The sequence below is a fragment of the Lithobates pipiens genome, unplaced genomic scaffold, assembly GCF_037356315.1.
Source record: "Lithobates pipiens isolate NorthernLeopardFrog02 unplaced genomic scaffold, aLitPip1_a1.2 Scaffold_30, whole genome shotgun sequence".
Classification (NCBI taxonomy): domain Eukaryota; kingdom Metazoa; phylum Chordata; class Amphibia; order Anura; family Ranidae; genus Lithobates; species Lithobates pipiens.
In genome coordinates this window covers 541,700-682,110 of record NW_027507791.1, presented here as the reverse complement: position 1 = coordinate 682,110, position 140,411 = coordinate 541,700, and the positions used below count along the sequence as shown (strand labels likewise).

The following is a 140,411-nucleotide window of genomic DNA, read 5'->3' as shown; positions in this document are numbered from 1 at the left end:
TCGGAGCAAGGGAAAATAATTAATTAATTTGAGACAAAAAAGACAATATATAAATTATGTAAAAAATAAAATGAAAATTATTTTAAGAGACAAAAATATATATCTAAAAAATATAAAAAATTTTATAAAAAAAGGGAAAAAAAGGTTTAATTCCCTTACATTATTATTTCTACCTATAGGATTACCAGCCACTATTCTACACGTTTCTGAGGGGAACCTATAAAAAATATAGAAAATATATAAGGACCCCATTTAATTCAAATGGATCATATATGGTATGTCAGAAACCTTTCTTTTAAGATTGTTTATTGGTGGGCTATTTATGTAAATTGCCACCCCACAAATAATAATAACAAACGTTAATCTGCCATCATAATAGTGGGGCTCTCTAAAGACACCTCAAGAGAAAATTAATTTTATTAGAAAAAATAGTAAAAATAGTAAAAATAAATGGAGAGCAAAATTCACGTTACTTGGTCATAGAGAAACTCACAGTGGGTTCACAGCTTATCTTATCACCTGCCATCTAACTATTATCAATAAAAGCGTTAACATCCACTTCCACATTAAGGCCATAAGGAGTATAACAACGTACCCTATGTATCCAAGTCATTTCTAACTTGGATAATTCTCTTACCAGAGAGCTTCCCCTCCAATGAGCACTGTATTTATCTATTCCCAAGAACAACGTGTTAGCTGGGTTGCGATTATGATGAATAGCATAATGTTTTGACACTGAGTGAAATCTGAACCCGTTTCTTATATTTGTTAGATGTATACAGAATTGCATAAGCTTCAGGTGACAAAAATATTAATTCGACACACTTGGGTTTGCACATGTTCCTGAAAATTCTTATGAGGTCGGCAAATTATAATGGTGTGGTGACCAGGGGTGCTCAAGGAGGAGATTGGAAGGGCAGGTGGACAGGCAGTGCACCTGACCACTGACCTGTGGAGTGCGTGTAGTGCCCAGCATGCCTTCCTGTCCTTGACGGCACATTGGTGGCAGGCCAAGGTGTCCCATGATGTAGTTCAAACATCTGGATCCTTGTCAGCAGTTGACAAACATGGGCACCGTTCCTTCCTCCTGCACGCTGAGGTGCTTGATGAAAAGAACACAGCGCAAAACAGCCTGCAAGCCCGGCAGAAAATGTTGTTGCGGTGGTTTGGACAGGCAGACAGCAACTACCGGATTGGCTATGTTGTCACTGATGGAGGCAGCAACATGGTCAAGGCTGTAAGGGATGGCAGCTTTCTGGGTGTGCGCTGCTCAGCCCACCTTCTCCACCAGGTGGTAACTACGTTTTCAGTTGGTGGAGACCATTTCTGGCGGCGATGGAAGGCTGTCCAAAGTGGTGGACTCTTGTTGGAAGATGGCTGGCCACTTCCATCGGAGTGTGAGGGGCAGCCACCTCCTCAGGCTGTAACAGAGGAAGGCAGGCCTTCCAGAACACTGCCTAAAACAGGATGTGGGAACTAGGTGGAATTCAACCCTAGCAATGCTGGAACGCATCCTTGAGCAGCAGAAGGCTCTCCATGCCATGGCCTGTGATCATAACATTTGCATAGAGAGACCTTTAGGCAGGGAGGACTGGGCCATAATTGGGCAGATTGTGGCAGTCCTCAAACCTTTCCTCCCTGTCACAGAACACCTAAGCCGCAAAGATGTCAGCATTGGTCATGTGCTCCCACTCTTCAACCACCTTCAGAGCAAATTGGAGCAGTTCAAGTCGGCTGAGGAACCTTTGCCTGGTGGTGGCCCTCAACCTGATGTGTTGGCTCTGCTAAACACATTTCTGATGGATTTGGGCAGGCGCACGCAGGAGTTGACCGCCTCTTGCTCAGAACTGATGCTGGCTGCCATGTGTGACCCTCGCATCAAGGGCAAAATGGCTGTGCAGGGTAGTGCTCTGACAACATGGCGGAACAGACTAATCGACAGGGTGCGTCAGAGGGAAAGACAGATGGTAAGGCTGGGAGAAGAGGAAGAGGAGGAAGAAGATATTGAAGACCCCCCTCTCCCATGCATCATCTAGTGAAGTGAGCAGAGCTCCTGCCAGCGGAGCATCTTCTGCCTTGGCTGAGGCACTTGACACCCTAATGGGAACCTCCAGCATAGTGCGCCCCAAGAAACCCATATCAGAAAAGGAGGTTGTCATGTCCTATTTGTCAGCCCCACCAGTGCACCCCACCACAGATCCAATGTTTTTTTTGGCAGGAGAAGAGCGAATAGTGGCCTGCCCTTGCAGATATTGCCAAGGAGCTACTGTCCTGCCCTCCGACAAGTGTCCAGAGTGAGCGGGTGTTTTCTGTGACTGGAAACATCCTGTCACCCCAAAGATCCCTGTTGTCCCCCCAGCTAATGGAGCAGTTAGCATTTTTGAAAATCTATTTGCCAAAGCTGGGGTACCCCTCCCTCACTCTGAACATTCCTTGAACTGACTGTCTGCAGCAGAGATGGCCATTTGGTCTTAGTAGTTGGTTCCTGTCCCTCCACACAATCCCTCCCCTCGCTTCTCATCTACCCCTATTTGCTTGTGACATCATCTGGGATGGACGAGAAGAGAGGAAGGGCCGCCAGGGAGCAGCGGAGAGAACTTATTACACATGCTTCCTGCGCTACTCTGCATGCTGGCTGGTAAACGCTGTGCCCTGATGTTCCCCAATGTGTCCCAACATGCTCCAATATGCCCTGATGTGCCCCAATGTGCCCTGATGTGCCCCAATGTGCTCCAATATGCCCTAATGTGCTCCAATGTGCCCTGATGTGCCCCCACCATTCTTCTCATTTACACATATGACTGCTAGAACAGATAAAAAGACATTTAGGGAAATTGATCAAAATTGGAATCTGTAGCAGTTGCCCATGGAAACCAATCGGCTTCTCTTCAGTTCGTTCCGTTAAGATTTGAAAATGAAAGAGAGAAGTGGATTGTCTGCCATGCACCGCTGGTCCAGTTTTCACCTGCTCCAGTTTCGCAGAGGTACAGCCCCAGGAGGAAGTCAGCATAGCACAGGGATGGTGGGAACCCCTCATAATAAGCATAATGACTGAGTCGTTGATGCGACGACAACTGATCCGAAATTCGTAAACAAAAGTTCGTATTGCGTACAAAATTCGGACGCATGGCAGTTCGTATTTCGGATCCTCTCGAACGTACGAATTTCCCTAAATTCATACGAATTTGAGATTCGTACAAAACTAATCACACATGTTTACCCGCCACTCATCGGGCAGAGAGACAGAACTGCGTTCTGCCTATGTAAACCGCCATTCTGACAAGGAGTGAAGGAATGAAGTTCCTGCTTTGCAATAAATTCCATCTCTTTGCCTAGTAAAATCACCTAACACAGTGTAGTAATACACAGGCTAGGCACACAGATAACCCTTTCATCGCCCCTGATGTTAACCCCTTCCTAACCAGTGCCGTTAGTACAGTGACAATGCATATTTTCTGCACTGATCACTGTATTAGTGTCACTGGTTCCCAAAAAGTGTCAGTGTAAGAATGTCTGCTGCAATAACAGTCTCACTATAAGTTGCTGATCACCACCATTACCAGTAAAAAATTAATAAAAATTAATATTAATTAATTAATATAAATATATATATCATGAACACTATTGGGATTTACTGAGTTTTTCACCTATTTACTTGAACTTCAACACAATTTTTTGCACCTATCTGCACACACACATTTTTGTAGCACTGACCCCCGAAGGAGCTGATACATTTGTTTGGGACTGTACTCTGCTAGTGAACCCCCACTGACTTGGCTCAGTCCCCTTGACACAGCTGTGATGCAATGGTGGTGTGGAGCTAAGGGTGAAGGATAACCCCACAATATACAATATAATAACAATATACCTTTGTTATTACCTGGGTATCCAATGGCTCCACCTGCTGCTGAAAAAGGAACTACACTCCACACCAAAGTACTTAACCAAAAGTGTATTTTACTATGCTTATGATAAGGTGGTAACTACAGTAGTTGTGCTGTCACGTCAACGTAACGTGACAGTACAATAAATCTAAACAACAGTTAAATATAGCATAACTACAAGGATGCTCCCCTACATTAATTTTAGGTGCAAGGCCTTGCAATAACACACAGTCTTAGATCTTATTTCTTCTGCTAGCTATAAAAGTCTGTAATAATTTGTAATCCAAAAGGTAAGAGGGTGAGGGTTAACTTAAAAGGGATCCTGGAACTGTTCCTGTAGATACTCCAATGGTTGTTGCCTTTGGTATAGCACAGTACTAAGATGCAATGAGGAGTAGGCTTTAGGCCTGCCCAATGTCAGCCTTTGTTAGATCCTCCTCCGTGGGACTACAGGTCCCAGCACCTCTGTGTAGAAGTCTAACTGTATGCAAGTGTGTAATAAACTGTGGGCCACAGCCCGCTCACCAACTGGATCTGAAGAAATGCAGCAGTTCCGCTCCGGTGCACTGTCTTGCTTCTAGCCGACTGGCTCTGTCACACCGCTCCGCTCTGCAACATGGACCGGACCCTCTGATGACTCCGACAGGTGTCTCCGGATCCTTCCTGATCTGGTTACTCAGTTGCTCCAGTACAGATGGGTAGCAGAGTCTGCAATGGCTGCGCTCCGCAGTGGCTGTAAGCTGCGCTCTCTGCAACCCTCCTCCTCGTTCCTTACAGGAAGGCCATGCATCCAGAAGAGAAGGAAAATGGCCACACAGGCTCTTTTATAGCCTACCCAGCATGCAGTTCAGTACATGGTTATCATGGGTAGGTCACCTGACATTCTGGGTAGATAGGTCAAAATAAAAAGTAAACAACAGTCAATTCCTGTCCCTTGTTCATTGTTATGGAGAAGGAAAATAATCCAAGTCCATTTCCTGTTTTTAGCCAGTAGATGGTGCCAAATACTAAGCTATAACACTGTCCATAGGTTTTCATTGCAAAGCATTAATAGGCAAAAATATTAGCGCTACATACTCCCCCTGTTTTAAGTCTTTGGTCCCCAAAGATATCCAAAATCTTACCTCTATTCTGTATTTTTATCTCTATGCAATTGTATAACACAGACAGAGGAGCTTCCCACCAATTCACATGTAATGGGGAGCTGTTCTGTGCACTCACAGCTACTACAGTGTCTGGTACAGATGTGTCAAGGGTTGAGCTGGGGTCATCCCTTCCTGAATTAACAGTGGAAGGACCAGGTGCTCTTACTGGTTATTTGAGTTACTTCAGAACATTTGCCCAATGTATCATGCGTTAGTCTCTTTGATGGACGAATGTCTCTTGACTCTCTGTTCTTTTGGTGTCTCAGGTAGGCTGGCATCTTCTTTGATTTCCTCATTCTTCTGTTCACTCAATTCTGTGTCCTGTATTCCAATTTCAGCACCAGCAGGGGAATCCTCAGGATTTGTTTTCCACAGGTTTCAGACCCCTCTGAACTTTCTGCTGACCTGTCTTGAGGTACGAACTCGGGGGCTTCAGGCCTAAGAGTCCCATTGCCTCCTCCTCTTATCTGAGGTGAAACACTGGCTTCAGCTTCTGGTGTATCAGATGGCCACAGCCAACTCATCTCCATTTCCTCTCCCTCTTCATCCTCAGTTGCTGAGGGTCCAGGCTGAGACCTAGTTGCTGGTCGATGTACGGCAGTGGAAGGTAGTTCCTCCTCTGAGTTTATCCTGACTGCTTCTGTGAGAGGTAGAAGGTGGTTTCAATGCCAGGTCTTTACTGGCCCAGTGTTCCCTTCCAGTCTGATCTCATACACTGGGAGTCCTGGAAGTTTCCTGCACACAACATATGGCTGTGACCTCCAGCGGTCAGCTAACTTATGTTTGCCTGGGATGCCCAGATTTCTCAGTAGAACTCGGTCACCAGGCTGTAGGTCCTGAATTTGTAGTCTCAAGTCAACATTTCTCTTGTTCCTACTTCCTCTGGTGTTTGATGTGGCTTGGGCCTGTTCATAGGCAATCTTCAAATTCCTCCACAACCTATCCACATGCCCTCGATGAGTGGTCTCAGATGTATGGTCCAGAGAGATTCTGAAAGCTAAATCTATCGGCAGTCTGGCTTCACGCCCAAACATTAGCCTGTAGGGTGAATATCCGATCAGGGGCGGATCCAGAGTCTAGTCTCGGGAGGGGCACTGCTATAAAATATGTTTTTTTGGGGGCAATTTATATGGGAAATGGCTGGTATTTGCGCTTCAATCATTACGGCACCATGGTTGTTATGGTGTCAGGATGATTGAAGCGCATTATTTCTATTAATACATTGTAATATAAAATTAAATGGTTCATCTCACCATAATGCAGAATCAGTGGGAGCCCTGAGGATGTCACTTGCCATGTCACCTGCCACCAAATGTGGATTGTCACTTGCCACGTCACCTGCCACACATTGCGGATTGCCACTTGCCACGTAGCCTGCCACACATTGCGGATTGTCACTTGCCACGTCACCTGCCACACATTGCGGATTGTCACTTGCCACGTCACCTGCCACACATTGCGGATTGTCACTTGCCACGTTGCCTGCCACACATTGCGGATTGCCACTTGCCACGTAGCCTGCCACACATTGCGGATTGTCACTTGCCACGTCACCTGCCACACATTGCGGATTGCCACTTGCCACATCACCTGCCACACATTGCGGATTGTCACTTGCCACGTCACCTGCCACACATTGCGGATTGTCACTTGCCAGGTCACCTGCCACACATTGCGGATTGTCACTTGCCACGTCACCTGCCACACATTGCGAATTGCCACTTGCCGCGTAGTCTGCCACACATTGTGGATTGCCACTTGCCACGTAGTCTGCCACACATTGCGGATTGCCACTTGCCACGTAGTCTGCCACACATTGTGGATTGCCACTTGCCACGTAGTCTGCCACACATTGCGGATTGTCACTTGCCACGTAGTCTGCCACACATTGCGGATTGCCACTTGCCACGTAGTCTGCCACACATTGTGGATTGCCACTTGCCACGTAGTCTGCCACACATTGCGGATTGCCACTTGCCACGTAGTCTGCCACACATTGCGGATTGCCACTTGCCACGAAGCCTGCCACACATTGCGGATTGTCACCTACTGTGTCACTTTTCTGCTAAGGTGGTCTTTTGTTGGGTCCCAGAGTGAAGATAGGCAGCAGAGAGATGATGCAATCTCTCTGCTGCACACAGCTTCCTACACAGTGAGGGCAGGACTGGAGGGATGCAGGGCAGTGAGAGATGATGTCATCTCCCTGCTCCCCTGCCTGCTGGCTTCCTGATTGGCCAGCAGCCCTCCTAAGCTGCCCAGCTGCCCCCCCCCCCTCACCCATCCACTCAGCGCGGGTACCCGCGGAACCGGCCGCGCGGGTACCCGCGGAACCGGCCGCGATTGGACCCGCGGAACCGGCCCACTGGTACCCGCGGAACCGGCCGCGATTGGACCCGCGGAACCGGCCCGCGGGTACCCGCGGAACCGGCCGCGATTGGACCCGCGGAACCGGCCCGCGGGTACCCGCGGAACCGGCTGCGATTGGACCCGCGGAACCGGCTTTGCTGTCATCAGCTGCCGGTATTCTCGGAGGGGGCAATTGACCCGTTGCCCCCCCCCTGGATCCGCCCCTGTATCCGATAGCATCACTCTTGGTGCTGTTGTAGGCATGTACAGTGCCTTGCGAAAGTATTCGGCCCCCTTGAACTTTTCGACCTTTTGCCACATTTCAGGCTTCAAACATAAAGATATAAAATTTTTATTTTTTGTGAAGAATCACCAACAAGTGGGACACAATTGTGAAGTGGAACAAAATCTATTGGATTTTTGAAACTTTTTTAACTAATAAAAAAATGAAAAGTGGGGTGTGCAAAATTATTTGGCCCCCTTGCGTTAATACTTTGTAGAGCCACCTTTTGCTGCGATTACAGCTGCAAGTCGCTTGGGGTATGTCTCTATCAGTTTTACACATCGAGAGACTGAAATTCTTGCCCATTCTTCCTTGCAAAACAGCTCAAGCTCAGTGAGGTTGGATGGAGAGCGTTTGTGAACAGCAGTTTTCAGCTCTTTCCACAGATTCTCGATTGGATTCAGGTCTGGACTTTGACTTGGCCATTCTAACACCTGGATACGTTTATTTGTGAACCATTCCTTTGTAGATTTTGCTGTATGTTTGGGATCATTGTCTTGTTGGAAGATAAATCTCCATCCCAGTTTCAGGTCTTTTGCAGACTCCAACAGGTTTTCATCCAGAATGGTCCTGTATTTGGCTGCATCCATCTTCCCCTCAATTTTAACCATCTTCCCTGTCCCTGCTGAAGAAAAGCAGGCCCAATCCATGATGCTGCCACCACCATGTTTGACAGTGGGGATAGTGTGTTGAGGGTGATGAGCTGTGTTGCTTTTACGCCAAACATATCGTTTTGCATTGTGGGCAAAAAGTTCGATTTTGGTTTCATCTGACCAGAGCACCTTCTTCCACATGTTTGGTGTGTCTCCCAGGTGGCTTGTGGCAAACTTTAGACGAGACTTTTTATGGATATCTTTGAGAAATGGCTTTCTTCTTGCCACTCTTCCATAAAGGCCAGATTTGTGCAGCGTACGACTGATTGTTGTCCTATGGACAGACTCTCCCACCTCAGCTGTAGTTCTCTGCAGTTCATCCAGAGTGATCATGGGCCTCTTGGCTGCATCTCTGATCAGTCTTCTCCTTGTCTGAGCTGAAAGTTTAGAGGGACGGCCAGGTCTTAGTAGATTTGCAGTGGTCTGATACTCCTTCCATTTCAAAATGATCGCTTGCACAGTGCTCCTTGGGATGTTTAAAGCTTGGGAAATCTTTTTGTATCCAAATCCGGCTTTAAACTTCTCCACAACAGTATTATGGACCTGCCTGGTGTGTTCCTTGGTCTTCATGATGCTCTCTGCGCTTTCAACAGAACCCTGAGACTATCACAGAGCAGGTGCATTTATACAGAGACTTGATTACACACAGGTGGATTCTATTTATCACCATCAGTCATTTAGAACAACATTGGATCATTCAGAGATCCTCGCTGAACTTCTGGAGTGAGTTTGCTGCACTGAAAGTAAAGGGGCCGAATAATTTTGCACGCACCACTTTTCAGTTTTTTATTTGCTAAAAAAGTTTCAATTATCCAATAGATTTCGTTCCACTTCACAATTGTGTCCCACTTGTTGGTGATTCTTCACAAAAAATAAAAATTTTATATCTTTATGTTTGAAGCCTGAAATGTGGCAAAAGGTTGAAAAGTTCAAGGTGGCCGAATACTTTCGCAAGGCACTGTACCAAACCAGTGATGTGCTTGCTCCAATGTGGTTTTTGTTCGGAAGTCAAAGTCTGCAGCATGTTGAGGAAGGTTCTGTTAAACTTCTCCGGTTGAGGGTCACCTTGTGGGTGATAGGGAGTAGTCCTAGACTTCTGGAGGCCTAGTAGATCTAACAGCCTTTTTATCAGAGGGCTCTCAAAGTCTCTTCCTTGGTCTGAGTGTATCCGTTGAGGTAGACCATAATGGGCAAAGAACTTTTCCACAAGAGTCTTTGCTACTGTGGCTGCTTGCTAATCTTTAGTAGGGAAGGCCTGAGCATAGCGGGTGAAATGTTCGGTGACCACTAAGATGTTTCCTTGTCCACTCAGGTTGGATTCCAAACATAGGAATTCTATGCATTTAAGAGAAGTGACCTGCTGCAGTACCAAGTAGCAATGGCATGCTTCCATCCCGGGTAAATTGTATAAAAAGAGAAGGGGGTCAAGTGGGACTTTAAACGAAGCATGTCAATTGAAAATAACAATGTATGAATACATGTGAATAAAATAATTTAGATTTAATTTATAATCAATGACCCCTAGGGGTTGTCCATGATATGAATGCATACAATAGTAGTACAGTAATATAAATATAGATATACACTCAATATATTTTCATAATAATAATCAGAGAATCTGGAGTATAGACAAATCAATGGACATACATGGATGCAGTTCATAACAGAAATACATAAATTACTAGTCAAAAGTCATAAAATCACATGAATGAGTACAAACTCTATAGGACAAAAGTTGATATTATCAAGGATTAAAATAAGCTTAAGTTGGCATCCTTAGTTTGAGAACCCGACGCGTTTCTTGGCTTCTTGCCAGTCATCAGGGGTGGGATGCATGTTTTTACTAGAAAAATAAATAAATATGACAAATATTAATATAGGTGGAACCTCAGTTAAATAGAGAGAGTATCAAATTGGTCCACTTAATTGATAAAGTGACTTACAAAATAGCCCAAGAATTGGGCAGAACTTCCAGCAATGGGAACTGTTAGAGCTGAGATATAACCGTCTCATCCGGGGTTATGCAGACCAGATTCATCGGCCCTTGGCTCTCTAAGTAGCCCATTGGGGCGGCTCGCTGGGCAAGGTCTTCTGCTGTATGCACCTGAGATGGGAATGACAGTAGCTCTCCACTCCAGTCCTCATGTATAGCCATTAGAACCTGTCCCTTACAAGTTGAAGAGTCTTTTCTGATCCCACATGACCATGGTGATCATGCAAGGTGATCAGTACTCTCCCTATGTTTCTCTGGCAGAAACAGTTGCCACTTCTCTTCAGGATCTTCAGAGGGTCCCCTTCGGTAGGCCACCCCTTGTTGTAACTGCAACTGATCCCACTCTTTGTGGAGCAGGCGAGCTTCTCTCTGGGTGCTCTGGAGCAGCAGATCAGACTGTTGACTCTCCAAAGCCTTCAGTACTAGTCCACAAACTGAGTCTTCCTGCTGATCTCTCCTTAGATCTTTTTTAGTTTGGGTAGACCCTCCTGTACAATCTGAGTATATCCTGTTTGGCAACTCGCACATCGCAGTGTTCCCTGACTTCTCCACAGAGGTACAGAAGAAAAGGGCGCAATTTTCGGAAGTGAAGCGCCAACTCCGCAACCAACATCTTGCATACGCCATGCTTTTTCCAGCATGCCTCTGTGTCATCAGAGATGGTAAAGCTAATTTCTTTGAGGATCCCTCCGCAGCCCTAACATAGTTGGATGGACGAGACATGGCTTCCCCACTGCGCCATCTTGAATGTACAGTTCTACCCCCTCTTGGATGTCCCTCACTTTGCTTTGCTCCGGTGATCTATGGCGCTGATGTCCCCTTCTTGAACAGTGAGTACACCATGGTCTGCATTTTCTTTTTCCCTTCTCCCCGTTAGCTGCATTGTGGCTGTCCTGGTGATACACGCTGGCGGCCTCTGCACCCCCCGCTTTGGCTGCAACCTTCCTGCTTTAGCACAGACTGTGTCACTCTCACTTTCACTCTCACTCTCACTGTCCCCACAGTAGAGAGCCCTTTTTCAGCCACTCTTGAACTACTTACCTGCACCCCCTTGACCATCCACATGATAGAACTGCTGCCGAGACCACGCACTTCTGTAAAAGTTTTTTTGACCTACACACCACCTTATGTTCCTCACTTTTCAACCCGGGAACTCACTCAGCCACCCACTCAAGTTTTGTTTCCCTGGCCAGCACTAGCCTCCGCTTCTGTGGAGGGCTGCTTCAAGTTTGTTTTGCCGCGCTGGTCCAGACCTGGCATTTTTTTTTTGCTTTTTTTTTTTTGGTTCTCATTACTTGGTTATCAATATGCCTGAAATGTGTCACAATGCATTGTGTAATGTTTATGCGCAATCACTGTGACCCTTAACCCCTTTCTCCTGATGCATGCTGGGGGAGGGGCTGTACCAGGAAGTCATTCACAGTGTGTGTGGGACTGGAAGAAGTAGCATGATACTTAGAGGGAGATCTGTTATATATGACTCCTCCATGTAAGAATGTACATTACTTTCTGAGTGAGTAATAAACCCTTCCCTGGTTAAGAAGTGCATCCAGCCTGTGTGTAACTTGCTAAGCAGATACTGGCAGCATTGCTAGCAACACCCTGAGAGACCCTGTGTCAAAGGGACATAACAGTGGCAACGAGGATTGTGGATTTTAGCACACATGGCTTTCATAGGGTTTATTCAACCATTTGATCCTGCTGCTGAATCATGGAGCTCCTGGGTGGAGAGGCTGGAGCAGTATATGGAAGCAAATAGTGTGGCTGTAAAAAAGAAAATTGCAGTTTCCCTCACAGCATTGGGTCAGGTTGCATATGGCACTCTCAGAGACTTAATTTCTCCAGACAAGCCAGCCTCTAAGCCCTTAACTGAATTAATTCAGAGTCTATATGAGCACCACAACCCAAAGCCATTAGAAATCGTAGAGCGGTTTAAATTCTACAGTAGGAGGCAGCATGCTGGGGAGGATATAAAGACTTATATCATTGCTTTACGTAAACTAGCTGCCACTTGTCAGTTTGGAGACTTCCTGCAGACGGCTCTCCGCGACATGTTTGTCATGGAACTCTGCGACCCAGCCATACAGAAACCTTTACTCACAGAACCCGACCTGACTCTGATGAAAGCCACGGACCTTGCTACGGACATGGAGTTGGCTACACAGGACGCCACCCTACTGAAGGCACCACCTGAACCTCCTGCAAGCCAGGGAGAGGAAATATTCCACACTGCTATAACCCGATGGCCGTCGCCAAATCAACCTAAACCTCACCACCCTAATTCTTCTGTCTCTAGGATACCAACTTGCCACCGTTGTGGTAACACTTCTCACAGTGCACCTGCTTGCAAGTTCAAGGATGCCCCCTCTTGCCATTGCCCAATGTATATTGCTTTCTGAGGTAGACCATTGGGTGGAATCCCTGAAATCACGGAGGTTTTTGAGGACTCTTTGGGCTTGGTAAAAGGAAAAATGGCCCACCTTATCTTAAAGCCTGGTGCTACACCTCGTTTTTGTAAGGCAAGATCAGTGCCCTTTGCCTTGCGGAAGAAAGCAGAAGCAGAGCTGGACCATCTAGTGGCTGAAAAGATCATAACTAAAGTTGATAGAAGTGAATGGGCATTGAATGAATGAATGAATGAAATACTTGTATAGCACACAATGCGAACTGAATCGCCTCTAGGCGCTGTGGCGAGCTTTGATCATCTGCTAAAAGAGGAAGGTCTTGAGTTTTTTCCTAAAAGCCAAGTGATTTTCTTCCAGGCGGATGTTGATTGGTAGAGCATTCCATAGCCGAGCCCTTGGACAGCGAATCTCCGATCCCCCTTGGATTTATACCGGGCTTTGGGCACGAGGAGGAGGTTTTTGTTGGCTGATCGAAGACTGCGGTTTGGTGTGTAATGATTTATTTTCTCCATTAGGTATTGCGGAGCTTCTCTATGCACGCATTTGTGGGTGAGGCAAAGGGTCTTGAACGTGATCCGATTTTTTACGGATAGCCTTCGAAGGAGAAGATGGATAAAAGGGATGAGTCTGCAAAGCAGGCGCAGCAGATGGTGAGATCCACTGACTACAGATCCTATTTGCGCATCCATTGACATTTGTGCATCTTAAATAACCCAGAGACTCTTCGCTTTGGTTTTTGGGGAGATAGTTTGCCCAAAGACGGTTGGTGGAGACCAGGAGGTTTTGGTTGCGGGCTTATGATTTGAGTGTAAGATAAGAAGCTCTGTCTTTGATTCGTTCAGCTGGAGGGAGTTAGTGGTCATCCAGTCCTCTATTGATTTGAGGCAGTTTTAAAGTTGTTGTTAGTGATCTTTTTTTCCATTGATCCGGAAATAAAGTTGCGTGTCGTCAGCGTAAGAGTGGAAGCAGAGATCTGAGCATCTGATGATTTGAAGGAGTGGGCGAATGTAAATGTTGAAGAGAACGGGTGACAAAGGAGAGCCTTGAGGGGCTCCGCAGGTGACTGCCCGAATTTCGGATAGGAATTTTCCTAGTTTCACTGTCTGTGACCGATTTCCTAGGAAGGACGCGAACCATTGGAGATCTATGTCTTGGACTCTGGCTACTTCTGTGAGGCGGACGAGTAGAGTATTGTAATCTACTGTATCAAACGCTGCACTTAGGTCTAGCAGTACGAGGAGACACGGCTCTCCGTCATCTGCTGCTTCGAGGGCATCATCCCAAATCTTGAGGAGAGCTGTTTCTGTTCCATGACCCGGATTGCAGCGGGTCCAGGAGTTTGTGAGTATCCTGGTGAAGTTGTAGCTGATGTACTACAGCTTTCTCTATGATCTTTGAAATGGTGTTGAGGCTCGTAATTGGCCTATGGTTGTTTGGATCCTGAGGGTCCAGGTTTGGTTTCTTGAGTAGAGGTTTGACAAAGCCTTGTTTCAGGATGCTGGGAACAATCCCTTCGTGGAATGATCTGTTTATGAGGTGGGTTATGGTTGGAGCCACGATGTCGGAGCATTCTTTCAGTAGTTTTGTGGGGATGATGTCAATAGGTGGGGTACTGTCACGCAGTTTATTAATGATGTTTTTTGCGGTGTCTACCGTTATTGGGGATAGTGAAAATTTCGGCGGTTGCGGTATGTTGGTGCAGACATCCTCTTTATGTATTTGCTGGTTGAGGTTGGATGTTTTCTTCTGACAAATTGTTTCCCTGATGGTTTTGACTTTATCGATGAAAAAATCCGACAGTTTGTCACAGTAATCCTGGGATTCACTTTCTGGGGGTTCTAGGCACACCGGATTCATTGATTGATTAACCAGTTTAAACAGTTCCCGTGGTTGGTTTGCGGCCGTTGAGATTGTATATGAGAAGTGGTCCTTTTTGGCTTTGAAGATTGCTTTCCGATAATTCTCTGTGAGACCTTTGTAGTTAAAGTGCACATGGTTTGTGGATGCTGTTGATGGTACTATGGGCCTAAGATGATGATCCTGATCAGGGCATTGATCCTGAGGAGGGGCTAGGTATCAGACTTGCCGCCGTGCTTGAGGCTATAAGTGCGCAAGTTGATCAGGGGATGCCTATATGGATGCGGAAGGAGTTGTTGTATTCGGTTGCTGGCTGTTCCGGCTACCTTTACTTGAGGTGAAGGTTTCCGCTCAGAAAAGAAGTCTGGTTGTGATCTGGAGTAGTCGTCCTAGGATAGCGTGAACAATGGAATGGAGGCCGGAAGTAGGGGTATGCTAACCTACGGTTCTTCCTGATTGTTCCAGAGGAAGGCGAAAAAAACCCCTGGCAGTAGCAGCCAAACGCACCAGTGGGGCAAAAATTCCTTCCTGACCCCCGTAGGCAGTCGGACGGAGTCCCTGGAATAATCACTAGGTGGGGGGGGAGTGGAGGTGCGAGCTTACCTGGCTGCAGTGGTCCCCGTTAAACACTCTGGTTCCGGTGAATCTGGCTTCCTGTCAGCCTGATGTTTCTGGAGAGCTGTCTGGTTGCCCCTTGCAGTGGGATCTTTAAAATGGAGGGGAGGATGGAGGTAGGATAGAGGTTAGAGACTCCTGTTTTCAACTCTTGGTTATTAACTCTCCACTTTAGTTCAAAAATCCACTTGTGTTCACAAAATCCACCTGCAAGCCACCATCATGGAGCAAGCTCCTAGAGGAGTTTGTATAACTACCTTATCCAATTGCCAATTGTGCCTGTCAAGAAAAAGAATGGAGACATTAGAATTTGTGGCGATTTCAGGGTTGCCCTGAACAACCAACTTCTTGTGGATCAATACCCGTTGCTTCGACTTGAAGCTCTATTTGGCTCACTGGCTGGGGGGCAAAAGTTTACAAAAATAGACTTAAAGCAAGCTTACCGGCAACTGAGAGATACGCTTGAGACATATGTTGCACATAGCAGCGGTGCGATCTTATGCACTCGTCTCAAAAAAGGCCCACACCAAAGAACTTTTGGAATAATGCGCAGAGGCAGTGCCCTGCACAGGCGGAGCTCTGCGGTGTGATTCAGTCAGTGTGCTGCCCCTAAGCTGGCCCCTGGAGGGCATCCTGCCTCGTTGGAGATGTGCCTTCTCCTCTTCCTCTCTCCTATCAGGCACCCATGTGGAGTCAGTGACCTCATCATCCCCTCTTCATCACTGGAGCAAACCTGGCAGTATGCTGCAGCTGGTGGAACATGACTGCCAGATTGCTGTCCTTTTGAGCGTTCCCTCTCTCTGCGCTCACGCTACTGCCTTCCTCTAGCTGGGTATCATCATCAGAGCCTTCAAAACGCTGCCCATCCTCCTGGAGCATGTACCCAACACTGTGCTCAAACAGTTTGGGGGACTCCTCAGGAGGACATGGTGAGTCTAGGGAAGGAGTGACTGATGACATTGAGACGAGGGAAGAGGACACGTTGGCAGCTGCTTTGCTAGTACTCTGAGCCTGGGTGAGAGAGGATGAGGAGGGCTTGGTCATCCACTCTACCAAGTCTTCGGCATGATGCGGCTCAACACGTCCAGCTGCCGAAATTAAGGACAAGCGTGTCCCATGGCCACATGCTGATGGCGATGCACCATGTCCACGACCAGCACTGTTGCCTCTAGACACAGAGCCTGTTTGCCCTCTTTTATTGGCTTGTGACTGTCTACCTCTCCTTGTTGGCCTTCCAGACATAGTAATGGCCTGCAGAAAGATGGGAAAAACAGCAATTGGGTAGCTTTAGGTGCAAACTGAGCAGATGACACAGCACACACCAACTGTAATTACTGCAGCTGCTTGCCTGTGTTACAGAAACAGAACACCAGCAATAAGGTGTTGCTTCAGGTGTATATTGTGCAGGAGGCACACAACACCCACTGTAAATGCTGCAGATGCCTGTATTACATAACACCATAATAAAGGGTATCTTCGGGTTTATATTGTGCTGGAGGCACACAACACCCACGTTAACTGCTGCAGATGCCTGTATTACAGAACACCAGCAATAAGGGGTATCTTCAGGTGTTTACTGCGCTGGAGGCACACAATACCCAATTTAACTGCTGCAGATGCCTGTATTACAGAACACCAGTAATAAAGGGTATCTTCAGGTGTATACTGTGCTGGAGGCACACAACACCCACTTTAACTGCTGCAGATGCCTGTATTACCGAACACCAGTAATATAGGGTAGCTTCAGGTGTATATTGTGCTGGAGGCACAGAACACCCACTTTAACTGCCACAGATGCCTGTATTACAGAACACCAGCAATAAGGGGTATCTTCAGGTGTATACTGTGCTGGAGGCACACAACACCCAATTTAACTGCTGCAGATGGCTGTATTACAGAACACCAGTAATAAAGGGTAGCTTCAGGTGTATATTGTGCTGGAGGCACACAACACCCAATTTAACTGCTGCAGATGCCTGTATTACAGAACACCAGTAATAAAGGGTAGCTTCAGGTGTATATTGTGCTGTAAGCACACAACACCCAATTGAACTGCTGCAGATGCCTGTATTACAGAACACCAGTAATAAAGGATAGCTTTAGGTGTATACTGTGCTGGAGGCACACAACACCCACTGTAACTCCTGCAGATGCCTGTATTACAGAATACCAGCAATAAAGGGTAGCTTAAGGTGTATACTGTGCTGGAGGTACACAACACCCACTTTAACAGCGCCAGGTTCACAAGAAAAGAACACACTGCCCCTGCTTATCCTGCTCTCTCCCTGAACACTGCAACATATTACACAAGGGCGCCACGATGGCAGCCTTATATAGTGTGGGGAGTGCACTAAACCCCCTGAGCTATAATTATGCCTCTACTTGCTGCCGGCGCTGTGATTGGCCAAGCATGCGGGGTCACAGTGCATGCTTGGCCAATCATAAGTCAGCAATGCACTGCGATGGTGCACTGCATTGTGGGCCATGAGCGCCACACGAATATGGCGCAAACGGCCCACAGAGTTCTGGCGAACAGCCGGCTCATCCCTACTTCTTGCAATAAGGAAAGTGGGAATAACCTCTTCGGGGCAGCCTAACGCCTCCAACCTTCCCCTTTCAAAAACCAAGCCCTTAGGGGCAGGTGATCCGGGCAAGGATGTGTTTTGGATTCAAATGTCTGACCGAGTTATCTGCACCTGGCCTGATTCAGATGTAAAACGTGCACATTTAGAAGGAGTACGCTGACACACACTGTTCAGTGAAAAGCTTCCTTTATTGCTCTTGTCGTATAACCCCTTTATAGTATATAGAAGATGACTCATTGTTTGCAAAAGCGTCATCTCAGGTGTATTCCGTGCTGTCAAGCAGAGATTGGAGGACCCTTATCTAAGGGGTCTTCTGGCCAGTTTCATCCAGGTTTTCTGCCGATGGGAGGGGGGTCTCTAGGTGAGGCATTTTGAGTAAGGAGATTCAGCATATATCTTGACATTATAGAAAATAGTCATTTAATCAAAGTATCAAATAATCCATATCAGATGTAATCTCAACCCTTGAGACAGAAGATCTGGTCTGGATGGTAAAGGAATCGGATTCCGACACTGAGGAACGTCAGAAGCGGAAACCAAGGCCCGTTGGGCCAATAGGGAATTATTGCTATCACTTCTGCTGTCTCTGACCTGAATCTCCTCAGGAATTGAAAAATGATAGGAGTTGGCGAGAAGGCATAGGCCTTGTGGAACCACCATTTCTCTGTCCTCTGGCCTACACCCCGTAGGCTTGAGGATCCCTGAACCCCAACGTTAGGATCCAATTGAATACTTCCTCGTGGAAAGGCCACTCGTTGTCTAGAAGTATTCGGGAAAGGAAGTCTGCCTGGACATTCTGAACCCCCAGAACATATGTTGCTGTCAGATCTTTCAGGTTCCTCTGAGCCCAGGTCATGACCGGTTCCACCTCCTGGAGAAGGGAAAGACTTTGAGTACCCCCTTGCCTTCTTATATATGCCACTGCTGTGGTATTATCTAGTCTGAGAAGGACTGAAGCTCCTGAAACCAGATGATGAAAAGATAGTAGAGCCTGGAAGGCTGCTCTTAACTCCAAGATGTTTGACACCGTTCTTCTGGAGGGAAGATCCCAGGTGCCCTGAGCCACTTCTGCCAGGCAGTGAGCGCCCCAGCCTCTGTTGCTGGCATCCGTCCTTATAGTTACCCACGATATGGGAAGAATGGAATGGCAGTTGCAAAGATTTTCCCGTTTGAGCCACCACGGAAGGGAATTCCTCATGGATGAGGTGATCCGAATCAGCTGGGCTTTGCTGCCTGACCACTGACGAAGGAAACCCTTGTGAAAGGGCCTCATCCTCCACTGCTCCCACCTCACCATTGGAATTGTCGCCACCATGGTGCCTCTAAGTTTCAAGCACTGGAGAGCCTAGAGATGAGAGGCAGAGAGGGCCGGACGGATTCTGTCTCTGACTATTGACATCTTCTCTTCTGGTAACAAAATGGTGCCTCTGACTGTGTTGAATAGGGCCCCTAAAAACACCAGGGACTGAGACAGGTCTAGCTGACTCTTCTCCAAGTTCAAGATTCACCCAAATACCTGTAGGGTGGAGATGACCTGCCCTCTGTTTATTAGGAGTTGTTCTGTGTCTTGAGCCAACAGCAGAAGGTCGTCTAAGTAGTGATGTAGACGAATCCCTTTGGTCCTCAGAAGAGCCACCACTGCCAACAGTACTTTTGAAAATACACGCAGAGAAGTTGATAGCCTGAAGGGAAGGCATGTGAATTGAAAATGGAGCTCGCCCACGGAGACGCTGTCAGGGCTGGCTTAGCCCTTCCTCCTCTGGGCTGGCCGCTCAGCTGTTGGCTAATTGCCAGCTCTCTTCTCTCTCCACAGTTACCAGCTGTTTCCGATGATGCTCGTCTGGCCTGCCTATTTAAAGTCTTCCAGCCCATTTCTCCATTGCCTTCACGTTTGGTCACATCACTAGGAACCATCTCCTGCTGTTGTTTCAAGACTGGCTTGCTAACATCCCTCCTGGCTTCTATCCTGCTTGCAGTTGCTCTCCCTGGATCCTTGACGTCTGGACTGGCTGATTACCCGATCTGGTTTATGAACTTTTGACTGGCTGACTACCCGATCTGGCTACTGGACTCTGGCTTGCTTGACTGTGCTTTTCCCTATTTACCTTTTTATTTTTATTATTAAACAAGTGTGATTTGATTGTACTTCTGTCTCTGTCTGTTTCATGGTTCCTGACAGACGCAGAGAAATTGCTGGAAATTTTCTGCAATGGGAACATGAAAATAGGCATCTTTGAGGTCTATGGAGACCATCCAGTCCCCTGCTTGAACAGACTGTTGAATTGTGGATAGCATTTCCATCTTGAACTTTTCTTTTTTGATAAAACGATTCAAGTGAGTTAGATCTATAACCGGCCTCCAGGCCCCACTCTTCTTCTGGACCATAAAGAGAGGGGAGTAGATTCCCATGCCTCACTGGCTGACTGGAACATGGATAACCGCGCCTTGAGTCAACAAAGATTCCACTTAGGCTAGTAGAATATGCCTTTTTTCTTCTGTAGCCAGAAGAGAAGTGGGAACCCACCTCAAGCATGGCCGGAAGAGACCGTCTTGACGGTCCAGAAGTCTTGAATCGAGGCTACCCAGACACGATGAAAGTGGAAAAGGCGAGCCCCCACTTGGCATGTCTGAGCGGGCCCAATCTCAAAACGATTTGGTCAGCACCCTCTCTCCTTTTGAATCGCTTTTTGCGGATTTCTTAATAGCTGTTAGCGTGGTCATGTGGCAAGGGGCCGCGATCGCAGTGGTGGTTCAGTTATCCTGACTGGGTGTCATATGACGTCCTGCAGGATAACAGCTGCTGCACGCCTGTGTGGGGGGGAGCGCACACCGATCTCTGTAAAGAGCCACCGGAAGAGGCTCTTTACCACGTGATCAGCCGTGTCCAATCACAGCTGATCACGAAGTAAACAGGAAGAGCCGTTGTTTGGCTTTTCCTCACATGCGTCTGACAGGCGCGAGTAGAGGAGAGCCGATCGGCGGCTCTCCTGACAGGGGGGTCTGCGCTGATTGTTTATCAGTGCAGCCCCCCCTCAGATGGCCACACTGGACCACCAGGGAAGCCCCCAGCATGTGGATAGCCAGGTACATCCCCCATGGCCATCCACATGTGAAAATTGGTGCCCAACATATGTCAATCAGCACCCACAAATGGGCACTGACTGGCACCTCTGTGGCACAATAAAAAACAGTGATGCCCAGCAATGCCACCCATTAGTGTCACCTATCAGTGTTCATCAATGACGTTTATCAGTGCCCATCAGTGCCACCTCATTGGTGCCACCTTATCAGTGCCCGTCAGTGCAGTCATATCAGTGCCCATCATTGAAGAAGAAATGTACTTATTTACACAAAAAATTTAACAGAAACAAAGAAAAGCTTTTTTTTTTTTTTTTTTTTTTTTAATTTTCGGTCTTTTTTTATTTGTTGTTCAAACAAAAAAAATCGCAGAGGTGATCAAATACCACCTGGGTAGGCTGGGCTATGCCCCAAAGGCCCTGTTTTGTATTTCAAAAGAAAACTTTCAATAAAGATAAATAAAAAAATCAAAGTGCGACAGTGTTGAAAATTGGCCTGGGCAAGGTGTCTAAGCTCCTAGTCTTGAAGTGGCTAAAAACACATTTTTTGTAAAAATTTCAAGAAAAAAATGTTTTTGCTTTTTTTTGGGCTAAGAGGCGCCTCAACTTAAAAAACAGAAAAAATATGACCATCCTAAGTAATGAACAGGTAATCTTTAGACGTGCGCACACACATAGCAGGCACGGTGACAACATCCACAAGTCTATATTAGCGGCTGATTGTTACAACAATGAAGCCAGCCGTCTCACCACAACTCCCGGCATGCTATGCTCGCTATGGGCGGGGCGTGGCTTCTTCCCAACCGCAACACGCACGTACGCACGAGTTACGCGCTGACGTCGTTGTCCCATGACGCGCGGTAGGACGTAGCCCCCCCGGAACGTTGCTGTGGTAGCGGCGCGCGCCATGTTGGGACAGACGGGAAGCGGCTAGGCGGCGGGGTTCCGGCCGCTCTTTGTTGTTGTCACAGCCGGCTCCGCCTCTACGGTGTGTGCCGGCTTCCTCATGCCCAGGGGGTCGCGGCTGGCGGGAGGACTGGGGTCACCATGCCTTTGTGAGTATTTTCTCTTTATACTGTGGTGGGGGAGAGGAGACGTCGTGACCCTGCTGGTTGTCGGTGGGGCGGGCAGTGGCGCGTCGTACAGGGGCCACGGTACCGGGCCCCCAGCTTGTATATGGGTAGGCGGCAGGCGGGTGGGGGGCCCGGGGCTCCTATATAGTAAACAGTGCCAAGAGCAAAGTGCGGGGAGCCGGGGCAGCCAATCGGGGGTTGCTCTGGTTTAACCAGTTCGGTGCTGGGTGGGCTGTGGTTGCCATGGGTACTGCCCTTTCCGCTTACAGCTCTCCTCCATGCTCTGGGTGGTGAGTTCAGCTATCAGCCATTGTTTTGGATCGGCTAGATGGCTGCTGAGGGATGGGAGGGCCCCTAGGGGCCCCCTTTTCTTCCTTGGCTCATTATGTCTATAACTGCCAGTGCTACCCAATGCAGAGCAATCAGGCTCAGATTTCTGGTTGGCATCTGCTTGGTGCTGTATTATACATGGATCCATATTGCCTGCAATAGCCCAGTAGTGGGAGGATGTGGTAGTATTACCCTGTTTCCCTGAAAATAAGACCTAGCGTGATTGTTGGCGTTGGCTGCAATATCAGCCCAACCCCCCAAATAAGCCCTAGTTAAAGCGGATCCCCACCCTAAAGTAGAAGGTCCGCTCAATGCAACCCACCCCCCGGTGCCACGATTGGCACCTTTCAGGGGGGAGGGGGGGTGCAGATACCTGTATAATCCAGGTATCTGCACCCACTTCCAGGACAAGCTAGCCGCAGGTGCCCCCCCCCCCCCCCTTGTGTTCTGGAAAACACACAGTTCCCAGGACACAGGGGGACCAGTGGAGACGCACAACTCTCGCATCCTCTGCCAGGGAACCGGGCAGTGAAGCCGCGCGACGCTTCACTTCCCGGTTCCCTGGCAGAGGATGGCGGCAGGGGCAGCCGAGAGATGAGCGATTGCTCATCATCTGCTGCCGCCATCGCTGGACCCTGGGACAGGTAAGTGTCCATTTATTAAGTCAGCAGCTGCAGTATTTGTAGCTGCTGACTTAAAAAATTTTTTTTTTTTAAAGGTGCAGCTCCTCTTTAAAGTCCTTGTAGGTATTATTTTCAGAATGGAGCTTATTTTGGAGTTAGGGCTTATATTGCAGCTATCACCGACAATCGCACTAGGTCTTATTTTTTTTCGGGAAACGGGGAATTAATTTTTATTATTGTTATTATCACGGGCCGGGTAGTAAAGGAACTACAGTGCCTGGGCTTTTTTTTTTTACTGTAATTTGGAGCCCATTAACCCTACATGTGTTGGGCTGCATTGCTCAAGGTGGAGCGTGTTCAGGAACCTGCTGAAACATGCGCCATGCTTGTGGTGACATTTAGGTCCCGTTCACACGAGGCGGACTCCGCTGGCTCATCGGGTGATCTCTCCATTGACCCGGCCGGGGACAGGTCCCTCTCTGCTCACTGGGCGGGGGGCGGGGGGCTTGTCCAGCGCTGCTGGTCTCTATGGAGAGATTGGATGAAAACGGACAGCATGTCCGTTTTTTTTTTTCCATCAGATCTCACCCGAAGCGATAGCGACGGATCCGGACGTAGGGTCTCCGCTGACATCCATCACTCCATAGACCAGCATGGAGCGCCCGTTCAGGTCTGCCGTCAAAACTGACGGGCGGACCTGAACAGTCTGTCAGCGTGAAAGGGGCCTATTTCTCAGGGCCAGTTCACACCACATGTAGTCCAGTGTTTGTTTTTTCTGCATCACAAACGCATGGATAGTAGGTTATATAGTTTTCAATGGCATAGTTCACACCAGTGCATTCCAGTTCCAGGGAAAAAAAAAGTAGACAGAGATTACTGCTCCAACCTCCCAGATCCACAATAAAGTGCTCACCCTAATGGAACTCACAGGTGCCACATAATGTCCCCCATCGGATAGTGTCCACTGTGTACTGCGCATGCGCAGTACACAGCACACACAGATTCCGAAAATAGTCGAGGATGAACGGCGCCTGCGCCGTGAGTCCAGGTTCTAGCTCCACCATCCAAGTGGACATAGAGTAGGAATAGAAAAGAGCCGAGCGCAGCGAGCCCTATAATTTTCCGAACTATGTCCGCTTGGATGGTAGGGCTACCACCTCCACTCACGGTGCAGGCGCCATTCATCTTCAGAGATTTTCCGAAGGCTTCTTCTGCCCCGTACTGCGCATGCGAACACTATATGATGGCAGGAAACTATCTGCCAGAACACCGGCTCTGCTCAAGTTTGAGGAGAAAAAGAATTCCTGGGTGGCCGCACATCAAAAAAGGCATCTTTATTGGCAAACGATTAAAATTCAAGTACAGTCACCTCATAAATATAGGGAATAATAGCAAAAATAGCTAACGTGTTTCACGCCCCATCATGTCGTTTATTCATAGCTCGATGGGGCGTGAGACACGTTGGCTATTTGTCCTGTTTTCCCTATTTTTATGAGGTGACTGTACTTGAATTTTAATCGTTTGCCAATAAAGATGCCTTTTTTTGATGTGCGGCCATCCAGGAATTCTTTTTCTCCTCAATCTTGAGCAGAGCCGGTGTTCTGGCAGTTAGTGTCCTGCCATCATATAGTGTACTTGGGTTTTTTTTTTTTTTATTTCTTCCTGTGCTGGAATGTAATGCACAGAGCAGCCCTGATCCTGCACTTCTCAGGTCCCTTTTCCGTGTGTACCTACAGCAAGCAGCTTGCTATGGAGGCAGCCGAGCTGCAGCTGCATGTGTCCATTCAGACACAAAGCTGCCGTTCGCCCCCCACCCCCTCTCTCTCCTGATTGGCTAACCGTGTTTGACAGAAGTGGGAGCCAATGGAGCTACTGCTGTGTCTCAGCCAACCAGAAGAGTGTCCCAGGATGGCTGAAGCACTCTTGGACATCGCTAGACAGCTGGGGCTCAGGTAAGTATTGGGGGGGGGGGGGGGTACTGCACACAGAAGGCTTTTTATCTTAATGCATAGAATGCGTTAAAATTTACTTTCTAACTTTGCAATCGCTTTAAAGCAGTAGTAAACCTAAATGAGAGAAAAAAAATCCCTGCAAGGCAATGTCAAAATGTGCTAGTATGTTATGAGAAACACATTAAAAGAGAACCTCCTCCCAGAAGGGGGAGCTCTGCTTGTTTTCTTCCAACCCCCCCCACACCAAATTTGGCACCTTTTTGAAGGGGGAGCGGGTACCTGTTTTTGACAGGTACCCAGTCCTACTTCTGGGTGACCTCACAGTTATGCGGTCCCTCAAATTCACATAGCGCAGGGCGCTAGGAAACCGGCTGTGAAGCTGCAAAGGCTTTACTGCCGGTTTCCCTTACAAGGAATGGCGGCGGCAGCATCTGAGGGTTGATTGAAAAATAGGCTGGGGTACCGACATCGTGGGATTCATGTACAGATAAATGTTTTAATATTAAGTCAGCAGCTCCTATATTTGTAGCTGCTGACTATAATTTCTGGAGGGGGAGGGGGGGGCTAGAGCTCCACTTTAAAAGGAAGCCCCCCCCCCCCCCCCCAGCGACGCGCTGTCATCGATGGCACCTCAAACACATTTAGGAGATATGCGTTTTGTCACACGTGACTCACTGTCCACAAAAGGTGCAGGAGCTACAAACTCCAGTTACCAAAAAAAATTGAGCCGCTGTGTAAAGTCTACATAAGAAATCTCATTGCAAATCTCATAAACCCATATTTTATTCGTAATTGAAAACCTAAAATGTTTACAATGAGAAAATTGTACCATTTTAAGAAAAAAAATCAGGTCATTTTGAAATCGACAGCAGCAACACATTTAAAAAAAAAAAAAAAAAAAGTTAGGACAGGGCAAAAAAAAAGCTAGCAACGCAAGTGGTACTACTAACATGGAAGATCTGAAAGAACACTTTGCAACTAATTGGCAAAAGATCAATAAGAGTCAGGGTGTCACAGAGGTTCACCAATCTGTGAGAAGCCACAAATAATGTTCCTCAATGCAAAATTGCAAAGACTTTAAAGATGCCAACATATACAGTACATATCAAAAGATTCCAACAATCTGGAGAGATCTGTGCTCAAGGGACAGGCTGAAATACAATTTTTGATGGCTGTGATCTTCAGCCCCTCAGCTGGAACTGCATTACAAACGGGTATGATTCTGTGATGGACATCACTGCATGGGCTCAGAAATACTTTGAGATCACTGTCTGTGAACACAGTTCCCCATGCCATCCAAAAATGTAAGGTAAAGCTTCTGCAAAGACATCTTATCTGACCATGATGCAGAAACACAGCTGTCTTCTCTGAGCCAAAGCTCATTTAAAATGGTCTGTTAGGACTAGTTTACACGAGCTTCAAAACAAGGCTTCGGGACAGGCTTTGTTTAAAGTTTTCAGAATGCCAGTCAAAGCCCCTAACACTAAAATGGTTAGCTTACAGTCCTGTTTAAACCTTGCATTTGCTTAAAAAATTATACCCCATGTTGCTTTAGTGGTACTTCAAAGCCTCCATAGAATGCTGAAGTTTGCTTGATGCACCTGCAGCGTTTGAGAGGCTTTAAGTGAGCTTTAGCTTTGCTTTAGAGAAATTGCAGGTATGACACATACATACATACATACATACACCCGGCATCTGTCCAGCTTCAAAAGAGCATCACGGAAGCACCAACAAATCATCAAAAACGCATCATAAAAGCTGTTGAAGCGGTAGGCGCTTTAATATCTGAAGCCAAAGCAAGTGGAAAACTGTTCTGTGGTCAGGTGAATCAAAATTTGACATTATTTTTGGCAACCATGAGCGCTGCGTCCTCTGGACTAAGGAGAAGAAGCTTTGTATTATCAGGGCTCAGTTCAAAAGGTTTCAGAGCAGCATATGCTCCCATCCAGATGATATCTTTTTCAGGAAAGGCCTTGCGTATTTCATCAGGACAATGCTAAACCGCATACTGCACATAACTTCGTAGTAGAAAAGTTGAGGTGCTTAACTGGCCTCCCTGCAGTACATACCTTTCACCAATTGAAAATATTGGGCACATATTGAAAGGAAAAATACAACAAAAGACCCTGGACTTTTGAACAGTTATAATCCTATATCGGGCCAGAATGGAATAAAAAAACATCTCCCAAAACTCCAGCAACTGGTCTCAGTTCCCAGACATTTACAGAGTGTTGATAACAGAAGAGGATTCTACACTGTGTTACACTGGCCCTGTCACAACTTTTGAGATGTGCTGCTGCCATCGGTTTCAGAATTACCTTTTTTCCCACTAAATATGGTACATTTTTCAGGTTAAACATTTGATGTTTTCTACTGTGAATAAAATATGGGTTTGAGATCACTGCATTCTGTTTTTAATGTAGATTTTACACAGCGTCCCAACTTTTTTGGAATTGGGGTTGTACTTTGACGCATGTGTCACGTGTAGGGCAGCCTATTCAAGTGAATATGTTGCCCTATACTGTCATGTGACAAACGCACAGAAAAGCCTGATGAAATGTGACATGTTGCATAGATGTGAATGACACTAAGGGCTCATTCACATTGGTGTACAATGTTGTATACCCATACTAGCACAGTTTGCCCGCATGGGGATGTGCGGGTGTTGTGTACATCCCCATACAGGCAGCCCCTTTCATGTCAGTTGGAACCTAGCAGCTGGACAGACATAGCAACTGTTCCCAGAGTGACATCCATGCAGCTACTGCATCCTAATTGACATCAATGGGAATGTCTTTGTTTGGGTACATGGAATACTTGTGTATCCCCATGCAGATAAAGACGGTCCATGTGTGGGTGTGCGCTCATATGGAGGCCTAACCAGCTGAAATCTATTGTCTCTATTAGGCTTGTTTCATATCAATGTTGTGTTGGTGTGCTTTAGGTAAAAACTGAACGTGCCGCACTTAGTGTACTGCAATGTACATTGAAGCTGAACTCCGGGAGGTTCTATTTTTCATGCCTGCATTCCAGCTTGGCTCGATTGTATGCAATATCTGGAGTACAGATGGGGATTCTGTAAATCACTGTAGTAGCCCAAGTTCCATACAGTGAACGCTGCAATCTTCCGGTTGCTGTGCGAGAATCTTCCTCGACACACTGAACATGGGGTAGCCTGCTTGGCACTGAGGATAGGCTCAGGCCTGTTGGCAGCTCCATGTGCCCGAGCCTGCCAGGAAGCTTACACTGCACAGCACTAATCGCAGGCAGTGAGACATTTCCCCGATCCACGGCTGTATAGATCGGGGAAATGTCTTGCTGCCTGTGATTAGTGCTGCACAGTGTATGCTTCTTGGTGGGCATGTGGAGTTGTGAACATGCCTGAGTCCATCCTTACTTGGCACCACCATTCTCAGGATTACTTGTATTTATTTCATTTTTTTTGGTGGGTATAAGGTGATCTCTGCTTGCACCTGATGTAAAGGGTGATGTAATTATCTCCACCTCTTCCAGTCGCATTACAATTGCCTTGTTTTCATAAAAAAACAAATACAAGGCGTTGTAGACGGTGCCAAAGGAGTGACCCTCTGTGGTTAGTGTGCAGGAAGCTGCTCTCACATCACCTGGAAAAGTGAGTGGGGCTACTACAGTGATTTACAGCAGCCTTCCATATATATGTATACTTCGTGCCAAACCTGACCAATGCAAACATACAAAAATATTCCTGGAGTTCCACTTTAAAGAAAGAAAACTCATGTATTTTGGCTCCTGCTCTGACTAATAAACCCTGCACACCAACACAACGCACGTCAAGTGCATATAGTGCCCATGAATGCCTGATAAATGCAGTGAAAGTTGTTATAAGCCTTTACCAAAAGGTGGTGCTGGGTTCTAATACCCAATGTGAATTGGACTTCAGGTCTCCAATTCAGGTTTGTGTCTGTCGTAGACCGTTCCACATTGCCTAAAGCAGCCTTGTCCAGCCAAAACTTTATTTTGGATAGAGGGGGAAGGATTAGAACCCCTGTTAGTTTTTTTTTTTTTTTAACTGCTGTTTGGTGCTCTGTTGGAGAGATTTCACCTTACTTGATGACTACAACGTTTTCTCTGAGCAGAAAGTGAAGGACAATCTACAACAGAGACACAGAAATAAATACAAATGTAATGAAGTAAAGATAAGGAAAATGGTGGTTTGTCTATCCCATCTATTTCTGTCTCTGTTGCTGTTGGAGAGCTCAGCTCACTTCCTGCCTGGTAAACCATTGCAGGACAGGAAGCCCTCTAAAGTCGGCCATAAGGTAGAATCTTGTCTGGTTCAGCAGGGACCATCTGAGTCGATTTCCTGCTGATTGTACCCGGGTCAATCCATCAATTGACTTTGATACAACCAGCATGCAATCACTGCCAGTGGCTGTAGCCGCTAGGAGTAATAACTGTTATCTTGGCAGGGACGGCTCCCCTCCAGAAGAATACAATAGCTCCGCTGAGCATATTTTATTTTTGTCAAGAACTAGGTGATGCTATCTTGTGTGTAAACTGGAAATCTCTTTAGTGGAAATGCACACAAGATCAGGTAAGAGCCTGATCACATTACCCTAACAATGCAAACTGTAAACAGTCTCATTAGCACATCTAAGGAACAGCTAACAGGGATCTAATTAACTGGCCACCTGGACAAGCCTAGCTGACTCGGGATACCAGACAATGCTTTGATTAATCAGAGATCCCATCCCATCTCAGACTGTCCGGCTCCAGTCTGAGACACGGCTCATACAATGTTGTAACAGTCTGAAAAGAAGTGAAATGTATCTTCATAGTTTTCTTGAGGGATACTTATAGGTATTCCTGTCCTAAATGGAGGGGCCTTTTCAACTTTGTCTGCAAGAGGTCCACCAAATTTTCTCTGATCATTCCTGTACATACCTGTAATATTACACTTGTCCATCCACACCAGAAAGAAAGCTATATTGTCCTTGTGCAGAGAATTGAAGTGATTGTAAAGCCTTGTGGTGTACAGCTCCATGTGTCCATTCAGACACTGAGCCTTGGTTCTGCCATGCCCCAATTTTATGTTTGTTTTTTTTTTCACTGATAATGGTGGCGATCTGCTTTTTTTTTTTTTATCGTGACTGCAACATTATGGCGGACAGATCGGACAATTGACACCTTTTTGGGGACCATTTTACAGCAATCGGTGCTATAAAATTGCACTGCTTACTGTAAAAATGACACTGGTAGTGAAGGGGTTAACCACTAGCTGGCTAGGAAGGGGATAAGTGTGTCCTAGGGAGTGATTCTAACTGGTAAGGGGCGTGACTACGAGTGACATGTCACTGATCACCGCTCCCAATTACAGGGAGCTGTGATCAGTGACACTGTCACTAGGCAGAACGGGAAGATGCTTATTTACATTAACATCTCCCCGTTATTCCTCTTCGTGAGACGGTTGTGGGTATCCCCACAGACATCAAGTCTGAGGGACCCACGATCCTACTCGCGGAGCTCGCGGCAGGGTCACATGCGCACGCCACAAATTCAAAGGGGCGTTTAGGTACGCCCATTTGCCCAGCCGTGCTATTCTAGCGACGTATACATGCGACGGTCGGCAGGTGGTTAAGATAAAAACCTTCTACCTTTTTACAATCGCTTTAGACCAGGGATATGCAATTAGCGAACCTCCAGCTGTTGCAGAACTAAAAGTCCCATGAGGCAAGACTGACAGCCACAAACATGACCCAAAGGTAGAGGCATGATGGGACTTGTAGTTTTGCAACAGCTGGCGGTCCGCTAATTGCATATCCCTGCTTTAGTCTAGGCCTCGCTCTATGGTCATCATGTTGTTGTCCATCATTAGCGTATTATCTGCTCTCTCCGTGGGATTTGAGGCTGAGCTGAGCTCTTCACCATGCTCTGACTGGAAGAATCATACAAAATCCCCGATCTCCTTCATGGGCCATAATCAGGTAGGAGGCTTGCCCCTAGTCCCCTCCAAAAGCTCCTGTCCTGGTTGGGTTTGTCACACCGTGGTGGCCTGCCTAAGCGATCCTTGGAAAGCTGGAAAAACCTGAGGAGGGGTTCTTATCCTTCCCAACTCTATCCAAAATGAACTTCCTGAGCTAGGATTTAAGTAAAATCCTAACTCCAAGGAATACTATGACAACTCTGTAAGGTGAACTTACACGGATGCCCCTCCTCGCTCCCCCGGTCCTGCTGACCTGTACCCTCGCAATCTCTATTTCTAAGCATATCAGTGTCGGGTGTCTTGGCTTTAGAAATCTTCCTAAGCTGAATGTCCAAAACGTCAGTTTTTAAATCATTTTAATTGGTCAGCGCCATCACATGGGTGGCGCCGACCAACCAGCAGATGCACAGCTTGTCTGCTATGCAGAAGATGCGAGGATTCAGGATATACTGAGGCTTAGAACTGGAGATTGCGGTGGTACAGGTCAGCAGGACTGGGGGGGGAGGGGTGGTAACTAGGGATGCACCGAATGGGTTTTTTGGTGCCGAAACCGATACCAAAAATGAAAAATACACTAGGCCGAAAACCGAAACCGATACCGAAACAGCACCGATACCGAAAATGACTGTTTTAAAAAAATATTTTTATACAGGAGGTGGTCAGAGACTGGGGACATGGTTCAGGAGGTGGTCAGAGACTGGGGACATGGTTCAGGAGGTGGCCAGAGACTGGAGACATGGTTCAGGAGGTGGTCAGAGACTGGGGACATGGTTCAGGAGGTGGTCAGAGACTGGGGACATGGTTCAGGAGGTGGCCAGAGACTGGAGACATGGTTCAGGAGGTGGCCAGAGACTGGAGACATGGTTCAGGAGGTGGTCAGAGACTGGGGACATGGTTCAGGAGGTGGCCAGAGACTGGCGACATGGTTCAGGAGGTGGCCAGAGACTGGCGACATGGTTCAGGAGGTGGCCAGAGACTGGCGACATGGTTCAGGAGGTGGCCAGAGACTGGCGACATGGTTCAGGAGGTGGCCAGAGACTGGCGACATGGTTCAGGAGGTGGCCAGAGACTGGCGACATGGTTCAGGAGGTGGCCAGAGACTGGCGACATGGTTCAGGAGGTGGCCAGAGACTGGCGACATGGTTCAGGAGGTGGCCAGAGACTGGCGACATGGTTCAGGAGGTGGCCAGAGACTGGCGACATGGTTCAGGAGGTGGCCAGAGACTGGCGACATGGTTCAGGAGGTGGCCAGAGACTGGCGACATGGTTCAGGAGGTGGCCAGAGACTGGCGACATGGTTCAGGAGGTGGCCAGAGACTGGCGACATGGTTCAGGAGGTGGCCAGAGACTGGCGACATGGTTCAGGAGGTGGCCAGAGACTGGCGACATGGTTCAGGAGGTGGCCAGAGACTGGCGACATGGTTCAGGAGGTGGCCAGAGACTGGCGACATGGTTCAGGAGGTGGCCAGAGACTGGCGACATGGTTCAGGAGGTGGCCAGAGACTGGCGACATGGTTCAGGAGGTGGCCAGAGACTGGCGACATGGTTCAGGAGGTGGCCAGAGACTGGCGACATGGTTCAGGAGGTGGCCAGAGACTGGCGACATGGTTCAGGAGGTGGCCAGAGACTGGCGACATGGTTCAGGAGGTGGCCAGAGACTGGCGACATGGTTCAGGAGGTGGCCAGAGACTGGCGACATGATAAAAGTGATAAGTGTGGTGTCCCCCTCGTGCAGCCAGTAGTGTTTGTGTCCCCCTCGTGCAGCCAGTAGTGTTTGTGTCCCCCTCGTGCAGCCAGTAGTGTTTGTGTCCCCCTCGTGCAGCCAGTAGTGTTTGTGTCCCCCTCGTGCAGCCAGTAGTGTTTGTGTCCCCTGTGTAGTCAGTGATGCAGAAAGAGAGGAAAGCCGCCTCTGCCGTCTGGATCAATAGAGCGCCAGGAACATCACAGCTTTAATTTCAATAGCTGTGTGTTCCCCCGTCGCGCGCCGCTGCATATAGCCCCTCCCCCTTGTCCGGGGAACTGTGATAGACAGATCCCCGTCCAATCTGGACGGGTGATCTGTCTATCAGTTCCCCGAACGAGGGGGAGGGGCTGTAGGCGACGGCGCACGACGGGGGAACACACAGCTATTAAAATTAAAGCTGTGATGTTCCCGGCGCTCTATTGATCCAGACGGCGGAGGCGGCTTTCCTGCGATATACACCTCCCGTGATGGGCGGCACCAGGGGCGGGGGCGGAGCTCCGCCCCGCCCAGGCCACGCCCCATTTTCGGCTCAATTATCTGCCGTTTTTTCCTTTCGGCAAATTGCCGAAAGGGCCATTTTCGGCCGATATGTTTCGGCGGCCGAAATTTCGGTGCATCCCTAGTGGTAACCTGTGTAAGTTCACCTTACAGAGTTTTCTATAAAGGTGAACTTCTTTAACCTCAAAATCTCTCAGGTTTCCACTCTGGTGGAATCAGAGGAATAGAAAACTTGGAGTAGAAATAGAAAACTTAGAGTTTTCTATAAAGGTGAACTTACACTTCAAATAGTTTGGACCAAGCCGGCCCAGAGCATTAAGACTGGACGTTAACGCCAGTAGCTTTAGCATGCAGTGTTTTGCTGCGTTTGCATTTTTAATCAAAAGCTTGAGGCTCAAAACCGCTCATGCCAGATGCGTTTTGTGTTTTCCAGCATTTACGCGTTTTTTACAGCTGAAAAAACTCCTTTTCAAATGCAGTAGTTCTGGGTTTCTTTCCAACCTGAAAGCGCCCCTGACAGAAAACGCTGATAAATGCCTATGTGTGCATGGATAACATGCTGGGGCTTTAACTGGCTGTAGGAAAAAAAATGCCTAAAGCCCAAAACAGCAGCTGTAAAAATACGCAGTGTGCATGAGGAATAATAGAAAAGCGGAGTATGGGTAAGGCTTCATGTACACGGGACATTTTAAAACCTCTCCAACCAACGTTTAAAATGTCCATTGTGCCGTGTTTGCGTTTAGAAGCATATTTACATTGAAAATAGTCAAAAATGTTTCTCCATTAAAAATGCCTGTAAACTAAACGCGAGTTGTCACGTTTACACCCTGTTACAGGCATTTAGCTTTTCAAACACCTGTCCTGAATGCATTTTTTTTGCTTTTCAAGAAATGTTTCTAAACTCAGCTGCCTAGAAATGACCCTGTGTACATGTACTGATAAGATAACCTAGAGAGTTCAGGGGCAGCTGAAAAAAATGCCAAACGTCCGTTTACCAGCAGCAGTGTACGGGTACACTTCTTATTTCTGCCTAACTTTGAGGCGTGTGTGTGTGTGTGTGTGTGTGTGTGTGTGTGTGTGCAGCTAATATGTATCAAGCATCTTTTCTATATGCCAGTCTGTTCCAGTGCATGCTAAAAGTGGGGTTAGGCCACATATTGCTTTTTGATGTTGTCTGACCTACTGTTAGAAATCATGGGGCTCCAAAAAACCTACCTGTCTGTGCTCATTCAGAAAAGAAAGTGCCAGTAAATTACATTAAGACCCCTTTCACGCTGGGGCTCTTTGCAGGTGCTACAGCACTAAAAATAGCACCTGCAGGGCGCCCTGAAACAGCTGCTGCTGTGTCTCCAGTGTGAAAGGCCCGAGGGCTTTCACACTGGAGCGGTGCGCTGGCAGGATGCTAAAAAAAGTCCTGCTAGCAGCATCTTTGGAGCGGTGTATACACAGCTCCTGCCCATTGCAATCAATGGGGCAATGCGGCTATACAGCCAGCAAAGCACTGCTACAGCAGCGCTTTTTGGTGGTTTTAACCCTTTCTTGGCCGCTAGCGCACGCAGGGGTGGTAAAAGTGCCCCACCAGCAGCCAAATAGCGCCGCGAAATTGGAGCTAAAGCACCGCTAAAAGTAGTGTTTTAACGCTGGCGCGCCCACTGCCCCAGTATGAAAGGGGACTTGCCAGCACCTCTTACCAATTCTCCCTACCTCCCTTTATCGGGCGCTCCTGATGCGGTGATGCCCACAAGCATCTGACTGTAGGCAATAGCTGGGACTGTAGTCCCATCGTAGAGGGAGGGTATACTGCTGCTTATGTATTTTATTTTACTTTTTTTTCCTGTCCTAAAAGGAAGTGAAGGAAAATCTTCAACTGGGGAAAGAAAACCCTGACATCTCTAGCCTTTTCCCAAAGCAAAATTACTTTTTGTTGGCATGCGCCTTAGGCAAGCTGTATGTGATGTGAATTTCTTTCCTACAACCACAGGTTTCCCCCATCTGCACAGGCAATGCTGACAGGGGAATCGGCAATTGTCTTCTCCCATCGGGGGAAAGACATCCGTGACAGGAGAAGATGGTGATTGTCGCTATGGCAGCCGCTTGCAGTAATCACAAGTGAATCCGGCAGGCTGGTTGTATCTAAGTTGATCAACTTTGTACATTCAGCCTGCCCATTAACTGTTTGAATCTTGGCTGGTTCCTGCTGAGTTGGCCGAGATTCAAACCCTCTATGGCTGGCCTTAAATATATATGTACACACAGTTCTGATGAGAATGCTAATTTGCACACAAATGGACTATGTAGGAACTGTAAACATGCTTTGTGTCATGCTAATATCACACAGTGGATCTCCTATGGGAAAAGCAGGCAGTTGCCATTAAAAGGATAAAACATGCAGTATAAGATGTTTCTCTGCATTGTGTAAAAAGGCTGTTTGATCCTGGCTTCTGTGATCCTTCCCTTTTTCTACTGTCCCCAATCCATCTCCTGATAGAACAAAGCGTTAGCAGTCAGGCTGCACATGCTCAGTTTGATGTGTATTGCTAGAGAGTGTTTTGTTATTATTTTTGTCTTTCGTGGGAGAGTGCATGTGATGGACATAGGGCCAATCACCACTGTCCAGACAGAGGGTCAGGGAAGAATGAAATCCTCCTACAAGCTTAAGCAGACACTGATACAGGTCACAAGACTGCTATATACTGTTCATAAAAGGTATTTTGCAGTTTATACAGGTGCATCTCAGAAAATTTGAATATTACATAAGACCAATAAAAAAAAAAATGATTTTTAATACAGAAATATTGACTTACTGAAAAGTCTGTCCATGTACAGTATTATATACACTCAATACCTGGTCGAAGCGCCCTTTTCTTGAATTGCTGCATCAATGAGGCGTGGCATGGAGGTGATCAGCCTGTGGCACTGCTGAGGTGTTATGGAAGCCCAGGTTGCTTTGATAGTGGCTTTGAGCTTGTCTGCATTGAGTCTGGTGTCTCATCTTCCTCTTGACAATACCCCACAGATTCTCTATGTGGTTTAGGTCAGGTGAGTTTGCTGGCCAATCAAGCACAGTTATACCATGAGCGTTAAACCAGGTGTTGGTACTTTTGGCAGTGTGGGCAGGTGCCAAGTCCTGCTGGAAAATGAAATTGGCATCTCCATAAAGCTGGTCAGCAGAGGGAAGCATGACGTGCTCTACAATTTCCTGGTGGAGGGCTGCGCTGACTTTGGACTTGATAAAACACAGAAGACCAACACCAGCAGATGACACGGCTCCCCAAATCATCACTGACTGGAAACGTCACACTGGACCTCATGCCACTTGGATTCTGTGCCTCTCCACTCTTCCTCCAGACTCTGGGACCTTGATTTCCAAAGGAAATGCAAAATTGTCCACAGTCTGATTTGGGGAGCCGTGTCATCTGCTGGTCTTGGTCCTCTGTGTTTTATCAAGTCCAAAGTCAGCGCACATTAACGCAGGGCTCGACAAACCCCGGGCGCCAGGTCGCATTTGCGACTAGAATTAGTGACTTGGTGCCTGGGGCAGCACAGCTGGGGGTATCCCGTCTCCGTGCACCCCCGCCGGCGTGATCGCGTCAGGCCGCACCACCGCCGGCCGGTAATTGAGGCCGCGGCTTTGAGGCCTTCTGCGGTCCTATTTTTCCTTCTGGAATCTGGCGCCCTCTAGTGGTGGCTGTTGGTATGACAGCCAGCAATGCTAATAGAGCTTTCACTGCCCACCCATCTCCTCCCCTTTACTTATATATATATATATATATATATATATATATATATATATATATATATATATATATATATATATATATATATATATATATACACATTTTATATATATAAATTCTAACAACCTAGAGAATAAAATGGTGGTCGTTGCAATACTGTCTGTCACACCGTATTTGTGCAGCTGACTTACAAGCGCACTTTTTTGGGGAACATTTTTTTTATTTAATTAAAAAAATAAGACAAACAGTAAAGTTAGCCCAATTTTTTTAATATTTAGAAAAATGTTACGCCGAGTAAATTGATACCCAACATGTCACGCTTCAAAATTGCGTCCGCTCATGGAATGGCGACAAACTTTTACCCTTTAAAATCTCCATAGGCGACGTTTAAAAATATTCTACAGGTTGCACGTTTTGAGTTAGAGGAGGTCTAGAGCTAGAATTATTGCTCTCGCTCTACCGATCGTGGCGATACCTCACGTGTGGTTTGAGCACCGCTTTCCTATGCGGGCGCTACTCACGTATGCGTTCGCTTCTGCATGCAAGCTTGGCGGGACAGGGCGCATTTAAAACATTTTTTTTTCTCATTTTAACGTTTTATTTTTTCACGGTTCTTTAAAAAAAAAAAAAATGTCACTTTTATTCCTATTACAAGGAATGTAAAAATCCCTTGTAATAGAAAAAAGCATGACAGGTCCTCTTAAATATGAGATCTGGGAGGTCAGAGAGACCTCACATCTCATATTTACACTAAAATGCAAAAAAAAAAAAAAATTGTCATTTGAAAAAAATAAAATGTCCCTCTAAGAGCTATGGGCAATGACTTGGAGATAGGTGGGGGCGCTATCTTCCTCTCACTCGTCTCCATGTCAGGCCAGGGACAGGTCCGGATCGCCGTTACGGACCTGGCTCCTAACTTTTAGCTGGCTCCTGGATTCCAAGCAAATTTGTCAAGCCCTGCATTAACGGCTAGTTTACACGCGCTTCAAAACAAGACTTCAGACAGGCTTTGTTAAAGCTCTCTGAACACTAGTCAAAGCTCCTGTCACTAAATAAAAAGGCTTACAGACCTGTTTACACCTTGCTTTTGCTTTGCTTCGCTTTAAAGAGGGATTTCACTGTGAAAAAAATTATTAAAAGCCAGCAGCTACAAATACTGCAGCTACTGACTTTTAATAAATGGACACTCACCTGTCCCAGGATCCAGCGATGTTGGCAGCCGAGGCCGATCGATCGCTCGGCTGCTGCCGCCGCCATTCTAGGTGAGGGAATCAGGAAGTGAAGCGTTGCGGCTTCACTTCCCTGTTCTCTACTGCGCGAGTCGCGCAGCGCAATAGGAATTGTCCGCGCCGTCTCTGGGACCTGTGTGTGTCCCAGCAGACAGCGCGCAGGGACAGGAAGAGACTTGGCGCCTCACCGAAGCCCCAAGCAAAAGCAAGGGGTAAACAGGTCTGTAAGCTAACCGCTTTATTTAGTGACAGGTGCTTTGATTGGAATTCAGAGAGCTTTAACAAAGCACGTGTAAACTAGCCCTTGCTGAAATTTAACTTTTTGATATTCTAATTTTGAGATGCACCTGTATTTACTAGAATTGCATTTCCATGTTCTGTGCACTGTGGGAGACCAGCTATAGTTAGAGGAAGTAAACCCTGATGAGTTTACTTCCTCTTTCATTCCCTGCAAAGGCAAAGCATAATGGGCTACTATGCATCGCATAGTAGCCCATTATGTGTCACTTACCTGACACAGGAGCCAGCGAAGTCACCACTGTCCCCTGTAGTCCGGCGCATCCATCTTTTCGGTGGGGTCTCACAGCTCCACCGCTGTCATTCGGTGGAGCCGCGATGATGTCACTCCCGCACATGCGCATGGGAGCCGACACGCGCGGCAGCTCCGTTGTTGGAAATGCCGCGCTCAGTGCGCCTGCGCGCCGCTGTCTACAGTGCATGCGCCGTAGACAGCGGTGCCTGTATTCGGGTAAATATCTCCTAAACCGTATAGGTTTAGGAGATATTTCTTGGACCTACAGGTAAGCCTTAATCTAGGCTTACCTGTAGGTCAAAGTGGTTTGTAAGGGTTTAGAACCACTTTAATGCAAGCTCTTGGGTTTAATAACACTTCAAGTTGCTAAAGGTAACATGAAGGTAACATGAACTTTTATAATATTTATAAAACCTGTCTAATATTTATCCTCTATATACCTGTCTGTAAGCTGTATCAGTTAGGGGCCCATTTCTGACTGTTGCATTAAAGCGGAGGTCCACCCTAAAGTGGACCTTCCGCTAATCGGAACCCTCCCCCCCCTCCGGTGCCACAATCTGCACCTTTCAGGGGGGAGGGGGGTGCAGTTAACTGCACCCACTTCCGGGATAGCTCTCTGCGGAAAGGGGCGTAACTTACGCCCCTTCCCTCAAGTGCCCCGCTGCCTGCTGGGAAACACACAGATCCCAGAGGCAGCGGGGACCATCCTCATTGCGCAGCGCGGCTCGCGCATGCGCAGTAGGGAACCGGGAAATGAAGCCGAAAGGCTCCATTTCCTGATTCCCATACCCAAGATGGCGGCGGCAGCACTCGAGTGTCGATCTAGAGATCGGCTTCGGGTGCCGACATCGCGGGCGCGCTGGACAGGTAAGTGTCACTATTTTAAAAGTCAGCAGCTGCAGTATTTGTAGCTGCTGACTTAAAAAAAAAAAAAAAAATGCGGAGTCCCGGTGGACTCCCGCTTTAATGTATTACAGTTCTACCAAACCCACAACAATCAACAGTCTGTATATGCAGTAAAGCATGCTTGTTATACTCGAGGGGTGGGGTAGTCCTCTGCATTGTGTAAAAAGGCTGTTTGATTCTGTCTGCTCTGATCCTCCCCTTCCACTCTCCCCAATCCATCTCCTGATAGTACAGAGGCTAATAAAATACTCTGAATCTGCCACTTTCTGTATGCCCACTCTATTCTGACCACGAAATTCGGGGCTGCTCAGCCCCAATCACCGTGGTCTAAGTATGTCCCTCCATTATACCCTGCCTGCTCTTCTCTCTCTCCCCTCACTCCCTTCCTTCCTGCCTGTCAGCTGTGTCTGTCTGTACATAGTGTGCTATGCCAGCCTCTAATAGAAGGGCTGGCATAGTCTTATAGAAATGCTTCAACAAACCCTTTAACAATCATAAAATCAAACCCGCCCATTAAATATTGCATGCCTGGACCACTAAATTACTGCATATGTTTATTTCCTTTTGTGAATTGGCTTTAACACAGTTTATGCTGCAAATATAGCATAAAGAAATGGTGAATTGACATTTTCAGGATCACATGCAGTTTTTGGGAAAAAAAATGCCTAAAATACCGCATGCATGCAATCTGCTTTTGTGATTGGAGTCCATTGTGACATGTTTTACCAAATAATTGGCCCACAGGTATGTTTCTTGCTGATTAGTGAAGTGTGTACACAAACCGGCCCAATGCTGTGTAGCTGCCAAGTGTAGCCTTGGTACGGCATGGTGCTGAAAATTTCTGAAGTGTCACTTAGCATTTTAGGGTATCCTGTCCAGTCCCATGCTGCATGTAGCTGCTCTCTCACCGCTAAACTGAGTTCAGCATCAGTGATTTTATTTTATTTTTTTTTTAATTTCTGTATATTCAAGGTATTCACATTTATGTACAATTTGTATGCACAGAAATGTTTTCCTGTATGTCCGCAGCAGTGTAGATAAGCATTAGTACAAAGCTGCCAGTGTTTGCGAGGCAGATAATGATATCATACAGTGAAGGCAAGGCCTCATTGGACGGCTGCCAGGCAGATGACCTCATACACCTTTGTCTGTAATAGAGAAATGGCATTTGGGGTCAGATGGTAGAATTTTAATTGCCTTTTGTGATTAATACTGCTTTTACATTACTGGTTTACTGCACTACCAGTTTAGTCGTGGTGAAATGTGAACTGAATAAAAGTGCTGCTAATTTCTTCAAATGGTGCTTTACTGCGATCATAGAGCAGAGAGGGGTTAGAACTTCTGTTATGTTTTTGTTGCTGTATTTGTGTCAGATGGAACGCCTCGTCTCACTTCCTATTCCTGTGGCCACTGTCTCATGGAAAGGAAAATAGGCCTCCTGGGAGTGCAGAAATATAAAACGTATCAGTGGTTCCAGTCTTTCCACACCATAATAATGGGTAGAATTGCTGTATGTATGCCTATTGCGAAGATCTCCTGCCTGCAAGAGCCCTGCTATTGGTACAGAAAGTGAGGGATATCCTTTATAATTGGGACATTGTAATGTGCTAATAAATCAAAATCCCCATGTTTATATTTTTTTATATCGGTGCTTATCGTACAGCTTTTTATTTTTTCCTTTTTTTAACTTCTCATGTCACCAATTGCTGGAAAGGTTGTACTGCAGGAATTATGTTGGAGAGCATGTGATCACAGCTGGTAACTGAGGAACAGGATTTCTCAGGACAAGAAATATGTACTTTTTTTTCTTAAAGCAATAATGTGATTCTGTAATACTAATGTGATCAACCTAGTCATATGATGTATGAATAATAATATTTTTTTTTGCGGTTATTTAAAGGGGTTGTAAACCCTCAAGGTTTTTCACCTTAATGCAATCTATGCATTAAAGGGCAAGTTAACCTCCTTGTACGCTTTTTTTAAAATAATTCCAGCTTCTCTATGCATCAGTATAGCATTCGTATACTTGTTTTTTGCAAAAATATCAAAACTTTCTGTTAAATCTACATTCACTTACTTTTCTTGTCCTAATCCATGTTTCCATTAGTAATGTATTTCTTCTGGATCAGACTTTAGAACATGATGCGGGACAGAGTTGATCAGCTGACCTCATTAGCATCCATCCATCCATTCATTTCCAGATGCACTTTTTTTTTTTTTTTTTTTTTTTTTTTTTAAGCAGAAGTAAACCCATCCATAAAAGTTTAATTTCTGGCACGTGCCAGAAATGTAACACTCCCATTGGTTGTGTTCTCAACCAAACTGTCAAACCATCCAATGGCTGGTGTCATAACTGATCACATGTGCAGCATCATGGTAGTTGTAGATTAAACAGAGGCCAAGATGGCGGCTTCCTTGGCTGAAACAGATAGGAGGGTTTACTTTCACTTTAAATGAAATGCAATCAGTCATTCATTGATCACCTTTCTCACTAAATACACAATCAGATTGCATAGTGTATGGCCATGTTTATACACCTAAAATGACCAGTTGCGCTTTGTGCACACTAAATACAAACGCACACTTTTCCATCTGAAAAAAACGAGGGGCAAATGCTGCAGTAAAAAAGACACAACCCATAAAGCACCAAAATGTCCTATTAACCACACGTAATGCAGCCAGTTGAAATCAACAGGCTGCCCTGTGCGTGTCACAGAAAAAAAACAAGGTACAAAATGTGACACACACACACACACACACACACACACACACACACACACACACACACACACACACACACACACACACACACACACACACACACACACACACACACACACACACACACACACACTATGCTGGATGTGAATGGGGCCTGAAAGTAAAATTGGTGCGCTAACATAGAACAATGAGGCTTAATTCACGTCTGTGCATTTCAGAAATGTGCTGCACCAAAAAACACAGTAAAAAGCGCACCAAGTTCCACGTTAAAAAAATAAATAAAAAATTGTGACGCTTCGTTAGGGCGATTGCTGTGTGTAGGGCGGCCCATTCAGCTGGATGGGCTGCCCTATGTGTGATTAGTAAAAAATGCTCCAAAACATCTCCGCCCCTGCTTAAAAAAACAGAACCCACGCATGTGGGAATGAGTTCCCGCTATGCAGCGATGTGAACGGGCTTGTCAGCTGACTGTTTCTGTCCACTCCCTCCTATGTACTTGTATAAAGATGGCCATACACTATGCAGTCTGATTGTGTATTTAGTGAGAAGGGTGATCGCTGATTTGCATTTCATTAAAAAAATGTTCACCTGGGAATGGGAGGGTGGAGGATGCAGGGTGTGTGCTAATGAGATCAACGGGTCAACTCCTTCCTGTGTCATGACCTAAAGTCTGATCAGGAAGAAAGACATTACTAATGGAAATGGGGATTAGGACAAGAAAAGTAAGTGTAGATTTAATGGAAGCTTTGATATTTTTGCAAAAAAAGTACATGAATGCTATATTGATGAATTGGGGAGCTGGAATTTAGAAAAAAAAAGCCGACAAATGTGAACTTACCCTTTAAGGTGAGAACTTCTGTAGTGCAGCAGCTTTTACTTACCTGAACCCGATCTCTCCAGTGACAAGAATAAGCCCGAGTCCTCTTTGGATAAGTAGCAGCGCAGCCATTGGCTCCTGCAGCTATCGATCAATCCAGTGACATGGGGGATGGGGACGAGTCCTGCTATCTGTGTCAATGGTCGCAGCAGGAGGACTCGGGAGCATGCCTGCATGGGTGCCCCCTTGGAATGCGGCTCTCCGAGGGGGCACTCATTTGTTTTGAGACAAATCATTTTACTGTTCAGAGGTGTGCTTGCTATGATCAGATTTTATTTAGTCATATAAAACCTTTATGCCAAAATAAAGAACAGTTGCTGTAACTGCTTATGTAAATAAAGCAGAACTCCTCCAGCTTTTCCTCCCCAAAACAGGTGCATTGTGCATGTAAATGAATCGCAATCCCAGTGTCATTCTATCTGTATCTTGCCTTTAGTTGTAAAAAGCAAGTTTGTGTTTCTGTGATGTCACTCCTTCTTCTCCTGGAAGAATTTCAAAGTTCTCTGTTTTCCTGTTTCCTTCCTCTACCAGGCCTGATACTACATGTCCCATGATCCTTTTGAGCCTCTGTAGTTTCAGGGCAGGCTATAGGAGTCATTTGTAGCAATTCTGGGAGTTGATGTGGGTGGGTCCAAATGCTTGTAAACCGCATCTCCCCGTTCTGCCTAGCAACAAGTGATGCTGATCTCTGCTTCATGTAATTGGAGCAGAGGAGATCAGTGTTCACTAACACAAAGCCCAGCCACCCACAGTTAGTAACAGGCCCCTAGGAACACTTAACCCCATACACCGCCACCCACTGGTTAACCCCTTCACTGCCAGTGTCATTTACACAGGAATCGCTGCATTTGTATAGCACTGCTGTATAAATGACCCAAAAATGTCCGTGTCCACCATAATTTCGCAGTCACAATAAAAATCACTGATCACCACCATTACTAGTAAAAAAAAAATAATAAAAATGCCATAAAACTATCCCCTATTTTGTAAACGCTATAACTTTTGCGCAAACCAATCAACAAACAAACAAACAAAATTTTATTTTTTTCCTTACAAAAATATGTAGAATACGTATCGGCCTAAACTGAGGGAAATTTTTTTATATATTTTTGGGGGGTATTTATTATAACAAAAAGTAAAAATGTGATATTTGTTTTGTTTTTTTGTTTTTCAAAATTGTCGCTCCTATTTTTGTTTTATAGCGCAAAAAATAAACACAGCAGGGGTGCTCAAATACCACCAAAAGAAAGCTCTATTTGTGGGGGGGAAAAAAAGACGTCAATCTTGTTTGGGAGCCACGTCACACGACCGCAATTGTCAGTTAAAGTGACGCAGTGCCGGATCGCAAAAAGTGGTCTGGTCTTAAGCCAGCAAAATGGTCCGGGGCTGAAAGTGGTTAACCATGATCACTGAAAGTGAAAGAAAATCTTAAAGCGGAGTTCCACACAAAAATGGAACTTCCGTTTTAAGTGAAGGTGAGTGGCTGACCACCCGTGTTCAGAATGCAGTAGGCCAGATGCTCAGCACGGGACCCAAGAGCAAGTGGATTTGTTTCTGTCTGAAATATCCATACCTGGTATTCATTTTCAAGTTCTACTTGGAGCAAACTTTTAGTAAGAAAATGAATCCTTGATGGATTACTTCATGCTGGCCCCCTTTGCAGGCATATCCTGTGTAACAATAAGTCCCTATACAATTTAAAATCCACCAAGGTACTGTCTCGCCCAGCTCTGTACAGCCTCAGTTCTCTATGCTCAGCTCTGTGTCAAATGTCACTAGAGGCCGATCTTCTGACAGCCTAAAGATTTACTGCTGCTCTGGGCTTCAGCAAAATGGCAGCCTAGGGTAAAAAGAAAACAAGCAATGTGGACCACTGATACCAAATGTGGGGTACCATTCCTCCCACTGATATCAAGATGGGGGCAGGAGATATCCTCCGACTGATTACAGGCCATATGCAATTGAACACCACACCTGAGGCATTGTTTACTCACATTGATGCCCACCTAAAGTCTGAGGGACCGTAAACTGGCATATTGTATGGAAAGTTTGAAGACCCCTGCTGTAGTGGATGAACCTGCTGGGTCCCACACACAGCTCTCTGCAAAAGCTAGCATCTCTCTTTGAGAGGTCACCACTATTCTACATGGTATTATCTATTTTTTTTTTTTTTTTTTTAATCCTTTGGGGGGGGGGAAAAAAAATGTGTGTGTGTGTGTATATGTGTGTGTATATATATATATATATATATATATATATATATATATATATATATATATATATATATATAATTTATTATTAATTTTTTTTTTTTTTTTTTTTTATTAAATTACACCTTGAATGCATCAAATACCACTAGTGGTGTGACTTGAGCAACTGCTTTAGCATTTGTATTGGAATGTATGTGGGATTTTACTGTTTTATATTGGTTATGAGTCTTTTTTGCTTTGCGGCTAGGTTCTGTTTATTCTGACACATGCCTCTTTTCTCGCTTTAGTCCAATTGTAAACCAGGGAACTCCACAACAACAGAGCATCAAGAATTTTGGCATCACCTCCCCTATCAGCTTAGCGGTACCCAAGGAGACCGATTGCAGTCTCACTCAGAAACTCATAGAGACTTTAAAGCCTTATGGTGTCTTTGAGGAAGAGGAGGAATTACAGCGCAGGTGAGTCTGGCGATTATTGAATTCAGAGGGCATGCTAAAGAGAAACCAGTTCACAGAAAAATGCATGTCTTCCCTATTGCAACCAATAAAATTCTAGCTGGCATTGCCTAGTGCTTGTTTGCTGTGGATATCCCATTTTTTTTTTTTTTTTTTTTTTTTTTTAGTTTTATTTAAGGATGATACTTTAGAATAATTCCGTGTAAAGGTATAATATCCTAGATTTTTTTTTTTTTTTTTTTTTTTTTTTTTTAACAGAATCTTAATTTTGGGGAAGTTGAATAATTTGGTGAAAGAATGGATTCGTGATATCAGTGAACAAAAGGTAAGCTGAAGTAGATCTATAGGTTGTGAAAGGTTTTATATAGGCTTTTTTCAGAAAAAATGGCTGTACCAGTAGGTAAGATTTAATTTTTTTTGGAAAAAAAAAAAAAGCAGCTGAAGAAAGTCAATTTGCTGTATTTGAGGATCTGTCTGAATGGTATAGAACACATGTTCGAGCACTTCCACCCCAATCCCTGGTGCATTCTGCTTAGGACTGTATGGAGAACTTGTAGTAGGAAGCACTGAATACTGGCTGAAAAACCAAGACAAGGGGGAGGCGAACGTTTCTGAGACCCAGTGGCCATTCATTATCCTCTCCTCTAAACGAAGAGTATCACTTTTGAAAGAGGCAATTGGGAAAGACTTGTGTATTCTACCTAAATCTTGGCACCCTATGTAATTTTTTTTCTCATGCCTGTTCAGTAGACAAACATGAAATGACTTCTGCTCTTTAGTACAATTTCCTTCTCTTTCCACTTCCTCTTTCTGTTCTGCGGGCAGCCTGTAGTGGGAGCACTGAGGAATATATTCAATAAAAAAAAACACACACACATACAAATTCTTTGGCTGGTTGCTTTAAACTGACTTCATCTGCAGATTGAAGTTCGCCCCCCTTTTTTTTTTTTTTTTTTTTTTTTTTTTTTTTTACATTTCAGGTGTCAGTGAGGGAATCTCGCTGAAAGAACCGAGCCTGAAAGTATTGGTTTCAGGTATAGGTGTGTTTGCAGGAATACCAATAGTCATGCAAATTCCTAGTTTCTGTATCGGCGCAACCCTACTTTATGACTTAGAGCCGAGCCGTGGATGGAATGTGCTCGCGTTGATGTCTGGTGATTCCTGCCAAAAAGGTGGAAGAGACCAGGAACCAGCGTGGAACGCAGGCTCGTTGGTTGCCATGACTGCGTTTCATCCTCTGCTGTTGGCTCAGGCTGCCCAGGTCAGCTGATCCCTCCCTCACATGACCAGTGTTGGAGACATTGGAACAACACGCTTCTCCAGGCTGTTAGCGGACATATAACGTCCCGCTTCATCTTTTGATTCTCTGGGAGCAAAAAAAGGCACTGCTTCACTTTTGCAGATCAGGGGGGAAAAAAAAAGACAATTGAATTTATCTATGGAACAATGTGCATAGCTGCGTGAAGATCAATAATACAGCAGTGAGTACCGAGGCAAAAGTAAAATTTAAACATTTACGTTTTGAGTACAATAACTTTTGCACGTATATTGCAAAACTGTCAGCTAGAAGAGGGCGAAGAATGTTACTTGTATAGGTGTACGCACTGTCTCGGGATCTTGCAGTCAACATGAAGCCGAGTATGAACATTAGTAAATCATTAGGTCGGTGTGTAGGAGGACTAACAAATGCACATTTGTTTCCAATAAACATTCATTTTATTTTATTTTTACAAAAATTGGACTTGGCCTTAACATTGAAGCACCGTGTATGTGGGAGATTGTTATGCAATGTGTTTTAATGAGTGTCATGTAAAGCCTGGCATGCCTTATGCACTCCTAAGAAATAATATTAATTTGTTTTGCTTTAAAGGAAACCTGTTAGAAAAATGTTTCTTCTTTTGGTCTTAGTTGGGTCTGGACAATGAGAAACCATTATTGAATTTCTGTGATTAGGGAAATGTAATCTTTTGGTGAAAATGAAATCCAGTAACAGTCTTTGTTATGTAATCGAGCTACAGCATATTATAAAACAAAGAGTAAACCACATGCTTCTAACATAATCTCTTTATTCCACCAGCATCTGCCTCAGTCTGTAATTGAGAATGTTGGAGGAAAAATATTTACTTTTGGATCATACCGATTGGGGGTCCATACTAAAGGTAATGTAGATGTGAAGCCATTTCCTGTTGTGTAATTGAGTACATTTTGACTTGGGCCTCATGCACACGAGACGCAGGTGAAAACGCTGCTCAAAAAAGCTGAAGCGCGCGTTTAGAAACTCGCGTTTTGCCGCGTTAGCATGCCGCGTTAGCATGCCGCGTTAGCATGCCGCGTTAGCATGCCGCGTTAGCATGCCGCGTTTAGCCGCGTTAGCATGCCGCGTTAGCATGCCGCGTTTAGCCGCGTTAGCATGCCGCGTTAAGCATGCCGCGTTTAGCCGCGTTAGCATGCCGCGTTTAGCCGCGTTAGCATGCCGCGTTAGCATGCCGCGTTTAGCCGCGTTTGCGTTTAAAAGCGTTTATAAAGATAACATCATGTAGACCCTCCCCAAGCTCTCAAAGCATGTTTTTTTAAAACTATTTCTGCTATTTTGATCAGAGTGAGCAGCAGCAGCATAGAGAGCAGTTGTACACTTGCATTTGCCTCTTTCTGTGGTATACATTTTGAAATGGATCCCATATTGAATATATGTCAGGAAATGCTGCTGTATATGGTAGTATAATTTTTAATGCCTTATTAAAATATCCAGAATCCTAACCCTAAACAATAACACTAACCGCTAACCCTATCCCTTACACTAACCCTAATCCTAAACAATAACCCTAACGGATAACCAAGCTTACCATAACACCCAACCCTAATGACCAAATTACATTGCTGCAGATGGTCACAGTTGACTTTGAGGCCATGTATCGCTGATGCAGAAAAGTGCATGACATTTTGCAACCCGAATTTGGGGCCCCCTATCTCGGGGTCACTTGGTGACAGGAACCTCAAATTTGGATATGTTGTAGTGCTAGTTCCACAGTGTCTGCATACCAAATTTGGGGTTCTTGGCAATAAGTGGCCCCAAGATATGGGTCCCCAAAGTCGGGTCGCAAAATGTCATTTTCAGGTCTAAAAAATTAGGTTCCTTTAAAAACGCTTATAAACGCAAACGCGGGTGCACGTCTGAAACGTGGAAATTTTTGCGTCTGAACCCATTTTTTTGCTTCTGGAAAAACTAGGTTAAACGCAACTGCATAAAAACGGCCTAAAAACATTGAATGAGTTCAGGGGCAGTTGAAAAAAGTGTCCAACTGCATCTGAACACGCGTTTAACAGCGTCTCGTGTGCATGAGGCCTTATTATCAACATTGCTATTTTTGTATAAATCCTGTTTTGTAACCACAACCAAGATTTTTATTATTTTTTTTGAAAATTTCTAGTTCCCCAATTCTATGGCCTGAATTCTCCCCTCTATAATAGGTTTTGTAGGAAAATCCACCCTTTTTACTATAGTAGTGCTCCATTTTTCTAGCCAAAGGCTTCTGCCTGGACCAAAGCCACCTGAAGATGGTTTGATTTTTAAATTGGTTTACAATCATTCTGAACTAGTATTGTGATTGGACTGGAAATGCCCTGCACATTGAGTCCGTGATTTGTGACATTTGCACAGGCGTTGTGAATGAAGGGAGCCGAATCCTATGATAACCCTACCACTCAACACAAGCGGGACATCGGAAGCTGAAAAGAGCTCATAGGAATAGAGTGCACGGGCTCCTGGTACAGTACCCTTTTAATATATAGTTTAAAAATAAACACACTCACAATTGTAAACTTGTTAAAAGCATAGTATCCCCAGGTTCTCAGTCCTGCGATAGGAGATCCTGTAGCACTGGCTTGCAGTACAAAGGTTCACCAACCGTTCCAGCTGCACTGTCACTCTATCCCTAACCCAACCAGCTCCAAACACGGCACTGCTGGGCGGAAGATAGGCAGTTGATGGGGGGGGTAATGTGGTTGCTATGACCCGGTGCTTCGAAGGGGCTGAGTCTCCTTTTCCAAGTCCATCTTGCTTACAGCCATGCCATGGTCAGAGCCTGCTGGGTGACTGGGATCGCACACCAGCGGCCGACAAACACCCTTTGAACTGCAAGCCAGCGCCAGAGGCTCTAACATTGTCAGGACCGAGAAAGTGGAGATACTAAACTTTTATCAAGTTTACAATTGCAAGTGTGATTATTTTTGTTTTTAACCATATATTAAAAGGTACTGCACCAGGAACGTGTGCACTCTTTTCCTTTTGATCTCCTTTAAATTGGTTTAGGATGCATTCACACCTGAGCAGTGCAACTTTCAGCCATTTTTATTTGGGAGTTTTTTTTTTTTTTTGCATATTAGAAGCGTTTTACAGCTTCCGACGTTTGTTCAGCCAATAGAAAGCACTAGGGGAGGAGAGTAGGGGTGGAGAGCTGCTGTTTGAGCAGAAAACGTGTGACAAAACGCTCATGTTGCACATTTTGAGTTCCCATTGAAGTGTGCGGGGCCCAATCTGCCTCCAATTGGCAAAAAAAGCTCATGTACTTTTGAGTCCCAGGCGTTTAGCTTCACACGACAGAATGCTTGGATGTGAACATAAGCCATTGAAATGAATGGGGTTTGGCTTATTGAGCATTTTTAGAGCTACAGGCTTCAAGCAGAAAATCGCTCCAGTGTGATCAGGGTCTCAGTAACTTTACAATTGCTGTTTTTTGTCAACGTCCAAGTAATCTGCAGTTTAGAAAGAAGTATGGAACCCAGTACTGGTCAGTTATCAAATCTGCACTGAGCTAATATTAACCCTTTCATTGACGCCAACATAAGGCTTTTGTTGGCCACAGCTGATTGGGGGGGGGGGGGGGCTGTGTGATGCCTCTAAACCTTTCAAGATAATGTTACAAAAAAGATAGGGTTTCAATCAGGTGGCTATAGGTAGCCACCTGACCCCCAAGACATGGGCGGCTCATGCTGTTTCCCAAACGTGTCATCAGGTAAAAGGGAGGGAGATTGGTGAACACCCTTTTTCTGATCTCCCCTAGTTTGAAAGCAAACTGAAAAAGCAATGTGTTTTTACATTGTTTCTAGTTTCACTTGTCATGCAATCTGTGCTCCAGAGGACAGGAAAGAATAGATCATTTGTCCCTGAAACCTGAATACATTTGTATTCGCTCCTCCCTCTCCTCTGTGTGACATGGGTATGGTGTCTGTTAAATAACAGGAGCTGACAGTGGTTTTGACTCCCTACTCTATTACTGTAATGTAAAATATGTGCTTTTTAACTTTTTTTTTTTTTTTTATTTTTTTTATTTTTTCTATTTTCTAAAATGCAGTGGGAATCTGATTTAATGTTTATCAATAATAGTTTTCCTTAATTATTCTGAGGTATTGTCAAGTTATGTAACCCTGGTTTGATCTGCAGGTGCTGATATTGATGCCTTGTGTGTGGCGCCCAGGCATGTTGAAAGGACTGACTTCTTTACGTCATTTTATGAGAAGCTGAAGCTTCAAGATGAAGTGAAGGACCTACGTGTAAGTTTTTGCCTCTTTTTGGAACCTAAATATCCAGTAGGCTTGATTTTTGATTTGGAATGGTGACCCCTTTTGAATAAAGTTTACTAGTTGAAGTGTTTCTAACCCTAAAAAAGAAAAAAAAAAAGTAAAGCATGTTATACAGCACAGTTCTTTTGTTGTGTAATTTGGCCCCCTATATCACCTAAAATACCTGGCTAATCCTGCCTGGTTCTGCCCTCCCCCTGTTAACTGACCACAGTTTATCATGGCTGCTGAGCCCTGACACTGGTCAGTTTATGTGCCTCAGTCATCCGCTGTCTTTGTCCTCTCTGCCTGTCAGCTTGTGTATGTAAGCTGTCTCCTCCCGTCCCTGCTGCTATATTATGTACAGTAACGATCTGTCCTTAGAATCCCCTTGGTTATACCGTTAAATCGTTCAGTAGGAGTTTTCATTCTCCCCTGATTATCCTATGAGGCTGCAAAGCCCCTGATTCCCTGTCTGCACAGTGCTGATTGGCCCTGTGCTGATCACATGTACTCGCCCAAGAAAAGAAAGAAAAAAAACTTTCTAGCAATACATTACAAACTGAGCTTTTGCCCCCAATGCTCTGTACTATCAGGAGATGCTTTAGGGACTGTGGAAGAAGGGGAGGATCAAACAGCCTTTTTTCACAATGCAAAGAATTAACCCCTTAGGATCCACAGTTAATATAACAAGCATGCTTTACTGCATATACAGGCTGATTTTACTGTTGTGGGTTTAGTAACACTTTAACACCCAAGGCGATGACCCTTAAGGATTAAAATAAGGAATTCTGGTGCTCATTTACTTTATAACATGCTTGTTGTCTGTAATTGAGAAGTATTTAAAACTAGACACAGCCAGGCATCTAGCATTATCAGGAAGAGGCCAGAAATAGTAACTCTCATGCTTAAGACAGATGTATCTTTTCAATTACTTTTTCCAACCTGTGCTTGGTCAGTGAAGGAGCAGCAGTACATTATGACTTCATAGTCTCCTGCAGAGAAAAGATGTATTCTAGAACTAGTCTGGAATCCTCGCCACATTTTCTTATGTATTTCTTTCCGTTACTGTAAGATATTTACTACTATTCTTATCCTTTACAGGCTGTAGAAGAAGCATATGTGCCCGTGATTAAACTTTGCTTTGATGGGATAGAGGTAATAATGGAAATTGCCATTCTCTATTTATTGTGGTTGCGTTGTATATGATTGTGGGATTTGAAGGCTTGAACTACAAGTAAAGTATACAAGGGTTTTCCATTTTACCCCTGCAAAACAAAATCCTATTTAAGTAATTTTAGTGTTCTGATCATTTTGAATTGTACACTTCCTTTTTTTTTTTTTTTTTATATTAATCCAATATTGGGGAAAATGCTATTATTCCATAGTTCATGTCAGTGATCCAGTTTCTAAAGCTGGCTTGTAAACAATTTTTTAGGTCTAATAGAGTATCCTTTTACCACAAAGCTTCTAAATGTACAGATCTATATAGTGGAAAGTTATTAAATGTGTTTGAATAACTCAGGCTTGTCAGCCCCTAAAGATAATGAACTGTGCTCTATAACCTTTTTTGATTCTAAATTATTTTTAGATTGATATTTTATTTGCAAGACTTGCACTTCAGACAATTCCTGAGGACTTGGACCTGCGAGATGATAGCCTTCTTAAGAACTTGGATATTAGATGTATACGGAGTCTTAACGGTATGCTAAATATTAAATGGTTCCTTGAAATGTTTTTGTTTTTTATTCTGGTTTTATTTTTTTATTTTTTTTAAGATGGCATTGGTTTTTATGTAGTACAAGAAAATAAATGACTTACAAATATAATCTGTCATTCTTGGCTATAACTACTAGCAACATAAGTGCCACAGAAATAAGTAGCATGCGGTAATGTAAATTGAAGATCAACATTGCTTTATACGACACCAGATTCCCTTTTGGCAAGCTTATGGGTGGAGTTGATCCTGGGCCCCAATCGACTAAACTTTTTTGTGGCTTACCTCCCAGCTCAAACGGTGCATTTATAAAAGTATTCCGACTCCTTTCACTTTTTCAATTTTGGTATGTTTCAGCCTTATACTAGAGTTGTTTAAATTCATTTTTCCCCTAATCCTCTTTCAAGACAGCCACGTGAGACCTTGGCTTCTTCAATCTATTGGAGACACCACACCAACCCCTTTACATTTTTCTTGGTGTTTTTCTCCAGAGGGGAGGCACTGTGCTGGGTCGGCTGAGACCTGTAGGTGTCCAGCTCTGTGGGTTCTTGGGCACGGAGCAGCTTTTCGCTGGGCATTGGCCACAATGGAGTGGTCATGTGATAACCCTTCTGATGGAGGGGCAGGCAATTTCTTTCGACCTGTGGCTTCCAGTTCTGGCTACAGGACACTGATAGAGGGCTGGACGTCGGCTGGAGTGGGACCAGGAATGCTGTTGAGATGGCATAAGGCTCCAGTGGGTGGCACCAGTGATGTCGGAAGCAGAGGCGAATCGGACTACGCTGGGAGATGTTATGCAAGGAGTGTATTGATAAATTAGTAAAGGAACAGTCCACTGAGCAAGATAGTGATTTAGCAGCCTCGGTTAGGGTGCTTTCCAACACCTTTGAATCCTTAAAGGGCTTTTTGCGGGGTTTCAGGTTCCGCAGCCTTAGGCTGCTACTCTGCCAGTTCAGCAGCTCTCTGTACCAGCGACACCAGTGGTTCCATCCAGGGAGGAGGAGCTAGTGCAGCTTCAGGCTCTCTCAGACAGAATCAGAGGGGGAAGGACTGGAAGAGGGGGTTCCAGAAAACATTCTCGGTACGAACTTTCACTTGAGGTGGAAGATCTCCTGGGGTCTTTCTATACCACTTTGGATATTCAAGCTGATAAAAAGACCCTTTCACTCCATGAACAAATGTACCAGAGCCTAGGGGAACAAGAAAGAAGAAGCTTTCCTTACCATAATAGATTGGTGGAAAGTGATCTCCAGCCAATTCATTTTGAGAATTGTAATGAGGGGATATCACTTAGAGGTCTCAAAACCTCACCCAAACACACTTTTCATCGCAAAACTTTTGAGAGGCACAGAATGGGCCAGAGGTCTTCTTGAGGTGTTAGGGGAGTTGATAGAAGTACAAGTTTTAAGCCCATGTAACGCTGGAGGATGTAGGCAGGGGCTTCTACTCGCGTCCTTTGTGGTGCAGAAGATCTCAGGAAAATTCATGCTATTAAATCCTAAAGCCTTTAAACCTGGCAGTAATCTACAAAAGATTTTGTGTGGACTCTGTGAAAGCACTACTACCTCCAAACTGTTATAGGGCATCCACAGATCTAAAGGATGCGTACTTGCACATTCCTATCACTCAGAATTATCAAAGATTTCCAAGATTGGCCATACAAATGGAGAGGAAGGGACGATCTGCCTACAGTTCCAGGCATTTCCATTTGGCCTATCCTCCTCCTGAATCTTTACAAAGGTCATGGCGGAAGCCTTGGCAACATTTCCCATCAGAGGCACTTCTGTAATCCTCTATCTAGACGGTCTTCTCCTTTTTGCGCCCTCACCAGAGAGATTAACAAATGACCTGAAGTACACCAAAGACTTTCTGGAGAATCTAGGTTGGCTGTTAAACCTCAAAGTCCAATCTGATCCCGTCCCAGCAGATCACATATTTTGGGGTATGTCTTGGACTAAACACAAGTTTTTTGCCCCAGCAAAAGGTGCAAAAAATAGAAGACTCTATGAAAATGCTATAGAACAATCAGCCAATCACAGTAAGATGGGTAATGTCAGCATTGGGACTGTTGACCTCTGCTATTCTGGCGGTGTGGGGCCACAATCAAAGTACTTTAGATGCACTGTTGCGCATAGGGGCAGTTGTGGGATCCTACCGGTCACCAAAATAGTGACAACTGATGCAAGCGGCACAGGGTGGGGAGCACATTTAGGCCCCCGATTGATACAGAACTCTTGGCAGAGGAAGGATGTGAAAAGATCATCCAATTGGAAAGAATTAAGAGCAGTACTTCTAGCGCTCTTTACTTTTCAGGAAGAACTGCAGGGACATCACATACAAGCCAGGTCCGACAACTCAGTATTCGCCTATATCGGGGATATGCAATTAACGGACCTCCAGCTGTTGCAGAACTACAACTCCCATGAAGTATAGCAAGAATCTGACAGCCACAAGCATGACACCCAGAGGCAGAAGCATGAAGGGGACTTGTAGTTTTGCAACAGCTGGAGGTCCGCTAATTGTATATCCCTGGCCTATATCAACAAATGGGACAACAAGAAGTGGAACTTTGTGGTTCCTTGCAGCAGAAATACTGAACTGGTCGTGGAGACCATGGTTTTATATTAAAAAAAAAAAAATAAAAAATAGATGTGGAGCCTCCATGGATATTACCAATCCAAGAGGATCTACACTTTTTCAGGGCCCAGTGTATTGCCCTCGGGTAGAAAGGTGGAAGCTCCGCTGCTTGGTTACTGAGGAGCAGTTATTAAAAGGTATGGGTTTCATAAACCGTTGCGCTGATGAGCAGCAGGAAAATACACACGCCATCTCCCAAAACGTGTGGAAACATTTCAGTGACTGGTGTGCAGGATGCTAATTTGAGGTAAATAGTCCAGTAGCGGTCCTGGAATTCCTGCAGTGCGGAGCAGACAATGGGTTGAGCCTCAGCACTTTAAAAAGCCAAGTTTAAGCGCACTCTGTATCTAGAAAAAGCTTTTGCATTCAGCCCGTAAATAGTCAGGTTTTTCAAGGCAATTAAGCAGGCAAAGACTGGTGCAGGGGCCACCTTTCCCTAAATGGGACATGTCTGGTTCTACAGGCCCTAGTAGGAGGCCCATTCAAACCACAGGACGATTGTAAAATTAGTGACCCTTGATCACTTGATGCCTGCCCACCGTCAAATGACGGAGGAACCGTGTGGCTCTCGTTCTGGGCGAGCGTCATATGACCGTGCACCCAAATGGCCGTGCAACACGGCAAAGCAGCGTGACCCTGATCTCTGTAAAGCGTTGTTGACGCAGCTCTTTAATTGCGTGATTGGCTGTGTCCAATCCCAGCTAGTCATGTGTAAAAAAGGCAGTGCCAGTAATCGGCGCTCCTTGCCTCACACTGTATGGCGAGGAGAGCCGATCAGCGGCATCTCCTCGCAGGGGACAGTAAGGTGATCAGTGCCCTGATTACATTAGAGTGCCAGCAATTGGTGCCCATTAGTGATGCCAGTCAGTGCTGGCTTTTAGTACCGCCTTATCAGTGTACATCAGGGAAGGAGTAAAATTACTTATTTGCAAAAATTTACTGCAAACTTTATTTTTTTTTTTTTTTTTTTTTTTTTTTTAAATAAAAAATCCCAGTAGTGGTTACCACCAAAAGAGAGTTCTATTTGTGTAAAGAAAATGCTAAAACATTTCACATGGTTACCATCTAGTATGACTGTGCAATTTTCATTCAAAACAGTGCTGAAAGCTGAAAAAATGCCCACCACCAGGACAGTAAGTGAGCTAGAAGCTCTGTCAATTAGACCTCCTTTTTTTTTTTTTTTCCCCCCAGTTATTTTCCAGATCAGATAGTATTTACAATTGAGATGGCCTTTTTGCCTAAAGTGGTCTCAAAATTTCATAGAAGCCTGGATATCCCCCCCCCCCCCCTCCTTAATCTACACTACCCCATAATGAGAATGTGGACACAGAATGTTGGATATGTTTGCAAATAAAGGAAAAACTGAAATATCACATTGGAATAAGTATCCAGACCCTTTGCAACAACACTCCTATTTCTCAAGATCGTTGCTGAGGGGTTTCTACACCTTGATTGAAGTTCATGTGTGGTAAATTATATTGATTGGACATGGTTTGGAAAGGCCTCAAAGCTGACCATGCGTATTGTATCTGTGCAAAAGCCATGAGGTCAAAGAAACTGCCTGCAGAGACAGGATTATTGCAAACCACAGATTTGGAGGAAGGCTACACATTTTCTGCTGCACTCACTTGGTTCCCAGGAGCACATTGGCCTCCATAATTCAAGATGTTTGGCACAACCAGGATTTCTCCAAGAGTTGGTCACCCAGCCAAACTGAGCAATCATGGGAGAAGGGCATTTGTAAGATAGGTGATCAAGAACCCGATGGTCACTGTGCTCAGTCAAAGTTCCAGCAGGACAACCATCACGGCAGCTCTCCACCGATCTAGGCTTTATGGCACAGTGGCTAGATGAAAGCCTCTCCTTGGTGCAAAACATATAAAAGCATGCTTGGAGTTTGCAAAAAAGCACCTGAAGGACTCGGACGGGGAGGAACAGGATTCTGATCTGATGAAAACAAGATTGAACTGTTTGACCTCAATTCTAAATGTCATGTCTGGAGGAAACCAGGTACCGCTCATCATGAAGGTGTTTTTCAGCAGCAGGGACTGGGAGACTTGTCAGGGTTTAGGGAAAAGTGAATGGAGCAAATTTCAGAGATGACCTCAAAGACCTGTTCCACAGCACTTTAGAACCTCAGACTGGGCCAAAGGTTCACCGTTCAACATAACCATGATCCTAAACACACAGCCAAGACTATACAGGCGTGGCTTGGCAACAACTCTGTGACTGTCCAAAGTGGCTCGGCCAGAGCCCTGATTTGAACCCTATTGGACATATCTGGAGAGACCTGAAAATGGCTGTCCACAGAGGTTCCCCATCCAACCTGACTGAGCTTGAGAGGATTTACAAAGTAGAATGGCAGAAAATCCCCCAATTCAGATTGTCCCATCGTACCCAAAAAGACTGGAGGCTGTAATTACTGCCATAGGTGCTTCAACAAAGTACCGAGTAAAGAGTCTGAATGCAAAGGGTACTGATACTATTGTGATCAATTTTTTATTTTTATTTTCTTAAATTCACAAACGTTTTTTTAAATTCTGTTTTCACTTTGTCATTATGGGGTACTGAGTATAAATTTTAATGAGGGGACATTTTTTTTTAAACTGTACTATAAGGCTGCAACATAACAAAATGGTGAAGGGGGTCTGAATACTTTATGAATGCGCTGGTATGTAAGTTTGTATAGAGAGATGTTCACATTTTAAGTAGCTTTTTTCAGTCGGCTACGAAGTGGGCACTTTTGGCTTAAAAGTGTAACATTTATGGCAGGAGTTTAGCATGTTTAGAAGCCTGTAAAGCTTGCAGAATCAAATAACCATATAAAAAATAGGCGCTGTCTTAGTTGCTGACCATATAAAAGGTATGGCATTACTTTGGAACAACAATAAAGTGACGCAATCCACAAATTAACCAAAATGTGTAAAATTTGCAAAGTTCTTCAAAGCTCTTTCAGTCACCATGCTTCAAAGGAAGACGGGACTTATATATACATTCAACCATGCTTCACCGTAGTGAGGGCAAGATTTTATACTCCCCAACCTCGCTTTCAAGAGCAACATTGCCTACAGCATATACAAATGATCTCCAAGAGGTCCTTTCACTGGGTAGACAATGAGCCAATATCAGAATAATAGGTAAAATAGTGTAGTAGCCGGATGTGATGTGACGTCAAGGGTGGCGACTGCACAGCCTCAATGTAATCTGCAGAAATTAGGAGGCTCTTGGCCTGTATAGATCTCCTGATTACATCCTATTGGTTAAAGACCAAAATACACAAAATTGTGATTCCTAGTAAATAAATGTCAAATCATCATACCAGACCTCAAATGAGAAGATCGAAGAGAGGCTGTATGTCATGAACAATCTTTTTTTTTTTTTTTTTTAATATAATTAAAACAATATAACAATTTAAAAACGTGCAAATTAAAAGATGCAAACATCTCACCAAACCCCATCTATAATGCAATCAAATACAAAAATATTTTGCACATCGCCTTTTCTAACATTTTTATTAAGCAGCAATTTGACCCACAATTTAAAGTGGAAGTAAAGCCATGGATTTAAACAGTTAAAAAAAAAAAAAAAAAAAAAAGGCATGCCGGGAATGCTAACTGCACATTGGCTGTGCTCTCAGCCAAACTATCAAACCATCCAATGGCTGGTGTCATAACGAATCACATGTGCAGCACCATAGCAGTTGAAAATTAAACCGAGGCAAAGATGGCAGCTTCCGTGGCTGAAAACGATGGAGTTTACTTCCACTTTGCCACCAGTTTGACACACCTGCAAGAATGTGCACACTAAAATATATATTTTGGAAGCCATCTAGTGGTTAAAAAAGGTTGTACCTCTTTGAAAATTATTAAAACAAATCCAACACATATAATAGCCATGTTAAAAATCTCTCATATATATAAATTACACACATACACCTCCTTTTTAGAGAAAATTATGTAGAAATGTTAAATAACACATGAGCCATATAGTTGTCCTAAAATACACAAAGCCAAATCCTCTTTTTATATTTGTAAACCTACCACACAAATATAAAAAATCTGTTCTATAACCGTTTAAATTAATCGAGCCAGACGGACTGAGGGTGTGGAGCTCTAATATCCACTTAGTCTCTTTCTGTGAGATCTGTTTGCACAGATCACTTCTTTCCAATGCATAAACACCCAATCTATCCCTTACAAACGTAATAAAGAGCGATCCCTATTGTGCGCCATTCTAAAAGTGGTTAGAAACACTGTTGTATCACCCCCTTTTTAATGATAACATGCTCATATGCTTAGCCAGTGACCTAGTCGCTCTACCAACATTTATAAAGATCTGACTTTTTTTAATTACCCAGGCAAGTTACAGGCCATCTACAGGGTTCAGTGCTTTGGTTTTCACACCATAACTGTCAGATTCGTCCACCACAGCCTCTGAGAAGAGTATGGTGAAGGCCACCTTTTGTGTGTCTACCTCTCTGCCCTCATGTGTAATAAGGGTGCATGTGTGGAGCATCAAGAACTGTAGCCTGTAAACAAAATGCTGGAATCCATGTCACCAGCCAGCTTTAAAACCACTATTTTCTTGTTCATTGATGGATACAGGCTTCAGACATGATAGGGTTTTACTTCTCCATGCAGAAGTATTTAGACACTGGCAAAAAAGTGACTAGCCAGGTATTAAAAATCACTCCACCTCCCCAGCATGCCTAGGTTTTTTTGCTAGTGTCCTAGGAGAATGTCTGTCACTCAACTGAAGAGTTTAAACTGTGTTTCAACAGATGAATGTCCAGGCCCTGAACAAAGACGAAAATAGAAAGTTTGTACTTGGCGTTAAATCAGTTTCTTGAACTCTGAGGGACACCGATTTTGTTTATGATGCACATTCAGTACTGTTCTATAAAACAAAGGTGTTGTGGAGAGTAGGAGGGATTATATACCTGGCTGGTCAATGTTTGTTTGCCAGTGTCCAAAGCCTCCTGTAGGTGGTGGTGTAACCCTGTTATCTCTGAAGCCTGTGTCCCTCTGTCTCAAGAAAAATTGATTTTACAGTGAATATAAAAATGCTTTTTCATTGAAAATGAGCAGCATCAATCTCTGTACAGATATGGAGGCCAACACTTTATTTCTGTCACAGGACCTTAGTTTGTATTTCTTTTTCTTTTGTATTCCTTTTTGGCTCCTTTTGGCAGGAATTGTACCTCCCTAGAGATCTGCTTTTATATCCTGATGAATTTTAAATGTAAAACCATTAAATGTCAACCATTAGTTTACTGTGCATGTAATGTTTTATAAACACAGCAGATTATATAAATTATTTCACAAAGTTTATCTTAAATCTTTTAGGTTGTCGCGTAACTGATGAAATCCTCCATTTAGTTCCGAACATTGATAACTTCAGGCTAACTTTAAGAGCAATCAAACTTTGGGCCAAACGTAAGCATTTCTTCCAACAAAACATACATTTTCTGTAACACATAATGTGGAACATTAAATTATTTCCCTTATTTGTTTTCCTTAGGCCATAACATATATTCAAACATCCTTGGATTTCTGGGCGGCGTTTCCTGGGCCATGCTGGTGGCAAGAACATGCCAACTGTATCCAAATGCCATAGCATCCACTCTTGTCCATAAATTTTTCCTTGTCTTTTCTAAGTGGTAAGTTTTTGGGTAGGAGGGTTACGGTAGTGCGTTTAGTGATGGCTGGCTTGCCATCTCACCTAAAGCTGAATTACGGGTATTTTGGATACTTTTTGTAAAAAGTGCAGGCACATTAAGTCCAGCAAGATGCATGCCATCTCCATGACTTCTCTTTTATTTACATCTGATGGGTTTATGGCTCTGCCAGGATACACTGTGGGGTGTGAGAGGAGAGAAGTCGCACACAGCAGCTATGCTAGCCCCTCCCCTCTGCTACCTATTCACAGAAGCCTTTGTATTATATGAATGTGTTCAGATAATACAAAGGCTTATGTGGTTGGGAAGGTGGAGTGGAGGGAAGGGGCGGGGCATAGCAGCTGCAGCAAATCTACTGAATCTACTTGAAGATGCTCAGACCAGCAGGTCAAATGTTGGGCTCCAAAACTACAGCGACAGCTGTCTTCTGGGAAGTTTAAAAAAACCTGTCAGATGCAAATAGTCCAAGAGGTCATGCATCTCGTTAGACCTAACTCGCAGTATGCCTTCATTTTTTACAATGGAGATGAATTCCTGGAATTCAACTTTAAACTCCAGAGAGAGAATATATATACAAATTTAATGCCATTTTTGTATTTCTAAAAACTATTTTTTTTTATTTCTTACACTTGACCTGATTTTAACTTTGTATCATCAGCCTCTTGAAATCCCTTTTTATAGCAGATCTCGGGCTGGGAGGGGGGAGGGCAAGCACTAGGAGCCAATGAGGCGTGCTGCAGTGCTCAGGAAAGGGCAGATGGTCATAGAGATGAGTCGATTAGAGGTTCATCAGTATACCAGTAAGGATCGCAGCACGACTCCCAAGGGATAGCATGGTGTGTGAAAGGACAGATCTGCATTTTTTCCTGATTGACCTGGATATAGGAAAGTATGTGCAATAATTTGTTTTTTGGGAGTGGATGTGCTTATATACTCCAGCAGGGCTGACAACGCTGCTTGGGAATTTCAGTGCAGCAAAGCAAGGATTGTCTGTTCACTACAGAAATTGGGATTTGCCCGCATTTCTGGCTGGATCACTACGTATTTTTCAGTAGCGGGAGACAAACCAGGAGGAAATTGTTTTTCTTTTTTTTTTTCTTTTTAGAGCTGTGCTGGAAAAGTTTCTTCCCCAGTGTAAAACTAAAAAAACGGTTTCCTGACTGGAAAATGCTGAAGCATAACGGAGTCTTTGATGTAAATCCTGTAATTATGAATGAACCTGTGCCTGTATCTATGATGTACTGTTAACCCACCCAACATCTGTGCCTTAAAAAAAATAGGTTTAATAGGGCATTATTATATATAGACTTAGTTCATGCAGCTTTTGTAAATCTAGAGATTTTATCTGAGGCTTGATATTTTAAGAAGCCACAACAAATGTAACTTTTCTTCATTGCATTAATATTTTCCTTTTGTGATTCTTCCTTGGCAGGGAATGGCCTAACCCAGTTTTGTTGAAGCAACCAGAAGAGTGCAATCTTAATTTGCCTGTGTGGGACCCAAGGGTCAGTAAAGTTATTTTTTATTTTTTTTTATTACACTGCAGTTAATTGTCTGTATACATGTCATACCATGATCTCTTTTTAAGGAGAGGCTTTTGTTCGTGGGAAAACTTTATTTTGGTGACTCAAATGAATGTTTTTTTTTTTTTTTTTTTAGAGCTCAGGTTATTATGATCACTGTAGTTCTGCTGTGACTTGAGGGAAAGGCCCAGCTTTTGATGTTCGTCTCAGACCTGTAATCCTAATATATGGTGCACATCTATATGTGTGGTATCTATGAAATGTACTTGAACAGCAAGGATTAATTAGGTTTAATCCTAAAATGAAAATTAATGTCTTCTATCGGACCTTTTCATTTTTTTTTTTTTGTAACAATTTCCATACAACACAGAAGCCCCTGCATGCTGTCCTGGAAGTCAACCATTGGGTTTCCATTGAAGTAGAATCATTGAGAGAATCCTCTTCAACTTCTTTCATGGTCCTTGTAGCCCCATAAGCTGTAATTGACACCCGTCAACCTGTTTGTTGATGGGAGCGGTAGAAATCGATTACAGCCAATGTGCAAAGTTAGCCTAAGTCTAGGCCATCTTGTTTCTATGGAAACTCACTCATGGACTGCCAGGACAGCATGCAGCAGGCTCTTAGGTGGAAGGTTGTTGTTTTTTCTTTTTTACTCAGAAAAGATAGAAGTCTAGCAAGGAACACTTATTTTTTGGGATTAAACTTGAACTTTTCCTCTTCTTTGTGAGGTAATGTAAATAATAAAGGCTTATCTCCTGTAAACCTTTCCTTTTTTGAAGGACTTGCTCTTTTTTATATTGCCATAGCTGAAAATTCTTGATCTCCTTGAATTTATTTAGTGCTAGCAATTTAACCAGTGCTTTACATTTTATTGCACATTCATGTCACATGCATTGCATGAAGGACCTATTATGTCTGTTTTCTGAGGTGTGCTAATACACGGGGGGGAGCAGCTTAGGGGTATGTACCAGCAGAAAATTGTGTTGCAGCAAATGGGATGTGACACCATGGTATAGTTGGCTAGGCCCTGAATGACTATTGAAAAAGCAGCATGATGAAGAGACAGGTAAGTTACTGAATTTGTGCCTAAAGTGCATCTAACCTAACAATAATGTATTGCAGATTACCAGTTCTTGAATGTATGAATGCATTTGATTTTGATTTTGTTTCAGGTTTATTTGCTTATTTCATTATTTTCACCTAGTGATCATGCCAGCACCGCACTTTCTGCTGACCATTCTTACCTACTGTAATGTATCTATGGAGGCGCAATCTTAGGACAGGAGGTGCTGAACTACAGAACACCTCCCCCTCTTCTCACCTCCAAAACATTGGGGGGGGTGGTATTTAGTTCAGAGGGGATTTGGGCAGGGTTGATAATGCATGTGGTTTCAGTGAAGAAAACCAAGAAGGAAGGAGCTTTTTAACTACTTGCCACCCACCATATAGCGGAATGACAGTGCCAAGTGGTTGTGGTATCCTGACCAGACGTCATATGATGTGCCCAGGATAACACAGCCGGCACGAACGATTGGAGGGGCTGTGTGTTAGTCTGACACACCAAAACTTCGAACGTGGTATGAATTCTCTGACAGGGGCTTCTTACCACGTGATCAGCTGTGACCAATCACAGCTGATCATCGCGTGAACCAGGAAGTGCCGATAAACTTTCCTTGGTTCACATTGACAGGGAGAGCCGACCGGTGGCTCTCCCTGTAGGGGGGTGTCTGTGCTGATAATCAGCACAGCCCCCATCAAAAGATGTCCATCAGCTGCCAATCAGTGCTCAACGCCTGCCTGTCCGTGCCAATCAGTGCTGCCTATCCAGTGCTATCGGTTTTATTTTTAGAATTTTTTTTTTTGTCCTGTCTTTTTCATCTATAGCGCAAAAATTCAAAACTGCAGAGGTGATCAAATACCACCAAAAGAAAGCTCTATTTGTGGGAAGAAATTGATAAAAATTTAGTTTGGGTACAGCGTTGCATGACCACGCAATTGAATTCAAAAATGCGACAACAATTGTGCTGGGCAGGAAGGTGGGAAAATGCCTGGTATGGAAGTGGTTAATATATAGTCAACACTCTTTAAATCTGTGTGTGTGTGTATATATATATGTGTGTGTGTGTATGTGTGTATGTGTATATATATATATATATATATATATATATACATACATACATACATACATACATACATACATACATACATACATACATACATACATACATACATACATACATACATACATACATACATACATATATATGTGTGTGTGTGTATATATATATATATATATATGTGTGTGTGTGTGTATATATATGTGTGTATTACAGTGCCTTGCGAAGGTATTCGGCCCCCTTGAACTTTTCAACATTTTGCCACATTTCAGGCTTCAAACATAAAGATATAAAATTTTTATTTTTTGTGAAGAATCACCAACAAGTGGGATACAATTGTGAAGTGGAACGAAATCTATTGGATTTTTGAAACTTTTTTAACTAATAAGAAAATGAAAAGTGGGGCGTGCAAAATTATTCGGCCCCCTTGCGTTAATACTTTTTGTAGAGCCACCTTTTTCTTGTTTCGATTACAGCTGCAAGTCACTTGGGGTATGTCTCTATCAGTTTTGCACACCGAGAGACTGAAATTCTTGCCCATTCTTCCTTGCAAAACATCTAGAGCTCAGTGAGGTTGAATGGAGAGTGTTTGTGAACAGCAGTTTTCAGCTCTTTCCACAGATTCTCGATTGGATTCAGGTCTGGACTTTGACTTGGCCATTCTAACACCTGGATACGTTTATCTGTGAACCATTCCTTTGTAGATTTTTCTGTATGTTTGGGATCATTGTCTTGTTGGAAGATAAATCTCCATCCCAGTTTCAGGTCTTTTGCAGACTCCAACAGGTTTTCATCCAGAATGGTCCTGTATTTGGCTGCATCCATCTTCCCCCTCAATTTTAACCATCTTCCCTGTCCCTGCTGAAGAAAAGCAGGCCCAAACCATGATGCTGCCACCACCATGTTTGACAGTGGGGATGGTGTGTTGAGGGTGATGAGCTGTGTTGCTTTTACGCCAAACATATGGTTTTGCATTGTGGGCAAAAAGTTGGATTTTGGTTTCATCTGACCAGAGCACCTTCTTCCACATGTTTGGTGTGTCTCCCAGGTGGCTTGTGGCAAACTTTAGACAAGACTTTTTATGGATATCTTTGAGAAATGGCTTTCTTCTTGCCACTCTTCCATAAAGGCCATATTTGTGCAGTGTACGACTGATTGTTGTCCTATGGACAGACTCTCCCACCTCAGCTGTAGTTCTCTGCAGTTCATCCAGAGTGATCATGGGCCTCTTGGCTGCATCTCTGATCAGTCTTCTCCTTGTCTGAGCTGAAAGTTTAGAGGGACAGCCAGGTCTTGGTAGATTTGCAGTGGTCTGATACTCCCATTTCAAAATGATTGCTTGCACAGTGCTCCTTGGGATGTTTAAAGCTTGGGAAATCTTTTTGTATCCAAATCCGGCTTTAAACTTTTCCACAACAGTATTACGGACCTGCCTGGTGTGTTCCTTGGTCTTCCTGATGCTCTCTGCGCTTTCAGCAGAACCCTGAGACTATCACAGAGCAGATGCATTTATACAGAGACTTGATTACACACAGGTGGATTCTATTTATCACCATCAGTCATTTAGAAAAACATTGGATCATTCAGAGATTTTGCTGCACTGAAAGTAAAGGGGCCGAATTTTGCACGCACCACTTTTCAGTTTTTTATTTGCTAAAAAAGTTTAAATTATCCAATAGATTTCATTCCACTTCACAATTGTGTCCCACTTGTTGGTGATTCTTCACAAAAAATTAAAATTTTATATCTTTATGTTTGAAGCCTGAAATGTGGCAAAAGGTTGAAAAGTTCAAGGGGGCCGAATACTTTCGCAAGGCACTGTGTGTATGTATATAATATATGTGTGTGTGTGTGTGTGTGTGTGTGTATGTATATGTATATGTATATGTGTGTATATATATATATATATATATATATATACACACACACTTACATGTACTACAGTTAGGCTTAGTTATTTGATGTAAATTTTTTAATTTTTTTTTAATAATCCAGCTACATTCCTCTATGTGCAGTTTAGCCTGTGTGTTTACGTTTTTTTAAATTCTATATTTCAGGTGAATCCCAGTGATCGGTACCACCTAATGCCTATTATCACCCCAGCCTACCCTCAGCAGAATTCCACCTACAATGTTTCTATTTCTACAAGAATGGTTATGGTGGAAGAGTTTAAACGAGGTATAGTGTTCATATAATGTACTTGTATTTTTTGATACATACTTTTTCCATTGGATAATTATAAAATATTTATCAATTGTTGTTCATTGTTTCACCCATTGTTTCATATATCCTCAGCTCTGTCACCAGTCTTTTTGCATTGAGATTAAAGGGATTGTAAAGGTTTGCATTCTTTCACCTCAATGCATCCTATGCATTAAGGTGAAAAAACATCAGTCAATACCACCCAAACCCCCAGCACCCCCAGTTTTACTTACCTGAGCCCTTCACCTGCTGCGCTCGCCCCCCGATGTCCTTCACCGCTCAGCCTGGCTATTGATTGGCTAGAGTGGATGGATTGAAAGCAGCGCCACCATTGGCTTGCGCTGCTGTCAATCGCATCCAATGATGCGGTGCTCCGGGAAGGCGGGGCCGAGTGATACAGTGAGCCGCTATAGCCACTGGCCATATCGCGGAAGCGTGCCCGCAAGAACTAACCACCATGCGAGAGAGCTTGCATGAAGGTGGTTAGTTCTTGCGGGGAGGAGCTGAGACAGCTGCCAAGGGACCCAAGAAGAGCAGGTTCAGGGCCACTCTGTGCAAAACGAGCTGCACAGTGAAGGTAAGTATAACATGTTTTATTTAAAAAATAAAATAAACTTGTCTTTACAACCCCTTTAAATTTTTGTGTTTATGTCCACAGGGCTGGCTATAACTGATGAGATCTTGTTGGGGAAAGCAGATTGGGCAAAACTTTTCGAGGCTCCCAACTTCTTTCAGAAGTACAAGTATGTATATAACAATCTGCTTGCTTTGTGTGTTCATTTACCGAAGGCCAAGTAAAGTAATAGAGACTAAAGAGACTTCATAGTTGTGTTTTGTGACAAATCCTGTAGTTGCTTATAGAAAATGTAGCCTTTCAAGATATATATATTTATTTATTTTTTGCTGCTATACGAGGTTACACAATTTGAAAAAATACCCAAATCCTATCTATTCCAATAGGGTAACGTGAGGGTTTTTTTTTTTTTTTTTTTTTTTTTTTTTTTTTTTTGTGTAGCTACCAAACCAATTATCTTTAAATTAAAAAAATAAATAAAAATTGTGCATCTTAATTTGCTGTTTAGTGCTTTAATATATTTGTTTGAGCACCTCCAGAATTTCTACCAATTGAAAGTGTGGTTATTGGCTTAAAAAAATTCTAGCAATTATGTGTAAAGCCCAGTTAAACCCTCATGATTTTATTGTGTAATAGTCATAACTTATTGTACAGCAAGGCAGAATGAGATTTTAACATTTTTATTATTTCCCCCCTCCAAGTGCTGCAGTAAGTGTTTTAAAAACCCTGTGCAAGCAGCAGTCCAGCTCTCAAACACACACCCATGAACATTGCTCTGTTCAGTGGCTCTGCTTGGAGAGCTTGAACAATGTTCAGTGGGGCATGTCTGACTTTTGAAGAGCTGAGATGCTGCTTGTATGGGAGTTTTTTTACAGCACTTGGCTAATGATTAAAAATGTAAAGATGCATATTTATTACAGCACCTCAGTAAGAAATTAAGAGGGCTTTGTTGGGCTTTAATCGAAATGGCTAAAGCCCTATACACACGAGCCAAATGTCGGGCAACATCAGCCGCTTCAAAAAAAAAAAAGGCAGACACTCGGCCCGTGTATGTATGGCAGCTGGTCCGACAGAAGTCGGCATGCTGGAAAACCCGCAGCCGACCGGCTCCCGATCAGCACACTCAGTCAATGGCTGAGAGCGCTGACTAGAGGGTTCTGGCGGGGGATTCCTAAAGTTTGGGTATCGCTAGATCCAGTGGTTTGATGTCTTGGTGTACTGCACTTTGAGGCACAGATGAGAAGCTTTAGAGCAAGGGGGTCTCCAAATCCTTATAGAACAAAGGGCCAGTTTATTGTCGTCAAGATTTTAGGAGGGCTGGATTGTGCCCAGCGGGGGGAAGTAAATGTCCGTTGCCCAACATCAGTGAAAATATTGAGCAGTAGTAGTGCCCCCATTAGTAGGAGGTATTGGTATCCCATCATTGGTATCGGTGGAAACGATAGGGCCACCTTGTTGGTATACGTGGAAGGAATGGTATCCCCTTGCTGGTATCAGTGGGAGAATAAAGGGCCAGAATAAAGGCTAGCAAAGGGCCACATCTCGCCCCCAGGCCCCAGTTTGAAGACCCTGCCTTAGTGGACAGAGGTGTACAGGCAATAGACACAAGGGCTATTTATCTAAGTGACCAAATGGGAGGTGATGGGAACCTCCCCAGAGAGTGCCCACATAGCAGCATTTCTGAGGGTCTTGTGCTTCTCTACAGTGCTAACAGAGGAAAACGTTGTGCCATCTGTGTCCCTGCAGTGGATTTACAAAAAAGTAAAGTGAACGTTTTCATTGGTGTCTGCAGTAAATAGCATGCAGTTATAACCCTTGCCAGGAGAAAATAAAAACCTAGATCTGCCTCATCTCGGTGGATTACCGTAAATAAAACTGCTAGATTTCAGTTTTTATTAGAAAGGAAGTGGCATTTACAAATGCTGTTTACCTTTTGCCCAAAGTTACTCTTTAGTTGGTGCTTGGTAAGTCATTTGGGTTGGGTTTCTGCTCCTCCTCCTATTTTATTTTTTATTTTATTTTTTTTATTTTTTCCTGTACCCTTTTGAGTTGTGAATTATTGTGCATTATGGGGGTGTAATAAAAAAAAATCTCATAATGAGGTTTGTGTGGAGTATACTTTTTTTTTTTTTCCCCCTAGAAATGGTAACTTTTTGTTAAGCAATGATTCTATGATGTTTTTAGGGTTTTTGTCATGATAAATCGGTATATAAAATTGAGCAAGGAAATATGGTGATAAGAGTGGAACCTTTTTAGACGTGTAGCTTCATTGGCCTTTTACTGGGAAATTAAAGTATAGTTGTGATCTGCTTCTGCTCTTTTTTTCTAACCTATGGCAAACTGCTACAGTCTAGCAGAAAAGAAAAACAGTCAAGCCATTTTTTCTCCAAGCCAATTAACTTGATCAAAATGTTTCTTTACTTTATAATCATGGGCACAATTAGGCAGCCCATAAATTGTGATTTTTCTTTCCTGCAACCACTGACTATGTTGAGGGGGGTGGATCCCTCCCGCGGGGCTTTTTGTTCTCCCGACAGGGGGAGCACCAGGGGCCATCCCTGCCGGGAGAATACAATTACTGTTTAGCAGCTATAGCCCCTGGCAATCACATGCTAGAAATTCGACATGCTGGTTGTACCCAAGTAGATTGATGGTTTGACTTGGGTACAATCTGCTTGTGCATGGATGGATTGAATCTCTACTGGTCCCTGCTGAGCAATCTGAAATTTGAATTTATGGCTGGCTTTAGTTTGTGTGTGTGTGTGTGTGTGTGTGTGTGTGTGTGTGTGTGTGTGTGTGTGTGTGTGTGTGTGTGTTTAATGTTTTTTGGGTTGTTTTTTTACAATTCTGATTTGGCCATTACAACATGATGCAGTATTTTATTATTCATCTTAATTCCTCTACTCTCTTCTTAAAGTAATATTTGAATTATGTTTGTTCCTTGTTTCAGTTGATATGCCATGAAAATATGTACAGTGCTGGAAATGTATATGCCAAATCTTTATACTGGCCTTGAGTAACACATCTCCCTGATTTGTGAACCCTCTGTACTGTATTACTGGTTAAAAAAAAATAGCGGGATCTGTATTTCTGCAATGCTGTTTATAATTGACACTTTAGAAAATGCACACAGGTAGCCAGTGCACTTGTGAATGACTGTGATCTGAGCTCTCTGTACCTTGTGATTACTGAACTAATCACAGCCTTCACAAGTGCACACGCTGGTAGTGTTTACAGACATTCAACCCATTTACAAGTTTCCTTGTCTCTGTTGTGAATAAGCTGAATGTTTGTAACCACAGCAGGGAGAAGGATCAGAGGTGAAGGTGGCGGTCTTAAAGGGCCACTGACCACCAATAATGATGTGGTGATTTTTTTTTTTTTTTCTTGCGCTCATTTACAAACATGGCCTCTTTTATGTATGACCAAACAGGGTTTACAGCGCCACCTACAGGATTCGGACACTAAGCAGAAACAAACTTGGGACCTCTTATGAGTTGTCCTCTCTGGGCATTAAATCCCCCACTCTGCTATAGATGAGCCAGATTTTTCTGCCTAGTGTTCAGGAGTAGGTTCCCTCTGGGACCTGTGGTTCTATAGCCTTTTTATTGTGTGTTCCTGGGTTTTCTCCTATAGTTAGCCCACCTCTCGTTATGGGACATCTCTGGGCATGAATAAAGAGAGGCTGTCTGTCAATAAATGCAAGAGAAAATTGGAGTATTTGTCACAGTAAAATCTTTTTTTGAGTTCATTGATGGACATGGCACCCACCCTCTGGAGTTTTTTTTTTTTGTTTTGTTTTTCCTTTGGATACTGCTTGTGACTAACTGGGTTGCCAGAGAGGATGGCCCATAGGAGATAGTTTTTGTTTCTGCCTAGTGTCCTACTCCTGTAGGTGGCGCTATAAAACCTATCTGGTCACAAATAAAGGAGAGGCTGTGTCCGTCAATGAACGCTGAGAAAGGGATTTTACTGTGAGTACCAAAAAAAAATCCCGTTTAAAGGGTGGGCGTTAAAGACACTGACGACCAATGATGGTGGGATCATTTTTTTCTTTTTTTTTTTTAAAGGTAAAGAAATGAAAGGAAAATGGAAATAAAAATCGCATATAAAATACCACAAAAGAGTGCTTGATCTTTCTTAAAAAAAATTTTTAAAATTGAATTTGGGTACGGTGTAGCATGACTGAGTAATTGACAAACTATCACAGCACTGAAAACAAAAATTGTCTCATAATGAAGGGGAATATGCAAGCTAGGTTGATCTGTATCTTTACATTGCTGTTCCAAAACTTTAACTTCTTTTTAAGATGTGGCTTTACACGATACGTGATTTACACAGAAACAATGCACATTTTCATTGTATTCTACTTTTTTTTTATTTTATTTTTTTTAATCAACAATCCATTTTATTTTTTCTTTTATGTGTGTTAGTTTTTGACCTCATTACCTATACACGTTTTAAAATGTGTGTCTGTCAATGCTACATTTTCATGAAAGTTGTGTTTCTTGCAAAGGCTGTAGGTGTACTTATCTAAGAGATACTCCCAGTTTTTCAAAGATAAAGGACTTGCTGTTCCCAATTCTTGTATTGCGTAGTTGCTATAGTACAATGACCACAAGATTCATAATTTAATATCTTTATAAACTGCTTTCATTAAATAATCCATATACTTATTGCCATAAAGGGCACTCCTCCTATGGGGGTGGCAGTAGTGTCTTGGGCTCCTTTTCACATTAACCTGTCTCCAACGTCTAAGTGCGACTTTAGAGCGATCTTGATTCGACATTACATTCTATTGATCAAAGTCACACCAAAGTATTGCAGGCGCTTTTTCAAAGTCTCTACAACTTTAAGACTCATTGATTTGAACGGATGCTATTGAAAAGAATGGTGTGTGATTTGTCATGTGACTTTGATGTCCAATCGTGTTCCTGTGATTATATTATCACGTCAGTGACATGCTTCCTGGCAGACTCATATTGAGCAGACATGGTCCACTGTTGTAAACATCAAGAATCTGGTCCTGAGTTAGGAGGTGCAGCTGACACTGAAGCGCGTATGTATATAGACAGGATGTGGCTGAAAGATGCTTGATTGGATCATCCACACCAAAAAAAATGGAGTATTATGAGAATAGTGTGGAAATTGTTTAATATACAGTACTATAGCAAACTCTGTCATGCTTTTAGGATTTGCTTTTATTACATGTTGGGTAATCTGACATATTCTGCCTTTAAAGTGATTGTAAACAATCACCTTGTAAAACCCATTCAGTTTAAAAAAAGACAAAGCATATTTGAAAAGATATAAAAAAAAAAAAAGTTTTATTTTCACTAGAGGTCGACCGATATGGGTTTTTCTCTGGCCGATGCCGATATTTAGAAATCATGGCGGCCGATATGATGCCGATGTTAGGCCGATTTTATTTTATTTATTTATTTTTTTCCTTTATTATTTTTTTTAATCCCCCTTGATCTAACACACCTTTCCCACTGGGGCGTTTTTTCAGGCGCTTTTGGGCTAAAAATAGCGCCTGTAAAGTGCCTGCAAAATGGCTCCCCAGCAGTCTGTGTGAAAGACAGAGTGCTTTCACACTGAGGCGATGCGCTGGCAGGATCTTAAAAAAAAAAAAAGTCCTGCAAGCAGCACGTTTGGAGTGGTGTATACCACTCCTCCACCACTCCTGCCCATTGATATGAATGGGCACCACTGCCGAAGCGCATGCAATGCGATTTGGCAGCAGTGCTTCATGGGCGCATTTAACCTCTTCCTTGGCTGCTAGCTGGGTTATATGTGCCCCACTAGCAGCCAAATAGCACCGCTAAAATGATGGTAAAGAGCCGCTAAAACTTGCGTTTTTTACCATCAACACCTGCCCGCTCCAGTGTGAAAGCGGCCTTCGTAAGTGATACAGAAAATTTCTTACATTTAAACATTAAACAAAACAAAACCTCCAATCAGTTTACTTGTATGTATGATTTAGATTAAAAAAAAAAAAAAAAACTATATATTAAATAAAAACAGGTAGTCAAAACTTTTGGACAAAAAAAAAAAAAAGGTGGGCTAACTTTACTGTTTTTATTTTATTTTTATTTTTTAAATAGTGTATTTTTTTCCCAAAAAAATGCATTTGAAAGACCTCTGTGCAAATGCCGTGTGGCATAAAATATTGCAACAACCGCCATTTTATTCCCTAGGATCTCTGCTAAAAATATATATTTAATTTTTGGGGGGTCTAAGTGATTTTCTGGCAGAAAATACAGGATTTTTACTTGTAAGCAACAAGTGTCAGAAAAGATTTAGTCTTTAAATGGTTAAACTGAGAACTTCTACACAGAGATAACTTCATTCATTCAAGTGTAAACATTGTATCATTTTGTTCTTTTCTTGGCAGCCTGCCCAGAGAGGAGGAAAGTGTTTCTATGAGGACTCAGGCAACTTACACTGACTTCTATTACAGAAGTCATTTCAAAGTCCTGCTGTAGTTCTAAATCGGCTTTTTATCAGCACAATCGGCCGATGCCGATTATTTAAAAAACGGCAAATATCGGCCGATATATCGGCCGACCTCTAATTTTCACAAGTGATCACGTTCCCTCTGTTCTCGGTAGCATAAGAGCTGGGGAGGATAAGCAGCAGCCACCCTGAGCTCGTCAGTGACAGGCTGCGCAGCGGGCAGGTCTGCTAATTGTAGGAGAGAGTACATTGAGTTCCCAACATGGCTAGAAAACTGACCACAGTGTGTTCTCCTGCCTAATGTGGTCAGTTTTTATAAGGAAAGTAAGGAGACTAGCAGTAACACCAGGGATTTCACACAAAGGAAGCAATACAAAGAGAACTGGAGACTTTCTCATACAAGTACATGGTACAGCAGACACATATCGGGAATATGAAATGTTGGGGTAATGAACTCTTTAAACTCTGAAAGGATACTGTAATGCTTAGCCCAAAAACAATTCTTTTAACTCCAAAAATAGTTTGGGGTCCATCATAGTAAATGCCTTATAAATTCTTGAAAAAAAGAATACCTGCAACACTTGCATGTGATCTAAGATGAGGAGCCAGTTTGTGTCTTTTACATGTCACCTGGGTCCTCTGCATTTTTTGTTTGAACCGGTATGTTGTCTTAATGGTCATTCAGCTGTGCATTTTCAACAAATTGATGTATAAATTTGCAGTATTTACTTCCTTTTGTGACCTCAAACAGATATGATAATGCATGCTGAATTCTGGGATTGCAGAGCTTTAACAGTGATCACCTGAAATGTCCAACCTTAGCAGTTTGCTGCTCCCCATAGACAAAATGAACACTTATCTGACATCTGTACCTCCTTCACATGAAAGAAAGACCTGCTTCTTTTTCTTTGTTGCAAGGATCCTGCAAGAGTGCAGTGGAGAAGTGGGGCAGTATTGTGCTGTCCACCCCATCCAATCGGTGAACACTTTGCATTCTTTCAGTAAATGCAAAGCATTCTCTGAATGGGACCTTTGCTTAATGGCTGACCTTCTGTGTTGAAGCAGGGTAGCCGCTCAGCACAGCATAAGGTAGGAAGTGGAGATTAAGGATGAGCTTCGGCGTGTTTGCACACTCCATGGGCAGAGCCCGCCAGGAAGTTGGCACGGCGCTGCACTAATCACAGGCAGTGAGACATTTTCCTGATGCGTAGCTGCAGAGATCGGGAAATGTCTCACTGCCTGCTATTAGTGCAGCGCCATGCCGACTTCCTGGCGGGCTCTGCACGTGGAGTGTGCGAACACGCCGGAGCTCATACTTAGTGCAGATCACTGGAGTAGCAATGTCTACTTCAGTGATTTTCAGCTTCCAGAGGAATTGTCCAGGTCCAGCTTGGAACTATATATAAAATATCCATACGTGGACTTTGTCTTTAAGTATAGTTAGCAGGCCTGTGGTTCAATCTGCACAGCAAACTAAGTGAAAACAGGTAGCAGCCTTTAATAACTACTATTAGAAATCAGATTTGAAAATGTCTACTTTTGCTGGATTCTAAAAAGTCCTAAAAGGGCATAAACTCAAGCAAATAACTATTGCTTTCTTCCATTTTAGTCTGTTAAAAAAATACTATTGGCGGGTTGTTTTTGTTTATGCCAGAGGTCTTGTGAGCTTATAATTTCCTGTGCTGATGGTTATTAACTACATTGTACCCAGCTATCTCTGAAGGCTGCTGAACCTCGGCCCTGATATTGAAAGGCAGATGTTTCTGTAGCCCTGTCCTAGCTGGCAACCATGGATGCGTTTATACAGGAAGTTTACTAGCAGCGCCACCAGATGACCATAAATGGAAAAGACTTGATCAAAGAAACGTAGCCATCATCTCCAAGGATGTACGCTGCTATATATTACATTTTTTTTGTTTCTGGGTTTAGATGCATTTTCACCTCCACTTGCCTGAATGCATGCTAACAAAGATGGCTCTACCAACTATATTCTTCCTCCTCCCCAACAACTGTGATCTCAGCTAGAGAGCTATAGATATATATGAGGTGCATCCATAGACCTGGTATTGCAGGTGCTTACCCTTTAAAAAGGAAGGGTGGTAATGGCTGGGCAGCACTATTGCTATTGGCACCTTTAGGTACGATGAGGTGAAGCACATTTTCTTTCCAACAGAAGTAGACGTATTCTTTTTAGACCCCTTTCACACTTTTTTTTTTTTTTTTCAAATGCTTTTGCGTTAACAAAAAAGCACCTGAAAAGCTCACGAAAACATCTTTCCATTAAAATCAATGGATGGTTTCACACTAGGGCGGTGCACTGGCAGGGAAGTGAAGAAAAGTGCTCAGCAGTTTTCAAGCACCTCGGTGTGAAAGGGGTCTTAACATGACCCATAAATGTGTACAAAAAAAACATTAGTGTATAAAAATACTACATAAATCTGAAACACATCGGTCACGCAAAAAAGAATGTTTATGAAAAGGTGCCTGTGGGTCATGACTCTTCTCATAGGCTTGTATTGTGCTGTCTGAGACGGTGTGAACATATGCTTGATGTCCAATTTATAATCTCCAGGTCACTGTGTTGGTGGATACAGACTCTTCCCCCATCCACACATCAACCCTGGAGTTCTACTTTCAACATACTTCATCCTCACTCTTGTGGAAACCTCCTTCCTGTTTAGATTCATTAGAAATGCAAACTTTAATACTATGGTCATCAGATCTGATGTCTCCCCTAGTGCGGTGCAGTGGATTTTTCTAGATTTTTGTATAACTGGGAAGTGCTTGATATGTTCCTAATATACTGTTTTTTTTGTTTTGTTTTTTGTTTTAATGTTGATATGATCTGTGCCGTTTTTTCCCCCCTAATGAACAGCTAATAAATATGTAAAAAAAAAAATGGAAAAAAAATGAAAAAACAAAAAAAAGAAAAGCCAGCAAACGTGTCTGTGTTTTTGTTTTTCAATAAATTAATTTAGGAAGAAACTTTTTCAGAACTCTGTAGTAATGGTGACTTATGAGATAGTAACAGTAATTTCACATATAGAGCAGGTTAGGCAAAAATACATCTGCAACCAGAGATTATTGGTTGTAGTGGAATATAAGCAGGGCAATGATCTCATGTACAAATATAAGCTTAGGCTTCATGTACACACATAAGCAGTGCAATGATCCTTAGGCCTCATGTACACTGCTGCTGGTAAACAGACATTTAGCAGCAGTTGGGCACTTTTTCAGCTGCTCCTAAACTCTCCTCTGTTATCTTATCAGTACATGTGCACAGAGTTGTTTTTTTTATATAGTGGTTTCTAGGCAGTTGTGTTTAGAAGCGTTTTTTTGGAAAGCAAATGTGTTGAGGACGTATGTTCAGATGCATTTGAAACGCCAAATGCCTGTAACAGCTTGTAAATGTGGTAACTCCTGTTTAGCCGTGTTTCTACAGGCGTTTTTCATTTTTTACTATTTGCAAAAAAATAAAAAATGCTTCTAAATGCAGCAAAATGGATGTTTTTAAACTTTGGTTACTATCTGTCAAGTTAAATGGTTCAGGAGAGATTTTAAAATGTCCCATGTACATTAAGCCTAAGATTTAAAGTCATTGCACTGTGTATTTTGTAATAAAAACAAAAGCAATACGGGAGGGGGGTTAGGCAGCGAAAGGTGACGTGGGGGGGGTGGGGGGAAGAGAGATGACGTGTTTTTTGTTTTGTAACCTTTTTGTAGCCGTTTTTTTTTTTGTCTGAGAGAAATCTGACTTTGCATTGCCATCCACCTCAGAACGCTGGTTCCGTGGGTTTTTAGCTTTATCTAGTCACAGACTTGGAGCAAGTATACAGGTCAGGAGTTCTATGCTCACCAGCTGTGTACTTGTTGCAGGTTCCCTCACTGACTAATTGGCGAATCTGCAGAATCAGAGGCTAATGGCCCATACACACGACCTGAAAATCAGACGACAGATCGACATTTTTTGCTTAATAGTCGCAAGTAGAAATTGAATAGGTTACTAAAGTCACAAATTCTCATACGACAGAAGAAAATAAACGGACTCAAGTCTGCTCCCTGCTGACATCACAGGAATCGCCCGTCTCGGCAAACCGCTGAGAGCCGGATGATCCCCATCCCTCCACAGCTCCGCATCCAGTGAGCATGGGGGGGGGACAGAGCCGAGAGCTGTGAAGATTGACTGACAGCAGCTCTCTGCTTTGGGGAGCTGAGAGAACAAAGCCATCAGCGATGTTCGATCGCTCGGTTCTCAGTGTAGAGGTGCCAGGGAACTGATGCTGCATCCACCTAGGTAAGTATGAAACTGGAATAAAAAAAATAAAAACATCTTTTTTAAAGGACTGTAGAACTGGCTGTTGACTGACCGCCTGTGACATTTCAAATCAAGAACGGACAAATGTTCAGAATTGTCGCTAGTCACAGAATTTGAGTTATAGAGTAATTTTTCAGTAATTGTGTTCAGGTTCACTTTAATGCCTGCCTACCCCCCCCCCCCCCCCCCCCCTGTTATCTTTTACTTGTTCACCACTCAGTTCAGCTGTCTGGAGTGAGGAGAGGGAAGACATGTGTCTTGTGTTGGCTCTGACTGGCTCTAGTTGAGGCTTCAGTAGAACCAAGCACTTCCTAACCAAACATGACAGCACTGGGGCAATCTCCAAGGAAGGTGAGTGAGCTACATGCTGCCCCAAACCTGGAAGTATTGGGTATCTTCTTTGCTCCTAGTGAAATGATGAATGGAAGGGATGAGTATGTGCTACAATGGCTTTAGTGTTAACCTACAGCTGTGCCCTTCCCTGAAAAGATGAGCGCTTCCTTCCTGACATGTTTACCTGTTCAGGCTCTGGGGCTATCAGCCTTTTCCCTACTTTACTTTTTGACCCATTGACCTACAATACACATTTATTGGCACCTTCTGTATTTCTGTTCTTGCAAGTTGCTTTTAAATGTTCAGTAATTTTGTCCCTTTTTTGGTGCACTGAGCAAAGTGCATTTGTATTTAGCAAAAATGCTGCTTTTGTGGCATCCTGGTAACTACATGTGCTGTGATCTGCTGAACCTGGCACGACTAGAATTCCGTGATGCATGCAAGTGACTCTAACCTGATATGAGCAGATTACAGCAGAATCTTCACTGTAGCTAAATAGCATTACAACAGAAGTTAGTAGAAATCGTTTGTTTCTATTGCCTTATTGTAAAAATAAATATTTTGGAGAGGAAAATTGAAAACAAATTTGTAAATCTTATTTCTCAGCCCTTGCTCACACTGATGAGATTTGTCATGCGATTTGAGGGTGGCATAACAAGTCACACCCCATTGCCGGCAATGGAACATTTCAAATCCTCACGATTCATGTTGCAGCAACTTTGAAAGGTTCCTTTACTACCTCTTCCGATCAGAGGTGCAAATTGCACTTATCTGCGGCTTTCAAATTGCGCTGAAGTAGTGCAATTTCAAAGCCACAATGGTGGGCACAACGGCTTAAAGAGGAAGTAAACCCTGATGGGTTTACTTCCTCTTTCATTCCCTGCAAAGGCAAAGCATAATGGACTACTATGCATCGCATAGTAGCCCATTATGTGTCACTTACCTGACACAGGAAACAGGGAAGTCACCGCTGTCCCCTGTAGTCCGGAGCATCCATCTTCTCGATGGGTCTCGCTGCTCCGCCGCTGTCATTTGATGAAGCCGTGATGACATCACTCCCGCGCATTTGCACGGGAGCCGCCAATCGCGGAATATCGCCGTTGACAGTGGCGCGCATGCGCCGTAGACAGCGGTGCCTGTCTTTTGGCAAATATCTCCTAAACCTACACGGTTTAGGAGATATTTCTTGGACCTACAGGTAAGCCTTAATCTAGGCTTACCTGTAGGTCAAAGTGGAGTGTAAGGCCGCGTACACACGCGCGGACTGTTCGCCCAACTTTGTCCGCTGAACAGTGTTTGGGCGGACAGTCCGCTCGTGTGTGGGCTTTCAGCGGACAGTTTGACGAACAAGGTTTTTCGGAAATTCCGTAAAACTGTCCGCTGAAACCTTGTTTCAGCGAACAGTCCGCCCGTGTGTAGGCTTGTTCGTCAAACTAAGTTCCGCGCATGCTCAGAAAGGATTTACACGCCGAAAGTTATAATGCAGTGTATAGGACGTCGTATTTTTCGTCCCGTCGTACGTGCCGTTCACGTCATCGCGCACGGTTTCAGCAAACTGTTCGTTCGTCGTGTGTGGCTATGTCCGTCCATGCTAATTTTGAGCGGACTGTTTGCCGAAACTGTTGGACGGACAAAGTTGGGCGAACAGTCCGCGCGTGTGTACGCGGCCTAAGGGTTTACAACCACTTTAAGGTGCATGATAATAAAAAGGAGTCCCAGAGTTTGGATAAGCTGACAGATGGTTAATGTATCCCTCACAAGTGAACCCCATAGGGTAGAAATGTGGAAGCTTGTCTTAGACTTGGCTTTTAAAAGAAGAGGCACCTTGCATGTCCTGATCCTGGCTTATAAACGAAGCCATTGACTCGAAGCAAGCATACACTCGGCCTTGGCAGTTCCCATTCTTCTGTCCTCCTGAGATTCCTATTAAGTCTTGGGCTTTGCATAAACAGACCTCCTGAAAATGCTAGTTGTTATGCGGATCCAGTGACTTCTATATTTTGACATGACAATGACATCCTATGTGCAGTGTAGTTGTGCAGCAATCTTTTCAATCGCATTGAAGCTTAGCAGGTCCTTTGCTGTGCTGCAAATAAGTCTGTGGGGTTTACTAAAACTCGAGAATGCAAAATCTGGTGAAGCTGTGCATAGAAACCAATTGGCGTCCAGGTTCTTTTGTCAAAGCTTAAAGTGATTGTAAACTTCGTGTTATTTAAAAAAAAAAAAAAAAAAGTCATACTTTCCTCCACTGTGCAGTTCATTTTGCAGAGTGGCCCCGATCCTCCTCTTCTGAGGTCCCTCGGCGCCTCCCCACATTTTATAATCCCCTAGGAGAATCTCTCTCGAGTCCAGCATTTGTATCCATTGATGCAGAATGCTGGGCTTGGTCCCGGCACCACCTCATTGGAGTTGATTGACAGCTGCGGGAGCCAATGGCTGCGTTGCTATCAATCTATCCAATCAAGAGCCGAGAACCCTGGTCAGAGAGGAAACGTGTGTCTCCGACGTGGGAATTACAGGGCTCAGGTTAGTAAAATGAGGGGCGGTGGGGGGGGTGGGCGTGGTCACTGACGGAAGCTTTTTCACCTTAATGCATAGGATGCATTAAAGTGACAAAAACACAAGGGTTTACAGCCCCTTTAAAGCAGAACTTCACCCAAATGGGAAAGCTCCGCTTGTTTACCAATGGTGGTGGCAGCAACTAAGAGCCATTTTAAAAATCTGCTCGGGTGAACACCGTGCTGGGTTTGTGGACAGGTGAGTGTCCTAATATTGTCGGTTAGCAGTTACCATGTACAGCTGCACCAGAGTTTGCACTCCAGTTTTAGTAAATGGCCCCCCGTGAGTTGAATAGTGGCTGTTTCCACCATAGCCTTCTCAGAATGGTGTTACGATTCATACTATATGCTTGACAACTGCCTGTGTTAAAACGGTCATCAAGGAAAGGTGAGATCTCAAAGTTGCACGTTTTTTTTCCTGGTTGTTTCCATAGAAAGATGTGTGGTGGTGTTTTTGTTTGTCATAACGTCCTTTCTTCTTTTCCTAGCTCTTAAATAGGCATATTGTGGGGTCAGCCACAGTTTGAGCAATGTTTTACACAAACAGTACTGTGAATGCTTGTTTAAATAAAATGGCATTGTCTTTATTTCCAAGGCATTATATAATCCTGCTTGCAAGTGCGCCGACCGAAAAGCAGCATCTAGAGTGGTAAGTTCAGAATTGCTCAGAAGACGGGAAGATTTTAAAGTGTATCACACAGCCTTTTATATTTTTGCTGCAATTTTTTTTTACTTTTGCCTTTTATCTCTGTAAAAATAAAAATATAAAAATGAACAAGACCAGCGTACTGCATTTTCAAATGTAAGTCTTTTTTATGAATTGAAGGCTACAAGCCTCCCTTTTTGTCACACACATTAAAATCTATTTTGGATATTCTATGTAGTGCATGGCCCTGGTTAAGGATGTCTTTCCCTGCCAAAACAGCAGACGGAACTAAACCTTCCTATCCTTTTCAGCCAAGAAAGCTGCCATCTTGGCCTCTGTTTGATCTGCAACTGCCATGGGGATTTTTCATCCCCCCCACTATACTAGGGTCCAGTGTGTTTTTACGGCATTCCAGTACAGTCCAGTGCCAGGAAAATGCAGGATGTTCTGCTTTCTTTTCTGGAACTGATCGCACCCGTGTGAACTATGCCATTGGAAACCATATGACCTACTTTTTATTTTATTTTTTTATGCATAACAAAAACGCACTGCACTGCATGTGGCCCTAAAGTGGAACTAAACCTAATCTAATTTAAGTTTGAAAAAATCTACATTCCTGTCAAGTGCTGGGAATGTAACTGTCACATTTGTTTATGCTCTGAACTAAACTGTCAAACCATCAAATGGCTGGTGTCATAACTGATCAGTTGGGCAGGATCATGGCAGTTGAAGATCAGAGGTAAAGATGGCAGCTTTCTTGGCCGAAAAGGATATTTAAGTATCCTTTCCTTTTGAAGAGCACCTTTCATAGTGAAGTACATACTCATGGCAGCCCCAGCCATTCCAATGAATAGGGTAGGTGGCGGAAACAGTAGCTAGACCAAAAAGTGAATTTGCCCTATTGATGTGCTTTGTTCTGGATCAGCTAATGCATTTTGAATTGGAAGAAAAGGGGTGAGAGCAATGGAAGGCTACCCGTTTCATTCGACAACAATCAGGATTTATATATGTACACACTGGCAACATCTTTGCAGTTTTATTAGAGTGGCAATGTCAGATTTCACTTGTGGGGAATATGGAATGAATGCTTATAAAGATGTGTTGGATCTCTATACATAAACATGTGCTGTTAGTTATTTGATATTGTTTTTCCAGGGTTGGTTTAGTGGAGTCAAAGATCCGTATTCTTGTCGGAAGTTTGGAAAAGAATGAATTCATCACACTAGCTCATGTCAACCCTCAATCATTCCCAGCCCCTGTTGAAAATTCGGAAAAGTAAGAGGATCACTATAAACCTGTTGTGTTATTTATTTTTTTTGTTTTGTTTGTGAATGTTCTTACATAAACCTTCATATTGTATCTTCATTTTACGCATACAGGGTATGTTGTAGCTATTTTCTGCTTCTTTGTTCCTCGCCCTTAAAGCAAGACCAGACAAAATTCGGCCAGTGAGTACAGCAGCCTGTCAAAAGAGCATGCTGGAAAACCAGTATCCAAGCAGTGCTCGCAGCCAATGGAGTCGACCTGTCAGAACACAATAGCACTGTGGGGGAGATCGCCACGCTTACTTTGTACGGCGACCTCTGTTTTTGTATGTGTGTTTTTTTTTTTTTCAGTTGGCCCAATGGGAAACACTTCTTATGTACCAGGCTGTACTGGTAGTTAATGGAGAAGTACAGCCAAAGCTCATTTGGCTGTACCTCTCCTAAGGACCACAGGGATGAAGCCCGCTGTTGGCTGACATCACAGACCTGGGCAAGATCGTGACAATGAAGTCTGGATTCGCCCACATGCCTGGACCAGCACCTGGCTCATCCTCTGAGCCACTGAGAGCCAGAAATGGCTGCTCCCTCCCCCTCCACAGCCCAGCACTCCAACGAGCGTGGGCAGAGCACACTGTCCCAGCTCTCTGCTCAGAGAGCTGTGAGAACTGAGTGATCACTGGTTAGATCGCTCAGTTCTCAGTGTTGGAGCCGGTGAGGGGACAGATACCGCATCAGACCGCTGCTGTATCCACCTAGGTAAGTATGATTCTTTTAAAAAAAAAAAAAAAAATCTTTTAATTTGTTTTCCCCTTCAACTAACCTATTTCGTTTAAGGGCAAATTTTGCGCTTCTATATAAAGAGTAGTTTGCCTTTTATTAACAATCATTCTGTCTTTGCATACGATATATACATGTATCTGCATAACTGCCATACTTTGAAACTTCTATCAGAATCTTGAGTTTTTTTCTCCCCTCAAAAAAGCAGGTTTGCCTGAATACCAGATTTTCAGAATGCACAGGATACTTGTACATTGACACTTACCTCTGAGTTTGTTATACAACATTAAAGAGGGATTCCACCTACAAAAAAAATATTAAAAGCCAGCAGCTATAAATACTACAGCTGCTGACTTTTAATAAATGGACACTCACCTGTTCCGGGTTCCAGCGATGCCGAGGCCGATCGATCGCTCGGCTGCTGCCGCCACCATTCTAGGTGAGGGAATCGGGAAGTGAAGCGAATCGGCTTCACTTCCTGGTTCCCTACTGCGCGAGTCGCTCAGCGCAATAGGAATTGTCCGCGCTGTCTCTGGGACCCGTGTGTGTCCCAGCAGACAGAGCGGCAGGACAGGAAGAGGCATAGACTCCCACAGGAGTCTATGCCCGCAAGTGGGTGTAAATACCTGTCTTTGACAGGTATCTCCAACCCCTCCCCCCTGAAAGGTGCCAATTGTGACACCGGAGGGGGGGAGGGTTCCGATCAGCGGAAGTTCCACTTTAGGGTGGAACCCCGCTTTAAAGTCTGTACTACCTGCTTCCACTATCCTCTTCTGCTCTTCATCCAAGTTCGGTGCCTTATTTTCTTTTGCCATTGTGTGAACGCTGTACCAGATTCCCCCCTCACATACTAATGATTCTGGAAATGTTTGCGGCACACCTTCTTTACCGTGCCTATGCTTGCAACCTGCAGTCAGGTTTTTCTCTGTCAGATTTGGTTGGGCCCTCTTTTTAGTTGTGGTGTGTTGTGTTTTTTTTTTTTTTTTTGCAACAATCATTAAAATATGAGGACCCGATTATCCAGTTATTCACCGACTCTTCACAAAGACCACAAGCGCACTTCAGCACCCGCTCCTGTAAACTCCTGATTTGATTTTATCCCTACAGCTTTAGCTGTTTCCAAGCCATCAGCTGTACAAACGTGGGTCCTCTCTAAGATGTATAGTACAGCAGTTTGATTTTAAATAACAAAATAAATAAATTCTCAACCTGAAAGGGTTTTTTTTTTTTTTTTTTTTTTTTTTCCCCTCCATCGGGAGTTTTACTACAAAATGATGATAAAAGGCAGAATGCATGCTCGCTTCGCTTTTCAAGTTGCCTTTTTTTTTTTTTCCTTGTTTGGTAGAAAACCTATATATTTTAAAGGTGATCGGACTGCTGAAATGGGTGGCTTTTCTTTGTCTGCAGATTTAACTTGTACAGGAAAAAGCTTGTCCATTGATGGCAATCTGCTGAGCAGAGGCAAAATGCAGCCTTTCTTTACACACTGGAATGTGCTGGTTTCTCTGATGTTTTCCTGAGCTTTCAAAATTGGTCTGTTCTGCTGTGAAATGTATGGCATGGGTGGCTGTAATAGGAACATGGATACGTGGGAGACACTTGCCTTGAATACCCCTTTTCTAAAATTTCTAGTAGTAACAATAGTGACGTTGGCAATTCAATCTTAAGACCCTGTCAGACCGTTTATTTCAACAGCACTCTTCCCACAATACCTGTTTTTAGCATATTGTAGACATGTTCTTTACCTGTGAAATGCTACCTTGTGTAAACATCCAAAAGCCCTGAGACCGCTGCTGGGGGCCAAAATCTTCAATGTGATGTTAGCAGCTCCAGCAGACTCAAAGCTGTCACTCATGTGACACCAGAATATTCCCCTCCATCCATTGTACAGAATGAACAGTTTGAGTGATTTTTCCATAATAATTTCAGTATCTTGCACTGGTCAGTCTAAATTGAGACATTTGGAGGTGCACCGAATGGAACATTTTTGTACCGAAAATGCAGCATACACTTGGCCAAAAACAGAAATTGACAGTTTTAAAAAAAATATTTATTGTATTTGACTTTTTAATGGCATTAATTTAAATGAATATTAATTTGTCGGGCATTATTGGCACCTTAAGCGCAAGAAAAGTATCCCTTTTAAATTCTATGTATGTCTGCACTCTGGTCCGCTGGACTTCCATTGTGATGTTAAAAATCCAGCTTGGTGCATTTTTGGTCAGCTAAAAAAGCACCTCCCAGTTCAAATGCATTAAAAATGCAGCAAGAACGCATCATTAACGCACACGTGTTACGTTTTTCGTTTTGTGTGTTGCTAGAGAAATTTTTTTTTTCTTGGGAGAGTGCATGTGATCAGCACAGGGCCAATCGGCACTGTCCAGACAGATGGTCAGGAGTCCTGCATTCTAAATAGGCCAGTAAGTGCAAAATGAAAACTTCCACGGGTGTCTGGTTAAAGCTCGTAGAAGTCGCAACACTGCTATGTACTGCTGATGAGAGAGGGTATTTAGCAGTTTATATTTGCTAAATTATTTGTATTTCCATGTACTGTGGGAGACCAAATATAGTGAATGCAGGGTTCTGGGGTTAGTAACCTTTGAATTACACCTTGCCCTCTTTACACTATGCAGGCCTATCCTGCTTTTAGTCTCCTACTTGGATTGGGACCCGAGTTTGTGGGGATTCTTCCCCCAACTTTTCTCCCCACTAGTCCCTCTAGTCCCATGTTTCTCCTTTCATCTTTCCTCTTGCCTCCAGACCTAACCCCTCCTTTCCTTTCTGAGAGCTGCTCATGTTTTCCAGTTGCTCACTGATTTTGAGCATATCCGCTGTACAGTCTGCCTCGCCAGAATTTGTATTTGCCTGTCAATCCTGATATTTTATCTTGATACCTTTAAACCCCTGCGTGAGCTTTTGCTATTGAAAGAAAACAATAAAATCATTGAAAAAGGTAACCGATTCAGCCACTACATATACATCAGACCAGCCCATCTGGCACCAACAACCATGCCACGTTCTGAACGCGGCAGTTCCAAAAATGGAGCTGCCGCATTTGTCGACTCCCGTGCGCATGCGCTGGAGTGATGTCATCGCGGCTTCGCCGAATGACAGCGGCGGAGCTGCGAGACGCCACCATCAAGATGGATGCGGCGGACTACAGGGGACAGCGCGACTTCACTGGCTCCTGTGTCAGGTAAGTGACACATAATGGGCTACTATGCGATGCATAGTAGTCCATTATGCTTTGCCTTTGCAGGGAAAAAAAGAGGAAGTAAACTCATCAGGGTTTACTTCCTCTTTAAGAGAGTCTCACGATGTCCTGTAAAGGGTTTAGTTTTTCTCTTACTGTTCTATCGCAATTCATGCTTTGAGATCATTGTATTGTATTCCAAATAACAAATTTGTATGCTGTAACATAGTATGTTTGTTTTTTTGTCTCCTTTACTTTTATTGTGATTGAAAAAAGTTTAATAAAAATAACTTGATTCACAAAAAGATGCACTTTAAATATTTTCTAAAAGACCTTCAGAAGTATCTTAAAAAAATTTAAAGCAAACTTCAAGAATTATGTTTTCTAATTTCAGGGAAGAATTCCGGACTATGTGGGTAATTGGACTTGTATTTAAAAAGATGGAGAACTCGGAAAATCTCAGCGTTGACCTCACTTTTGACATTCAGTCCTTCACAGATACAGGTAAACAGGGTTTGAAACAAAGGCTTTTATGTGGACCATTAAATATAGTAAGTTCGTGTCAAGTTGGTCGATACCAAATCTATCTAGACTTTCAAATTGCACATTCTGCAAATTGACTGTGATACTTTATACAATTCTGTTGTTGGGTTCTCTGTCATTCTTTGAAGGATCTGGTATTCTTCAACAAAAAGTGGTAAGCCAGTTCATAGAGTAATAACTCCTTCCACGATCAGCATGCGCTAGTGTTTTTTGTGTCCTGGGGTTGTTCATATTTTTCAGCACAACTGATCTTAAGACTTCTCCATAGTAAATCGTGGATTCTCATATCAATAGTTACTGGTGTATCTTGGCTGGTCTTGCTGGTTATAAAGTTTCCACCTGTTCAGCAAGACAGCATAATCTTTTCAGTTAGTGTGCTTGTTAACCACTTGCCAACTGCCCTATAGCAGTTTTACTGCTGCCTGGTGGCCTCTGTGCGCAGGATACGTGATCCTGCACTTCCCGGTAGTGGGCACAAATGCACGCCACCGCCGGCTCACTCCCCCTGTGATTACTCTGCCAGCACCCGCCAGTCATCAGCCACAGAGACAGAACTACAGTTTTGTAAACAAGGGCAGATTGCCGTTCTGACAGGAGGGAAGGCATTGATCCTGTGTCTTGGCAAAGCAGGGATGTGAATTCATGTCTTCCTCTAGTAAAAGCACCTCCCACAGTTTAGAAATTGGTCAGGCACACAGTTAACCCTTTCATAATCCTAGATGTTAACCCCTTTCCAGGCAGTGTCAATTAGTACAGTGACGGTGCATGTTTTTAGCACTGATCATTTGATCAGTGTCACTGGTCCCCAAAAGTGTCAGTGTTTGAATGTTCACCGCAATATCGCTATAACTATATCACTAACTTTTTTTACCAAAAATATGTAGCAGAATGCATATTAGCCTAAATCAATACATTTTTAGATTTTTTTTTTTAAAAAGATATTGAATTTTGAATATGTTTTATAGCAGATAGCAGAAAGTAAAACTTTTTTTTGTTTTTCAAAATGTATTGGTCTTTTAGCGCAAAAAATAAAACTGCAGAGGTGATCAAATACCCCCAAAAGAATGCTCTGTTTGTGTGGGGGAGGGGGCATTTTATTTGGGTGCATCGTCACACAACCACACAATTGTAACACACGCGCTTTAATTCTTACCTGAGCCCAATCTTGATCCAGCGATATGCACAAGAGCCAAGACTCTCGGCTCTCTCACTCATTGGCTCCCACTGCTGTTAATTAGCCAGTGATGAGGAGGTGGGGCCTAGCCCCACTGTGTGTCTTATGGACACCCAGAGCAGGACTTGGTAGCGAGCATTGATGAGTGCCCCCATAGCAAGTGGCTTGCAGTGGGGGCACTTGGGGGGGGGGGGGGGGGGCTGCTCTGTGCAAAACCATTGCACAGAGCAGGTAAGTATAACGTGTTTGTAATTGTTTTTTGTTATTTTTATTAAAATAACAAAGAAGAAAAAACAATTACAATCACTGTAAGATGTTTTCCTAGTTTGCAAGTGAAAAATGTAAACAGGTTGTGCACATCCCTTATCTGACTGTTTTGTTTGTTTTTGTATAGTTTATAGACAAGCTATAAACAGCAAGATGTTTGAAGTAGACATGAAGATTGCAGCCATGCATGTGAAAAGGAAGCAACTTCATCAGCTCCTACCCACACATGTGCTCCCTAAGAAGAAAAAGGTAAAGAGCTGCTTTAGGATGGATGAAAATAGACTATCCCTTGGCATTGAGCTGCAGAGCCATATTTAGAGATCTAAACCAGTTTGAGTTTATTCTGATTCAGAGAATTCGTTTAAAGCCCCATACACACTATATGTTTTTTCTGCTGAGTTTTTCCTTCAGATTTACCAAAACCATATAATATGAGGTCAAACCTTAGGAGTTTCAATGTGTATGCAATCAGGCAGGCCCTTGCACTACATGGTTTTGGTAAACCTGAAGGAAAAACTCAGCAGAAAAACTGATAGTGTGTATGGGGCTTAAGGGTTTTTTTTCTTTTTGGTTTTGCAGCATTCTACGGAAGGTGTGAAGCTGGTGGGTCTGCATGACAGCAGCCTGGACTTATCCGTGGACAGTGACAACAGTATGTCTGTGCCTTCTCCCACCAACACCACCAAGAACAATCCATTGAATGCCTCAGGATTGTCTCAGGGGTAAGATTACCATTTTTTTTTAGTTTGTGACTTTAAATAAGAAAAAAATCTGTTTAAGTTTGCCTATTTCCAGTTCAACTGGTTTTCTGTTCTACTAGCCAGAAGGGGTTTTCTGATTTTAGTTTATTATATACAATTCAGGTACATTTAAACAGCAGGTTTTGTAGTCTGAGATAAACAAGCTTTGCATGTGGCATTGGCAGATCATGTGGATGCTGGTAAAATGTACCATCTATGAAGAATAGTGCAATTTCCCTGCAAGCTTCTAATTTCTTACGTGCAGCATCATCTTCAACTCAGCTTGTTTCTATATAAGAACGTCATCCTTTAGCGTGGCCATTACCTGAGACCCGAGGATATGACACAGGTCAATCGATGTAATATTTCTATATACCTTCAATGGGCAGTTTGTAAAGACCTGCAGGAACAGACCGAGATGAAGTATGTTATGTTATAGGTAAAATATAGTGGGCAGACAGAATCTGGAGCAGCCGTGCATAGTAGCCATTCATCTTCTATCTTCAGCTTGTCCAGTTAAGCATTGAAAATGAAAGAAGCTGATAGGATCCCATGCTCAAGTACTCCAGATTCTGGTTGTTCCCTCTGTGTATTTTATGTGAGAACACATTTGTGACGGACTCGGGACACCCTGTTGGGTATTTTTGCAAGAAGCTGCTTTCCAGGTCCTTTAAAACGAGACCAATGGATCTGACTATAGTAACCCCAAGGACCAGACAACACCAGTCTTGGAGTACACCAGAAATAGAACTGTTTATTAGAACACGAATACAGACTTTTAAAAACTTGAGTAGGATGTTCTCCCCTCCTGATCATATTACTCTAACAATACACTGTAACCAGAAACATAAATTAACATGAGATAATTAATGATGTCACCAGACTAGGTGACTTGGATATGACCTTTCGGGTCAGCCTTGTCGTCTCCTAGCTTACTAACTACAATAAACATTATCATAAATATCAACACTGAACTCCTTCACACAATAGCAGAGTTAATTGGCACAAATAACAATGGGTGAAAGACCCTTAGAAGCCTTAGACTTATTTACAATAAACATATTATAGCAGACAACCCCAGACAGGTGACTGGAGTTGACCTTGTCATCTGCTATGAGCCTCACAAAGAGTGGTGTTCTCTTAAAATCCAGGGCCCATAATCAGTAGGCTAGCATTCAGTCCCCTCCAAAATCCTCTGTCCCTGTTAAGTCTATCACAACATTCTAAAAGTATGCTACGTAGTAATGTTTGTAATGCTCAATTTTACTTGCATGTTCTACATTATCTATATGTCTCTTAGACTAGTTGCATTCTTGCTAAGATCAAATTAATAACAGCCTTAAAGTGGTAGTAAAGCTTTATTTTTACCTACAGATAAGCCTATAAATAAGACTTGCCTGTACAGTGAGGGGGGGGGGGGGGGAGAAGTATTTTATCCCCTGCTGATTTTGTATGTTTGCCCACTGACAAAGAAATGATCAGTCTATAATTTTCATTTAGGTTTATTTTAGTGAGAGACAAAATAAAAAAATATCCAGAAAATCACATTTCATTTTTTTTTTTTTTTTATATATATATATAAATTTGATTTGCATTTTAATGAATGTATTTGACCCCTTCACAAAACATGACTTAGTCCTTGGTGGCAAAACCCTTGTTGGCAATTAGAGGTCAGACATTTCTTGTAGTTGGCCACCAGGTTTGCACACATTTCAGGAGGGATATTGTCCCACTCCTCATTGATCCTCTCTTAGTCATTAAGGTTTCATGGTTGACGTTTGGTAACTCAAACCTTCAGCTCCCTCCACATATTTTCTATGGGATTAAGGTCTGGAGATTGGCTAGGCCACTCCAGGACCTTTTAAAAGGCCTCTTCTTTAGCCACTCCTTTGTTGCCTTGGCTGTGTGTTTTGGGTCATTGTCATGCTGGAATACACATCCACGACCCATTTTCAATGCCCTGGCTGAGGGAAGGAGGTTCTCGCCCAAGCTTTGACAGTACATGGCCCCATCCGTTGTCCCTTTGATGTAGTGAAGTTATCCTGTCCCCTTAGTAGAATAAAACGCCCCCAAAGCATAAAGTTTCCACCTCCATGTTTGACAATGTAGATGGTGTTCTTGGGGGTCATAGGCAGCATGCATCCTCAAGAGTTGAGTTGATGCCAAAGAGCTAAATTTTGATCTAATCTGACCACAACACTTTCACTCTCTGAATCATTCAGATGTTCATTTGCAAACTTCAGATGGGCCCATACATGTGTTTTCTTGAGCAGGGGGACCTTGCAGACATTGCAGGATTTCAGTCCTTCACAGTGTAGCGTTACCACATGTTTTCTCATTGACTGTGGTCCCAGCTGCCTAGGGATCATTGACAAGATTCTCTCGTGTAGTTCTGGGCCGATTCCTCACCGTTCTCGCGATCATTGAAACTCTGCAAGGTGAGATCTTGCATGGAGCCCCAGACCGAGGGAGATTGACAATTATTGTGTTTCTTCCATTTGCAAAAGATTGTACCAACTGTTGTCAGCCTCTCGCCAAGCTGCTTAGCGATGGTCTTGTAGCCCATTCCAGCCTTGTGTGGGTCTACAATCTTGTATCTGACATCCTTGGACAGCTCTTTGGTCTTGGCCATGGTGGAGAGATTGGAATCTGATTGCTTCTGTGACCAGGTGTCTTTTATACAGTTAACAAGCTGAGATTAGGAGCACTCCCTTTAAGAGACACCTAGGAGCCAGAAATCTTGCTGATAGGGGGTTGAATACTTATTTCATTCATTAAAATGCAAATCGATTTATAACTTTTGAAATGTGTTTTTCTCAATATTTTTATTGCTCTATCTCACTGTTAAAATAAACCTACCCTTAAAATTATAGACTGATCATTTTTTTGTCAGTGGACAAACATACAAAATCAGCAGGGGATCAAATCCTTTTTTTATTTTATTTTTTTCCCCTCACTGAATGTAAAATGAATATCTCCTAAATGTGCACCATTTAGGAGATATTCACCCTGCATGCAGCTGCTGATGTCACCGACTTATGTGTTCTAAAAGTCTGGCATACCATGCTGGACCTTCAGAGCATCTTGCCGGTGTTCTGTTGGATAGTGCCTGCTATCGAAGTGCCCGGGATGTACTGCGCATGCACCATACGGAGCAGCACAACAGCTGATTTTACGACCAGCTGTTTTTTGAAGGTGCCTGCGCACAATAGCCGACGGAAAAATGTTTTTTTTTTTTTTTTTGTCAGATTGTGCCTTGCACTGGCGAAAGCAAGTTCATGTCGGTGAGGGGTAGATTTTTAAATGAAGTCCAGTGCTGCAAAACATATATTTCAGATAAAAAAAATCCACCTTTCAGTTGACTAAACACACCTCGCAAGCGTCCAGGAACAATAGCAGAAAAATGTGTTTTGCAGCACTGCCCATCATTGAATAAACCGCCCCCATCATGTACTAATCCGCCCCTCACTGACATGAACAGGCCAATTTGTCTTCTGTCTCAGGCACCACCCAATTCCCACTCTTCCATGCTTGGGGGAGCATGTGACCACCTCCCATAATGCGATGCTTGTGCTACCACGCTCTTGACTGACACCTGCTGACGTGTATATTTTGCTTTCGTAAGGCAAATTGACAGGGTCTCTCACTGAAAGTACTAGAAGTCCACAGACAAGCTACTGTTGGATTTGCACTGAAGCCCTGCACAGTATATTAAGGGGTGTTGCTTTTAGAGTAGTGCTTAATTAAACCGGTAAACCCCTTTTAACCAATAGGTAAGGTTAGGTTTTGAAGATCCTTGATCGTTCTTGTTTTTCTTCCTGCAGTAGAAGCAGTCCAGCAACACCAACTAACTCTTCCTTGACCAATGTACCAAATTCGGAGAGCAACGTGCAGTCCTTGAATAATTCCTTAGACTCATCACGGGGTGAGTTTGGAGCGTTATGCACTTCTTTGAGGAATCTAACTTTTCTTCCTGCTGTTTTTCACCATCGATCTTTTCTTGCAGGTAGTCTGTACGAAAGCATTCCTGCTGACACTGCCATGTCGCCAGCTATCTCTTCAACACCAAAACCTGTGGTGTCTCGGGTGGTGACCCCTACCCGACTGGTGAATCAAGTTCCAAAGCCTTTCCCAAGCACGGCAGTGAAACTGCCAAGTCCAATAACAGGTGTAAAGCGGACATCCTCTCCTCAGAAGGAGGAAAGTCCCAAGAAAGTCAAAACCGAAGAGGTGAGTTTGTATTTCTGTTGCACTTTGAGACGGTTCTTTGTGGTATACCTAGATAGCATGCCAAGTTTAATCTTTTTAGTCACGGTTTATTAAACCTATTAAAGAAAAAAATTTGGCAATACAATGTACAATACAACATCTACGATTTTACTAAAACCATCCAATAAAAGGAATCCACGCCTGTAGTTGACATGTTTAAGCCTCTTACATAGGCCTTAGTTATCTTTTTTTTTTTTTTCCTATTGCCTATTCCAAGTATAAAAGTGAGCCCCAGCTGCAAACTATCATTGCATTCCTGCCAGGTGTGTTTGTTTTTTTTGTTTTTGTTTTTTTCTCCCATTGGTGGGTGTGTGTGTGTGTGTGTGTGTGTGTGTGTGTGTGTGTGTGTGTGTGTGTGTGTATATGTATATATATATATATATATATATATATATATATAATTGAAATCTGTAAGAGAACCTGTATGTTGCAGTGAGATTAGTAACCTGAGTGATCCCTTTTCTGGACAGCACATGTTCTGCAAAATATGAAAAATGCAAAATATGAAACTTAACTTCAACACAGGGCATTTTCACCCCCTTCCTGCCCAGGCCACTTTTCTATGGAAAACAATTGTTTGCTGTTCCACTTTTAGTACAAATGAACAACTTATCCATTCTTTCTTACTACAGCGACCATATTTTTTTTTTTTTTTTTTTTTTTTAGGATGACAGCAATGGCTGCACTGCTGTAGACTCAGATGAGTCAAGCCGATGTGAAATGGAATTAAAGGTGAGTCATTTGAAGAGCGGTCCATGGATGCTTTCTTTAGGTGCCTCTATCCATTGTTCTTCTTTTCAAAGCTGCTACAGTGAAAAAACTCGCCACCACCCTCATCTATAGCTGGCTATAGCAGTAAGCGGCATTGGAAGGCTGAATCAGATAGCAAAGCCTGGGGAATGCCCAGGAAAAACCCAAGCCTACTTACCACCAGCTCGCAGACAACCAAATTAACCTAACAGTACATTAAAAAATGGGGTTAGTCCGTACGCATTTGCAAACGCATGCGTAAGCCAAAGTTGCTGCAGGGGTGTTTATCATGTTAAAAGGTTTAAAAAAAAAAAAAAAGGCCCTAAAATTATAAAGAGAAAAAATATACAAAACGCTATTATGCCTGGAGGACATTCATTCAACACTAAAAATAAATAAAACACTTTCTTCTCGCTAGTTAACCAGGCTTCTGTCTGAGATTTACCTGGAACAAGCATAAAAACATGCACATGTGTATGACTGTGGTACAAAGGTCGATTGTAGATTCTCTGGAAGGCAGCATCCGGCATGAATGGATCTACATACTCACTAAAGAGCAGTGGAATTTGATGTTTATTTTGCCAACAAATTCCACTGCTCTTTAGTGAGTATGTAGATCCATTCATGCCGGATGCTGCCTTCCAGAGAATCTACAATCGACCTTTGTACCACAGTCATACACATGTGCATGTTTTTATGCTGGTTCCAGGTAAATCTCAGACAGAAGCCTGGTTAACTAGCGAGAAGAAAGTGTTTTATTTATTTTTAGTGTTGAATGAATGTCCTCCAGGCATAATAGCGTTTTGTATATTTTTTCTCTTTATAATTTTAGGGCCTTTTTTTTTTATTTTTTTTTTAATCCTTTTAATACGAAATGTCACACAGAAATATTTTCACCTTTTGCAGGCAGAAGGTGGCTATTGACCATAAAGAGTTTCTCTTTTAAAGGCTACGGAAAGGGGGGGAAAAAATGCACGTGTTTTTAGAGGAATGGGCGTTTATTTTCTTTCCACAGAGTGCAGAGCATTGCTCCTGTGATTAGTGTTACACCCCAAATAGTGGTGCAACTTGTTCCTAAAGGTGAACTTAACCTTTAAACCTTATTCCCGGCTGTTGCCGGTTGCTGTTTTGGTTGTGGAAGCAGCCAATCCAAAATACCAAGGGCTTGTTAAAAGAAGTATGGGTTTTTTTTTGTTTTGTTTTTTTCCCCCAGAATTGTACTTGGTGTACACACACACACACACACACACACACACACACACACACACACACACACACACACACACATTTTCAGCACTACTTTTTTATTTTTTTAAAGCTCTTCATGCAAAAATGCAGGTAAACACTCTAAACTGCACCATTTTTTAAAAATAGACTACAGAGCCGTTTCTGGTAAGAACAGGTCCTGCTAACATAATTTCATTTTATTTTTTTAAATGCTGTTTGTAAAATGTTAAGTGTATTGTGAACTGCACCATAGTAACTGCTGTGTATGGATGAATTACAGTTGGTATCTAAAACTTGGAGGGCAGCAATGTAAGTCAGCATCTGGTGAAGAAACCCTTGAAGAAAACCCTAGCTGTGGCACTGGTTGGCTGTGACTGCTGCAACATCCATTGCAGACCTCTTGCCTGTTCCTGTGCTGCGTTAAGGATGAATCTTGCCTTTGTTTTTAGTGCTTTTTTGCATACAGTAATTGTTCATCCTTTCTCATTTTTCTGTTTTTGCATGTGCTGTTCTTACAGGAGAATGAAATGGATGAAACGTCTTCATCTCCTGTTCCGGGAGCTTTGCCATCTTCTCAGGTATGTGTCTTAAAATAACTTGGTGTTGCGCCTTAACTTTTCAGCAGGTGAGAATTCTTTTTTAGTACATTGGACATTACCTAATGGCTAAGGATTATTTAGTACAACTGGAGAAAATGGGACATTTTGCCCTTGGCAGGCAGCCTGGCACTATTTCAAGTAAAAAGGACATTAATCCTTGGGGGAATCCCTTTTATTTAGTTGCAGCCTGGGCAGGGAATTATTGGACCAGATTCTTACTGCGGAGAGCATAAATATCATTGTCACCGATAAGAGTTACACTACAAACTTATTGGTGGTCAGATCATTAGACTTCCATCTCGCCTCTATAGGCACATTAGGATTGTTATCTAAACCCACCCCCCTTGTTGGTGTTTAGGAACCAATCAAGGTTCACAATTTGAAGAAATAAACCTCTGACCAGTAGGACAAAAAAATACTGATCATTTCCTCCTGTTGCTGGGTGCCTGCACATCTGGTCTCTTTCCAGCTAATGGTGAATAGCTTCTGCTCCCAGGTTCTGGCCTGTTACCTCCGGTTTGCACAACTGTACCATATTATGATACTCAAGGGAGTGGGCAATCGCCAGTGACTAGAAGCTGGTCACCTTTTGTAGAATGACCCAACTGTTTAGGAATCCTGCTATGCTGGACAGAAGAACAAACCTGGTGTGTTAGACAGCTGGAAGTGGTTTGATGAGAATATGTAAGTTCAATATGTCATACAGAAATATTAACAATGGAACATGTCAGAGCCAATGATGGTGGTGTATATATGATTCACTTCTGCTACCAGGATTTAAAATAACTTCTATGTTTGCTTTTGCGCTTTTCCACCATTTTTTCTCATTTTTCTAAAGCGATCGTCCAGTACAGACCTTTCAGATGTCCCAGCTCTCCCGGCTAATCCAATTCCAGTTATCAAGAATTCTATAAAGCTAAGACTGAACCGATAAAACTCCTCCCCAATCTCAACACCTCAGGGTCCATAACAATCTATTGCCAGATAAACTGTGTTGGTCTCTCCAGGAAAGGAGTGACAATGAGGAGAACAAGAGTGATGGGAACACTGCGTAGACTCCTATTATTGGGCTGTAACCATCTTTTCCGGAGGCCCAGGTTAGTATGGTGGGAATAAGTTCAATTAACCAGTTGCCATCACTCCTAAAAGATAACGATGATCGTTACTAAAGGACTCCAGTCCAGAAGAGAGCGAGCCAGTGAGACTGATCATGTTTCTATGTGTATCCAATGATTAGTCTATGTAATTCTTTTGCAAAGATTGACAATACAATTGGCCTAAGAAAAAAAATATCAGCTGATGCACTTTTATGTTTCCTGTTCCTTTTTAACAGTAGTGAGGATCTTTTACACGGGTTTCTTTTAAATCGTCCTTTGCTTTCTGTCACGTGCTTAGAGTTGCGCATGTTGGGTCCCAACACTGGATGTCTGTCATTTTTTTTGATGACTTTACTGAAAATGAAAGTGAACATTTTGCTGTTTTTTTCGTCTTAACCATTAGATTGTAATGTGAGGGTTGAAGCTACAATTTATGCCAATTGAAGGGATATGTTTTTTTTTTATCATTCATGACAATGTAAAGTACAGCTATTAGTTATTAAACACAAATAGACAAAGTCCAGTCTACGCTTATCACAGTTCTAAAGCTTGCGAGAAGTTCAGAAAAGTCCTTGCTATCGTTTTCCTGTGATGGCCAGTACAAACTTTATACAGTTTTCAATCAGGTTCAAACTTTAATTATTTAGACTATATAGATTTGCCACAATGAGTTTACTAGCCAAGCTAGAGAACAAGTCGTGGAAATTTGCAAGTCATCCATCTTGCAGTTTGTTTTTTCGTAACATTCTGCCATCTGGTTGAAATTTAAGCTGTATTCTGTCCTCAGTTATGTAGGATATAGGAAGTATATCCATAAGGGGTTTTTGTCATAATGTCATTGCTAGTTAAAATGAAAATAATGCAGTCTGAGGTTTTTTTTGTTTTGTTTTTATTTGCGAAAAAGCTTGTTCCTTAAGACTGCCCCATCTGGTGGCAGTGTGGTACTGGTCCACTGTTTTTTCTTTCACTTCACGCATGTACATTTTCTGTGTTTGGGTTTTTAAAATCTACTAGAGCAACCCCAAACGCCAAAGTCTAACTCGGGCTTATGTCGTTTCCCTTTAAGCCTCTGCAATAATCACTGACCACAGGCCTCACCCCTTTTGTTTCATAAAGGTTCTTACCTTGTGATCTTCACACAGCTTTTGAACACCCTTACAATGCACCCATGCAAGGCTTAGGCGTTCAATGTAGTTGCGTCAGCACCGGATCAGAATGCTCATTTGTTTACAGAAAATAAAGGATATTTTGGTTCTCCCAATTTTTACAGTTCACTACTTTATAGCAAGTACACTTGGGTTTTGTTTTTTTTCTTTTTAGAATCAACTTTTTAGTTTTTTCTTTTACCCACTCTTTATGTTCTAACTTAACTTTTAACTTGTTTCCACAACCTGAGGATCAGACTGTTGCTTCCGCATGATGTATGTATTGTCCTATGACTGGAGTTTTGGTTTGTTTTATAGTACCCGTATTCCTTGTATTTTTCAAAAGCTATTTTGTAAACAGATTATGTATTTCTCCATTGAAAATGAAAAAAAAAAATAAAAACCGCACAACCCCACTGACCTGCTTGTGTCTGTGTTGTCATCGTGTCTTCATCCTTTGAGAACGCATTTAATGCATTGAATACTGAGAGCACATTTTTTTTTCCAGGTACTTATATAGTGCTGTCAATTTATGCAGGCCTTTATGTATACACTCGCAACCATTTTATTAAAGCAGTAGTAAACAGCAGGTGATTACACAAAAAAAATGTTCTGCACCTAAAATAAAAATATTAAAAGCCAGCAGCTAATATTGCAGCTGCTGAATTTTAATAAAATCACACTTACCTGTCCCAGGGTCCAGCGATGTCAGCGGCAGATGACGAGCAATTGCTCGTCTCGCTGCTGCCCCCGCCACCATCCTCTGTCATGGAATCGGGAAGTGAAGCATTACAGCTTCACTGTCCGGTTCCCTACTGCGCATGCGCGAGTCACGCTGCGCGTCTCTTACGGTCCCCCGCTGTGTCCCTGGGAACCGTGTGTTTCCCAGAACACAACGGGGGCGGGGGGGGGGTCTGCGGCGGTCTGGCCGGAAGTGAGTGCGGATACCTGGATTATCCAGGTAACTGCACCCCCCCTCCCCCCTGAAAGGTGCTGATTGTGGCACCGGAGGGGGGGGAGGAGGGATCAGATTAGTGGAACTTCCCCTTTAAGGTGAAGAACCGCTTTAACTTTTCTTCATACTCCTAGCTGTGTAGTGGCAGTGTGAGAGCACCGGTCCTATGACTTCTAGTGAGATTTGGTGATGTCACCACTGTGCTGCTCACTGTTCTGTTTGCTGTAGAGGAAGCTGTACCTGAGGACTTGCAGTGATAAGATCTTTGCTTCTTTCTTTTCTCCTGCTTATATTCCTACACCAGTCATCAGATCATCACTCATCAGTAGGGGACATCTCTGATACAAGGAAGCAGCAGAAACCAAAATATCTGCCTCCACAGAGATAACCTTTGCAGAACAAAGTTTGAGCTCCCTGCCTGGTTACCCATTGCCAACTTAACACAGGCAATGCTTGAGATTAGTTTTTTTGCTGCTTGCCATTTTTGGAGATATAATTTCCACAGTAAAGATAATATTAAACTGGCTATAGACAGGGCTAAATTTGCCCAGTAAAGCAAGAAGCGGTCAGATTTGGATCAGTGTTTGGCTGGCTGTCCCTGCTTGACAGAAGATAAATGCTTTGACAATTTGGAAACCTATTGTTGATCAACCGATAAAGCTGCTGATCAGTTTTATTTTTCAGAGGCTAGTCCCTCCATCAAACTCACTTGTATTAATAGAGGAATCTTAGTGTGGTGTTTTTTGGTGTTTTTTTTTTTTTTTTGCTATGTTAGAATCTGTGATGACATATGAGCTGCCATTTCAGTCAGCAAACTATCACAATGATGGCCACGGAACTAGCATTTTTAAGAGTGCAATAACGGCAGTCTCCTTCAATACCTCGTGATTGTACCTTTGAAATATTGAACCATATACAACAAAATGCTTTCATTGGTGTTAATGCAAAAAAAAAAAAAAACCTGCTGATCTTCCATGAAATACAGAGCTCCCAGCTTCCTGTAAATTTCTCAGACCACCTCCTTCCTATCTTTTAGAGATCACACGAAGAAGAGCTGTTATGTGGTATTAACATGCTTTCTAGTAGAGTGGTAGCGCTGTTCCTCCACATACTCAGTACAGTGAGTGAGAATGGTTTCCCTAGGAAAGGAAGTTTATTTTCACCTGGTGATGAGAATGGTGTTGGATGGTTGAATAATGTACTGTAACCCCAGGAGAAAAGCAGGTATACAAAAAAAATAAAAATAAACCAAAGCAGGGATATTACACCTACTATATGCTACCACATAAAAGATTTTTATATAATTAGTTCAGTCTGGTGACTATTCCCCTTGCACACACTCCCACCCCCCAGATCCCTCCCTATAAACCAACCCCCCCCCCCCCCCCCCATATGACAGTATGGGCCCACCAACTCGCCTATGCGTATGATCACAAGGGCTCACCTTATGTGTGTAGCTTTATCTGAAGACTCTTAAGAGTTTAGTGCAATGACCCTACTCACTCTAGTGCTGAAAATCTAGCACTTTGATGTCCAGATGTGCCTCACAGGCCTGCTCTTTCTGGTAGATTCCCATCCTAATGGAAACATGCCATGGAAGAAATATAAAGGCTTCTTTTGCTAAATGCCTGAGAAACTAGTTGTCTGATGTCCATCTGTCTGTGGCTTCCAGAAGCCTAACTAGAATTCACAGGGCCCCATAGCAAAGATCGTAAGGGTCCCTAAAAGAAAAACTGTTGTACAAGACCCTAATTGCCATTGGTAGGAGCTGAAGGACTAAAGAGGACATGGCAGTGATGATGAAATAAGTAGAGATCTGTGTACAGCACAACATGCAGAATGGGTCAACATGGAATATTAAATGAACAGTACACAAAATGAGGAAGTCTAACATAGGGAATACATAGCATGCTGCACAGATTTGAAACCATGCAGAAAAGGGAATTTACAGCACAGCATTCAAAATGAGGTGGTATGGAATATAAAATGTGCATCTAGCCAAATAGGGAATCCTCCACGTGGAATATGGAATGAGGCTGTGCAAAATAAATGTACAGTACAATACATGGGAATGCGGCTTTGTGAAATGGGGAACATACAGAATGAGGCAATGGGAATAAGGAACATTTAGTATGGGATAAGGCTTTGTGAAATGAGGACTATACCGCCGGGTAGAATGTACAGCATTATATATGAAAATGGTATACAGAATAAGTTTGTAAAATTAGGAATGTATGGCATATGAAATGAGTTATTGCAAAATATTGGCGTTTTTGGTTTACCTGTAAAATAATTTTCTTGCAGTATATCGCAGAACACAGATTGTCAGATAAAACAAAAATGCCTCTTTATTGTACATTTCGGGACAGAGTGTACCTTTTTAATATCCATTCCGATAGGGATGTCCCAAAGTATGAGGGGAGGGCAACAGGCCCCAAACAACTGAAGCAGAACAGGATGGAGCCTCAAGCAGCAGCCTGCAAGACTCACTGACATCCTCAAAGGCCTAAACATCGACTTGAAAAAACTTCAAGAAAGTGTTAATAGAAGACCAATTGGCAAACTTGTGTTATGGACCACTGATGTCAAATACCCCAAGAAGCAATAACATTCGTGGTAGAGTGAGCCATCACGAGAACCATGGAACTTTGCCCTTTTACGCCATAAGCTTGATGAATCCATTGAGAAATGGTAGGTGTGGAAGCTGTATGCCATTTCCTTGGGCCCTCAGGAAGCACAAATGGAATTGTATAGCAGCTGACTTCAGACAAAGCTTGGCTGCACAAACCAGTTGCAATGACTAAGACAGCCATAAACTGCAAATTTGCACAATTCCTCCAACACAGTACTGATAAGGGGAATCCCTCCTGCCATGCAATTGTATAGCAGCTGCTAGCAATAATCTCAAGTGAATCTGGCAGGCTGGTAAACTTGGTACATTAAGCCTGCCCACACATAAGAATCTTGGCTGGTTTCTGCTGAACTAGCCGAGATTCGAACCATCTATGGCCTGCCTAAAGAGCCTTCAGGAATGATAGTAACCGATATAATAGAAAATACGCTTAACATAATTTTGAATAATCCCCATTGTATAAAATGGAGATATAGATAGATATATATATATATATATATATATATATATATATATATATATATATATATATATATTAAATCTAGTCTATTTAGAAAGGACACAGGTTATATATCAATCAAAATCGCCTAAAATTATCTATATGGATACATGTATAATTCAGGTATCCAATCAATATTTGTTTATCTAAACATAGGTTAAATTCTTATACAGTTATAATCGTGATTGTTTTTCATAATACTAATTTTGTTGCTAAAAAACACTTCTACTTATGATCACACTTTCATATATACTTTCTTTATGACAAAGTTGTTTATATCATTAGATACTAAAATTATAATATCTCTTTTGTGACCTACAAATATCACATGAATGATTGGTACTTTGAAATATTTCTGATTTGCAAATCCCTCGAACACCATATTTTGAGATGGACTTTGAGCAGTCCAATAAATGTTTAGATTGCTTGGCTGTGTCCTCAAGTCCCTAAAATCCACACAATAGGTTTTGTTGGGTTTTGTCAGCTATTGAATTTTGTCTTCATGGGTGTATATTGTCCAAACAGTCTTCACTTGAGCACAATGGGGTTTTCTAGTTAAGGGTTATTTCCATGTGATCATTCCCTGTGCAAGTTTGGTGTTCTCAATCTAACCAACAAAATAAGTACACATCTTTTTGTTTGGTGACAAAAGCTACCATTGTTCCAGTCTCTTGTTTCAACACAGGGTTTGTAAAAGTTAGATAACTAATCCCCTGCACATTTGGAAAAACAAAGTGTGAGATCATGTATTTTGTTTTAAAGGTCTCCAAAAGGGTAACAGTTCAATAATATCAAAATTATAGTTCATCCACTTTTTGAGGCCTACTGAAATCTCTCCTCTCTGCCGCTGAATATTAAATGCATTTCCTCATGAATTCACAACAGAGCAGCCACTTAAAGTAGTAGTAAACTCTGTTTTACCGCCTTTTTTTTTTTTTTTTTTAAGGTAAGGTTTGTCATTGCAGTAATTAAATTACATTTCTACTCCACACATTCTTCATACACTAAAATCATCAACTACAGATTTGCAAAACAATTTACCACCATTAACATTTCCATTTAAAAATGACAACAAATGGTAACATAATTCTGAATAACTATAATAAGGCTTACCTGGTAGGCACTGTGAATATCTCCTAAACTTGCACTGTTTAGGAGATATTCAGAGTGCATGCAACTGGTGACGTCATATCGTGCCAGACCTTCAGAGCCTGCGCTGTGATTAGCGGCTCCTGCACCCATGCGCTGGAGTGATGTCATTGTGTGCTGGCCACTCTTTTAGCCGGAGTATGCAAACCCAGAAGGAAGACCGGGTGAAGATGGAAGCCCTGTCAGTGGTGACAGTGTGACACTGGAGGGCTTTGTTTTAAGGTTAACCTCACACAAAGTGCTAGTATGTGATGCACATTATGACATTGCCTAGCCGGGGAATTTTTTATTTTATTATTTTCTTTGAACTGCGCTTTACTACTGCTTTAAACGTGAGCTGAAGTAATGGCAACCAGAAAATCTTCTGTGTCAGCAGGACTAAGGGAATGTCCTGGATGAGTTCAAATTGAGATTTCTTCAATGCAGAAAGTAAAAAGTTGAGGTCCCATAAAGGCAGTGGGGTCTTAACCGTTGGTGCAATACAAGACATCCCTTGTACAAAGGCATGCAATCAGTAGCTAAAGAGGACTGCCAAGGCCAAAATGTGATCCTTGATTGCATTCAAGCTCAGGCCACCATCAACTTCAGATTGGAGAAACTCCAGGATGCAACCCATGATATTCGAGGATGAAGTCCCTGAGCCTCATACCAGTCACAATAAAGCCCCATACACACGGTCGGACTTGTACAAACTTTTCCGTGGACTTTTGTACAAAGTGTGTTGTCCACAAGTTTGTATTGCATACACACGATCGGACTTTTTGACAACAAACACGAACGTAATGACGTCACAACGTACTGACGCCGCTTCAAAAGAGGACGTTCAATGACTCCAGCGCCACCTTTGGTCAACTTCTGTATTGTAGTCTGATCGTTTGCAATGGTTCTGAGCATGCGTGTTTGTACCTTGTACAAAAGTCCGATGCTTTTGCATACACACGGTCGGACTTTGCTCCATCGGACTTCTGTTGTCAAAAAGTTTGTCCGTTCGCAGAGCCAACAAAAGTCCGATGAAAACAGAAAAAGTTTGTCCGATGGAGCGTACACACAGTCGGATGTTGCTCCAAAACAGCTAATTTGCATGTTTGTTGTCAAAAAGTCCGACCGTGTGTACGGGCCTTTAGACTTCCAAGTTCTGTGGTAGATCTTCCTCAAAGGGTCATTCCTACCCTACCTACAGCAGGCTAGGAATGCGCAATTTGGAGACTCCCCTGTATCAGAACCCTGGCTTCAACAGGTATGCTGTTAAAGCTTCGACCAGGAGAGCAATAAGATCTGGAAGGGTCCATTGTTTGTCCACCAATAATGTTGGAGTAGCACATTCTCCTGGGCGGCTGGAGTGATCAGAATCCCTGGAATTCTTTTTCCTTGGTATTTCTAGGTACAAGTTTAATGTCCTTCGCTGACTCCCCCCCCCCCCCCCCCCCCCGTTACTACTGTGCTTCTAACGGTAGTAGGGATGGGCCAACACTTTTATGTACTCTCATCCTCCTTCATGTCTTGGTACTCTGAGGAAAGTTACCGTTTGCTGGGTGTTTTGTACTACTGTTAGTAATGTGCTATATATTGTATATGCTGTGAGCCTGGGTATGCCCAGAAAGCTCTGCATCTTCTTTTATTGGTTTTTGAATAAAAAAAATGTCTGGAATGAAACTGGGGGGAAGGGAACTGCCTTGAAGAAGGCTACGATTTTTCCAAGAGCACTTATGAAAGCTAAATAAAGGAGCTTGTCATGGATTAAATCAACCCCACCTGAGTTTGCAAACCATTGTCTTGGGGGGAGGATCACTCTTGATTGAGTGTCCAGTATTAGGCCAATATTTTCAAACCTTTGGATTGGGACTAAGGCTGACTTCTACGAATTCAGTACCCAATCATCCTCCAGAATTTGTACTGTCTTAGTCACATTGAGCTTTAGAAGTGGAGCAAATTGCACCCTCAAAAGGAAGTCGTCAAAGTAATTTATGAAAGAAATAACTGGATTATGTAGGAGCCCCAAGACTGGAGCTATCACGTTGGTGAAAACTGGGAGTAGTGCACAGGCCAAAGAGTAGGGCCACAGACTGAAAGTGTCATTCTTCCAATGCAAACCACAGGAACCTTTGGTGAGGTAGGAAGATTGGAATGTGCAGATAAGTATCCTTGATCTCCACTACTGCCAGAAAATCTCCCTGCTGGAGGAAGGCAACCACAAATGGTACAGGTTCCATCTAGATCTTCTGCTTTTGTAGAAAATAGGATTTTTTTGTACTCGCCGTAAAATCCTTTTCTCTGTAATTCACTGACCGACACAGCTCCTCTCTGTAACAAATGGGTTGTTAGCCTTATCACTAGAAGACTAGGCATAGTTGTAACACAAGACTCAGAACTCTTAGTTCCGTCCAGGAGAGCGGTCCCTTGGGCTACAACTCTCCTGTCTGCAGAAAGACCTCAGTACGTCAACAAGCAGTATAACGTAAAGATATAAGGAGGGGCGGGGGCTGTGTCGGTCCGTGAATTACAGAGAAAAGGATTTTAGGGTGAGTACAAAAAAATTCTCTTATATTCACCGACCAACCCAGCTCCTCTCTGTAACAAATGCGACGTCCCCAAGCAGTGCCAAAACGAGGGGTGGGAAAACAGCATAGAAACTTCATCCACCATGGCAAGTGGGAACTAGTGAAACTATACCCACAAAAAAACAGGGTATCCTCAACAGGAGTGATCACCCAAGACCGCACCAAACTGCGGAAGTAATGCAACAGTGCATTAACATAACAGTATTGCGTTTTTATCGAAAAACCAGGAAAAATATATATTGCATAATCAATTGCAACTACACGGCCGCCTGCAAAACTTTGCGGCCAAAACAGGTATCAGTCGATGCACTGACGTCTACCTTGTAGAACTTAGTAAACGTATGGACAGACGACCAGGTCGCCGCTTTACACACCTGAGCGACCGACGCTTGGTGTCGGAAGGCCCAAGACGTTCCGATTGCCCTTGTGGAGTGGGCCGTGACCTGTAAAGGGGGGCACCTGCCCCTTCAAGGCATAGGCTTGCACTACCATCTGTCTGATCCACCTAGAAATGGTGGCCGACGAGACCGCCATGCCTTTCTTTGGACCAGCCACCGAAACAGTGAGTCTGACTTCCGAAAGGGAGCCGTGGCAGACAAATAGACCTTCTGAACACCAACCACATCAAGAGCGTTAAGGGCCACCTCCTTAGGGTGCTTCAGCTTAGGACACAGAGATGGTAATACAATGTCCTCATTGATATGAAAAGCCGAGACCACTTTCGGTAGAAAAGACGGTTGCAGACGCAACATCACCTTATCCTTGTGGATAACCAGATAGGGCGACTTGCAGGACAAGGCCGCCAGTTCAGAAACCCTCCTGGCCGATGTGATGACCACTTTCTGGGAAAGTGAAAATATCAGGGAGATTCCCCTGTTGACTAACGGCGGTTTTTGAAGTGCCAACACCAGGTTCAAATCCCATGGGGGTAACGTTGGAAGCGCCGGAGGGACTACATGTCGTACCTCCTGAACGAAGGTACTCACTAAGGAGTACGATACCAGGGGTCGTTGAAAAAAGACAGCTAAGGCTGAAATTTGCCCTTTGATGGTGCTTAATGCCAATCCCTGGTCTACTCCTTGCAGGAGAAACAGCAGGATCCTGGATATGGAAAAGGAGCGCGGATGCCATCCTTTCTCCTCAGATGTAGGCCTTCCAGGTACAATGGTATATCTTCCGAGAAGATTTGCGTGCACTCAACATAGTTGGAATCACTGAGTCCGACAGACCCCGGTTCCTCAACACCTGGCTCTCAATAGCCATGCTGTTAAAGCCAGCGATGGTAAAGCAGGATGGAGAATCAGACGTTGAGACAGGAGGTCCTCTCGCAACGGCAGTTGCCAGGGAGCATCTGCCACTAGACGCGCCAGGTCTGCGTACCAAGGACGCTAAGGCAAATCTGGGGCAACCAGTATTACTGGGATCCCCTCGGCTTCCACTCTGTGAAGCAGACGTGGTAACAGTTTCAGTGGAGGAAAGGCGTAGATCAGCTGGTACGGATCCCACGGCGCCACCAGCGCGTTTGATGCGTCGGCCCACAGATCTCTTGTCCTGGACACAAAGCTTGGCACCTTCCGATTGATACGGGAGGCCAGCAGATCCACGTCTGGTGTTCCCCACCTCAGGCACAATAACCTGAATGTCTCCGGATGCAATGCCCATTCTCCTGGGTTCAGCATCTGTCGACTCAAATAGTCCGCCTGCCAGTTCTCCACTCCCGGGATGTAAATGGCTGTCAGGGCCGGTACGTGTCACTCTGCCCACCGAAGTATGTGAGCGACTTCCCATGCTGGGCTGAGCTTCTTGTTGCCCCTTGGTGATTGACGTATGCCGCGTCTGACTGGAGCCTGATCGGATGCCCTTGCAGCCTCATCGACCATGTGGAGAGGCACAGTCTGCTCTCAATTCGAGCAGATTGATCGGCAACTTGGATTCTTCCGTCAACCCTGGGCTGACTGAACCCCCATCACTCCACCCCAGCCGGATAGACTGGCGTCAGTTTGAGGAAGGAACGATTTTCCGGAATGAATCACCGGGCACCTCAACCACCAGATCAGACAGTCTCTGACTGACTGGTTCACCTGGATCTGTCGATCCAGGGACAACTGAGATTTGTCCCGTTTTGTCAATCTCCTGCTGCAGGACTCTGGTGTGGAACTGGGCATAAGGTACTGCCTCGAAGGAGGCTACCATGAGTCCCAGTACTCGCATGCAAAAGCGGAGCGACGACCACTTGCAGTTCATCAGCAGTTTTACCGCGGATCTGAGAGTCTGCAGCTTGTCTGAAGGGAGAAACACTCTCGCTTCCCTGGAGTCCAGCAGCAAGCCTAGGTACTCCAGATTCTGGGTCGGTACAGTCACCGAGTTTTTTAGGTTCAACAGCCACCAAAATTCTTGCAGGGTCTGCATGGCGATTGCCACATCCTACTCTAATTCTGAGGCGGAAGACGCCCTCAGGAGATCGTCTAGTTATCCCACGTTGTCGTAGCAATGCCAAAACTGGAGCCAATTACCTTGGTAAAGACTCGGGGGCTGAAGCCAGACCAAAAGGAAGAGCCACAAAAACTGGTAGTGGGCTTCCCCGACTGCAAACCGCACGAATTTTGATGCCGGAGGCATATGGGTATGTATGTGCAGGTACGCATCCTGGATGTCTAAGGACGCCAGGGAGTCCCCTTGATGGAGTGCGGCGACTACTGAACAAACTGATTCCATTCTGAACCTCTGCACTTTAACAAAGTGATTGAGGGCTTTTATGTCCAAGATTGTGGTTCCCAAGAAGGAAGGGGTACGTCCAAACAGATTTGAGTAGAAACTCTGGAAGCGTTCCGATTCCGGAACCACTAAATCGCCCCGCGATTCAGCAAATGCCTTACCGCCCCCAAGAGAGCCTCCCGGCGAGCCGGGGATACGGGTATATTGGAAGGGAAGAATCTGTTTTGCAGCCAAGAGTGAAACTCTATATTGTAGCCTGTGGAAATCAGATCGCAGACCCATTGGTCGGATAACCGGGAGGACCACTGGGCTGCAAACTCCCGAAGGCGAGGAAACATAGGGAAAATGGCTGTGAGAGCACATGCAAGCTGCTGCTGGAGAACACTGAAAAACGTGTTCAGGCTTCCAGCGTCCTGAATAGGAGAGCACTTGGAAAATCGCCGCTTGAAGCAGACATGCCGCCCTCGCCTAAAATGGCCACCGGCCAGCTCCATGAGGCACAGAAGACAGAATGTGACAGAGACACAGCGCTGCCCCACAAAACACAGCAGACCCTCACAGGCACCTTTCGAAAGCTTAACACACCGTATCCAGGACACCACCAGCCAGTCAGGTGAGAGCCCCCAGGGATCTGTACACCTACACCGCTCAGCACCACATGCAGCATCCCCCCAGGGAGGGGGGGGGGAGATAGGGACAGGGGAGGGAGGCGAGGGACCCCCGAATCGCCCTCCCAGAGAATGCCCAGCTGCTCAGCCCCGCCGGGGCAGGGAGAGCTGTACTTACCAGTCCTACAGGAGCTGGGAGACATTCCATTGCAGAACTACTCACTGAACAGTACAGGGTAGCTGCTGGCCTCGGCATACTGTGACGCAGACATCCGTAGCCCGGTCATATGTACGCCCCGGAGCATAAAAAGCTCATGACCACCTCTGGAGCTGAGGTTTCGTCGTGGCCTGCCGAGCCGTAGCTGCGACCTGCACACGCTTGATGGCAGGACTGGGGAGACTACAAGGATAAGGGTATCCAGCCTGTCACCCAGCTGGCTGTTGATAGTTGATCAATGGATCATTCATCTTGCGCAAAAAGCCAAGCTTCTGCATAAAAAAAGCACGGACCGATGGGCCCGCAGGGTTCCTAAGTACCTCTCCTTTACTAGGCAAAATAAAACTGAGGTCTGTCTGCAGACAGGAGGGTTGTAGCCCAAGGGACCACCCCCCTGGGCGGAACTAAGAGTTCTGAGTGTTGTGTTACAACTATGCCTAGTATTCTAGTGATAAGGCTAACAACCCATTTGTTACAGAGAGGAGCTGTGTCGGTCAGTGAATATAAGAGAAACTTGTTATCTCTCTTGAGATCACGTATAGCACAAATGCCACTGTTTTGGTTTGGGAGCCTTGAAGAGATAGAAACCATGAAACCTTTTGCTCTCTGGGAGGGAGAGAATCACTCTTTGTGATAGGTAATTGAGAGCTCAAAAATGCACAGCTTTTCTTTTCACAAATCAAAAACATTGGAAAACATAAAGCACAGAGAGCCCTCGAGCCACAGGACCTGCAATCTCCTGCTGACAGGCACTGGTGAGGCTGCTGGGCACAGGCAGACTGCATATGATGGGCACTGGTGTCATGAGTCGCAAGTAATACCTTCATACACTGTCTGCTTACCTGGTCTGTGTCAGCCTTGAGCCTGCACTCACATCTGCATGGTTAAGTAATCTTCCTTCAGTGTGGCTCCACCCTAGCCTCCACAGGATACACTATTTAACACTGTGCTGTCCAAGCCTGCCTTGCCTGAGCAATATTGTATTTGGTTTCCTGTCTCCTGCTTACCGTGTGCTCTACATCTGTTTGTGTTACTGATCTTGGCTTGTTCTTTGACTATCCCTGCCTGCTTGTTACCCAGACCTTTTCGCGTGTTCTGTTTATTCTAGCACTCCTAGTCAGCTGAGAGGAGTGGGTGCTGGTACCCCCAAACAATATAGGACTATTCCAACTAAAACCTGCCTTTCTTCAACCAGCGCCTACCTCACTTCAGTACTTATCCGATATGTTATGCAAGAAGACTGCACAGGGAAACACTGCCCTCAGTCTCTGCCGATTCTCCTGACAAAAAAAAAGGTGGCAATATGGTGGGTGCTCTCAAACTCTACCCCTTCATCGCATCACTGGCACTTACTGTGCGCGCAGCATGCTTCCAGTGCTCTGTGACAGGGGGGGGGGGGGGGAGCACCTCACCCCCTGCATTTGGTGCCAGCATCCTGGACAGCCACACCACGGCTTGTGTCAGCCAGGCGACAGTATATGGAAAAACAAATGCATGATCAGGGCACAGTTAAATAGCTTGTATGGCCAGACACTGAATGACAGGAAGAATCAATGAACTACGTAGAGCGCTCACCAGCCCCCTGGTAGTTCTTTGAGAATTACATGGTGACAGCTGCAATACCTTACTGCAGCTGTAGTTTTCCCATTGAATGATGTGTCCAGGTGGGCAGAGCCCTGAACGGCTGGGTTTTTTTTTTTTTTTTTATGTGACAGCGTGTCTGGGGAAAAGTTCCCGGCCCGCTGTAACAACAGGGTCTTGAGGGGGTGTGTTGGGTTGCTAGTTTAGTTACATGTTTCACCCTGGATAAGGGTGTAACATGCTGTGAAAGATTAACTTATCCTTTAAGCCAGTGTTCTCCAAACTGGCTCTGGGGTATGCAGCCCTTTGCTTGCCTTTATCCCAGGCCTTTGGGGTACTATTCCCCCCCATTGACGTCAATGATTGCGCACCATTCCTCCCAATGACAACAACAATGGGGCACTATTTCTGCCACTAAAAACCAATGATGGGGTATTGCTTAGTCCCATTAACAGGGCATTTTCTACTCCCACCAGCCACAGCTTGCGCCCCCCCCCCCCCAAGCCTATAGGCCAGTAATCTGTCCCTTTGTTTAGAGCAGGAGTCTCAAACTGGCGGATCTCCAGCTGTTGCAGAACTACAGGTCCCATGAGGCATTGCAAGATTGACAGTTACAAGCATGACTCCCACAAGCAGAGGCATGATGGGACTTGTAGTTTCGCAACAGCTGGGGAGCCACCAGTTTGAGACCCCTGCTTTAAGCCATGAAACAGGTTCATCATAAATACTAGAGCTGCCTAAAATTAGCTGTCACCACACATGGCTCTCTCCTTATTTGAACTGCTGCATCTATTTGGGATATCTTTCATAAAAACTGAGCTTCTGCAAACATGCTCTCTTATAGCCAGCAAATGCAAACAATCAGTGTACCACATGGTCAATTTAGTAGAAAATCTGAGGGAATTTCCAAGAGCGAGGTAAATTCAAAATCGACTAAACCGATGATGTAGCCCCATTATTAATATTGTCCTTTAGACATCTTCCAGACTGATTGCATATATATATATATATATATATATATGCAAGACCAGTCCATTCACCTGTTGTCCTGAAAGGTTATATCCTCCACAAACGCCACTCCTCTGGACACAGCGGATCACAGGCAAATGTTAAAGAGCCAAGGGGAGTGGGTCTATACCACGTAATTTGAGACTGTAAACACAGGCTGCAGTTAACAGCTGTCTCTTACTTACTGGCTAGTGACCAGGAAGCACTAGTGTACAGGTGATACTCAAAAAATTAGAATATTGTGCAATAGTTAATTTATTAAACTAATGCAACTTAAAAGGTGAAACTAATATATGAGATAAACTCATTACATGCAAAGCAAGATAGTTCAAGACGTGATACAGCTTATGAAACCCCCAAATCCACAATCTCAGAAAATTAGAATATTGTGAAAAGGTGCAATATTCTAGGCTCAGTGTCCCACTCTAACCGGCTAATTAAGCCATAACACCTGCAAAGGGTTCCTGAGCCTTTAACTGGTCTCTCAGTCTGGTTCAGTAGGAATCACAATCATGGAAAAAACTGCTGACCTGACAGTTGTGCAGAAAACCATTATTGACACGCTTCATAAGGAGGGAAAGTCTCAAAAGGTACTTGCAAAAGAAGTCGGATGTTCCCAAAAGTTAAGTTATGAAAGTTATGTGGAAGAAAAAGGTGCACAAGCAGCAGGGATGACAGCAGCCTGGAAAAGATTGTCAGGAAAAGGCCATTCAAAAGTGTTGGGGGGCTTTCACAAGGAGTGGACAGAGGCTGGAGTCCGTGCATCAAGAGCCGCCACGACACACACGCGACACACACACACACTTCAAATGTCATATTCCTCTTGTCAAGCCACTCCTGAACAAACAACATCAGGAGCGTCTTACCTGGGCTAAAGAAAAAGAGACCTGGTCTGTTGCTCAATTGTCCAAAGTCCTCTTTTCTGATGATATCAAATTTTGAATCTCATTTGAAAACCAAGGACCCAGAGTATGGAGGAAGAATGGAGAGGCACACACTGCAAGATGATTGAAGTCCAGTGTGACGTTTCCACAGTCTGTGTTGATTTGGGGAGCCATGTCATCTGCTGGCGTTGGTCCATTGTGCTTCATTAAGTCCAGGGTCAACGCAGCCGTCTACCAGGAGATTTTGGAGCACTTCATGCTTCCTTCCACATACAAGTTCTATGGGGATGCTGACTTCATTTTCCAGCAGGACTTGGCATCTGCCCACACTGCCAAAGTACCAAAACCTGGTTCAACGACAGTGGGATTACTGTGTATGATTGACCAGCAAACTTGTCTGACCTAAACCCCATAGAGAATCTATGGTGCATTGTCAAGAGAAAGATGAGACATGAGACTGAACAATGCTGAAGGCCACTATTAAAGCATCCTGGTCTTCCATAACACCCCAGCAATGCCACAAGCTGATAGTTTCCATGCCACACCACATTGAGGCAGTAATTGCTGCAAAAGGGGCCCAAACGGAGTACATATGCATGCTTATACTTTTCACATGTCTGATATTGTTTTATGTACAATCCTTGTTTTATTTATTGCATGTAATATTCTAATTTTCTGAGATTGTGTTTTGGGATTTTCATGAGCTGTAAGCCATAATCACAATTATGACAAATCACAGCTTGAACCATCTTGCTTTGCATGTAATGAGTTGCATTAGTGAAATAAATTTACTTTTGCACGATATTCTAGTTTTTCCAGTATCTGTATAAGGAAAGTCTCCTGGCCACCAGCAGTTCAATTCATTACAGTGCAAAAATTATTAAAAATCCACCTCTCTAAGGGTCGTTAGCCACATCCAGACCCTAAATAGGATGTTTAACTACTTGCCTACTGGGCACTTTTAACCCCTTCCTGCCCAATTATTATACAGGGTTGCTAAAGCACCAACAGTTTGCGCAGCACTTAATAAAATGAAGGTAGACATTACAATTTGGTACAAGAGAATTCAGAGAGCCCTGCTCATTATAGCTTTCAATCGAAGAGGGAGGGTCATTGATACAAAAGGTAATAGCTGGGGGGGGGGGGGGTGAGCTGATGGAAAAAGTAAAACAAACAGTGTATTAGAAGCAATAATACTAATATTAAAGCTTCTTTAAAGCTAGGGATTTTCAATGATCATCTAAAGATGGATAGATTGGGGTAGGAAGTTCCAAAGGATGGGAGAAGCTCTGGAGAAATCATGGGAGGTGCCAAGGGAGCTAGAAAGCAGCTTGGTTGGTATTTTGAGACTGGATTAGTTATGGAGCTGGGAGCAGAGTTGTGGATGAATTGTAAGTACTTTGAATTTTATTTGTTGGGCGAGTGGAAGCCAGTGGAGGACACTGAATGGTTGGTGAGGTGGATGAGTCTTGCAGCAGCATTCATTATGCACTGAAGGTGGATAGTGTAGGTAAAGGTAATCCAATGAGGAGGAGATAACCAGGCCATATGTTAAAAGCTTGCTGGTGTGATTGGTTAAAAAGGGTGTATTCTAGAGATATTGCAGAGGCAAAGGCAGCATGATTTGGACAGGGATTGGATGCAGGCCTGAAAGAACAGTTCAGAGTCTAGGGCTACACCTAACACCCAGGCGTGTGGGGCTGGACTGATAGTTGTGCCATTGAACTTGACAGAGAAGTCAGGGGAAGGGGCACATGGGGGAGGAAAGGTATCAGTTACTTACCGATAGCTGTCTTTCTGGGAAATCTTCCAGGACAGCACACCTGAGAGATGAGAGGCTCCTCCCTACAGGAAACACAATCAATCGACAGCTGTTTTAAGTTCCCACCCTTCCCCTTGGTCCTCAGTTTGTAGAGAAGTAACTCCTGAACCGGTTCACAAGGGAAATCATTCCTCATAGGCACTCACCTTCTAGTGTTCTACAATTTTCTCTCCTTCAACGGGCAGGAAGTAGGCCTGCCGTCCTGGAAGATTTCCCAGAAAGACAGCTACCTGTAAGTAACTGGTACCTTTCTCAAGTCATCTTCCAGGACGGCACACCTGAGAGGATAAACAAGTATCTCAGGCCTACCTTAGGGTGGGGCCACTGCAAAACCCTCTTGGCGAACCTTGGTTCTGCAGTGAGCTTTACCTCCCTCCATATGCTTGATGAAGGTATCTTAGCTGGATCATGCGGCTGATCTGCAGGACTGCTCCACAGACGTCCCTGCCTTTTCCGCTTCAGGTGCAGTATCTAGGTGGAATGGGCTCTTAAAGATGGAATCAGAAAACATGTTAAACTTGTAGGTTAGCAATGTTGCCTATCTCACACATCTAACAACCATGGCCTATTGTGCCTGTAGGTGCTACTTAGAACCACTAAAAAGATAAATTAGAGACCTGTGTTGTAAGACAAGAACACTACATTGATCAATAAGAGGGCCTGTCTTAACACTACCCTGTTCAGGGAAATAAAACCGCAAAAAAGGGGGGGGGGGGGGTCCTGACAGACTACCTTTTTTGTTTCTTTTTATTTATCTTTATGTCAAAGACTAAAGGGAAGCCTACTTAAGGATAATACATTAACAGAAGCTTGATCCCTGGGTTTAAGGCATTTTTACGCCCGAGAGCCTACTTCAGGAGATTAAAGTCCCTAGCGGGAGTAGACTACCCATATTGCTACGTCTAGTTTTGCTAGAAGGACGAAATGAAAGCCATGCACCGAGCCGAAACCTATTCGATCAGGTATACATCTTTATACTTCATCCTCAGGCCCTAATACTCCTCTGAACAGAACTCTCCAAGTTCTTACTAAACAGGAGGATTCATTATCCACTTCCTCCAGTGTCCCATAACCCTACAGGGCTTCAACTCTAGGAAATGGTTCTGGCATCCCTCAATGTAAGGGGTCGAGGCTTTCTGACATGTGACATCTGCAGCCAGAACCCTCCATGGAAAAGGCGGCTGAAATACAAAAGGTAATACATGTATTAGTATCACAGATAAAAAGATCATAGATTGTGGACACGGCACAATAGATTTAGACAGAAATGACACAAGCATAGACAACAATGTTATGTACCTGAGTGTGACTAGCTAACCCAATATATCAAATATGGGAAGAGACCCAAATCTGAACCTCAATGTAGGCAAACAGTCCTTACAGTCTGGTTTTCTGATGTGCTGCCAAGATGTAAAAACATTAAGACATAAGCAAACCCTAAATGCTGCGTATTTCTGAAGAGCAGCTAGCTAGGTCATAACTGATATATAAATACAGAAAGGACAGGACTTTACTGTTGTGTTTTACTGATGTACAGCAAGACAAAGCTATAAGTATAAAGACAGAAAGACCCAAACTTCTATGTTGCGTATTTCTGACAAACCACCAAATACAGTTATAAAATCAATATGAACACCAACTCCCATGTTGTGCATTTCTGCTATGCCACAGGGTAAAATGTGGAACACAAGACAATCCTTTCTGTCATGCACTTCTGTAGTGTAGTTCAGATAGAACCAACACTGAGAAAGGACACAAGCAACCTGCAGCATTGTGTTTTTCTGAAGAACAGTAAGGCAAGGCAATATGAAACGGAAAGCACCAACAAGCTTCAATCTTGAGTATTTCTGCTGTTCAACATAAAAACAGACACTGAGGAAAAAAAGTACCAGTTACTTACCGGTAGCTGTCTTTCTGGGAAATCTTCCAGGACGGCACACCTGAGAGATAAAAGGCTCCTCCCTACAGGAAACACAATCAACAGCTGTTTTAAGTCCCCACCCTTCCCCTTGATCCTCAGTTTGTAGAGAAGTAACTCCTGAACTCGGTTCACAAGGGAAATCATTCCTCATAGGCACTTACCCTCCTCCAACGGGCGGAAAGTAGGCCTGCTGTCCTTGAAGATTTCCCAGGAAAGACAGCTACCGGTAAGTAACTGGTACCTTTCTCAAGTCATCTTCCAGGACGGCACACCTGAGAGGATAAACAAGTACCTCAGGCCTACCTTAGGGTGGGGCCACTGCAAGACCCTCTTGGCGAACCTTGGTTCTGCAGTGAGCTTTACCTCCACTCCATATGCTCAAATGCTTGATGAAGGTATCTTAGCTGGATCATGCGGCCGATCTGCATGTCTGCTCCACAGATGTCCCTGCCTTCTCCGCTTCGGATGCAGTATCTAGGTGAAATGGGCTCTTAAAGATGGAATCAGAAAACATGTTAAACTTGTAGGTTAGCAATGTTGCCTATCTCACACATCTAACAACCATGGCCTATTGTGCCTGTAGCTGCTGTTTAGAACCACTAAAAAGATAAATCAGAGACCTGTGTGAGACAAGGACACTACATTAATCAATAAGAGGGCCTGTCTTAACACTACCCTGTTCAGGGAAATAAAACTGCAAAAAAAAAGGGGGGGGGGGGCCCTGACAGACAACCTTTTTTGTTCCTTTTTATCTTTATGTCAGCAAAGACTAAAGGGAAGCCTACTTAAGGGTAATAGATTAACAGAAACTTGATCCCTGGGTTTAAGGCATGCCCAATCTATGGCTTTACTTACGCCTGAGAGCCTACTTCAGGAGATTAAAGTCCCTAGCAGGAGTAGACTACCCATATTGCTACCTCTAGTTTTGCTAAAAGGGCGAAATAAAGGCCATGGACCGAGCCAAAACCTATTCGATTGGGTATACATCTTTATACTTCAGCCTCAGGCCCCAATACTCCTCTGAACAGAACTCTCCAAGTTCTTACTAAACAGGGCGATTCATTATCCCCTTCCTCCAGTGTCCCATAACCCTACAGGACTTCAACCCTAGGAAATGGTTCTGGCATCCCTGAATGTAAGGGGTCGAGGTTTTCTGACATGTGGCATCTGCAGCCCGAACTCCTGGCCCCTCCATGGAAAAGAAGGCTGAAATACAAAAGGTGACACATGTATTATTAATATCACAAATAAAATGATCATAGATTGTGGGCACAGCACAATAGATTTAGACAGAAAGGACACAAGCATAGACAACAATGTTGTGTGCCTGAGTGTGACTATCTAGACCCAAATATCAAATATGGGAAGAGACCCAAATCTGAACCTCAATGTAGACAAACAGTCCTCACAGTCTGGTTTTTTGATGTGCTGCCAAGATGTAAATACATTAAGACACAAGCAAACCCTAAATGCTGCGTATTTCTGAAGTGCAGCTAGCTAGGTCATAACTGATATATAAATACAGAAAGGACAGCAACCCCCTTTACTGTTATGTTTTACTGATGTACAGCAAATCAAGGCTATAAATATAAAGACAGAAAGACCCAAACTTCTATGTTGTGTATTTCTGACAAACCACCAAATACGGTTATAAGATCAATACGAACACCAACTCCCGTGTTGTGCATTTCTGCTATGCCACAGGGTAAAATATGGAACACAAGACAATCCTTTCTGTCATGCACTTCTGTAGTGTAGTTCAGATACAACCAACACTAAGAAAGGACACAAGCAACCTGCAGCACTGTGTTTTTCTGAAACAGAAAGCACCAACAAGCTTCCATCTTGAGTATTTCTGCTGTGCAACAACATAAAAGCAGACACTGAGGAAAAAGACAGACAGCATTTACAGCTGCAATCTTTCTGGTCTGCTGCAAAATAAAACAATAACGCCATGATGAGTATTCCTGCTGTGTAGCAAAAGCTCAACCAGAAGGGACAGATAAGTTTAGGGCTCCCACACCCCTGAGACCCAACCTGCGACTTAGGATTGCAAGACGCATGCGAAGTCATACACTATGGCTTCCAATGGGTACCACTTGAGTCTGTGCAACTCCAGGAGTCCCTGATTCCTGGATCCACAGACCTCAAGATTACACAGGTCGCAGGGAAAAAAAAATAGCAATTTTCAGGTCGAACAAATAAGGGGTCCCCAATGCTGTGACTCCCTGGAGAAGTGCAGCCAACAACCCCCTGATGTGTATCCCTAAGATGCAGAAAGGTAGATCAATGAGAAACACTGCTCACTGCTGTGCCTGATATACAAACGATAAGGCAGTAAATATAGGACATGCAGGACACAAACATTCAATCTTTGTGTATGTCTAATGTGTAGCAATATACCAATACTGAGCAGAGATGCCACCATCCTCAATGTGTCTCTCAGCTGAGCAGCAAAAACAAAATCAGAAAAAGACAAGCAACCTTCACTGCTGTGTTCTTTCTGATATGCTGCCAATAAGGCAGTATATGCAAGACATAAAAAAAAGGACAGACAACCTTCAATCTTGTATATGTCTGATGTGCAACAATATAACAATTCTGAATAGAGATAGCACATCCATATTAAAGCGATTTGGCCTTGCGACTCAACATGTCAAATTGCATGGCTAAAATCAGCACGACACCACTTTGTGGTGCTACACGGATAACCAAAGGCAGTATATGTACTACACCTGGCAGGGGTTCAATTTGTATTTCTGCTATGTAGCCCAACAAATTCGAACCATTCATTTTCACTGCTGCCTTTCTGATAAGGCAGTAATACAGGACACAAAACCCCACAGACCTTAATCCTGTATATGTCTGATGTGCAACAATAAAACACTCTGAATAGAGATAGCACATCCATATTGATATGATTTGTCATGCGACTCAACATGTCAAATCGCATGTTTAAACTCAGCAGCCATTGCCGTTAATAGCACTGTCTGAATCAGCACAATGCCACTCAAATCAGGAATATCAGACTTCACTGCTGCCTTTCTGATAAGTAACCACCAACCAGACAGTAAAACAGGACACAAAGCCTCACATACAGAGCTCAATCTTGTGTATGTCTGATGTGCAGCAATATAACCATTATGAACAGAGATGTCACCAGACTCAATGATGTGCATTTTTGCTGTGCAGCACAAAGCCAGAAAGTACAGACCACCTTCACTGTTGTATTTTTCTGATCTGTAGCCAAACAAAGCAGTACCTTTAGGATATAAAGGACAGCAAACAAGCTTCAGTGCAGCACATTTCTCATGTACACCAATATAGCCCTTATGAGCAGAGATGTCACAAATCTCAATGTGTATTTCTGCTGTGCCACAAAAACATCCCAGCAAGGACAAACCTTCACTACTGAGGTCTACTGGTGTGCAGCCAATGAGGAGTCACGGTCTATCCCTTTACGAAATAACCAACAGGAAATTTATTTCATAGGCATAGCCTGGGCTGTAGATACTAAACCTTCACCACCAGTGAAGGAACAAATCCTAAAATGGTTGGACACCCTAGACCAGTGATGGCGAACCTTGGCACCCCAGATGTTTTGGAACTACATTTCCCATGATGCTCATGCACTCTGCAGTGTAGCGGAGCATCATGGGAAATGTAGTTCCAAAACATCTGGGGTGCCAAGGTTCGCCATCACAGCCCTAGACTGAGCAAACGCTAGCCAGCTCATATCCAGGTGGGGCCGATTAGCAACTAAAGTCTCAATGAGCCCAGCCCTAGAGACCAATTTAAGACAGCCTCTAGAAGAGGTGGTTACCGATTTAGCCTGGGGGTAAATAGCCACTTGCAGGCTTCAAACAAGCAATTATGTAGCTCTTGCATAGGTTTGCACAGAGAATTTTCAATTAAAAGGATGTAGGAAACGATCTATGGTAAATCGCCTTTAGATCTGCCACTGAGTGGCTTGTAGCCCAAACCAACAAAAAAGTTTCTTCTTACCTCCTACACTATAATATAACCACGGTGTAAAGGGGGAGTTGGAGGTTGGAGCTTATGAAAGTTACCTATAGCAAGCAACCCCCAAAAGGAGGATCTGTCACAAGGGAACCCCTACTGTACCACACAGAAGCTTGGTCCCTGCCCATCCTTGAATGTTAGGTCAGCTTTTAAGCATCATGAAGCAACTTCAGATTCCTAGCAGCTGGGCTAATAGGGCCGGTACCCTAGTGCACCTGCTGACCAGGGGAGCTTCTGAATCCACCAAACACTGCCCAATTTATAACTTTTTCAGTGGTATACCTGGCCTGCAAGTAACCTTGTATCTACCAGGTCCCCTCTGTACGCCATATTCATCCCTACTAATGTACCACAACTGGGCATGTAAGGAGAGGCTGGCAACCTACTGCTGCGATAACCACAGTGTCTCTGCTGTAAGAGGGAGCTGTGGCTGGTGGTTTTAGCAGTGGCGTCTGGGCTATTTGTATCCTGACCCCAGGTTCTGCACTGCACCAGTCAGTATATACACGGGGAAGGGGAGCAATGGCCTACCTACCTCTTTCTCATCTAAGGTGGTTTAGGCACACTCGTTCCTCTGCACCACCTGTCCACCATACAACGTCTCTGATGTAAGAGGGAGCTGCGGCTGGTATTTTTAGCAGAAGCTTCAGGGCTATTTGTATCCAGACTCTAGGGGAGATTATCTCAAATGCCCAGAAACCCTCAGGCTGGAATTGGGGATTTTGCAGCTAAATTCCCAAGGCAGCGGAAAATACAGTGAATAGAGATAGCACATCCATATTGAAGCGATTTGGCCTTGCAACTCAACATGTCAAATCACATGGCTAAAATCGGCACGACACCACTTTGTGGTGCTGCACAGATTACCAAAGGCAGTATATGTACTACCCCTGGCAGGGGTTCAATTTGTATTTCTGCTATGTAGCCCAACAAATTCAAACCATCAATTTTCACTGCTGCCTTTCTGCTTCTGCTTGTCGCCGCGAGCTACCGGGGGCCCAGGAGTAGGGGACACGGTCCCCCTGGAAAGAACCGTTGGCCAGCACCCCCGTCTGAACAAACACCTGAACAGGTAAAGAGGGGGGACAGGATAATGGCCCCTGAAGTTCTGGGTACACCACTGTACCCAGGGTCCTTCAGCTCTCAGGGGGAGCTCTTCCAATTTCTGCTGCCCCCTTGAGGAAAAGATAGCGGAACCCCCCAGGAAGGATAAGAATATCCTACCAGGAGGGAGAAGACGGAGCCTAGCCGAGAGGTAATGCTGGCTTAGAGCTCCATTCTCAGCAGGACAACGGAGCCATATAACGGCGGAGGTAACTTGACCCTCCGCATATATATCATACCAAACGGTAGATAAATATCCCTACCTTACATTGGTGACATTTGGGGGGGTCAGAGGAGACTCATGAGGCAGAAAATTAACAAGAAAGTGCCGCCTCACACACACACAGCAGTATGGTACTGAAACCCTCCCCCTCTGAGGGGAGACACAGTGAGGAGAACAAACAGACAGCCCCTTCTGCTGCTTTACATAAAGATGTTCTCTCATTAAAAGCACATAGTCTCTCTAACCAAATACCTGAGAAAAATATGTCAGTTCTGGAGAATTTAGAACTTTCCACACAAAAAGACTTATCCCCTCCTGTAACGCTGAAACAAATAGAAAATCTGCTTCAAAAATCACTAAAAACCACTGCAGATATCATCACCACAAACCTTACCAAAGAAATTAGAATACTTGGTCAGCGTACATCAGCACTGGAAATTAGAGCAGACGATCTGGAAAATTATACATCTAATATTGCCTCAGAAATTGATTTTCTTAAAGAGGAAAATTACATATTACAATCCAAATTGGAGGATTTCGAAAATCGTGCAAGACGCTCCAATATACGTATTAGAGGAATACCCGAATCTGTGACTGATTTAAACGGTGCTATTACTGCACTTTTTCAAGAATTACAACCAGCTATCCCACTAGAGCGTCTTGAAATGGACCGGGTTCATAGAGCCCTAGCAACAAAGAAAACAGATGGTCCTCCCCGTGACATTATCGCAAAATTGCATTTCTACCGCACTAAGGAACTACTGCTAAATACAGCTAGAAATAAAGATCCCCTAATTTTCCAGGGTCATAAATATCAATTATTCACAGACCTCTCACAGATTACAGTCAACAAAAGAAGAACCCTGAAACCACTACTGCAAATATTACAGCGAAATTATATAATCTACCAATGGGGCTTTCCTTTCTCAGTGCGTTTTACGTTCCAAAGTCGCAAATATATGTGCCGAACAGCTAAGGACCTGCAAACTACTTTACAGAAACTAGGGATGATAAACACATCAAGAGATGCTGCGGACACTCGCCAAAAATCATCCTCATATGCTGATACTCCCTCCTCTGCTTCCAGAAGAGAAGAAGACTACAATCCACAGAAAAGAAGTCGCATACAATCTCCACCTCCAGATCTGGCTGACACTATGGACTGATAAACACTTGTACTGAGGCTACTATCTTGCCTTTTCAACAGAATGGCTACTGCCGAGTTTTTTCTCTGACTTCCAATCAATATTTTTATCATAATCTTATTTAAGAAATGTTCCTAATAATTTAGGCACCTTATTATAACTTTTTTTTCTCTCTCTTCTTTGTTTCTGAGGTTGCCTTAATCTTACATTTTTATTTTTTGCTTGAAAAATGAAATTATATGATTGGCTCTTGGTGTCCTGCAGGGAAGTTCCTTGCACCCTCTCTTGCTACCCTCAGCAGCTCGGTGCACACCGGGCAGTTGACAGTGGCTCATGTACCCTTGGAGGGAGAGTTTTTCTCCTCCCAATGGACACATTAAGAACATAGATATGTTAAGATATATTTCAATATTGTATATTAATTGTATTTTCTTTTTCAGTCATTATCTCCTTTCCCCTCCCTCCCTCGACCCCTATACTCTGGAGACAAATAATTTCTTATATGACACACGTTCTAACATAAACACCAACACATATTTACTTTTCCCAACTCCATGGCCCCATTAAACATCATATCATTAAAAACTCAGGGACTAAACGTTACACACAAACGCACTAAAGCCTTCCGCACATTTTCATCCAAGAAAGCACATATAGTTTGCCTCCAAGAGACTCATTTTGCGTCACAATCCACTCCCAAATTTTTCAGTAAAGACTACCCCCAAGTATACACAGCTTCGGCCCCCTCTAAAAAACGAGGCGTGCTTATAGCTTTCCATCGCAATACACCATTTTCACTAATGAAGGAAATCAAGGATCCAGAAGGTCGTTACTTGATTCTTAAAGGACACCTACTTGATACCGCTATCACCATTACATCATACTACGCTCCTAACAAAAATCCTATTTCTTTTCTTTCTCATTTATTTCAAACTATAGAACACCACAAAATAGGTACTACAATTCTATGTGGAGATTCTAATCAGACCATATTCCCATTTTTGGATAAATCACCAATCCCACAGTCACATACAGCAGACAAACAACTCTTATCAAAACGAATTACAAAACATAACCTAGTAGATACTTGGAGAGAATTTAATCCAACCAAGAGACAATACACACATTACTCGTTCCCTCATCGCTCATTCTCTAGGATAGACCATATATTTATGTCCATAGGGCTAATTCCAGAAATAATATCTACAAAAATTATTCCCATGCCATGGTCCGATCATAGTTCAGGCTACATTACTGTTGCCTCTATAATTCCAAAAAAAAAAGATCCAACATGGATATTAAGAGATTTCCTACTCAAAAATCCAGCTCATAAAAATAATATTGAAATTGCGCTCAAAGATTATATAAAATACAACTCCACACCTGACGTCTCTCCGACTACATTATGGGAAGCACACAAACCTGTTCTCCGTGTCTACAGCAAGCGAACATATTCAACAGAGAGCGGAAAATCCTTTGTCAGACTTTAGAAACAAATTTCAATAAATGTCACACAGCATTCCAAAATAACCCTTCTTCTTTATCTAAAATAAATCTTGACAAAGCTAAATTGGAATTTGATCTATTCCTTACTGAAGCAGCGGATAAAACCATCAAGAGATCACAACACAATTTCTATATCAATGCGAATAAACCTCACACACTATTAGCCAGGGCATTCAAATCCTGCCAGAACCCAACGAAACCGATACGTCTGAAAATCTCTAGGGGGGTATACACAAATAATCCTTTAAAAATATTACAAAAATTCAAAACACAATTAAAAAATGTATACTCTTCTAATAATGAGTTGGAACCTTCTAGAGCAAATGATTTTTTCTCTCATATATCTCTACCGACACTATGTAAAACACAAATGGAAATGATGGAGGAACCAGTGTCAATTATAGAGGTATCTGAAGTTATCAAAAATCTGAAACTAAATAAAAGGCCAGGTCCTGATGGTTTTTCTGCGCTGTATTACAAAACGTTTGTAGACACCCTATCTCCAGTCTTGACAAACACTTTTAATTCCCTTTTGGAAGGTCATTCTTTTAGAAGAGAAACCCTAACTGCAATTATCTGTATGCTCCCTAAACCTCACACAGACGATTCAATATGGTCTAATTAGCGCCCTATTTCGTTATTAAATTTGGACATAAAAATTTTAGCCAAAATTCTAGCTAACAGATTAAATACTATTATAGGAAATCTAATACATCCTGATCAAGTGGGCTTCATTCCATTACGTCAAGCAGGAGATAATATTAGACGTGCAACACTCCTGTCACATGCCGCTAAAAAAAGACGTAATCCCACTTGTTTTCTTTCTTTAGATATTATGAAAGCTTTTGACACAGTATCTTGGTCATATATGAACTATACCCTTTCCAAATGGGGATTCGGCCCTCATTTTTTACAATGGATCTCTAGTTTGTATCAAGATCCCAAAGCTTATATCAGATATGCAGGGTACAAATCGGACGAGTTTAATATACTGAGGGGGACTCGTCAAGGATGTCCACTTTCGCCATTATTATTTGCTTTACTCATTGAACCTTTAGCACAAAGAATTAGGATGGAACCCACTATAACAGGTATTGAAATGGGTGGCTTTCATCATAAGCTCTGTTTATTCGCAGACGACATTCTCCTTTTTCTATCTTCTCCTCTCGGCCCCAAATCTTATGGTTGTACTACAAGAATTCTCATTTATTTCGGGCCTTAAGGTCAATATTCAAAAATCTTCAGCATTAAACATTTCACTTGTCGAAAAAGATAAACAATCTTTACAAAATTCACTACCCTTTAAGTGGGTAGATCATAGCCTCCCACATCTGGGTGTGCAGTTTACTCCTAACCCCTCCGATTTATTTGCAGCTAATTACCCAGCTCTATTAAAAAATATTACAAGGTCGTTATCTAATTGGTCATCAATGCCGATATCATGGTTTGGGAAAATCAATATCATAAAAATGTCTGTTCTTCCGAAATTATTATATTTATTCAGAACTCTCCCGATTCATATTCCTGCATATTTTCTTAGGCTGATTCAACAAAAAGTAACTAAATTTACTTGGGGGAAAATAAAACCCAGACTTCACAAAAAAACACTTGTTCTCCCCAAAGCTTTGGGTGGTTTGGGATTCCCAGACTTTAATATATATTATAAGGCAGCTCAATTATCTCAATTAACAAAATATCACTCTTCTACAGAGATTCCATTATGGGTCCTCATTGAAGCTGTAGACTGTGATCCTCTTCCTATAAACAATATATTATGGTTACAACCTGCGGATCGTAAGTCTATAAATAACCCCATCTCTAAGCACTCTCTATCTATATGGGATAGGTATAGAAATTCACATGGTTTGCAATCTCCACAAAATCCGCTATTATCTTTCCACAAGAATCCGACTTTTTACCCAGCCTGGAAATATCCCAAAACCTTTAAAGCTTGGTCTAAGGCTGGTATCACTTGTCTATATAATTTAACTTCAACTACATCAATAAAATCTTTTACAGATCTATGTGAATTATATAAGCTTCCACAATCAGAAATATTCAGATATCTCCAAATCAAAGATTTTTATACTCCTCTTCTCAATTTAAATGTAAACTTACATAATATTTCTCAATTTTAAAGATTTTGTCTCAAGGAACCACATGCTAAAGGTCGTGTTACATCATTGTATACACAATTGATATCTAATTCTAATACTGTTATACCTAAATATGTGGCCAAGTGGGAAAAAGATTTGGATTGTACGATCGATTCTAGGTCTTGGTCCAACATATGGTCTTTCACAAAATCTTCCTCTATAAATATATTGGCGTCTGAATCATCATATAAAGTTCTCACACGCTGGTATTTGGTTCCTGCGAGAATCGCCAAATTCTCAACAGACAACACTGGCCTCTGCTTTCGTGGCTGTCCAGAAAAAGGTACCTATATACATACCTGGTGGCATTGCTCAATTGTACAATCATTTTGGAAAAAGATCTTTCTGATAATTACAAAATTTTTTGATCGTCCAATTTTTCCAGACCCAATTATAGCTCTCCTTAATTTAAAACCATCCTTTCTTAATCAGAAACAATTCAAATTAGTTCTTACACTCCTGATAGCCGCAAAGCAGACTATAGCCAATGCGTGGAAAACAGATGTGGTGAATATTGCAGAAACCAAACGTAGAATGAATCAATCTTTCATCCATGCTAAAATGGACGCTATAGATAAAAACCAGATGACAAAGTTTGATATCATATGGAAACCCTGGATTAAATATTATACGTCAGATAATATTGACAACCGAGTTTTATTGTTATGGTGATTAAGATTTTTTATAGAATTACAACATTAGATGATATATAAAACCTCCTCCGGAGAATTATTCCCTCCCCTTCCCCTCCTATATACCTTTTATGTTCTTCCCTTACTATATAATACTTACTATAAACATACTTTAGAAGTTATGGTCAAAACTTTAAAATCATATATTTTCTTTTAGACATATTTATATTTTCTTGGGATTAAAATGTTTAAAACTCAGCTATAAGAATGTTTTCAAATTCTAAAATATATAAAGGCCATTTATTGTCATTCCCACGAGAATATCTTGAAATTCTTCTTTGCTTTGTATCATCCGTACTTCAATAATGTCTACTTTTTATTTCTGGTATCACATAATTTGTCTTATATTCTGTACATTTAATTTATTTTAACATAAAATAAAAAATTTTGAACGAGAAAAAGAATATCCTACCAGAGGCTTCCCAAGCTTGTGGTCCAGCTCCCAGGGGGAGACCACCAGCCCCAGGCTTCGAGTCATTTGGGAAAAAAAAGTTTCGCTGTGTAGGGAGAAACAATCAAAAACTGAGGATCAAGGGGAAGGGTGGGGACTTAAAACAGCTGTCGATTGATTGTGTTTCCTGCAGGGAGGAGCCTCTCATCTCTCAGGTGTGCCATCCTGGAAGATGACTTGAGAAATAGGAGCTTGGTTTTATTTTCAGCTTTCATTGCTGTCACAATTTGAATGACAATTGCAGTCATACAGGACTGTACCGAAACAAAGAGCGAGAGTGGGACAAGAATGAGAGAGCAGCCTTGCATGTCATTTCACAATACCAATAGATAACCTTAGGTTGTCTACAAAAGCCCCCAAAATTACTCCTTTCTTGGGAAGTACAGTCCCAGCAATGTATAGGTTTTTAAACCCGAAAGGGAATTATTATTTATTTTTTTGGGGGGGTCTTTCCTCTAAATAGGATTAAAAAAAAAAAACACAATCCCTAATTATCCAACAGAAGGGTGCTCACACATGGGCTACACATCATACAAAAAAATGTAAGTATTGTTATAGCAAGTGTTGCTGCTGACACATGTAGCGTATGACACCAGACACCATCTGGTCCCTTTGCACCATTGGAGCTTTCCATTGGTTTTGACATGCATGTACACATCACGTGTTTGAGTATGTGTGTCACTTTTAATCCTTTAATACAGGTTTATAATGGAATTGAACTAGGTCAGTAGTGTGCTTCTCTTGTTTTCAATGAAGGGGTGACACATGCCAGTACAAGGGTTGCTTAAAGAGGCGTGCCACCTGAAAAAATAGGATTTTTGTACTCACCGTAAAATCCTTTTCTCTGTAATTCACCGACCGACACAGCTCCTCTGTAACAAAATGGGTTGTTAGCCCCATCACTGGAGATTACTAGGCAAAGTTGTAATACAACACTTCAGAACTTTTAGTTCCACCCAGGGGGCGGTCCCTAGGCTACAATCCCCAGTCTGCCCTAGCAGCCTCAGTACGTCAAGCAATATAACAAAAGAGAAAAAAAAAAACAGCAGTGCAGGGAAAAACCATCACAAAACCACAGGGTATCCTTAACAGAAGTGATGCCCAAGACTGTAGCCAACTGCGTAAGTAATGCAACAGTGCATTAACATAACAGTACTGCGTTATTTCGAAAAACCAGGAAAAAATATATAGGTTGCATATTCAATTGAAACTACACGGCCGCCTGCAAAACTTTGCGGCCAAAACAGGCATCAGCCGATGCACTGATGTCTACCTTGTAAAACTTGGTAGACGCATGGACAGATGACCAAGTCGCTCCCTTACACACCTGAGCGACCGACGCTTGGTGTCAGAAGGCCCAAGACGTTAGATTGCCCTTGTGGAGTGGACTGTGACCGGAAAGTGGGATACCTGCCCCTTCAAGGCGTAGGCTTGTACTACAATCTGTCTGATCCACCTGGAAATGGTGGCCGACGAGACCGCCATGCCTTTCTTGGGACCAGCTACCGAAACAAACAGTGAGTCCGACTTCCGAAAGGGGGCCGTGGCAGACAAATACACCTTCAGAGACCTAACCACGTCCAAGCGTGAAGGACCACATCTTTAGGTTGCTTCGGCTTAGGACACAGCGATTGTAATACAGTGTCCTTATTGATATGAAAAGCCGAGACCACCTTCAGTAGAAAGGACGGTTGCGGACGCAACACCACCTTATCCCTGTGGGCGACTTGCAGGACAAGGCCGCCAATTCCGAAACCCTCCTGGCCGAGGTGATGGCCACTAGAAAGACCACTTTCTGGGAAAGAGTCAAAAGGGGAATCTCCTTGCTATTCTCAAACGGCGATTTTTAAAGCGCCTACAACACCAGGTTCAAATCCCATGGGGGCAACGGTGGACGCACCGGAGGGACTACGTCTTGTACCCCCTGAACAAAAAGGTACTCACTAAGGAGTGCGATGCTGGGGTCATTGTAGCCTGTGGAAATCAGACCGCAGACCCATTGGTCGGCTAACCACCAGGCTTGTAAACTCCCAAAGGCAACCCCCCACCCGAGACATGGCACTTTTATTTGCAGGCTTGTTAGGCTCGAGGTTTCAGGGAAGCTTTTGACCGTCCGTGGGCATCCTGTCGGACTCTCCGGGCAGAATAAAATGCTGCTTGCGAGCAGAAAAAGAGGGTCCTTGCCTACGGCGTGGCTCCTTAGCTTTCCTGGCCCGTAGGAGTAGTGTATTCTTACCACCAGTGGCATTTTAAAGGTCATCCAACGAGGCTCCAAAGAGCCGGTCGCCAAGGAAAGGAAAGTCCGTCAGGGCTTTTTTGGATGCCTGACCGGCATTTTAGCCAAATCAGGCGCCTCAGCACCACAGCCAACACTGAAGCCCTGGATAGCAGAGGGAGAGTATCCAGGGCCACGTCACAGATGTACTTAAAGCCTTGCACTAGTTGGTCTGCTAGTTCCACGCAGACAGGGGAGGCCTGTTGCTCTCCCAAATCGTGGTGCAAAAGTTTTGCCCACTCAATGTCTGCGACACCAGTGAGGATGCCAGTACAGGTCGCATGGCTGACCCCACAACCGTAAACAAGGAACGAGCCACCGCCTCAGCCTTCCTGTCTGTGGGATCCTTGAATGCAGGAGTCCCCTCAACCGGGATCGTGGTTACTTTATTTAACCTGGATACTGGGGGGGTCCACGACCGGAGGAGCCGACCATTTCTTGAGCAGGCTTTCCTCAAAAGGGCAACGCATCGCCATGTATTTGGGGACCGAAAAGGTCCGCTGCAGGCGACCCCATTCCTTGTAAATGAACTTGTCAAAATAAGTCAGATACGGGAATACCTTAGGTGAATGTGCTGGCTTGCGGGACCCAAAAGGGACCGGTACATCAGCAGATGGATCCGCTGGCTCCTAAATTTTCAGGGTATCAAGCACAGCTGTGATAAGTGCTTTAACAAGCGCTTTGTCACACACGGACCCGGACTCATCCTCACTGTGCGAACGGTCCTGGTTAGCGTCATCTGACAGGGCAGGGGGTCACCGGCCTCAGCAGGACCGAGTATGTCAGCTCTCCCCAGAGGAGGGGGGGGGGGGGCAGGGGCCGCTTTTTAGCACCTTTCTTCCCACGCACCACCTCTATCTTGGCAACAAACTAATTGAGGACGCCGTCAGGGTATCCATAGGGACCGCGCAGTCCGCAGGTGACCCGGTTGCAATTGCCTGGATTTCGGGGGGAAGAAACACCAGTTTCTGAAGCCATGCTGACCCTACCCTGTCTGCCACCCGAAGGGGACTTAGGACATTGACAGTCCCACCCTCCTTGCTGCAGCTGACTGAGGGGTTCTAACCCATCGGACTCATTGCCCTGAGGAGTTCTGCGCTGTTTTACAGCAGTGCCTGTAGATCCCTAGCGCTCCTAGATGCAGAGGGACCAAAGCTGTGTCGGTGGCAGTCCATCAACAAGATCGGTGAACGATCGCTGAGCAATCTGAAACACGTGTCCAGATTACACAGAAAGCCTCCCAGCGCTCTGTGATGACAAAACAGGAAGCTGAGGGCACAGGAGCCGCTGCTAGAGCACAAAAACTGTGGTCCGGTTTCAAGAAAATGTCCGCCAGTGTTCTAAATAGGGAATCACCGTGAAAATGGCCGCCTGTAGCCCAGAAGCATGCTGTCCCTTGCCCACACTGAAAATGGCCACCAGCCAGCACCATGAGAGGCAGAAAGAAAAAACATGTGGCAGACATAGCGCTGCACCAACACAGGGGCAAACCTCACAGGCACCCTCCGGGATTAAGGCACAGGACCCAGGCACCCCAGCCAGAACCCAGGAGACACACACGCCGCTTAGTACATGTACAGCCCCCCCCGCCCCCCGTGGGGGGGGGGGGAAAGGAGGGGAGTTAGGGACACAGGAGAGAAGAGGGGGGTGAGGGGGCCCCCGAATTGACCTCACAGGGAATGCCCAGCTGCTCAACCCTGCCGAAACAGGGAGAGCTGTACTTACCAGTCCTGAAGAGCTGGGAGCCATTCCATTGTAGCCAACTCCTGATCAGTACAGGGAAGTCTACTGGCCCGGCATACTGCAACGCAGACATCAGTAGCCCGGTCATATGTATGCCCCGGAGCATAAAAGCTCACGACCACCTCTGGAGCTGAGGTATGTCGTGGCCTGCCGAGCCGTAGCTGCGACCTGCACACGCTCAATGGCCGGACTGGGGAGACTACAAGGATAAGTGAACCAGCTGGCTGTTCGTAGATGATCACAGGATCATTCATCTTGCGCAAAAAGCCAAGCTTCTGCATATAAAAAAAAAAAAAGCAGACCTATGGGCCCACAGGGTTCCTAGGTGTATATCCTTAACTAGGCAAAATAAAACAGGCTGCTAGGGCAGACTGTGGGGATTGTAGCCTAGGGACCGCACCCTGGGCAGAACTAAAAGCTCTGAAGTGTTGTATTACAACTTTGCCTAGTAATCTCCAGTGATAGGGCCAACAACCCATTTTGTTACAGAGGAGCTGTTGGTCGGTGAATATAAGAAAAAAAAAAATGTAAAAGCCAGCATCTACAAATACTGCAGCTACTGACTTAATAAATGGACACTTACCTGTTCCAGTGATGTTGGCAGCAGATGAGCAATCGCTCATCTCTCGGCTGCCCACGCCGCCATCCTGTCAGGGAATCTGGAAGTGAAGCGTTGTGGCTCCACTGCCCGGTTCCCTACTGCGCATGCTTGAGATGTGCATCTCTGCTGTGTCCTGGGAACTGTTTCCCAGAACACAACGGGGGGGGGGTTGTTCTTGCACCAATTCTGGCACCAGAGGGGGGGAGGGTTTCTGATGAGTGGAACTTTCACTTGAGGGTGGAACTGCACTTTAAGCAGTGTTGCAGAGCTCCTTGCCAGCTGCTGAAACCTTCAGCACAGTGGCTTCCACATATCCCTAGCTCTTTTATTTGGCCAGACCAACATGAAAACACTTCTGCACATATGCAGAACAGTCATGTTAGCATTGCCAAGTCTAGAATGAGCTGCATGTGCTCAGTGTACAGATGTGTAAGCAACTTTAAGAAGAAAGTTTGTCTTCTGCATTAAACATTTTTTTTTCCTAATTGAAGTTCAATTTTAAATGAGCAACTATGGCCACTTCCTGTCCTGTGACTCAGGTATCCTTTATCATTCTGATACTGCAGCAGTCATAGTATTTAGCAGTCACAGGAATCTATCAGAATTTGTTAGAATGATACATTTATAGCACATGCCCACTTCAAGACAAAACCTATTGCTGACATCTTCGCAAGTTAAAATAGAAACCCACCTTTTTTTTAGCAAAGACCCTAGAGAACATGGCAGTCATTGGAATATTTTATGTTACATGGTATTTGCGTAGCAGTCTTTCAAACGCCATGTTGGGGAAATTTCAAATACCCATGTTACCCTTTAAAATTGCACACACTCATGGACCGGCATAAACTACAGTAATTAGAAAGCTCCATAGGCAACATTTAAAATTTAATGGTTACCAGTTTAGAGTTAGAGGAGGCATTTTGCTAGAATTATTGCAGAGATACCTCGTGACTTGAACATTTTACATTTGCGGGAGTGATTACCTATATTTACGCCGGCACGTTAAAAAAAAAAAAAATCTGATGACTTATTGCTGTCACAATCCCTTGCAATAGGCAGTGACAGGTACTCTTTATGGAGGGATCTGGGGTCTAAAAGACCCCAAACCCCTCCACTTCAAACTATTCATAATCTGCATTAATAATACCTTTGATTTTTTTTATATCTGTGCCATTGGCTGCAAAGTAAACAAGTAGTGACATTGCTTATGGGTTACTATATCGGAGACCTGTTTGAAGCCAATTCTGGCTTAGTTTGGGACCGGAGACCCTCCCATTGCTTGTAAGGCCCAAGTGTTTTACAACTACATAATCCATATTCACTGCAGTTGGAAGGCTGATACTTTGAAATGCTTGTTCCTTTTGTTTGTATTGAATAAAAGTTGGTAGTAATGTGCTAGGCATTTGAACCCTCCAGTGTCTTTAGTTTTGTCTGTAGTTTCCCCGCTTAAAGAGGAAGTAAACCCTGATCAGTTTACTTCCTCTTTCATTCCCTGCAAAGGTAAAGCATAATGGACTACTATGCATCGCATAGTAGTCCATTATGTGTCACTTACCTGACACAGGAGCCAGCGAAGTCACCGCTGTCCTCTGTAGTCCAGCGCATCCATCTTCTCGGTGGGTCTCGCTGCTCCCCCACTGTCATTCGGTGAAGCCCCAATGTCACTCCTGCGCACGGGAGCCGCCACTCGTGGGGCGCGTGCTCAGTGCACCTGCGTCTTTCGGCAAATATCTCCTAAACCGTGTAAGTTTAGGAGATATTTCTTGGACCTACAGGTAAGCCTTAATCTAGGCTTACCTGTAGGTCAAAGTTGGTTGTAAGGGTTTACAACCATTTTAAAGAGGGTAGCTTCAGAACTGAGCATTACAGGTCATGAAAATTGGATGCATGACTAAACGATCAAGTGTGCTCCAGCATGAGAAAAACCGACTGTTGCAAAGGACAACCAAGAGGCAGTGAAACCAGCATGCAAGCCTGCACCTATAACAGCTGCCGAGACAAGATTTAGGCTCAAATTCACACCTATGCATTTTGCTTTTGAGCATTTGTTTCTGCAGTTCACCAAAATTTGCATTTTTTGTGTTTTGGCAAATTTGTTGAGCAGATTAAAAAAAAAAAATGCACTACATGCTTTTCTGCAGCCCTTTCATTGAAGTTTATTGGAAAAAAAATAAAAAAGCACTGTTTTGCATTTAAGTCCCTGAGCCTTTCCAAAAACAGAGGCACAAAAATGCCTCTGCGTTTTTGGAATGTCCTGCATTTCTGCAAAAAGCAAGAAATAATGCATTGGTGTGAGTCAAGCCATGGTACCGACCAGTGCACCTGTGTGAGTAGAACTTTGGCGAGTCTTGGTATAAAACTGCAGAGCTTGGCGGTCTGAAATCTCTGCAATATACAGACTAGAGCTGAAGTACCATAAGGCAGTAAACCGGTGGCAGATCAATCAAGAAGTTAAAACACCAAGCGTAACCATAAATATTAAATTTTTAGCATTCGTAAATGTAAAAAAAAACACAGATATTGTAAGGTATAAACTAATTTTATTCACACGTGTTGAAAGTTTTGGGTACCAACTGCAAGATGTAAACCAACATAATTCACATGTGTATGTTCGCAAGTCTTAGGTACAAAATGCACATCTCATCTGAAGTATTTCTGGCCAAAGATCTTGTCCAAATTTCCAAATAAGTATCCATTTAGTCCAGCTGAAAGACAAAAAAAGATTTTTATAGGCATGACTCAAGTTTGCCTCCAAATATACCTTTCCTCATCTAAAAGTATCCCAAGCAATCTTTACTTGGCTACAGTACTGAAGCCGTCTGACATTGGCAGGCTTGTACAACCCTAGCAGGGAAAGCTGTAGGTTGGATCCTAATAAGGTACATCCCCAAAATAATATCCCCAATGAGCTACTTTCCTACAATGTAGTCTCTAGCAATTGATGGAAGCAGCTTTGTCTCTGGGAAAGCATGCATGTGGAAAAAGGGCCAGAATTGGAGATCTGTAATCCAGCAAAGGACAACAATGCTTAGGATATCAGAGCAGCAGAGACACTGTTGTGTCAGCTCACAACAAGAAGTTGGAAGATTGCTGGATATATCTGGCTTTTTTTTAAACTTTGCTCTGAATGCACCTAGGCAAAGTGAGCAACTTACAAAGCCATTTAAAGCAGACCAGCCCTTTTCCATCTATTAAATCTTCTGCCCTTGTTTTCAAATGGTTAGTAAAACTTTCTGCCAGTAAATACCTTAGAGCCAACTTCCGGTTTGGTAATTAGCCTAGGCTTATGATATGCACAGCTCTCAGTTTGGCAGGATGAGTCATAAGAGGGCCAATGAAAGCTACAGAGCTGGAGGTGTGCCTCTAAATCCAGGAAGTGAACAGGCAGCAGCTTCAGCTGCCCACAGGTAAAATGGATGCAGCCAGACTTAGTCGAGGGAGATTTCTGCAGCATATTTGGAAAGTACAGAATATCTATCTGAAGCTTCAGAATGGCAAAGATGATTTTATTACAAATTATGTGAGCCAACTGCAGTTCCTCTTCAACTCAATACCAGGCACTTAACCCCCCTGCCCAAGCCAGCTTTCAGCGCAGTCACTGCTTAAATGACAATTGCGTGGTCATGCTACACTGTACCCATGCAGAATTTTTATCATTTTGTTCCCACAAATAGAGCTTTCTTTTGGTGGTATTTGATCACCTCTGGGGTTTTTATTTTTTGCAAAATAAAAAAAAATTGAAAAAGTTTATTCCTTTAATAAAATTTTGTAAATAAGTACATTTTATGATGTCCGTAGATGGGATCTCCCATCCTGGGCAGGTGTCATGACGTCCTCAGCTTCCTGTGGGTATAGGGGCACACGATCGCTCATGACAGTGCGATCCATGCCCTGCTAGAGGAGAGAATGTGTTCTTAGTATATAGGAACACTGATTGGTCTCCTCCCACAGGCAGTCCCATCCCCCCACAAAACAGTGAGGGAAACAGTTAACCCCTTAATCGCCCCTAGTGTTAACCCTTTCCCTGCCAGTGACATTTATTCAATGGCTATTTATAGTTCTGATCACTGTACAAATTTCAATGGTGTCCAGTCTGCCGCAATGTCAGTCGTGATAAAAATCATAGATCACTGCCATTACTAGTAAAAAAAAAAAAAAAAATGCCATAAATAAATAACTTTTGTAGGCACTATAACTTTTGCGCAAACCAATATAGGCTTATGTAGAATAATAAAACAACATATCGGCCTAAACAGTGGAAATTTTTTATTTTTTTAATTGGGTTATTCCAGCAAAATAGTGTTTAAAAATTGTCGCTTTGTTTATATTGCAAAAAAATAACTGCAGAGGTGATCAAATACCAAAGAACGCCATGGGGGGGGCAAATTTTGTTTGGGTAAAACATTGCAGTGTTGTATTGCAAAAATGTCCTGGGCAGGAAGGGGGTAAATTCTTCCAGGGCTGAAATGGTAAACTATAGATTACATTTGGAGCACACACCAGCTTAGCTGATGTAAAAAAAAAAAAAAAAAAAAAAAAATCATGGATGGGAACAAACCACTCCACGTAGTGAAGACCTCAGAACTAGAGCCTACACCTTCCAGATTTGGCACAATCCATGTGATTATGCCAATACATGTTTCTTTTGTCCATCTCAGTACAGAGCTCACAGCAATTTTCAGCGAAGAAAAAAAAAAAAATCTAAATCTGCTTGTGTGCCCCCAAGATCCAAAATGTTCTCAACTATTTTTGCAGCAACATAACTAGTACATTAACCAGTTGCCGACCGCCGCACGACGATGTACGTCGATAGCATGGCACGGGCAGGCATATTGGCGTACATGTACGTCCCTTGCCTCCCGCGGGTCGGGGGCCCGATCGGGCCCCCGCCCGGTGCCTGCGGCGGTCGGTATTCGTGCGGGAGCGATCCCGGACGAGGGGACGGCCATTCGTTCATGGCCACCCCCTCGCGATCGCTCCCGACGAATAGGAATCCCCCGTGACATCACTTCCTCTCCTGTAATGTAAACACAGGAGAGGAAGTGATGTATTCTCTCCTCCGTGTCGGTATTTTCCGTTCCGACACGGAGGAGAGCGGATCGGTGAGTTGCACCAACACTCTACACACACAGTAGAACATGCCAGGCACACTCACACCCCCCCTTTACCCCCCGATCACCCCCCCAATTACCCCTGCCCCCCAGTCACAGTGACACCAATGTCATTTTTTTTTTTTTTTTTTTTTTTTTGCATTGGTGTCATTTGTGACTGTAATAACTGTTAGGGCAGTTAGAGTTAGCCCCCTTTAGTTCTAATGTACCCCCCTAACCCCCCCAATAAAGGTTTAACCCCGTGATCACCCCCCGTCGCCAGTGTCACTAAGGCTGGGTTCACATTGCAGCGGTTTATGAGAACGAATGTGATTCGCACCGCACTGCAGTGCAAATCACATCCGATCTCTGTGCGATTCGAGTTCAGCCATTCGCCGCACCCGCCGCACCCGCCACACCCGCCGCACCCACCGCAAATTCGCACGGGACCCTTTTTTTGGCCCGCAGCAGAATCGGATCGCATGGGTGTTCACACCATGCGATCCGAGTTTGCAGATCGCACTGCGATATGCGAACTGATCTGGGGGTGTCAGTAACATTTCACTGACACTCCCAGCAGTTCGCATAGGGCAGTGTGAACTGCCGCCGGGAGGCATGCGATGCGGGAACCCGCCGCGGATTTGCGGCGTTTCCGCATCGCTCCAGTGTGAACCCAGCCTAATAAGCGATCATTTTTCTGATCGCCGTATTAGTGTCACAGGTGACGCTAGTTAGGCAGGTAGGTATTTAGGTTCGCCGCAGCTTTTTATAGCGCCAGGGACCCCCATATACTACCGCATAAAGCCCCCTGATTGCCCCCTAGTTAACCCTTTCACCAGTGATCACCATATAACTGTTACAGGTGACGCTGGTTGGTTAGTTATTTTTTATAGTTTCAGGGCACCCACCATTTATTACCTAATAAAGGTTTAACCCCCTGATCACCCGGCGGGTGTCATTTGTGACTAATAACTGTTAGGGCAGTTAGGGTTAGCCCCCTTTAGTTCTAAGGTACCCCCCTAACCCCCCCAATAAAGGTTTAACCCCGTGATCACCCCCCGTCGCCAGTGTCACTAAGGCTGGGTTCACATTGCAGCGGTTTATGAGAACGGATGTGATTCGCACCGCACTGCAGTGCAAATCACATCCGATCTCTGTGCGATTCGAGTTCAGCCATTCGCCGCACCCGCCGCACCCGCCACACCCGCCGCACCCGCCGCAAATTCGCACGGGACCCTTTTTTTGGCCCGCAGCAGAATCGGATCGCATGGGTGTTCACACCATGCGATCCGAGTTTGCAGATCGCACTGCGATATGCGAACTGATCTGGGGGTGTCAGTAACATTTCACTGACACTCCCAGCAGTTCGCATAGGGCAGTGTGAACTGCCGCCGGGAGGCATGCGATGCGGGAACCCGCCGCGCATTCGTGGCGTTCCCGCATCGCTCCAGTGTGAACCCAGCCTAATAAGCGATCGTTTTTCTGATCGCTGTATTAGTGTCACAGGTGACGCTAGTTAGGCAGGTAGGTATTTAGGTTCGCCGCAGCTTTTTATAGCGCCAGGGACCCCCATATACTACCGCATAAAGCCCCCTGATTGCCCCCTAGTTAACCCTTTCACCAGTGATCACCATATAACTGTTACAGGTGACGCTGGTTGGTTAGTTATTTTTTTATAGTTTCAGGGCACCCGCCATTTATTACCTAGTCTCACTAGTGTACCCCTAAATTTAGGGGTGTCTACTTTCCAAAATGGGGTCATTTGGGGGGGGTTTGTGCCATCTTGGCATTTTATGGCCTT

At 43.7% G+C, this 140,411-nt stretch overlaps 2 protein-coding genes across 3 annotated transcripts in view; one reads left to right on the top strand and one right to left on the bottom strand.

Moving 5' to 3' along the window:
• The first annotated feature begins 21,708 nt into the window (after nucleotides 1-21,708).
• On the top strand, nucleotides 21,709-99,472 carry PAPOLA (poly(A) polymerase alpha). Of its 2 annotated transcripts, XM_077463545.1 has the most exons (22): nucleotides 21,709-21,898; nucleotides 45,525-45,695; nucleotides 45,951-46,017; nucleotides 47,770-47,851; nucleotides 51,133-51,242; nucleotides 52,353-52,406; nucleotides 52,840-52,951; nucleotides 60,948-61,037; nucleotides 61,123-61,261; nucleotides 62,712-62,784; nucleotides 66,977-67,097; nucleotides 67,780-67,864; nucleotides 81,956-82,009; nucleotides 83,162-83,281; nucleotides 87,636-87,745; nucleotides 89,353-89,474; nucleotides 89,805-89,947; nucleotides 93,790-93,890; nucleotides 93,972-94,195; nucleotides 94,901-94,966; nucleotides 96,730-96,789; nucleotides 97,649-99,472. In XM_077463545.1, exons 1-22 carry the CDS (start codon nucleotides 21,891-21,893, stop codon nucleotides 97,742-97,744), a joined length of 2,208 nt encoding a protein of 735 aa, XP_077319671.1. In that variant the 5' UTR covers nucleotides 21,709-21,890; the 3' UTR covers nucleotides 97,745-99,472. The 2 variants fall into 2 exon arrangements, with proteins under 2 accessions (XP_077319671.1, XP_077319670.1); XM_077463544.1 differs by lacking the exons at nucleotides 81,956-82,009; nucleotides 83,162-83,281; nucleotides 87,636-87,745; ... (5 more) ...; nucleotides 96,730-96,789; nucleotides 97,649-99,472 and adding an exon at nucleotides 76,727-77,086.
• Nucleotides 99,473-136,040: 36,568 nt separating this feature from the next.
• Nucleotides 136,041-140,411, bottom strand: part of RPS29 (ribosomal protein S29) — an 11,266-nt gene continuing 6,895 nt past the window's right edge. Inside the window, exon 3 of the mRNA XM_077463543.1 lies at nucleotides 136,041-136,225. Within this exon, the coding sequence (XP_077319669.1) occupies nucleotides 136,217-136,225 (9 nt within the window). The 3' untranslated portion in view covers nucleotides 136,041-136,216. The remainder of the gene's footprint in view (nucleotides 136,226-140,411) is intronic.

Bases quoted from the DNA above. Each gene is read 5' to 3' on its own strand.
- PAPOLA (XM_077463545.1), top strand. The intron at 46,018-47,769 runs GTAAGCTGAAGT...TTATTCCACCAG, and splicing joins GTGATATCAGTGAACAAAAG to CATCTGCCTCAGTCTGTAAT. The intron at 51,243-52,352 runs GTAAGTTTTTGC...TATCCTTTACAG, and splicing joins ATGAAGTGAAGGACCTACGT to GCTGTAGAAGAAGCATATGT.